At 41.9% G+C, this 144,179-nt stretch overlaps 2 protein-coding genes across 4 annotated transcripts; one reads left to right on the forward strand and one right to left on the reverse strand.

Annotated features, from left to right (window-relative positions):
* The first annotated feature begins 2,001 nt into the window (after positions 1-2,001).
* Positions 2,002-7,762, forward strand: RTP1 (receptor transporter protein 1). Its single transcript, XM_004473683.2, has 2 exons — positions 2,002-2,323; positions 4,138-7,762. Exons 1-2 carry the CDS (start codon positions 2,052-2,054, stop codon positions 4,655-4,657), a joined length of 792 nt encoding a protein of 263 aa, XP_004473740.1. The 5' UTR covers positions 2,002-2,051; the 3' UTR covers positions 4,658-7,762.
* A 9,040-nt stretch (positions 7,763-16,802) lies between these two features.
* On the reverse strand, positions 16,803-97,409 carry MASP1 (MBL associated serine protease 1). 3 transcript variants are annotated; one of them, XM_012531070.4, is made up of 16 exons: positions 96,785-97,021; positions 91,298-91,529; positions 69,095-69,272; positions 65,814-65,945; positions 63,476-63,672; positions 61,344-61,491; positions 59,568-59,686; positions 58,469-58,547; positions 52,100-52,237; positions 50,537-50,611; positions 28,097-28,234; positions 24,674-24,787; positions 23,615-23,800; positions 21,718-21,785; positions 20,373-20,472; positions 16,803-19,674 (listed from the first exon to the last, which is right to left on the reverse strand). In XM_012531070.4, exons 1-16 carry the CDS (start codon positions 96,787-96,789, stop codon positions 19,484-19,486), a joined length of 2,100 nt encoding a protein of 699 aa, XP_012386524.2. In that variant the 5' UTR covers positions 96,790-97,021; the 3' UTR covers positions 16,803-19,483. The 3 variants fall into 3 exon arrangements, with proteins under 3 accessions (XP_012386524.2, XP_058151506.1, XP_004473738.1); XM_058295523.2 differs by lacking the exon at positions 96,785-97,021 and having other exon boundaries at positions 91,298-91,540; XM_004473681.5 differs by lacking the exons at positions 16,803-19,674; positions 20,373-20,472; positions 21,718-21,785; ... (1 more) ...; positions 24,674-24,787; positions 28,097-28,234 and adding an exon at positions 32,483-34,933 and having other exon boundaries at positions 96,785-97,409.
* Between the last annotated feature and the right edge of the window lie 46,770 nt (positions 97,410-144,179).

Genomic DNA, 144,179 nt, shown 5'->3' on the forward strand with positions numbered 1-144,179 from the left:
GTTCTGGACTCCATGATGGGCACTTTCATAGCTAGAATTTGTCATATTACCACCCTGCTGAGCTGTATTATCTTCATTTGAAAGATGAAGGAATTAATGGTGCTCCTGGCCAGTAAGGAACATAACTGGGATTTGAACCCTGGCCACCTGGTTACAAAGCCCATGCTCCTTCTCCCTCACTGGTGGTTCTTCAGCTTCAGGGAAGGTAATAGTCACCCAGGGTCCTTAAATGGTTTCCTCGGTCTCAGTTCCAGAGACGCTAGATTAGTGGGTTTGGAGGCATGACCAGGAATCTACTGTTTTGGGATTTTTTTTGATACTGCCTAAGAGTCAAAATTTATTAAATTTTTGAGCAGTCTTGCACTTCAATCCTCATTGCATATGCATTACAAAATTAGAATTATTATCCCTACTTTGTTTCATCCCTCATTGCATATACATTATGAAGTTGGAATTATCCCAATTTTGCAAACTAGGAAACTGAGACTCCGAGAGAAGAAATCTACACTTTTTAACAAGATCTCAGGTGATTAGGAAAGAGATGTTCTGAGACAGAGAAATCTGTGCCATGGTGAAAGAAAGTAGGAATCAAATGTGTATTGGGTTTTCTGGCCCTTCTTCTTCATCTCCAAACTGTAGGACCTGCAGGATGTCCATAATTCATGCTGTTTGAAAAGTCTGCTCAGACTTTTCCAGATACTATGTCTTTGTGAGCATGGAGTCAAGTAGTGCTATGCTTTTGACTACAGGAAGGATTGATGCCTGTAATGCAAATCTGTGAGCATAATTAATAAGTTTTATAAAAAATAGGCAATAAGAGTGTAATCGTGAGAAATTGAAAGGAAAAAAAACCCCATTAATGTCCCAAAATTGAGGATTAACTGAATCAATTATGCCTACCCATATAGCAGAATATAGGCAACCTACAAGATGCTTTCACGGAATAATATTAACGACCTAGAAAATATTCATGATATAGTTATGTTTTTAAAAGTTCACAATGTGCTATGTAGATTATATTCCTAAATTTGTAAAAATGGATATGCACATATTTGTACAAAAAAATGGCAGGCACAGGCAGGATAAGTATATCATAATATTGACAGTGGTTACTTGGTAGGGATATTATAGAAGAGTTGTACATTGTTTTATCTATATTTTATAATTTTTCTATAATAAACCTATGTTACTTTTATAAAGGAAAAAATATTAAAAAGATAGCAGGAGAGGCAATTACCGTAAAGGCTGCTTTGCCTGTGGATATTGTGCTCTTCTTCTATAATCGGCATGAAAATCATCTTGTCTTCTCCTGCCAGGCTGATGCAATGTCTCCTACCTTCGTGCACAGATGGCTGCCCTTGTACAAGGCCATTACCACACAGGTCCTGTTGCGTTATGTTCCTGGGTCCGGTATAAGCATGTAGCATAGAGTCTGACACATATATATGTTAGAAATGAGTGAATTAGTGAATATGTATGGGGACAGTGGTCTTGTACTTGGATACCAGTTCTGCCATTTACAAGTTAGGTGAGTCCTAGGCTTCTGATGTGTACAGTGGCAATAATAATGGTGGAAGGATCAAGATACCCCCAGTTGTTTTTTATAAGTGGAGAAGTCCTGACCAAAAGATGGGTGGGAGAGCAGAAGAGGCTATTATTGCTCTATCTATTAAAAGGTCTATACCTCCCCATCCTTACTTCTCCTTGGCTCCCCAAGGCATCATGGTTACCATAGCAGCCAGATGCTGATGATGACTCCAGGGGACAGCAGGTAAAGCTGAGCCAGCTTCCAGGTCCATGCTTTCCCATGCTCTTTGCAGGCTGGTGAGATGGTCTGAAATGCAGTCTCCTTTCAGGACCCCCGTTTTGTCTTGGGTCACTTAGAATCACAAATCCTGCCTCCAAGGCTCAGCTAAGGGCCCTGGGGCACCCCTTTGGAGACTCTCTCCTCCCCAATCCCTGTCTCTTGGCACCCCGCCTGGTTGCCGTGGAAACAGGTTCCACTGCGGACAAAGGAGGGAGCTGGGTCCTGCTTCCTCCTGGTCTTGCTGATGAGGATTTTTAGACCGTGGAGACTGCGCTGCCCTGCCTTGCACCTGCCCTCGCTGCCCGTGTTCTCGTTCAAGTGGAGCTTGCCCTCCCTTCCCACTGACAAGACCATGTGTAAAAGTGTGACCACAGGTGAATGGAAGAAAGTCTTCTATGAAAAGATGGAGCAGGCAAAGCCAGCTGACAGCTGGGACCTCATCATAGACCCCAACCTCAAGCACAATGTGCTGGCCCCCGGCTGGAAGCAGTACCTGGAGTTGCATGCCTCAGGCAGGTGAGTAGCCTAGTAAGCAGGGACCCTGCAGGCGACCTCTAACTCCCCAGCTCCTGGAGGACCTTCAGCCCAGGTGTTCAGATGGCACAGTTGGGCCAGGTGTACGGAGGCAGAGAAAGAACGCTTAAATGGGACTCAGTATACTTGAATATGATGCCAAGTCTTCCACTGAGCATCTAATGTAGCTTCCCTCTCTGAGCTGCAGTTTCCCCATCTGGAAAATAAATATATATATTTTAGAAAAATAGAATATCTGTAATAGTCTTAAACTCTGACATTTTATGTATTTTCAGATTTAACAATCTCTTAAAAGTGGTTGACAATGAATGGAAGGGAGCTTGAGGTCCACTGGGTGTCAGAAGGCCTGTGGTCTCATCCTGGGATGGTTCAGTTAAATTAATTTGATTTAATTTAAAATTATCAAACTCATGTAGTGTGCTAAAACAGACTCGACTCTTAGTTCTGTGACCACTGAGCAATTCAATCTCCGTCTCTGGACCTTGCTTTCCCCTTTTGCAAAATGAGGGTTTAGCTTAGATCCTTGCCACTTACAGTCATCAGCCTTGCCCGGAGCTTCTTAAGAGACACAGAATCTTGAGCTCCCTCCTAGACCTACTTAATCAGAATCTGCATTTTAACAAGATTCCTAGGTGATTTGTATACAAAATAATGTCTGAGAAGACCTGCTTGAGTCTTACCAGCACTCTTTGTCATGGGTCTATAATGCAAGGACTAACTTTTGGGATATAATATAGGGAGGTCGAATGGTGCAGCCAGGAGACCAGAGGCAAGGCCCTTCTTCCTGCATGGGTTGGTGTCCATTCATTTCAATCCAATTCAAGAAACATTTGTTGGACACCTGTTATGTGCTGGGCACTAACTCTGCCTCTAAGTAGCAGTGTATAGCACAGAGCTCTCACTCTTTGTGCCTCAGAGTACTTTCCAGAGTAAAATGAAAGTTTAGCAGATTTCTAAGGTCCCTCCAGTTCTGACATTTTCCAATTCTGATTTGAAAGAGAAGAGAGAACCCCCAAAGGATGTGAATAAAAGAGAAGAGATGAAAATGGAAACGTGAAGCCCCTTAGCCAACTGAATGAAGGGTGCAAAGGACTGGAAACTTGTGACAGGGGCCAGGAGCTTCTGGAAGATCTAGGATCTGAAGTTCTGTGGAGCTGAGTGGAAAGGCCTCGTGCCTCTCTCCCAGACCTGGCTGATCAGCTGAGCTCTCTAGCTGGCCCCGGTCAGGGTTGGGAATCTACGCTCTCCAGGTTTACTCTGGGCAGACTGTTTCCACTCCCAGGCAAGAAGCCGGTTAACCCTGGCACTTGCCTGGAGGCTGATGGTGATGGATGTCAGTGACATTTTCTCCTGATGTGGGTTTAGCCAGTTGACGGTCCATGTTGACACACAAGAGTCTGGTGCGGGTTATCCCCACAAGCAGACTTCCAGGAGGTCTGAGGAGGACTGGCCTATCTAGTGCAGCACGTGCATTTTACAGATGGGAAATGGGACCCCGGGGGAAAGGAGCAAGATCTGAGGGTATCAGGGCAAAGGTGCTCAGGCCTGTGGGAGGAGGAAGGGGGAGCCAGGTGGCACCCTGATGAGCCAGCTCGGGTGCCCGGGGGGCTCACAAGGGAGCAGGCAGGGTGGCCTCCTGGGGAAGGAGGCGGAGCGCTAATGAACCCAAGGCACTGTAAACACTCCGCCCCCGCCTCCAGGCTCCATCCACCTTCCGCTTCCTCCCATCTCCTTCTTGGGGCTGTTTCCACCGCTTCTATCCCGTTGTCTCCCCCTTCCTCCCCTCCTCCCCGCAGGTTCCACTGCTCGTGGTGCTGGCACACCTGGCAGTCGCCCCACGTGGTCATCCTCTTCCACATGCACCTGGACCGCACTCAGCGGGCGGGCTCGGTGCGCATGCGCGTCTTCAAGCAGCTCTGCTACGAGTGCGGCACAGCCCACCTGGACGAGTCGAGCATGCTGGAGGAGAACATCGAGAGCCTGGTGGACAACCTCATCACCAGCCTGCGCGAGCAGTGCTACGGCGAGCGAGGCGGCCATTACCGCATCCACGTGGCCAGCCGCCAAGACACTCGGCGGCACCGCGGCGAGTTCTGCGAGGCCTGCCAGGAGGGCATCGTGCACTGGAAGCCCAGCGAGAAGCTGCTGGAGGAGGAGGCGACCACCTACACCTTTTCGCGGGCCCCTAGCCCCACTAAGCCGCAGGCCGAGGAGGGCTCTGGCTGCAACTTCTGCTCCATTCCTTGGTGTTTGTTTTGGGCCACCGTCCTGCTGCTGATCATTTACTTGCAATTCTCTTTCCGCAGCTCCGTCTAAGATTCCCTGGAGACTCCAAGGCCTGTGAGGATGAGGATGGGGTGGGGAGAGAGACCTGAGTTGGGAGTGGTGTCAAGTTCTAGCTCTGGCACTGCCACTGACTGGGTGAGACCTGGACAAACCACCCGGTTTTTCCATCTGTAAAATGAGGGGTTTGGGTTAAAGGAGTGGTTTTCAGAGAGAAACTCAGGGCCCTGAAGTTCCGCATAGATGCCTCAGGGATTTTGTATTTGGCAAGTTAGCTAAGAGAGTGGGGTTCCACCTCCTGGTCCAATTATCCATCCCCAACTCCTACCTCCTCCTCTTCCTTCAGTCAGATTGGCTCCATCTTAAATGGAGTTTCATTTAAGGTTTTTGTATGAAAAAAGGTTCAACTGCTTTAAAAAAAAATTGAAAACCCAGGACTAGATGACCTCAAAGGCTTTTCTGCAGGAATGAGTCCATCCTTGTTGTCTTATAGAGTCCTGTCCCCTACTCCCCTCTTAAATCCTACTTCCTGTAGCTGCAGTCTTAAATGAACCTCTTTGGCTACTGTATGAACCTCATCCACAGCTCTGCCTCCATGCAAAAAACAAATGTTCCTCTTGAAAGGGAGTGAGGGGTTCCTAGACTTCCCAGCTTCTAGCTTCCCTTCACTCAAGATGGATTCTGGGAACTGCCTGGCTCAGAGTTGGTGGAGTCCCAGAGTTAAGTTTCCTACCCACTGCATGTGAGCTGGTGGAGAATTTAAGGGAGATGGTTAGAAGGTGAGCTTTAGACACAAAACACAAAATCCTTGGGAAACAAATGTAATCACTGGGTGTCTAGGGAGTCTTCAGGGTTTTGGGCCAGGCCTCCAGGGTTCTTTGCTCAAACTATAGTTGAACAGCTTTTGCAGTCTGGCCATGCATGACTCTCTTGCCAAAGATCAGCTGTCCACCTAGAACCACAGGGATGGGGGTCCTCAGCAAGAGAGGGGGTGTTAAAGATGTGGAATGCTTTTCCATAGAGAAGCACATAGTTATACAGGAGAATCTTACATTTCTTTAAAATGGAGATGCAATACTGCCTGGAGTCAGAGGAGAGAAGACTTTCTGGTAGTGGGTGTATGGAGGGGAGGAGGGCAGAGAGGCAGAAAGCAGGAGATGGGATGCCATCTTCTACTTTTGAGGGCCCTCATGTTGACTCTCTCTCCTCCTCCCCCTACTGCTCCCCTACTTAATGGAAAGTCACCACTGTCTGGGGTGGTGGAGGGAGGGGGACCATGTATATAAAGATGGGGTACTTTAATAAAGACAGGATATCTTCCACTGGGCTTAGTAGTCATTACTGTGTTTGAGGCTCCCCACACTGTACCTCCTCAGTAGTGGGCTGTTGGTCTCCCTAATTCTCCATCTTCCCTTTCCCCTCTTCTTCTTGGGGCCCCCACGTAAATCTCCACTTGGCTCCAGCCCCAAGCTCTGGGCCGGTCTCATCGATAGGAAGGAGGGATGTCAGGCAGCCCTTGGTCAGTCATTTAGGGACTCAGCAGGAGGTCAGTCTGACTCCTCCTCCCCTTGCTCTAATTCCACTGACTTATGATTTCCTTCACTTATCTCACACAGTATTCATTCCTTTGTCCAGTTCCCATATCTTGAGCACCTACTCTCTGATTTGGGTGCTGCGATACAGTGGGGCCTTAGGGGCAGTCTCTGCTCCCCGTGAGATTCTCCACTGACCACAGAGTTTCTCATCCTGGCTGCACTTAAGAAATACTGGGGAGCTTTTAAAGAAATATCAATGCCCAACTTCTGCCCCAGACCAGCTCAGTCAGAATTCCTGGGGGGTGAGACTGAGCATCTGAATTCAACTAAAACTTCCAGGTGACCCACCCATGCCACCTGGCATAATGCCTTCTAACTAAGGAACAGGATTCCGTTTGCACCTAATTTTGAGATAACTGAACCATGAGTCCCTTCTTGATCTACCTTGTATTCTCTAGGTCCAGAGATTAGCTTCCCTCTTTCCAGACTTTCTATGCACTCCCCATACCCTATCATGGGGATTTGACCCTCCCTTGATCCTCCCTGCTCCTGCCTTCCTGCCATACTGGCTTTATCCTACTCTGAGAGTTTCCATTTTTTAGGTTTTCCCACCCTTGCTAGGACACTCATCAAATTTTGTTATACTTACTTGCCTGTGGATATAATACCTGCTTGAACTTATGTTCCAACAAGCACAGAATCTATGTATTTTATTTTCTACTGAGCACAGAGCAAGTGTTCAATAAATATTTGTCTAATGAAAAAATGAACCCACAAGACAGCCCATCTCCAGCCAGATCCTCACCTCCCTAGCACATTGTGCTTCAACCTTAGCATAGGTTACCAGAAAGCAGGACTTGAGGCAGAGGCTTGTGTTAGTACTTTATTGGAGATTTTGATTCCAGGAAGCAGGAGTGAGGAAGGGGGAATGAAGCCAAGAAGAGGGGGAAAGCAATAGAAGGAGGCCTTATCAAATTGTCCACCTCAACTGGCTGGCTGGTTGTTCAGTCCCACAGAACCATCTGAGGATCCTGTTGTGCAGCATCTCAGGAGCAGCTGTGGTTGGGTGGGTGGGGGTGGAGGGGTAAGTCTCTCCACTGACTCTCGTATCCCAGTGGTTAAGGGAGTATACTCCCCTACCTTTCGTGTTGTAGGTTCATGAGTCCAGAGCACAGAAAGACCAGGATGGGAGGTGGGAGGCATGTGGCGTGGACCTGAGGCAAGGTGCCATGAGGCTGAGCCTGTGTAAAGCTGGTGGGAGCCTGTGTGGGACTGGTCCCAGCAGTGATGGCTGGATTAAGTAGTAGGTGAGGCTGGGAGAATCTGAGGTTGTACATAAAAGATGTCCTGAGCACCTGCTCACATTTCTTTTTTCCATAGTAGTTATCACCTTCTTAACCTACTCTGTAATTTATTTAATTATAATGTTCAGTCTATTTTCTGTCTACCCCCTGTAGAATGTAATTTCCATGAAGTCAGGGACCATTGTCTATTTTGTTTACCTGCTTATCTCAAAAGATTAGAACAGCATTCAAATATGATAGACCGTCAATAAAACATGTTGAATGAATAAATGAATAAATGCTGAATGGGTATTTGAAAACAGGGTTTGTGTTCTTGCTCTGACATTTTCAGGTTAAATGCCCCAGTTTTTTTACTTTTCAGTACTAATCTGTATTATAGTTCTTTCTGGTAGCTTGGCATCCATCCCACATTCTTTGAGCAATAGCACTCTGATTTTCTTTTCAGGGAATTACTCTTCCCTGTAGACTACAGTCTGGCAGAATTATTAAGGAACTTTGCATCTCCCCTGATCCCCATCAAGGGGCAGGCACATGGCCCAAGCAAGGCTAATTGGAATTTCAATCATGAGCAAAGTGATAAAAAGACTGAAAGCAGATGGAGTGCTTTAATTCCAGTGGTGATCCCTTGGTGTGATTGTAAAAGACTTCTGGCTACTTACATGCCCAGCATTGCCCAACTTTGTCCTTTGCTAAGTCTTGCCTTCCAAACTTCCTTTTGATTCTATGAACTTCTGCATAGTTAAAAAAAAATTCCCTTTTGTTTTTGGCTAAAACATCTGCAGTCTCTGTGCTTTTCAACTAAAGGACTCTAATATACCAGGTCTTTCTCCTCTGGACATGCTCTGTTAGGTCAATTGTCCTCTAACAGGGTGAGACCCAGCCTGAGCTCTACCCATGCGCTCTCCTGCATATTTAACTTTTCTTTCTCTCTGCTTAAGTTCTTCACTTGACCCCCACATTCCCCTCCAGATCCTGCCTTTTCGCCTACATTTCACAACCAAATATTTCCAAAGACTGTCTTTACTCACTGTCTCCACAATTTTGTCTCCTGTTAATTCTACAGGCTGGCTTCCACCCCCACTAATCTTCAGAAACTCTCCTTACCAAGGTCACCGGTGGCCACCTTATGGCTGAATCCAGTGTACCTTCAAAACCTTATTTTTCTTGATTTCTCAAAGGAGTCAAATTCCAAACTCTCTGTTCGTTTGGTTTGAGATACCCTCTTCTCTTGATTTAACATCAGCTTTTTGGCTGTTTCTTCCCATCTTCTTTATAGGATTCTCTGCTTCTGCTTGTCTTTTGAATGCTGGTATTCTTTAGGCTTCTGTCCTAAGTCATCTCTTTTTTCTCACCTGTCCACACTCTCTGGATGATCTAATCAATTCTGATATTTTCATTTAATTATCCATATGATGATGGTTCAGATCTATATTTGTAAACCTGAACTCTCTTTTGGTCTTCTTATTTTTACATCATCCTTCCTACTTGACATCTGCCTTTGACCATCTTAAGGTACCTCAGAGTCAACATGTTCAAGCAAATCCTAAAATTTGCTTTCCTCTCTGGAGTTCCATGTATCAGTGGATGGTACCATGGTCCCACCCTGCCTGTCATTTAGAAACCTGGGTGTCATCCTTTTCTTCATCCCCTATATCCAAATCATGAGTCTACCTTCTTTATCTATCTGGAGTCCGTTCACTTCTCTCCATCTCCATTGCTAATATCTTAATCTAAGCAAGCATCGTCTTTCACCTGGATCATTACAATGGCCTAACTGCTCTTTCTTCTCTGACCCTCCTACAATCCATCCTCCATACAAGGCCATAGTGATTCTTCACACATGCTGTTCCATCTTTGTTTTTTTGTTTGCTAGGTTAATTCCAACTTATTCTACAGACTCCAGCCCACACTATTTCCTCTGGATCGCATCCATGCAAAAATAGAATCACTTTTTCTGCTGAGATTATATAGTACCCTCTGCTTCCCTCTTATAGCCTCTAATTTCCCTTCCAATTCTAAGGCACTGTGATTCTGGACTTATTTTCAGGAAAGGAAGTTTTTTGCAGGGTCATGGGATTTTAGAGTTGGAAAAATCTTTAGAAAGTCAACCACTTCATTTTGACAATGATAAAATGTGACCAGAGCGTGGAAATAACTTATCCAACACGTCCCATTGTCAGGCAGTAGCAGAGTCAGGAGTCCAAACCTTGCCTAGTCTAGTCCAGAGGTCTTTCCCACTGCTCTTTGTGCTCTGCTAGGAAGAAGTTTTCAATATAAGGAGGCCTCGCCTGTCTGCGTTATTGTTCTTTATTTTTTTTTGCATTTAAATTTTATACTTTTTTAGGTCTCACAGACATGGCAGGGGGAGGGTGATATTATTCTATCCAGCTCTTTTTTTTAATTTTAATTTTTAAAAAAGCTTTAGATTACATAAATGTTTTATCAAAAATATAGGGGATTCTCATATACCCCACCCCTCCTGCCATACTTTTTCCCATTAACAACATCTTTTATTAGTGTGGTACATTTGTTACAACTGATGAACACACATTGAAGCGTTGCTGCTAACTGTGGTCAATAGTTTCCATTATAGTTTTGCCTTATTGTTCTTTATCTGTAGAACAGATACCTATCTGGGAATTCCTGGCTTGCTCAAAGTACACATTGCCACATGGGACATGATGAGCTTGTCTGATGTACCTTATGTGTTATAAATAAACTTCTCTGGGATACTCCAGGATCCTGGGCTTCTCCTACTGGAGCTTCTGAGCACTAGTCTTCACGTAAAAGCTGGGAAGAGACTAACAGGCCCTGAATTGAGGTTCCAGAGGCTGAAAGCCTTAGCAAGCGTTAGCAAGAAGTGCTGTCTCAGTCACAGCCTCCAAACCCATCTGAATAGGGACCAACCCAATGGGAGAACACTTCCTGTGGGTCAGTGGTCCTGAGCACCAAGAATAGCACCAACTAAGGATGATTTCCAGCATGGTAAGCCCGTATCAGGACTGTGAGACAGCTGTAAGACAAACTAGAGCTTTCCTGATCTAGATCCCTTATTTTACTAAAGGGGAACTGAGGTCAAGAGAAAAATAAGGAACTTAACCAGCATTGTACAACATGGGGTAAAAAGATCATGAAATCTGGGGCCCTGGCACTGCTCCTTAATGGCTGTATGAGCTTAGGTAAGCACTTAAGCTCTTTTAGTCTCATTATCCTCATCAAAATGGGCATAATAATAACTTCTTTCAGGGGGCTATTGTAAGGAATAAATAAGAGAATGTGATAATGTCTGATACAGAGCACATGCTCACAGAATATTCATCTTCTTTTTTCTTTCCCTTCACTTTCAGTCCTAAAGGGCTATTTCTCTCTGTCATTTCAGATTAAGCTCTGTGGGCAAATGCTTTTTGAAAAAAGTCAAAGGCAAGGGTTAACTTCCCAGCTCAAAGTCTGAGGCTAGTTGATTTCAATAATATGTAGAGTTATTTCCTTTCTTCCCCTCATATTCATTTCAAAGCAATGACTTCATTTTTCCAGCATTATGGTGACCACTCTTTGTTCTTCAAAGGTAGCTATTTTAAAAAATCTCCCCAAGCATAAAACACCAGGGATTTCTAGGCTCCATTACCCATTGGCTGAAATACCCTGAAAGGAATTTAGCTCTTTTCCAAGCCCCATTCTGGTTCTCTGTAGGACTCCAAGCTAAGGAATTTCCTTTTGGCATTGCTTGGGTACTGCCACATGCACCAGGGAAATGAAATCCGCCTGTCCTGTGACTGTTTCATGACAGAACCTTGTGAGGGAGAGTAGGGTGATGGTTGTTGAGTAGAACGTTCCTTGCCCAGGGGGTCAGGCAACCTGGTTTCAGCCTTAGTTTAGCCATGATTTAGGTTGCTGACCTTGGGTGATTTAGTGTTTTTACTCCCCTGGGTCTCAGTTTCCCCATTTGTAAAGCAAAGAAATAAGGTGATCTGCAGGGTCCTTGCCAGATCTGCCCTTGCTCACAAACCGCTACTTAATCCTACTTGCTCTGGGGCATTTGGGGTGGTGCTGACCCTCATCCTGCCAATGAGTCATCTAGTAGTCACCCTGGGATTTCGGTCTGCCTGGTTGGTTGGGAGTTTGAAACAATCATAAACATATTCCTTTCCCATCTTGTCTGGAAGTAAACTTTTATACAATTTACTCTGACTTCTCTGTAAAAGTTTTCACATTTTAGAAAGGCAGCTTGAAAGATATTGCCTTATAAAAGGAGTTGGGTGGTAGCTTTGGAATTTGTCTCCTTTGTAAACCAAGACCAGTAAGTCCTCACTCCCTTCTTAAAAGGCCATAGTGATATTTTGGGGACTTTAAAAGATACATCCTATTTTAGAGATTCATTCATTAAAAAATATATATTGAGTATATAGTATGTGCTGGGTAGTGTTCAAGGCCCTGGAGAAATAGCGATAAGCAGAACAGCTAAATCACTTTCCTTGTGGTGCTTATATGATAGGAGAGGAGCCAGACAATACATGCAAACTGTGTGGTATATTAGATATTGTTAAGTACTATGGAGAAGAATAAGTAGGAAAGGGAGATAGGAAGGGTGGGGGATGAAATTACAAGGTAGCTAGAGAAAGCCCCACTAAGAAGGTGACATTTGAAGAAACATGAAGAAAATGAGTAATAATATCTAGGCTGAAGGAATGGTTCATGCAAAGGTGCTGAGGTAGGAAGCAGGTTGAAATGTTCAACGGAGTGGTAATGTGGATCAGAACATATAAGCCATAAGTCAGGATATTGGCTTTTAATCTGAATGAGACAGGAAGTCTTGAGAAGTAGTGTGATGTAATCCAACTTATATTTTAACAGGGATGCTCTGGCCACTATGCTAGGAATAGATTGTGGTAGGTCAAGGTGAAAGCAGAAAGACCAAGTTGGAGGCTCCAAAGCAGTCCTGGCAGAGGCAATGGGGGCCTGTACCAGAATGGTAGCCCCTATGGTTGAGTCTGGGTGTATTTTAAAGTTAGAGCTGGCAAGATTTGCTGATGACTCAGATGTGGGATCCAAGAGAAAGAGGCCCCATAATTTTCAGCCCAGGCCACTGGAAGAATAGTTTACCACTTTTTAAACATTCTGTTAGACATTTAACATTAGAGATGCCAAAATGGCAGTTGTATATTCATGCCTGTAGTTCAGAGGAGAGGCCCAGGCTAGAGTTAAAATTTCAGAATCATCAGCATATATATAATATATAACATCATGTGACTAAATGAGCTTATTCAGGGAGTGAGGATAGGTCAAAAAGAAAAGAGACCCAAGGACTGAGCCCTGGGCATCTGCACTGGTAGGAAAAACAAGGAGCCAACAGGCGGACTGAGAAAACTGAGGCATAGAAAGGGTGATGCGCCTGAGCTTTCAAAGCCATTAGGCAACAGAGCTGGGGCTGGAGCTGTGGTCTTTGGGGTCAGGGTTCAGAGCTCTTTGCACTGGCTAAAAGCACCTTCTCTCTCATGACACCAACTCACCCTTTGGATTGGAATCCTGCAGATGTCCCTTGCATGGGACATGTTGTTTCATCAAGTCAGAACAGGGCATGGATTTTTGTCTCTATTTTTTTTTTTTTTTTTTTAGTATATTTGAAAATATTTCATAATTTTAAAATGAAGTAAGATGAAAAGACAGTAGGAGGCCTACATTGCTGACACAGCTGTGGGCATTGCATAGGCAAACTTGGATAGAAGGGAGATGGCGTCAGAAATGTTGTCTTGGATTCTGTTAGCAGGACTGGATTGTGAGTGAGTCTTTCTTAGGCATGGGCTAAATAAGCCAGGTGGTTCCAGGAGATGTGCAAGATGGAAGAATGTCACAGGACAAACAGGCACAAGGGGAGATGAGAGTCTTCACTCTCAAAAAGGTCAGCGGCTTCCAAGACCCTGGACTTGGGGCCTGCACTGCATCTACACTGCACCCTCGGATCCTCCAGGACTGGTTTGGGTTGGTGCTGGTCTGTTGTGTGTGAAGGGATCATAATCTGTCACTTTTCAGAGGCCTCCACTGGGACTTGTGGATGCTGGTGTGGGAGATGTGCTCCCGAGCATGCTGATCTGCTCATCATTTACCCTGCTTACCCTAACATGCCATACCACAGCTGGGACTCCCTTCGATCCTTTGAGATCTGCCTAGGTGTTGAAACTGTCCTGGCTTTCTTTCTGCCTGTGGTTAGAAGCTCGATACTGGAAACTGAGCCTGTGTTTTGCATCCAAATTATATTTTCCTTATCTTCTTGAAAAAATGTAAAAGCGTACCAGATGCAGGGAAGACCTTGTTTGTCTCCTTCCTTCAAGTTCAGGGAACTCTATGGATTCCTTTCTGGAGTCAAGTGTTGATTCCAGAAGGTCACACACAGACCAAGGACCTGGAAAAATGCCTTTGGATTTTGTTGCCCTGCCTTCTTTCCTCTATTTCTCTATTAATTCACCCTCAGGTATTAACTGAGGTTGGGAATATGTTAAAATTGATTTCTGAGGGCCCAGTCCTGGGTTTTCAGAGCCCCAGGAAGCAGATTCCTTTCTTCCATCCCCACTGTCCTGCCCTTGTTCAGGACCATAGGGTCACTTGCCTGCTGAGTCTCGCTGCCTTTCAGCCTTTGCTCCCTCAGTTCACTCTCTGCATTAAGGCTTCATTTGAAAGGTAAAGCTGATGGCATCTCTCCTTGGTTCAGAACCTCAAATGTCTCCACGTCCCCCAAACCAAGTTGAGCATCAAAGGTTCTCCGTGACCCTAAGATCTTTCCAAATGGTATTCTTTCCCCCAATTTATCTTGCTCTCCAGGGACACCAATGCCACTCAGTTTCCCCCAAACACCCAAGGCCCTTTCATACCCCTGCCTTTGCATGTGCTAGTCCCCCCTGTCTAGAATGCTTCGTCCCTTCTGCAGTTTGCCACTGCATAGTAAGAGAGCACTGTTCTTTCTAGGAAAACACTAAGGCAGAAACGTCTTAGCAATGGTGTTGCTTCTGAGAGCCAGGCAAATGTTCCAGATCAGGCCTCATAGCACCAGGTTGCCTACCTCCTATCTGCCTCTTAACAGGTGAGTGACCTTAGGCAAGGACCCATGCTTGGGAAATAGAGGCTCCCAATGTTCTTTGGGGTTACATACCATCAGTATGGACTGGAACAGTGGCTTTCAAACTGAATGCACATGAGAATGGGAAATTTTTAAAAGGACTTAATGCTCAGGCCTTACTCCAAACAGATTATATTTGAATCTCTGGAGGATGAGACCCAGGCAGTGGTATTTTTTTTTTTTCAACTTCCCAAGTGATCCCTGGGTGCAGCCAATTTGAGAACCATTAGTCTAAGAGTTAAGAGCTTGATTTCAAATCCTGGAGAGATTGAGGACCATGTTTTTTTAAAAAAAATAAACTTTATTTTATAGTAGTTTCAGATTTACAGAAAAATTGAAGATAGTACAGAAGGCTCTCATATACATCACACTCAGTTTCCCCTGTTAGTATCTTACTGTGTACAGTACATTTGTCACAAGTAATGAACATTTATATATTTTTATTAACTATAAGTCCATACTTTATTCAGATTTCATTAGTTTTCACCTAATGTCCTTTTTCTGTTCCAGGATCCCATCCAGGGTACCACATTATATTTTAGTTGTCACGTGTCTTTAGACTCCTCTTGACTGTAATAGTTACTCAGGCTTTCCTGGTTTTTGAAGACCTTAACAGTTCTGAGGAGTATTAGTTAGTTCTTTTGTAGAATGCTTCTCAACTGAGATTTGTCTGATGTGTTTCGCAGATTAGACTGGCATTATGGGTTTGTGGGAAGAAAACCACAGAGGTAAAGCGCTGTTTTCATGACATCATATCGAGGACACATGTGATCAGCATGGCTTATTGCTGTTGATACCTATGACCACCTGGCTGAGGTAGGGTTTGTGAGGTTTCTCCTCTGTAAAGTAACTCTTTTCTCCCCCTTTTCCATACATACTCTTTAGAAGGAAGTCACAATGTGCAGCCCACATTTAGGAGTGGGGATTTAAACTTCACCTCCTTGAGGGTAGATTATCTATATATATAATTTATTTGGCATTCTTCTGCACAGCACTTTTGTCTATTCTCCCACATTTATTTATTCAATCATTTATTCATATGAGTGTTGACTCATGGATATTTATTTTATGCTTTGCATTATAATACAGTATTACATTATTTATATTGTTGCTCAAAATGTTCCATCTTTGGCCTTGGGCATTCTTTGAGTTGGCTCCTGAGATCCTTTGACATACTACCCCCCTCCCCCCATCATTGCTGAGTTCTCTGAGCCCTTCCTTAGTCTCTCTCCTTACAAGATGCACCAGGGTCCTCATGTATATTCCCTTCCCGGTCCTAGAATCAGCCATTTCTCTAAGAAGCCTGTCTTCCTTTTATTGGGGCGTGGTATTAGAAACCGAGATCTGGGATCTAGGGGTGTCCGTTGCTACTGGGGTGTTGCTACTTGGGTTGCTCCTTCAGTTTGCTTGATGTAAAGTGGGGGACAGGTTGTTGTGAGGATTAAATTAGAGAATGTGTGTAAGAACTTAGAGTGCTCTCAATCAGATAGTAAAGGCTAAAAAAAAATTAGTCATTATTATTTCCCAGAGAAGTTTTATTTATATTTGAGCTAAATTTAGAGTTTCCAGAGTTCTTTCCTGTCTGTCAATTTATCTGATTTAACAACCCCCAGACAGGAACAGGACAAAAATTGTTCTGCCATCTTACTGATGGAGAAATTAAGTGGTAAATGGAGTCAACTTATACTAAGGCAGAACCTAAGTCTCTTGATTTCAAGACCCAGTCTAGACCCAGATCGGCTACCACCTCTGCCACACAACTGGTATATATTTTCCCTCTCTGATATCTTCCTAGGTCTTGCCTGAAGGGCTTCTTGGGGGTAGTTGGTACTTTAATTTCTGCACTGGGGAACAAGAATAATTCGTGGCAGATTGAAAGTACATACTCTAATCCACAACAGTCATGCAGAGACATGGTGCAGTATTTTCTGAACCAAATATTGAAGACAAGATCTGAAAAAAAATTTTTTTTCTCTTCTGGGTGTGGGTGATACTAGAGAGATGTAATTTGGATGTTGAACTATTGATATCCTGGGATAAGCTGATCATTTACAGGAATAATAGGGCATCATATTAAATCAGAACAGACTTGAAAACCTAAGATATGTTTATATCTATAATATTATAGTTTTATTCTTCATGGTACACTGATCCTAATTGAGTACAGTGAAATTTTGATAAATGAAAACACAACTCATCAGTGCATGAAAAACATACAAACCAAACAGATCTCTTTGACTCAATGCAGATGTTTATTGGAACAAATATGTAGTTACCAACTAGAACAGCAGCTTTTCTTGCTAATGAAATCTGGGCATGATCATTATTGCTAATAACATTCATTGCACAGAATCATAGTTTTAGTTCTGCAACTATATTCTAGAGAGATTGCTTTTGGGAGGATGAAAGAGAGTTCTTTCTAAGGGTCAGTGTGTTTTAAAGTTGGAATGGGCTGCCTTTAGATGTAGTAAGGAGTTTTCCATCATTAAAATTGTTCAAGATTTTGAGGTCATAGAGTTAGACAAGGATATCCTAATAGACACTTCAGTGATTCTATGTTCTATAAGAGATCCGAGTTTCTTGGATCTTAACACCCACACAGGAACTGGCATATCACCAGTGCTTGTAGACCAAGGATAAACAGAAGTTCCATGGCCCATCTGGACATTTCCTCAGAGTAAGGATGAATTTGCAATTGAGGAAATAAACAGTATAAACTGGGTCCAGGATAAATAACCTCGAGGTTGTTTCAAGTACCATTAAGTTGTCTGATTTCAAGAAGAAAGACTTTTTGAAATGTCATTTCTGACCACAGATTAGAGGAGAGAACACTGGTTTTTTGGATGGCCATTCTTCTGGGAGAAGCTGGTATAATTTGAGGATACCTGAGTGGACATTTTCTTTTCTTCTTTCTCCATCTGGAAGGACTTCTTTCTTACCAGTGGAAATGCCCACCCCACTCCAAGGCTCAGCTCCAATACCATCTCTGCTGGGAAGCCTTCCCTGAGGTCCACCCTGCCTCACACTTCTGTACCAGAATGGCCTTTCTTCCATCTCCATGCTTCTTCATCACATAGCACCTTGCAGGGTTCCTCCTATTCTGTGATTGTCACTGTGTTTGTTCTAGTTCTCCCACCAGAAGCTCCTGGAGGGCATGAATCATATCCTCCTAAGCAACACCTATAGCAGTCAGCATAGCCAGGAGCATGGGAGGTGTCTGGGCAGTACTGTAGAATAGAAAGACATGGAATCCTGGAAAGCTTTGCGAGGATTTAAAAAATTTGCCTCACCATTTTCCTTGGTCTAAAATAGAGATCCACCTTGCTTGACAAGTGTCTGATGGAGAGAGGTACTATGGCCATCTTCCCTTTCAGAATAAATGGTAGGGCAAAGAAAGATAGAATGACTTGGGCACGGAAGCAATGATCAGTTAGTGGAGAGGAAGTGTATAAATTACTCTCCCTGAGTGTTTAGTCTACTGCTTAGTCCATTAGTTCTCCTTCCTCAGTATCTTTCTCTTTCAGCAAGAGACCTGAAATGACTTCAGTAACTGCAGTGAAGCCTGAAAGCTATTAATAAAATTTCCCAATTTCGATAGGACAGAAGACAGGGGCTTGGGGCTTCTCATCCTTTGAAGGGCTTAAGTCTTAGAGCTCTGGAGAGGATGAGGCCTTTGGAAGCTTCTTGAGAGAGGAAGTGGCTCATGGATGGGAGAGACATTCTGCTTGGGAAACACTTGTGACTTTTCAGGGCTAGGGAGTTCAGGGTGAAGAACAGGGTTGAGGAAACAGGGGAATGGCTGCTTGGGGTCTGCTGTAGACCTAGGGAAGGAGGGTTCAGGGACCTGCTGTCTCCTCCTACCTTTATCAGCCCAGGTTCCCAGGAAGGGGAAGGAGGCCAGGGTCAGAGCACATGCTCTGCTTAGAACAGGGATCCCTTGGCTGGCACTTGGCCTGGACTGCATCCTTGGAAATCTGGATGTGGTGGGCAGAGTTGGGTGTTGCAACACAGCAGCATTTTGTTTTGAGTCATAGCTCTCCAGACATTGAGGTAACTGTTGCCTTTTGGTTACTTTGGCTTTAGCTCAACTCCTTTGGGGAAAAAATGGCTTCTTTGGATCGTAGATTGTCAAAGCTTTCTGGGCATCTTGAGATGAGGGAAGGCTCTTGTCTAGGGTCACATAGGGAGCTGAGGACAGAGCTAGTTTTAGATCTAGCTGTCCGACTTCCCAATACACCATTCCCACTCTCCCTTCTTTGCTTCTCTCAGGCACTCTCTTAATTTGGTATCCAGCTCCTGGTCATGACTGCATTGCTATGGGACATGTCTCAGGACTAGGAACTTTGTCCTTTTTACTGAATGGGAGATTGGGAAAGGTGGATGGTAGCAAAGAGGCATAAAACATTTGGGGGCAGATGAAGCAAGTGATCAAGTTTGAGGGAAAGGGGTATCACCAATTAGCCCTAAGACCCAGCCAGGAGTTTGTAAGAAAGCTTTTCCTGCTGGGTGGGCCCGTTGAGTAAAATCATGTTTATTGAGTGCTTGGTTTATGTCAAGCACTGTGCTACATACTATGTATATACTCATTAATTTCATCCTCATCACAATTTTATGAGGTAGGTAAGGTATGCCGTTTCCATTTTTCAGATGAGAAAACTGAGACTCAAAGAGGTGAAGGCGACTGCCCAGTGTTGCAGAGCTACTACAGGCCGGAGGCAGGATTCAGCCCTGGGTTCTGAGCCGGCGCTACTCTGCCTCTACAGAGAGCGGGGAGGAGGCAGAGAAGCGCCTACTATGGACTTTGGACGGGCTGCCTGAGGGAGGCAAAGGGAAGTAGGGTCTCTTGCATCACATAATGATCCTGTGTGGCTCACTGACCACAGATCCACGGTGTGAGGCTGAAGATCTGAATTCAGTTCCTCAGCCCGGTGACCCTTTGGATCCAGCCCCTGTGGTGGTGGATGTAGGAATACACTCCATAGAGGTCTTTCTTCCCACAGTCCTCGCCCCAGGACACGGTACCCACCAGGTACCACTGGCCTCTCTCTCTATCCAGGGTCATCATGGGGCCTCCGGAATCGCCTGCACAGGCGTCCTTTCCCCCTAGAGGAAAAAGCGATGCAGGTAAATTAAAGTGACCTCCCTACCCACCCCCGCACTCCCCACCCCTCACCCCCCAAATCCAAACAAGGCTTTTTTCTTCTCACTTCTGGTGTGTAGTTTGGAGAATAGGGCACTAGAGGGCGCAGCAGACCACTTGATGGAAATGTGGTCTCAGCGCAGTTTTAGGTCAGTCCTTCTCAGAGCTCAGGGATTTTAGAAAGCGCCTGTTCAGGCCTCTCTTTAATGAGGGGAAAGATTGGCGCTAAGCCTGGGACTCCCAGCTGGAGTTTCAAGTCCTGCTCAGGACCCCCTGAACATTTTCCACTGACTCGTGTCTCCAATGGAGCTGTCCTCCTGCCCCACCCGAACCCTTCCCTCCCCCCTCTCTCCTCCCTACCCGCCACGGGTTGATGTCCAGCCTCCACTGTCACCAGCCCTTCGGCTCCTGGGCTCTGCCTCCTTCTCCCTGACTGGTGGAGCTAATTACCCTCTGCGGCCTCTAGACCAGGGATTCTTAACAAAGGGTCTGTGAAATTCAAAAAACCATTATTCTTGTGGGGATGTGTTGGTGCGGGTGTGACATATTTATTAAATAATACACAGTGTAGCGAGGACTTAGTAAGGGGTTTGTGGTTTTCACCCAACTGGCAAAGGGGTCCCTGGAACAAAAAAGATTAAGAACCCTGCTTTAGACTTACCTTCCTTCTCACCAGCACAGATCATGTCCCCAGTCACCTTCTTCTTCAGTGAGGCGTAGGCCTCCTGGCAGGTGCGGTGATCAACAATCGGGATTTCGATCTGGAACACAAGACCATTGTTAGCCCCCACCCCTGGCTGAGGAGCCTCTGCTGTTCTAACGCCCCAGGAGCTGGCTCCTCCCACCCACTTCTGGATGGAGCAGACCATCAGGGGACCATCAGGGCAGGCCTGGGTCTACCTTAGACCTGGTCTCAGAAGCTGCCTTGCTGTGCAGGTGAAGGAGCCCTGAATGAGCATCAGGAGACCTAAGTTCTGATACAGTCTCCACCATGGGCTCTCCGTGTATTCTTAGACAAGTCACCTGCTTTCTCTGGGCCTCAGTTCTCTCATCCGCTTAGTACATGCATTATTTCAAATACAGCAATGCACACAAAAGCTATGTTTAATCCCCCCTCCCCACCGCTATTACTGGCTGTGGACCTTGGACGTGTGGCTTAATCACTCTGTGTTCTAGATGTCTGAGATTGTTTCCCCTTTTGAAAAGTGGATGTGATAGTACTTGACATACTAATCACAGGGAGTTGCTGCACAATGTGTTGCTGAATGAGTGCTTTGTAAGCTACAAACATTGTATAAATATTAGGCACTTTGGGGGTTATCAGTGCTTCCTTGGCAGCAAGCATTTACTAATGTTGTTCTCCCTCACCAGTGTGTGAGCTTCTAGACACTGGGTCTTTATCTTTTTCATGTCTGTTTTACATAGCTTGGATCATAGTAGGTACTCCAGAAAAAATAAATATATATTTAGTTCAGGTGGTAAATTGATACCTAAATGCAATGTATTGTGTTTATTATTGTCCTTGATTCAGCTTGGAAGTAAATGTTGGAGAAGTCTGGAATAAGAAAGTGGAAACATATGAGTCTCATTCAGCCACACCAAGAACTGGATGGGCCATATGCTCCAAAAGTACAACTCCTATTGGCCCTTGTTGGGTTCATTCTTGGCTAATCTGAATGAGTCCTTACAGTATACAGATGGATCATGCCCCTTTGGGGTATCCAAGCTTGCTGCCTTTTGGGAGAATTTCCAAAGGCTGAAACATTCATAATAAGCCAGTAGGAACATAACAGAATTTGGAGACTAGAGGCCCCATGACATGTAGAACAAACAGATCAGTCTTGCTGGGGCTCAAAGACCATTGAATTTTGGAGGTGAGTCTGGGCTCCTGGTGACTCTGTCATCCACCGCCTGCCCATGTCCAAATCCCTGAGGGCAATATGGAACAGGAAGGTCCAATGTAAGAAGGAGGTGTCACTGCCCACAGGGTATAAATTGAATTTCACCTCCATCAGCGTCTCTGGGAACCTTTGCAAGAACTGCTTCCCCCAGCCACTGACAATGACGACAGCCCCTGGAAGAGAGAAAGCATGATGAGAGCAAAAAGGCTGCCTGCAGCGTTTTCAAAGGGGTCTTGTGGCTCCATCATCCTCTGCCTGTGGAAGAAGGGTTGAATGTGCCCCCTCTGAGAAAGGCAGCATGGTATGGAAGAAAGACCCTGGGTCACAGCTTACCTGCAGTAGATCCTGAGGCCCTTGTGTCTGTGAGAAGTTACCTGGTTTACTTGTTACAGGTGTCTGTTCCATCCCATCCCCAACCAGCATGAAACCTAGGCTCCCTGAGAGCAGTAATCGCATCTATCTTGTTCACTGCTGTAGCTCCAGTGCCTGCAACACCACTGGCACAGAGTAGGTGCACAGTCAATTATCATGAATAAATAAAAAGTCCAGCCTAGTCAACAATATGCCCTCTCTCTACCCCTTTTGAGCCTCAGTTTCTCTATGCATAAAATGAAGAGGCTGGACATGGTATTTTCTAATCCCTCTTTCACCTCTGACATTCTAGACGTCTATGAATCTGGGAAATTGGTGGGGGGAGGGGGGGTGGAGAGGGGTTGATGTGGAAAGGTGTTGAGCATGATAGAGCAGTCTATTCTTCATTTGAAAAAGGGCCTGGATAATGAACACAGCACTGGGCTTAAAGTTGGAAAGCTTGGATTCTAGCCCAAGATCTGCTTCTCATATGTTGTACCTTGGGTAAGTCATTTCACTTTTCTAGGCCTCAGTTATCACATCTGTAAGGTGGGGCTACAGTGTCACCTCACAAGGCTTTCATGAGTGGTAAGTAAGTTAATGAATGAAAAGCAACTAGCACGTGGCAGGCTTATGACATGCAGTGAATCAGAGCCAGCTGTACTTGGGCCTGTCCTGTTGTCTCTGTTCTCCCAAATTCTTCTCAGAGTCCATCTCAGTCATTTAAAAAATAATGTCTTTGAACTACAGCAAGTGAATTGTGATGATGATGATGATGATGATGACATCACTCAATTTAGAACAGGATGAAAAGGAAGTACACTGGCATAAGTAGGACTCCTACTTTGTAAGATACGTTTAAGTACATCTCATTTAAACATCACAACAATGCCATGAGACATTATTACCCCAGTTTAGAAGAGGATTGAGGCTTAGTGAGTTTGCTCAGTGAGGTTAAGCAACTTCCTCAAGGTCTCCCAACTAGGAAATGGCAACTTTGGGATTTGAATGTTTACTCTGTTGTTCCTCAGCTCAAAAACTATCACTTTATACTTTATTTTGTGATGCTGGGGATGGAATTCTGAACTAGAAGATCTGCTGTTACTGTTGGCATCACCCTAGAAATGGTTCTTCACCCCAACAATTGCAGGTGGTTCCAGCTCCCAGCTACTTTTCCTAGTACCATTTTTCCAGGACCTCTTCTGTAGAAGTCTAAGTTCCAGCTTCACAGGGCCCCTGTGCCAAGCTTCCAGGTTCTGTAATTATACCCTCTTCCCTTTTCCCTGGCCATAGGGGTAGTGGTTTCCACCTGCAGATATTATCTCTATTACTTCAGCATCCCCCCGTTAATCAATAGTACAATACACTATATTAATTTTTCTCTGGTCCAGTAACTAGAGTAGGTTCTGTTTTCCTATGTAGGCCCTGACTGATGTAGTATTTAGGTCTGTCTGTTTACTACATGCTTACCATCACTTTGTGTGGTCCCCAAATCAGTTTTGACACAGCTGTTTTAGGGGAGCCTCCTGGGAAGTTATGCAGGACACAGTCACCTGGCTCAGTTTCTCAGCTACAAGCCATGTAGACACCAGAACCTCACCATTTCTGGGGAAGAGCAGAAAACCCTGCAAAGGTGAGATGGCAGGGGTACCTTCCTGTGCGGGCCCCTCGGGCAGACAGATGGGCATCACGAAGTCATTCAGCACTGCATTCTTTGACAGCTCCACCAGACCCACGTCATTCTCAAATGTGTTGGGGTTATAGAGGGGATGGATGATGATGTGTTTGACCATGAGATGTTGTTCATTTTCATCTGACCGGCGCCTCCAATGCTTGCCTGGGCAAGAAGAAGGAATAAGTGAGGCATGGGGTCAGTGGAGGATAAGATCTCACCTTGTTCCCTGTCAGCTCTCTGTCCCATCCAGCCCACGTATCTGGGCTTACCCTTTTACTGTCCTTCACTCCGAGCCATCTCACCTTACCTGCCATTTGCCACATATTCTCATGGGTTCCTACCTCTATCTTTCTTCATGAGCTGATATCTCTGCCATGTAAAGCTTTTTCCTATGCCTGGTGTGACAGATCAAACCATATGTTCACCCTTCAGTGCCTGGCTTATATTTTGCCTCCTCCATGAAGCCGCTTCAGGTACTTCAGTTAGAAGCCTTTTCCCTGTGAATTCCCATGTACTTTATCTGTTCCCTCTTACATTACTTACTTCTTGTTACCAAAAAATACCTTATACCTTGAGGTCTTGTGCTCATGTCTTATTCCTTTATTAGATTGTTGGTTCCTTGGGGGGAGGAGCTAGGTCTCCCTTATACTTGTGTCCTTACATCCTGGCCTGGTACCAATGGGTACCTGTGTAATGAACTGATTTAATCAGCAGGTGGTCTTGATTTTATAAAGGAGAGCTGAAGCCTTGATTCTATGTGTACAATCCACTTCTTAGAAGCCTGAAAGGTATATTACAATAATGAAAATTGGGGACTAGACTTCAGTGATGTGCTTAGGGTCAAACCACCTGGAAATCAAAGACTTAGAATTGAACTCAGGTTCCTAGACTCCAGTCCAGGGCTCCTTCTCTGTTTCAGTCTTCCTGTCCCAATGGCTGAGTGGGTGAGTGAGTGAATATGCCTTGGAAAATGTCAGTAGTGATACTTCACTCCCAGAACCCCCAGCTTCAGAAATCACCTTGCTCCTCACTCACCTAAGATGATTTTGAAGTCAGAGGGAGTGAGCAAGTCTGAGTTGTGTACAATTGGGTCGTCTGGGTTGAGCAACTGGTGGAGGCAGTGAGCAGCAGTCACAATCCAGTTGGTGCCTGGAGAACAGAATATACACTCAGCTCCATCCTGCTTTCCAGCTTCTCTAACTTTTGGGTCTATAGACTACCCCTCAAGACCCTACAGACACCTACACCTTTCTCCATTGCATTTCAAAGCCCCATATCAGACACTTGCTTAATCCTAATGTGAAGATGAGTGTTGAAATCTATGATTTTATCTACCTATTTGAACCTAGGCCAGGAATGAACATTTTAGAGAGGATTTCAGGGGTTGATGAGCTCCAGATAGTCCTGATGGGGCCACAAAAACCGTTGTGTTCACTGGTCACCTCTCAGGCCTTGCTACTCAAAGTGCGGTGCATGGAACATGATCATCAACATCACCTTGCAGCTTGTTAGTAATGCAGAATTTCAGGCCTCATTTCAGATCAACTGAACCCGAACCTGCATTTTTATTAATATTCTCAAGTAATTTGGATGCACATTAAAATTTGAGAAGTACTGATATAACATGGTGCTTCTCAACTCTGGCTGCATATTAGAATCACCTGGAGAACTGAAAAAGTATCAATGCCTGGTTCCCAACCCAGACTACTTAAGTCATGGGGGTGAGACCCAGGTATAAATATATGTTAAAAGTTCTCCAGGCAGTTTTACTGCTGCCAGGGTTGAGAACCACTGCTCTGATCCTGATCTCTCATTTTAAGGATATAGATCCTGAGGCCTGGAGGAAAAGTGAGATGTCCAGGGTCATCTGGCAGATTAGTGGCTGGGCCAGGGCCATGCCCCAGGTCTTCTACTAGTCATTTGGGTGCATTTCTTGTGTCTCTGCTATGTTTCCCCCTGAAAGGACAGGTCTGCCTCCCCACTCTTTTCCTTAATACAGAGTCAGACTTTGGTTCTACCTTTAGGGGGCCCAAATGACAAATTTATAAGTAAGTGAGCCCAGAGGTAGGACCAGGATGAGCCAATCAGAAATAAAGGCACAGGGCTATGGGGTAGAAACATCAGGTGAAAGTTCAGAATCCAGGGCAGAAGTAACTTTGAGGAACATGGGTTCCAAGTTCCTCTGGCCCATCTCAAGAACAGCTCTAAGCTCTGGCTACAGGGTTCTGGATAGGCCACCACTTAGGCTATGGCCTCTTCCCTTTAGATTTCTGAACCCTGTCCATGGCTGGGGCTGTTAGCCAGATTTTACAGGTATGTAAGGTGAGCTGGGGTACCCAAGGTAGGAGAGCCTGCTCAGAGCAAAGCTCTGGGCTGTTTAGATGAACCCAGGATTGTGCACTGGGTAGTCCAAAGACACAGCTTCACCTCTCAGTTCTGTGAATACCTTCTGAGCCCCTGAGGCAGTCTCCCTCTATCCAGGCCTCAGTGTGGACATCATATGGTACTTTCCCTCTTTTCTTGGTTCCTCAGCTTCTTTCCTGGTTCCTCTGCCTCCCTTATCCCTCCCCTCCCTCTGTGGGATGGAACAACAGGGAGAGGAAAGAGATTATAAATTGGAGAGCTGTGGGGAGGGTGAAGTGTGTGGGAACTTTCAGCTGAGCTGGTGGTAGAGAAGAGGTCATTAAACATCTTTCAAAACATCAGTAATAGTGAATAAACAGGTAATGAATACAAGAAAGTGTTAAGAGTTATTGAACTTAAAAACTGAAGACTTAAGAAAACTAATTTAATTCTTAAAACTGTGGGCACACAATCTATCTCTTTTGCTTGTGTCTGAGCAAAATCTGAGCTGTCTGACGAAGCATTTCTTACTCCCTTTTGCTTTCCCTCTCTCTTCTCCCTCACCAACCTGCCCCCTCTCTGCTCTGCCTCTTTCTCAACTTCTGGTTCCTTCCTCCTTTTTTGTCTTTCCTGACTTCTCCTTCCTCTTGGGTATATCCTCACCTACCAGTCTCTCTTCCTCTGGTCATATTTGTTTCCTTTTATTTTTCCCTCATTCTCTCTTTAATTCTCCTTTTCTTGTATTGTCAGTTATTCTCATTTCTCTATTCACTTTCTCTCTATCTTGTTCATTTTGTTCTCTGTACTTTTATCTCACTAACTCTGCCTCTCTGTCCTCCACCACCCACTTTGTTTATCTTCCTTCTCCCTTTCCTTCCCTTTCTTGTTCCTCTCCCCTCTCCTGCCCCATCTGGACATCCCCATCTCACCACACCTGCCTCTCTTCAACACCTTTGTTCACTCTCCTTTCCTCTTTGGGAGGCTCCATAGAGTAAGGCTGCTGGCCTGTGTGCTTGTGGGCATGTTAGAATCGGTGACTTGCAGAGGAAGAGTTACATCTGACTGCCCTTTCTTATATTCCTGGGTGGCCTGACTGCAGCCCTTTCCCAGGGCTGGCACCTCCCCAGGAGGATGGCTGACATGGCGCTGTCCACACCGGACTATACCCCGGAAGGGGGTGAGTCGAGAGAGAGATGTGGCTGGTGGTCCTAGAGCTGCCCAGACAGGGGTGAACTGACCTAGGCCATCTTCCTCCCTAGTGGATCAAATCAGAAGCTAACCTGGGACTGTAGTTTGGTATTTGTTTTTTCTTAGGATTTTGGAGTGGGAATGGAGCTTAGATCATCCAAACCAAATTGCTCATTTGATAAATGGACATAGAAACTCTGAAAGGTACAAGGTCAGAGAGCCAGTGAGTGCAGGAATCATCAGCCATGTCTTTCCTGCCCTCACTCCCCACTCCTACCTACATTCAATCCATTATGAAGTTCTGATGGTCCTATTTCCCAAAGTGTTTTAATCTGCCTCCTTATTTATAGCCCTCATCCCCTGTTTTTATTCTGAGGCTAATGACTTCTCTGCTCACTATTGCAGTAACCACCTTAACTGTACGCCTGGCCTCTGGATTCACCCTCCTTTCGATCCATGCTGCCGCTGGAGATAAATTTCCAGAATGTCCTTGTAAACTTGCAATGTGTTTAGGATAAATTCTAAATTTCTAAGCATGGCATTCTAAATTGACCTTTCCTGACATCTCCAGGGTGAGATTCTTGGTTCTTCCCGGTTGCAGAGCCCTGGAACACCCTGCCCTTGAACTACATGTTGTAATCTTGTTTGAGGGTCTGACTCCCTGACTACTTCTCGCCAGCATCAGAGACTTACCATATTTTGGTAAGTGTTTATTGACTGAAGTAACCAGTTAGAATGGGAACTCATGGCTGCTGGTTCCAGTTATGGGATTTTTCTACTAGACAGTATGTCTGGGCCCTGATACTGATATGGATCGTGATTCTCAAGGAAGAAATCTTGGTCAACCCTCAGGAAGAATGCCTGGTCCCTTAGCTTCCAGCCTGTCCCCTAATCTTGGGTCTCCCACCCCTTCCACTTTCTGCTTACCTAGGAGGGAGCCTCCACAGAAGGGCTGCCCATTCAGGTGTGACAGCATGGCAATCCAGGGCATGGTGCCCTTCTGGGCTGGGCGTCCATTGAAGATCCTGGCCATCAGCTTACGGGAGAACTTGGGGAGCCCACACACTGCAGCCAAGATAGGGAGAGACAAATCACTCTCTGGGTGCCATTTTGCCCTTTGCCAGAACTACCAGCTTCTCATCCTGTTAGGAACATCTGTTATTTTTGACCTCTCAGCATCCCCTTCTTGTAACAGTACCACAGTTTTCCTCTTGGGACTGCACTTCCCTCATTCTTAGTCTAGGCAGCATGATTTGTATTGACCTCACCTTGACCTCAGCATGATTTGTATTGACCCACATTCCTGGGGTTGGAATGTGACCAGATCTAGCTAATAATGCACCTCATCCTCTGATCACAGCAACTGCTCAGACTTGGGAACATGATTCTGGCCAGGCTAATAAAAGTCTGACTTGGGAATTTTGCTAAATATATCAGAAATAGAGAAGTTTTCTTTCTGCTGGGGTTTCTAAGCTGCTGGCTATTAGTCTGAATCTCCAACAATCACTTTCTGGAAAGTCTGCTGCAAATGATGCTACAAATAGAAAGGTGGAGCCAAAAATGAAGGGTAAAGTACAAGGGAGAGATTGTATCTTGATGTTTGAGCCCCTTGGTCTAGCCATACCTGAAGCCTTTTTGTATGGTCTTTTCAGTTATGTGGGCCCTTAAGTGCTCTTTTTTAAATTAAGCTGTTTATGTTGGGTTCTTTCACTTACAAATGAAAGCCCTGACTAATAAATGATTCTCATAATCTGTTCACAGGGATCTTCCTTATCTAAGAGAAGCCCTTCCCCAGGGCCCTGTGGGGCTGAAGATCCCCACAACAAGTGTCTGCCTACTCCAACTCTGTTTCCAATGCTTTGGATTCACAGATACACAAACCTTATGGCTAAGCAAGCTGCGGTTGGTCATCTAGTCCCTCTCTCATACAAGTTAAGAGAAAATCTGTCTCTCTCATCATATGTCATACTTGGTTAAGAAACAGAGTCCTAGAGAAGAAATTTGACTTGTCAAAAGTTATTCTATGAATTAGTAGCAAGACTCTAATCCTAGGTCTCCTGACTCCCAGCTCGGAGCTTTTCCCACTCTTGCCAGCATCACTAACTCTTAACAATGTATCTTCCCAGTGTACTCAAAACCCAAGCCCCTGGATCATCAGTCTTTTTTAAAAACTGTAATGTAACCAGGCTGCATAGTAGGGCTGGAGATGAATGTATTACAACCTTGACTATATCCTCAGCATCTTCCAGCATCATTCTTCATGCCCTCAGCCAGCTGCCCCAAGCTAATGTCCTACCCCAGCCCCATTCCTAACAGAGGCTTAGAGGCTATAGTGTTGGAACTCCTGTCTATCTCCTCTACCTGAGGACTTTCTTCTTTCCGGAACTAATTCTGTGCTCTGGATTGTCTCACTTCCAAACTCTTGGAAGCCTGGCTTTGGGGATTCTTCCTCCTTTCCTTTATCTTCCTTTTCTCCCTCTCCTATATTTCCAAAACATGGCCAAGTCTTTATATCCTAAAAAGCAAACTTTCATTTTCCCCAATTCTTGTTCATTCCCTCTCCTTTCCATAGTGAAGCTTTTGGAAAGAGGAATTGACACTCAGTCTCCACATCTTTCCCTCTCTTTTGGAGATGGGATTAGGAGAGAGAAAGGAAGTGAGGTGCTCTGCACAAACCTGGAAATAAAGTGGCTGTTTGGATAATTAATGAATCCACAATCATGGATGGGGAGACAGTGTCTCTGGGCCCATAAATAGAATTTCAACAGAAATATTTACATGTGTAGGAGGATATTATATTTTGGAATTTTATCTACTGTATTTTTCATCCCTACCAGTTCTCCTTGCCCTAGGACTCTCTCCAACCAAACTGAAAATGGAGAATCCATTGTTTTAAGTGAAGGCTAGATACAGCTTTGACTTTTGAAAGAGTGAGGCAGAACCAAAAGTCTGGAAAAAATAGGCTTTTATTTGAAGAGTCAGGCTTTTTAGTGGGAATAAATGATTTGTAGGTTTCAAGAACCAAACCCTAACCCTAACCCTAACCCTAACCTTGAGGAATACCTTTCTGTCTGATGGTTTGGGTTTTGTGAATTATATGCAAAGCCAATAACATTTTTGCAAATTTGTATGAGCAGAACCACTGCCAGCCCAGACTGAAAAGGACAGAGAAAGGACAAATTGAAGAAAGAATGACTTCAAAGGCAGAACCATGAAACTGAGGTCTGGGCTAAAGAGATTTTCTTGGCCCAAGGGAGTGGACCCACCCATGTTTGTATAAAAAGCAGTTTCACCCCTGCCCTTGGCAGGGGCAGGCCATGTACCCCCATGCTTGGAAGAGGTGGGCCTTCTGCCCTGTTGTTCAGGGAGAGTGTGGCCACCCCAATGTTTGGAGAGATTGGGACCTGTGTCCTAGCATTTGTGTAGAGCCTGGCCACCATCCCATTGCTTGGAGAGGGTGGAGCCTTCATCCCAGTGTTTGGAGAGAACAAAGCTACTGTGCAAGTGTTTGGAAGGGGTGGGGCCACCATTCCATCTGGACTGGAGGACAAAATATCAATCCATAGATGACTTTCAGACCTTGAAATCTAATGGATTTGCCTTGCTGGGTTTTGGAATTGTTTGGGACTGTCATCTCTATTTTTATTCCAATTTCTCCTTTCTGGAATGGGAATGTCTATCGTATGCCTGTCCCTCCATTATGTATTGGGAGCAGATAATCTTTTCTCTAGGTTTCATAGGTCTACAGATGGACAACACTGTTAACCAATTTGGATGAGACTTTGTACTTAGCATTGTTTCTGAAATGACTTATGGCTTTTAGGATGTTGTGATGGAGTGAATGTATTTTGCACATTGAAAGAACATATCTTTTGGGGTCCAAAGGACAGACTGTGGTGGTTTGGAGCTATGTACCCCAGAAAAACATGCTTTTAAAATTAATCCCTTCCTGTGGTTGTGAATCCTTGTAAATAGGACCTTTTGGTAAGGTTACTTCAGGTAAGAGTATGACCCAGGATGGTTCTTAATCCTATTACTGAAGGCCTTATATGGAAGGTGACTCAGAGAGAAAGTCACAGAGGGAACAACCAGAAGCTGAAGGTCAAGAGAACCTGGAAGAGATGGGCGAGGCCAAGAGACACAATCATATGCATTGCCATGAGATAGAGAAGCCCAAGACCATGGATCACTGGTGGCTATCGCCAGAATACTAGTCTTCAGGAAGAAAGCATAGCATTGAAAATGCCTTGATTTTGTTCTTTTCCTAGTCTCAAAACTGTGAGCCAATAAATTCCCATTGTTTAAAATAACCCATTGCATGGCATTTTCTTTAGCAACAAGGAAACTAAACAAAGTGTAAAGCATAATTTAGAACTCTTTTAATTCTCAAGAGTGAAAAAAGCAGGCTATTTTTATTTGAGTTCGTATCATAATACAGTGCAACCCACGGAGAGCCCTCACTATCACATGAGGTTATGCCACCTCTACACCCCCACCATTCTTGCAGTGATGACTATACACCAAGCCTGATGAATATACAATTTAAATGTTTTAACTCCTCTCCCCCTTCTCTGTCTGCACTGCCACAACCCTAAATCCAGTCAGCCACCTTGCCCCTCCACTTAACACATCACACTGTCACACTCAGACCTATTGAATCAGAATTTCCTGTGGTGAGACCCAGAAATCTACATGTTTAACAAGCACCCCAGGTAATTCTGCTATACGCCTAAGTTAGAGAATCACTGGTTGCAGAGTCCAAACACAGTCTGACTTTCAAGACTCTTCTTGCTATCCCTTTATTCCCACTACTCCCATTCAGTCACTCCAATACAGTAGGCTTTACTGCTTTTATATCTTGTCCACTCTGTCCATTCCCTCCTATATCCCAGCACATACCTGCAACCTCTCTGCAAAGGTATTCCTATCCCCTTTAACTGTCTGAATACTCTCCCTCTTCTAAACTCCCATAATTCTTCAATCTCCATGCTGCTTTGAACATTTAATCCCTTTTGCTTGTGTAAGACTTATGCACTTGATTGTCTTGTATTCTAATTTAAGTTCTTTGAAGTCAAGGACTTGAATGGCAGGCTTTTAAGTGAAGGACTATACAACCTTTGAGAAGCAAACATATCAATATTGAAGCTCCTTTGCTCATCACTTCCTATCGGCTGTTGTCCAGGTGGTAAAAGTGGTACATTTCCTGCAGTGGGGGTGGGGTGTGGGGGGGTGTTGGCTTAATAAGGGGACAGTTTCTTTTTAAAAAGATCCAAACCAACAAATCACAATAACCAAAACCCCAATGCCAGGCTGTTGGTTATCCAGAGATGGTTTATTTCCACTTTAGACCCCTCACAGGAGAAGCTTCGCTGAAGCACCTTACAGAGTAGTAAAGCATGTGATATAAAACATACAAAATATAGCATCCTATACATGTGCAGTTCATACACTGGAGTGTGCTTTCATGAACCGATTGGAAAAATGCACATTTCCCAATTGTTCTCTTGGATTCCATCTTCAGGGACTTCTCTAGCGTCCTTTCTCTGATGAAGTATGCCCAGGAGGGCTCTGGGAGAACAATTGGCCCTGTGAGGGCTAAGGAGAGGCTCTTGGTTATTAGGGAAATACTGAGTGGTGGTGGAGCTGGAGTGGCAAGGGGAATCTAATGCCTTCCTTTTGCAAATGGGGAAATTGAGGCCTGGAGCTAAAGTGATCAGTTAAAAGTTATACAGTCAGTCGCAGGCAGAGTTAGGGCTAGAACTCAACTGTGTCTCTTTTCACTGCCTTTCAAGGGTGAATTCCTGCTCCCCTTGACCTCTTGCACTTAACACAGAGGAATGGATCCCTTTGAACACCCATGCCAGGTAGATTCTGTGCAGTGCTCCAGTGTCAGGATTCTGGGCCACCTGGTGGGATTTCAGTGACTCCTAATGTTCTCAGTCCATCCTCCCTTCTATTTTCCTGCTCAGAAGCACAGCTGAGCACAGTGTGGGCCTTCTTTATTTCCAAGCAATCCTATTGAGTCTCTGCATCTAGTGTTGGGTTGGGGCTGCCTTTTCAGATCATATATTTCAAGGCTGGAAGTTTACTTCATGCTTGTCTGAGGCATCTTGTGTTGACTTCCAGTGTTGTCAGCTGGTATTTGTGAATGACATTTGGTGCCAAGTGACAAGTTCTGAGCTGACAGCAGGAATTTAAGGGGACTAAGGAACCTCCCACCACTCTTCTTCCTCCCCTATTCACCACAAACCTTCTCAGCTTTCTCTTTCTCCTTTGAAATTCCTTTAACCAGGTACATAAGGGGCAAGCCCTGAACTGCAAGCCTTTGGTAGAGAAACCTGAGGGCTGCAAGTGGAAACCCATTAGGAGGTTTTCTCCTAGAAGAGGGACTTGCCTTGGTGTAGGCTCAGAGGGCAGAGCTGGGAAAATGTATGGAGGAAGAATTTAGATCAATGTGAAGAAATGTTTTCTAATAATTAGGTCCAAGCCTCAGGTATACCAAGGGGACCAAGGAGCTTGATAAATGATCAGGAGTGATTAAAGGCCACTGGAATAAAGTGTGACCTAGAGGAGTGCTGAGATTGACCCAGAGGTGTCTGGTCTCATTCCTACATTGCACTGGCGTGGGGAGGGAGGTCCAGAGAGGGCAAAGGGCTTGCCCAGGTCACGGACCTCAGTCTCTTGTCAGGAGCCTTTCCCCTGACCACACTGCTTCTCAGGAGGCCTTTGGGCTGTCTTGGGGAGATGGAAACCCAGCTGAGTCAGTTTGTTCTGTTCCATTTTGCCAGGTGAGTAACATGGAGTGTGCTGTTGGAAGTGTGTGGTATAGCCTGACTCTGTGGCTGGGGCAGGGTAGGCAGGTCCTGAGGAGTGTGTCAGCTCACCGCTCCACCTGGAGCTCCCCAAGACCTTGTGGGGAGCCCATCTGCTCCCACACCCAATCCACATAGTTAGAGACTTTCGTGTAGACCCCGTAGACCTGCTTGCTGCCACATTCTTCAGGGCCTCCCCAGGACACCAGGCCTTGGACCTCCCAGCGCTGGCTTAAATCATCAAGGATGATAAAGGCCCCACCACTGTCTCCAAGGCATGTGTCTTTGCCACCCTCATAGTAACCGGCACAGAACATGTTCTCTGTGACACTGTAGTTGCCTGAGCGGGACTCATAGCTAGTTTTGCACTCGGCGTGTGGCACCACGGGTAACTTGACATACTGTAGGACATCTGACAAGGTCCGTGTGCCACTGTTTATGATTTCATCCACTGTCACATTGGGGTTGGAGATGCCCCAGCCAGCCACCAAGCCCAGAATGTGGGGGGCTGGGCCATCCAGTTCAGGCCTCGGCAGGCAGACAGGCATGATGTGGGGTCCCAGGGGTACAGGATCCCGCAGCTGCACCAGAGCTATGTCATGGTTGTAGTTCTGGATGTTGAAATCTGGGTGGAGCACCACGCGGGCAGCTGAGCTGTTGACAGCCCCTGATTTGTCCCGTACATCATGCAGGCCCAGATAGACGGTGACATGCTCCTGGGAGACCGGTGTCACAGTGTTGTCTCTGCGCTGTGAACGCAACACGTGGGCTGCCGTGAGGATCCAGGACTCGGAGAGCAAGGCCCCACTCCCAAACCACTTGTCGTTTGGCACCCTGGAGGTGTCCTCCACCACCATCAGGGCCTGCCACGGGAAGAGGCCAGGCTCAGCATTCCGGCCCCCGATGATCCGCTTGACCAAGTTTGGCAGGGAGCGGGAGGGCTGACCGCACACTGTAAGGAGAAGGAGGAAGTGGGGAGAAAAACAGACTGATCAAGGCAACCATGGAAACAGACCCGAAGGGAAATTCACATCTCACCCACTATAGATTATGCCACCAGGGACACTCACCCTCCTGGGTCATGCTAACTTGGGAGAGCCTGAAGTCATTTTGACTCTAAGTCTCTCTAGGCTGGCCCATCTCCAGCCTGACTACCTGTTGTTGGGGCCATCTGAAGATTGGACCATTTCATGTTTGGGCCTTCTCCACCCTGAACCATTTCTAGCCAAGATCACTTTTGGCATTTTTAGCTAGGCCTGTCTCCAGCTATGGTCACTTTCCCCCATGCTTCCCTAGAAATGCATCTCATATCCTAGATGTGGTCTGTCCTGTGAGTACTATAAAATAGATCATGGACTTTAAGAAATGCAAGGAACCTAAAGGACTATCCAGCAGGTCACAGCAAAATTGGCCTGGGAGCCAAAACATCAGGACCTTGCCCTGATTTTTCTCTGCTATTTTCTGGGTGACTCTGAATGTATGTCCCTCCCTGGATTTCAAGTTTTGATCCGTTAAATGAGATGATTAGTGAAGACGATCTCCAAGGATCCTTCAAATTCCAAATCCCTTTGATTTTTACCTCCTATGGAAGACTGTTCCATTGACAGTTCTGACTATAAGAAGTTTCTTTTTCATGATAAATGGAAAATGACTTCCTTGTGACACCCACCCATAGTCTAGGTTCTGCTCTCTGAGGGTACTTACAACAAGTCTACTCTCTTCTCTGCAAAAAAGCACTTCTATTTCCTCATATCTACTTTGAAAATTAGAAACAATTTTTGCATTTATTATTTCATTTGCTGCCCTTCCCTTTCCCATTTTATCAGTGAGTAAAACTCACCAGATATTGACTAGCTCAAATCACAAGCCTGTTAGGTTGAGTAGCAGGGGCTTATCCAGATTCTAAGGCCTTGTTCTGTATCCCACACAGCTGCATGGTGGTTGAAAACTCTAGTTATAAACCTTCAAGCCTTTCTTTTCTGTCCTATGAGACTCATTTTTTGAATTGACGGCCTTCAATCACTATGGGGTTAAGGCTCAGGGTGCCAAAGAGTGGGGAAAGGTGGCATAATCTATGAGCAATGATGCATGGGCCCTGCCCTGGGCCACCCATCATTGCACCCAGGAGCCCTGTAGTACCTTGAAGGGAGAAAGGTCTGAGCAAATTTCGTTCCACTGAGTTGCACCCTGAGCATGCACATGCACCACCAGCCTTCTGCAGCCAAATGCTCATGAGTGGAAGGTCTTCTGTACTAGCCCCTGCAGGCTAAGAATAGACTCACCCAGACAGGGTGCTTAGGCCTGGGAAATAAGCCTGGTGTGAGCATGTGTTTCCTTCTGGTTGCACACAGCCAGCCTATACTTCTTGGCCCTGAATGCTCTCAACAATCCTTTTGAAAGCAAGGAACATTTGAGTTTTCTTGGCAATTTTGGGAGAGCACACTTTCAGCAACTTAATACTTTTCAGATGCTCATCTTCCTGATGACAAATGCTTCTTACATGATACTGAGGCACCTTGTCATTCTCCTGCAACCAGATATGAACTGGCCTTTGCTAACTTTCTATGACCTGACCTTTCAGAATTGAGGAGCAGCCTGATTTCCCAATTAGAAGCAGCCGTCTCTGAGGCAACATCTCAAGACAGGACTGTGGCTGGCCTTGAGTAACAGCTCCTTTCGTGTTGAAAGTCTCTCATCTGGTGATGGATGTGCCTTTGGCTCAAGTCCATGGTTACAACAAAGTCAGTGCTGAATGGTGCCTTCCTCCCACCAAGGTGCCAGTAACACACCCCAGTCACAGAATGTCAGAGTTGGAGGAATCTGGGAGAACAGCTAATTTATAGGAGAAACTGAGGGTCAGAGTATCACATGGCTACTTAAAATTGTTAGTGCCAGAGCCAGAAATGAAACCCATTTCTTCTGACTCTGGTCATCATATGCTCCACTAAAGTCTGGATTTCTCTTTTATGTACTCTCAGCTTTTAAGAGGTTGAATGATTCAACAAGCCTTTGGAAGAGCTCATTGAAAAGGCACAATTTTTGGCTGCTGCCATTCCCCACCCAGTATTTCCTATGACAAAAGTGTTTTCTTGATATGTTACAAATCTGCTGAAGCCAGATTTAGGCTTTAAAAGAAAGGGAACTGAGAGAAGACCCTTAGAAAAAAAATATGTTCTCTTATGACTTGAATCTTTGGACTGTCCATGTGCCAGCTGGGCCCTGAGCCTCAACAGAGTTGCAACACCTACTCTCCAGTTCATTGGACTCACCCTGGACAACTAACAAGGAGGTGATGATGGACACCACCACACCAAGGAACTGAGAGAGCCTACAAGTACAAGCGAGTCCCATCTGGAACTGAAGCCTCCTCTCAATTAGAGGTGGACTGGGCATCACTGTAACAGAACCCTCAGGATTGGGGAATGAACTATGGACTGGAGTAGATTTACTGATATTTTACTATAGACTTATTGTGATTCTAGCAATTCAAGAACTTATTGATGTGGAAGCAGTGGCCACTGGAGATTTTAAGGTCAGGGAGAGGGAAAACAGGTGTAATGCGGGGGCATTTTTGAGACTTGGGAATTGTCCTGAATGACATTGTAACAACAGATACAGGCCATTATATACCTTGCCATAACATGCAGAATTATGTGGGAGAGAGTGTAAACTACAAATGTAAACAATAATCCATGCTTCGTGGCAATGCTCCAAAATGTGTTCATCGATTGCAATGAATATACCACACTAATGAAGGATGTTGTTAATGTGGGTATATGTGGGCAGTGTGAGGAGCAAAGCTTATGGGAATCCCCTATATTTTTTATGTAACATTTATGTAATCTAAATATTTCTTTAAAATATAAAAATATTATAATAAAAAATGTGATTCTTAGGATTCTGGGTTCATGAGGATGGCATGAAACATGTTCACAGTCAAAAACTGGCTCTCATAACATTGGAAATAAGTTGCTCAGCATTGTTTGTGTTGACATAAAAAGTCTTGAGTTCACTTTCCAGATCTGCCCCTAACTTTGTGGGGTAGCCTCAGACAAATCACTATATCTCCTTGATCCTTAGATTTCTCATCTGTAGCATAAGGGGGCAAATATTTGCTCAACAGGCTCCCTGGAAGAGTAGGAATTTTGATTCTAGATGGAGTAACCTTCTCCATCTGGGTTGGCATCTAGGCTCAATCACAGTATTTTAATGTAAGAGAATTTGGAAATCTCTAGCCTGGTCCAACGAAACACCATAATTCTGCTCAAAATACAAATGTTAAAGAATTTCATGACTTAGTGTGTCCAAGATGCTGTGTATAAACATAGAGGATGATGATCACTAAAAGTCATAAAATGTCATGGATCACCTGGTCTCACTCTCTCACTTCCAAGGTGTGGAATCTTAGCCCCAGAGCTTACTTACCAAAGATCAGAGTGAGCAACTGGCAGTGCCAGGATTAGGACCTGGATCCCTGACTCCCAGCCCAGTACATCTTCCTCTTCCATCCTTTCCCATTCATGGTTGCCCAGAATGGAATCTACTCACAGTGCTGTTTTTTCTGGCTCACATAGTGTTTTAGCAAAATAGGAACTTGAGGGCCTTTAGTCAGACATATGCTCCCCAGTTTGTCATGGCTCCATCATGCCCCCATCTTCTCCGAGGCTTCACTACCTGTAGTACTTGGGTATGCTCCTGACTAAACTCAATTGAAGTGGGTGGGATGACCTTTCCCTGATCCACCCGGACAGTCCCTTGTGGTATCAGGTCCTCTTATGTGATGTCTTCCTAATCGCTCCTCTCCCTTCATCTGCTGGATGACCACATAAAGTTACTTCTTCCTTCTCTGAGATCCAAGAGCACCCATGAGGACTAAGAACTGACTCCCAAATGCTAATACTTACTCCAGTTTTTCAGTATGAAGTATATATCCCCATAGCCTTTCCACTTTAGTGTCTAATCTTAAGGCTAGAAACCTGAGTACATTATCAAGAGTCACCAAAACATACCATTAAAATAATTCACTGTCTCAGTTTACCCAACATCCTAATCCATTAAAATACAAATGTCACCTCATGCTTAACCATACTTCAAAGTTCCTGCTGTTCATGCACACATGCAGACAATTAGAGTAAGAAAAGACAGTTTTCGGTGCTCCAAATTTTTAGGTATAAATTTCTGTGTTGTGAACATTAACTAAATTTTTTGTATGTTATTAGTTTAGCCCTACAGTGAGCATTTTGGGGCTCTAATTTTCCAATAAGTACATTTAGATATACATATGCATTGTCATTGCAATGTAAATCGTCCACACTCTTAGCACTCAAGTAGAGAGCCACAATGTCTCTCCAAAACCTGCCCACAAGATTCTCTTTCTATTTTAAAGCATGGTTGGTAAGTGAGCCACAAGGAGGGCTGCCATCAGAATGACTTGAACATGTTAGTTTTTGAAAGAACTTCTTACTTCTCCTATAATTATTTGCTATTTGTTTTATGTTGTTTATCTCCACTATGCATGGTGAGTCTTGAGATCAATATGCCAACTTCCTTGATTTGCCTGGCACACACCAGGTTCACACACAAAGTGTGGTAGGAAGGGAGCAGAATTGAAAAGAGAGGAGGCAGGAGAGCTCTCTGTATGATAAAACAGGCTGGTTGGTTTGAGATGTGAGGCTGGGCGTCTCCGACTTTTGACCCTCTGAGGATACCTCTTAAAAAGAAATGAAAGGGTAGACAGTTAAAATTTAGCTCTTACTAAAACAACTGAGAGGGAGTCTATGGCTGCCTTGGCGACCTGTTTAGGGGTACAATGGACCAGGACATTGCTTCACAAGTAACAGAAGAGTCGGGGACAGAGAGGAGGAAGCCAAACAGCAAACTGTGAGGTTTTTATCCTCCTGAACACTAGGAAGGGCTCTGCTCTCCATCCCTGAGATATCAGATGAGGGTAAAACTCCTGGCAATCCTATCTGACTAAGAGAAGAACAAAATTCTTCCTCCCTGCCAGCATCTCAAGATATATATAGAGTGGGGGACAGGGTGTTCTTGGTCATCTAGGAGGGTGCTAGAAAGAAAAGGAAGCCTGCAAAAAATTTTGAGTTTCTCCCACCCATGGCTGGAAGTGGCCCTTAAACCCTGCCCTCAGGATAAACAGCCTAAGTGGAACTGCCAGCTTCCTCCTCCAAAAGGAGTGTGGCAGCACTCCTCCCTGGGAGGAGGAGGGGTCGGAAAGGGTGGAGAGTGGTCTCCATGCAGCTATTTTAGCCAACTGAGGCCCCCTTGGGTATCAGAAAGGCCCTGATGCAACAAGGATAAGGGAGGGGGATTTCCTCAGGCAGGCTGCCAGCAGCCTAAGTAAAGAGAGAATTTACATCAGAAAGGAGGCAGAGATAACAGGGAGGAAATCGGGGCTGATAGGTTTCTGAAAAGCCTCTAACGTTAAGAAAGCACTTTAGCTTAGTGGAAGAGCTTTTGCCTTGTATATATAAGGTCTCTGGCCTTGTCAAAGTGAAACCTTACCACACATATAAGGTCACAGGTTTGGTCCTTGGGTCCTCCCTGAGGAGTGATGCATAGCTACCAAGCATTCAGTGGAATTTTGTGACAGAGAACATATTGACATCCTCTTTGTATTAGGTTCTATTGGATCTCTCTCTCTTTTTTTTTTTTAAGTTCCTTTTTTATTTTCCTTTTTTTACTCACTAAAACTGGGCTTAAAACCTGCAGAGGACAGTCTGCAGGGTGACTGATTGTTGAATAGCAACAGCCTGAGAGGATCATTAGGGGTCCAAGAGAAAAGGCTGTTTTTCCATGTTTATCTTGGCTTTTTGATCCTTTTCCTGCCTTCTTCCTCTTTTTATTTAAAAAATCCCAAAACAAGTTGCTGCTGTCTTGATTTCTTGTTGTTGTATTCCCCCTTCCTTTGTTTCTCTGTTGGTCTGTTAGTTTTTTCTCTCTTTCTTTTGTTTCCCAATTTTCTCTACATAAGCTGTATCTTTTCTCTCTTTCATCCTTATATTTTATGTTTTCTGTTGTTCTTTCATTTCACCTCTTTGGACTTGGTCTTAAATATTTCTTGTACTCATTTCTTTCCTATTTACTTGGTGTTTTATTTTCTCTTCTAAAAATTTTTTTCCTTCTACCTTCTACTTATTATTTTCCCCTGTTCTCATCATTCTAGACTTTAACTTCACTCTATATTTTTCTCCATTCTGTTTCATGTTTCATTGTTTCTATTCCACTTCTCTAATTTTATTCTTCTATGCTTCTTACTTGGGTTAATTATTCCATGCCTGCATCTTATGCAGTCCCACTTCTACCTTTTACTATTATAACTACTATTACTCATTTTGTTTTCCTATCTTTTCCTATTTCTCTGGTACTAACATTTTTTTTTCCCAAAGGAACAAAGATAATGGCAAGGAAACAGAATAAGAGGAATGAAGTGTCAAAGTGAAACCTTACCACACTCAAAACAACAAAATAAAACCATAGAGCAGAGAGAGAAGCCAATAAACTGAATAAGCACACCAAGATAAACAAATGACTAGATACCAACAAAAAAATACAAGCCATTCTAAGAAACATGGAGATTGACCCAGTGTAATGAACAAACAAAAAACCAAGGAAGGATGCAGAACATGGAATAACTAATTAAAGCTGTCCAAACAAATATAATGTATCAATTTACTGAAGTGAAGGAAGAGATTAAGGATATTAAGAGAACACTGAGAGAACCTACTGAAGAAATTGTAAACATACAGAAAAAGACTACAGATATGATGGTGATGAATGGCACAATCAAAGAAATAAAAAATTCAATGGCAGCATACAATAGCAGATTTGAACAGGCAGAGGAAAGATTAGAGATGTGGAAGACAGTACACCTAAAATCAAACAGATAATAGAACAGATAGATAAAAAGATAGAAAAAATCCAGCAGGGACTCAGAGACTTGAACAACAACATGAAATGCACAAACATATGCATTATAGGCATCCCAGAGGAAGAAGAGAAGGGAAAGGGGAAAGCAGGAGTCTTGCAGGAAATAATGGCTGAAAACTTCCCAAATCTATAGAAGGAGTGCAAGAAGCACAGTACACCCCAAACAGTATAAATCCCAGCAGACCTACTCCAAGACATATACTTGTCAAATTGTCCAATACTCAAGACAAAAGGGAATACTGAAAGTAGCAAGAGAAAAGAGAACCATCACATACAAGGGAAGCTCAATAAAATTAAGTGCTGATTTCTCATTTGAAACAATGGAGGCAAAAAGGCTGTGGTGTGACATAGTTAAGGTGCTAAAAGAAAAAAACTTCCAGGCAAGAATTCTCTATTCCACAAAACTGGCATTCAAAAACATGAGGGAGAGTTCAAAATATTCACAGGCAAACAGAATCTAAGAGAGTATGTCAATAAGAAAAATGCACTTCAAGAAACACTACAGGGAGTTCTGCATGTTGAAAGGAAAAAACAGGAGAGAGAGAGTTGGAGGAGAGTGTAAGAACAACTAAAAAGACAAAAATAGTAATAAAAATAAGATATGACTTGCATAAACTCAAAGAATATGGCTAATCTAAGTATTCCTTGAGGGTAATAACATTGAATGTGAATGGACTAAACTCACCAGTCAAGAGACAGATTGGCAGAATGGATAAGTAAATATGATCCACCTATATGCTGTCTACAAGAAACCCACCTTAGACCCAGGGACTCAAGAAAACTGAAAGTGAATGGTTGGAAAACAATTTTACAAGCAAACAATAAACAAAAACAAGCAGGTGTAGCTATACTAATATCAGACAAAATAGACTTTAACTTCAAGAGACAAAGATGGACACTATATTTTAACAAAAGGGGTAATCTTTCAAAAAGAAAGAACAATCATAAACATTTATGCACTTAATGAGGGCACCTCAAAAGACATGAGGCAAGCACTGGAAAAACTAAGTGGAGAAATAGATTATTATATTAGGGGACTTTAATACACCATTATCACCATTAAACAGAACATCTCAACAGAGAATCAATAAAGAAACAAAGACTTTGAATAATACATTAGAGGATCTGGACCTAATAGATATACAGAATATTATACCCAAATACAGCAGGATATGCATTCTTCTTGAGTGCCATGGCTCATTCTCCAAGATAGACCACATGCTAGATCACAGAACAACTCACAATGAATTCAGAAAGATTGAAATTATACAAAGTAATTTCTCTGACCCAATGGAATGAAGATAGAAGTCAATAAGGGCCAGAAAACCAGATTAGGCACAAAGATATTGATGATAAACAACACACTCTTAGACAAACAGTGGGTCAAGGAGGAAATTTCAAAAGAAATCAGTAACTTCTTTGAAATGAATGAAAATGACACAACATATCAAAACCTATGGAATGCAGCAAAAGCTGTACTGAGAGGGAAATTCATAGCCATAAATGCATATATCAAAAAACAAGAGTTTCAAATGTGGCCAGTCTTGAAGCCAAACTCAGCCTTCCCCCACAGCGTGGGACATGACTCCTAGGGATGAGCCTCCCTGGTGCCGAGGGATTACTACCAAGTACCAGCTGATGATGTAACTAGAAAATGACCTTGAATAAAAGGGTCAACTTGGACCAGCAGAATATCTCAGTCTACATATAATACTAGGAGTTAAAAATGCTTTTTGACCTGAATCAAGGGGGAAATGGAAAGGACAAATGAGTTTATATGGTTATGAGTCTCCAAAAAGAGCTGGAGATCATCAGAGGGGTTGTCCTTATGTACACCTCAGCAGAGTCCCAGAGACAGATAAAGTAGATACAACCCTGGGTATTGGTTCTTCTGAGGGCTACAGAGACCCACTGGTTCTATGGTCATGGCAGATGGAGTTCAGTGCCATGTCAGCTGGCCCTTCTTGGTAGTTTGCGTTTCTGTGTGATGGAGCTGGACTCAGATGTGATCTTTGTTCACAAGCCTCTCCTGTTACTTTTACAAGGAAACTGTAGTTGGTGCTGGGGTTTAATATATACCCAGGGGATCTGAAGCTCTGGACTGACCATATGATAGCCAGGCCCTGAGCCTCAACAGACTTCAGCTCCTACACTCTGGTTTATTGGACTTACCCCACTCAGCTAACATGGAGTTGAAGAAGGTCAACCACTACACCATGGAGCCAAGAGTGCCTACAACTGAAAGCAGGAGGATTGCATCCAGCATCCATGTGGAATCTAAGCCCCCTCTTGATATAGATGTGGAGTGGACACAACCATTCTAAGGTCCACAGGATGGAGGAAAAGAGTATGGATTAGAGTAGACTTACTGATATTCTATTCATGAACTATTGTGATTAGTAATCGAAGAAAATGTGGCATTGGTGTGGAGAAAGTAGCCATGGTAGCTGCTGGGTGTGGGGAATGGGAGGAAGAGATGAAATGTGGAGGCATTTTCAGGACTTGGAGTTGTCCTGGGTGATGCTGCAGGGACAGTTACCATACATTGTATATCCTCCCATGGCCCACTGGGTGGAACGTGGGAGAGTGTGGGCTATGATGTGGACCACTGACCATGAGGTGCAGCAGTGCTCAGAGATATATTCACCAAATGCAGTGAATGTCTCATGATGATGGACGAGATTTTTGCTATGGGGGGAGGAGTGGGGTAAGGGGGATGGAGGGTATATGGGGACCTCATATTTTTTGAATGTAATATTAAAAAAATAAAGACAAAAAAAAAAAAGAAGAGCTAAAATCAAAGACCTAACTGCACACCTGAAGGAATTAGAAAAAGAACAAGAAACTAACCCCAAAGGAAGTAGAAAGAAGGAGATAGCAAAGATTAGAGCAGAATTAAATGAAATGGATAATAAGAATGCAATAGGAAAAAAAAGCAAAACCAAAAGCTGGTTCTTTGAGAGGATCAATAAAATTGACAAACCTTTAGCTAGGCTAACAAAGAAAAAAGAGAGAAGATGCAAATACACACACACACACACAAAAAGAAATGAGGAAGGGGGTATCACTATTGACCCCACAGAAATAGAGTATCATAAGCAGGTACTTTGAAAAATTATATGCCAACAAGGATAATTTAGAGGAAATGGACAATTTCCTAGAAACACACAAGCAACTTACATTAATGAAAGAAGAAACTGATGAGCTCAACAGACCAATCACAAGTAGTGAGATAGAATCAGTCATTGAAAACCTTCCACCTAAGAAGAGTACAGGACCAGAAGGTTTCACAGGTGAATTCAACCAAACATTCCAGAAATAACCAACACGAATCCTGCTTAAAATCTTCAAAAAAAAATAGAAGTGGAAGGAACATTGCCTAACTCATTCTATGATGCCAACATCAACTTAATACCAAAACCAAACAAAGACACCACAAGAAAGGAAAACTATAGACCAATCTCCTTAATGAACCTAGATGTTAAGATCCTCAACAAAATACTTGCTAATCATATTCAACCACATATGAAGTGAATTATTAACTATGACCAAGTGTGCTTCATTCCTGGTCTGCAAATATGGTTCAAAATAAGGAAATCAATCGATGTTATATACCACATAAACAGATTGAAAGAAAAAAAATCACATTATCATCTCTATAGAAGGAGAAAAAGCATTAGACAAAATGCAGCACTGTTTCCTGATAAAAACACTACAAAAGATAGGGGTAGAAGGAAACTTTCTCTGCATGATAAAGGAAATATATAAAAAACCCACAGTGAATATCATATACAATGATGAAATCCTAAAAGCTTTCTCTCTAAGATTGGGAACATGACAAGGATGCCCATTATCACTGTTCCTATTCAGCATTGTGTTAGAAATACTTGCTTGAGCACTGAGGGAAGAAAAAGATATAAAAGGCATCCAAATTGGAAAGAAAGAAGTAAAAACTTCATTATTTGCAGATGACATGATCCCATACATACAAAGCCCTGAGAAATTTACAACAAAGCTTCTAGAGCTTATAAATGAGTTCAGTAAAGTTGCAGGTTATAAGATCAATGCACAAAAATCAGTAGCATTTCTGTACAACAATAATAAGGAATCTGAGGAGTAAATCAGGAAAAATACCATTTACAGTAGCAGCTAAAAGAATAAAATACCTAGGAATAAATTTAACTAAAGATGTAATTGACTTGTATGCAGGAAACTATACGACACTCCTAAAGGAAATCAAAGAAGACTTAAATAAATGGAAGAATATTCCCTTTTCATGGATAGAAAGACTAAACATCATTAAGATGTCTATCTTACCCAAACTGATATACAGATTTAACACAATCCCCAAAAAAATCAACACAGCATTTTTTACTGAATTGGAAAAACTAACTATAAATTTATTTGGAAGGACAAGAGGTCTTGAGTAGCCAAAGAAATATTGAAAAAGAAAAATGAAATTGGAGGAATTGCACTACTTGACTTTAAAACATACTTCAAAGCTACAGTGGTCAAACCTGTGTGGAATTGGCACAAGGACAGACATATTTTCAGGGGAATCGAATCGAGAGTTCTGATACAGACCCTTGCGTATGCAGTCATCTGATATTCAACAAGGCCACTAAGCCCACTCAGCTGGAAGAGAATGACCTCTTCAACAAATGGTGCTAGGAGAATTGGATATCCATATCCAAAAGAATTAGAGAAGAACACCATCTCACACCTTATACAAAAATCAACTCAAGATGGATTGAAAATCTAAATATAAGAGCCAAGACCATAAAGACCTTGAAAGATAATGTAGAGATGTATCTATAGGAGCTTGGAATAGGAAATGGCTTCATGAACTTCACACCCAAAGCACGGACAGTGAAAGAAAAAATAGATAAATAGGACACTCTCAAAATTAAAACTTTTGCACCTCAAAGGAGTTTGTCAACAAAGTGAAAAGGCAGCCTACTCAATGGGAGAAAATATTTGGTAACCATATATTTGATAGGAGTCTATTATCTATCATATATAAAGAAATCCTATATTTTGAAATTAAAATAGCAAAATAACCCATTTAAAAAATGGGCAAGAGATTTGAATAGACACTTCTCCGAAGAAGAAATACAAATTGTTAAAATCACATGAAAAGATGCTCAACATCACCAGCTATTAGGGAAATGCAAACCAAAATTGTAATGAGATACCATCTTCCACCCATTTAGAATAGTGGCTATTAAAAAATAAAGGAGTACAAGTGTTGGAGAGGATGCATGGGAAAAGGAACCCTCATTTACTACTGGTGGGAATGTAGAATGGTGCAGCCATTGTGGAAGACATTTTGGCAGTTCCTCAAAAAACTATAGATCTGTCATATGATCCAGCAATTCCACTCCTGGGTATATACTCAGAAGAATTGAAAGCGAGGACATGAACAGATATATGCACACCAATGTTCATAGCAGTATTAATCACTATTGCCAAAAGTTGGAATCAACCTAAATACCCATCGACTGATGAATGGATAAACAAAATGTGCTATATACATACAATGGAATATTACTCAGCTGTAAGTAGGAATAGAGTACTAACATGTGGGACAACATGGATGAACCTTGAGGACTTTACGCTGAGTGAAGCAAGCCAGGCACTGAAGGACAAATATTATACGACTTCACTGATAGAAATTAAGCAAAAGAGTAGACTCACAGAGCTAGATTCTGGAAGACAGGTTTATAGGAAATAGAAAGGGAGAAGAAGGGTGTGAGCCAACACCCATACAGGCTAAATCCATGACAAGGTGGAAGCATGTAGTTGTGCTGTGAAGGGACATGACAGGGGTATATTGATAATATTGGGTTGGGTGGTGCAGGTTTTACAGGGGGTGGGTTGGATGATCCATGGAACTGGGGGGAGGGTTGGGGGAGAGAGCAGATGAACACTGGGGATTGACAGGTACATGGTTGAAATTACAATGTCGGGAATACTCACTTGGCAATATGACAAGGAAGGGTTACTGGTTTAGTGTGTTGGATGGGGGCATTGGGGCCAGGGATCACCTGGAGCAGGCTTCTAGGGAGCATTTGGCATAGTGTGTTGGATCAGTGGGTAGAGAACCACATGAGTGGGAAGGTGTTGGACTCCCATCCTAGGGAGGCCCACTATGTTCTCAAACAGAGGCATAGGAGTCATTTGAAAGCATTGGTGGTGCCTAATAGGGGAGAACAGATCAGTGTGCCAAGCCTTCAGTGAAGATACAAGTAACTATGAATCTTGTTCTTCAGGAAGTGAAGACTGCTGGTCACCATGGGCCCGAAGGGGAGGGGGAGGGAGGAATAAAGTTGATGAAATGGGGCATTTTGAGGGTGATGGAAGTGTTCTGCATGATCTTGCAGTGATGGATACAGACCATGTTAAATTTTATCAGATCTTATAAAAGTATATGGTCCAAAATGTAAACCATAATGTGAACCATTGACGATGGTTAGTAACCATTGACGATGGTTAGATGGTTATTTGTGCATAAATTGTAACAAAGATATTGTTCACATATAAAATGTTATTGATGGGAGAAAGGGGAAAAGGGGAGAATGCTGGGTATATGGGAATCCCCTGTATTCTGTACATGACTCTACTGTGACCTAAAACTTCTTTGAAGAAAAAAATGAAACAAATAAAAAGTAAGACCCTGGGGGAATAAATGGAAGAAAATAGCACCGTACATTCAGGACAACAGTCTTACGCTGATGAAAGACAAAATGTAAAAAAAAGAAAATTTTTTTTTCCTTCAAATATTTTTTCATTATTTTTAGCATTCCAATTTAAAAAAATATTTTATTTTTACTTTGTATTAATTTCTCTGTATTTTACATCTTACGTATAAAACTATCATTACTATGTCATTTTCTTATTTATTGTATATGCTTATTGTCTTCATTTTTGATGAGATTTTAGATCACAGAAGGGTTACAACTATGGCAGAGGAGGATCGTTTTAGTGGGGTGCCAGTGAGGGGGGATACATGGAAGGAAGTTCATCTGGGTATAGATATAAGGCATATGAATGTGTTCAAATATTCATGGGGCACTGTCACAGGGGGTGGACAATAACCAAAATAACCAAAAGACACAATAACCAAAAGAATATCAAATTCCCATATGGGGGACTGCTGCCACATTCTCTAATGGAACAACAAGAACACCCAAAGTACAGGGACAATGTCTGAAGGAGGATGGTCCATTGAAAGACCCTTGATATTGATGACTATGCTTATGAATCTTTGCTCTTGAAATTAAAACTTAGCCTAGTGATGTAGGGTGCCTAAGAGTTACCTATGGGGAGCTTCCTTGTTGCTCAAAAGTGGCCTCTCTCTAAACTGAACTCAGTATATAAAAGCAATAACTTCTCCCCAGCATGGGACATGACTCCTGGGGATGATCTTCCCTGGCATTGAGGGATTGCTACCAAGTACCAACAAGCAATGCATCTGGGAAAAAAAGACCTTGACCAAAAGGGGAAAAAGCTAAAGACAAATGAGTTTGTTGACTAGGAGACTTCAAAGTGAGTCAGGAGGGCATCCCAGAGGTAGCGCTTATACACATCTCAAAAGGATCTCATTGACAGTCAAAGTAGATACTACCCCAAACATCTAAGTTCCTTTGATATATGGAGACATCCAGACGCTACAGTCAGGGCAGATAGCTCAGGAATTTGGCCCCTTGCCAGTGGGCCCTAATCTGGTATTTATGCTCCCCAGTGTGACTGAATTAGACTCAGCAGTGGTTTCCCTATGCATGACTCTTCTGTCCTTCTATCTGAACCTATAATTAGTACTAGAGTTGGTAGGTAAGAGACTTAAACTTTTGGCCTAGCAATGTGCCAACTGAGCCCTGACTCTCAAGAGAGCTGTAACACCTATTATCCAGTTCAATGGACTCACCCAAGACAATTAACAGGGAGAAAATGATAGACAAACAACATACCAAGGAACTGAGAGTGTCTACAACTGCAAGCAAGAGAGTCTCATCCATCAGATGTATGGGATAGAAGTCCCTCTGAATTAATGGAGAGAGCATCACCACCCCAGAGTCCTCAGGACTGGGGAAATGAATTATGGACTAAAATAAACTTACTAGTATTCTACTATATACATTGAGATTTGAGCAGTGGAAGAAACACTATTGTTGTGGAGGCAGTGACCCATGGATATTCTGGGGTTAGGTAGTGGGAAAGATAGGTGTAATAGGGGGGCATTTTTGGGACTTAGTAATCATCCTGAATGACATGACAACAACAGATACAGGCCATTATATATCCAACTATAACATAAAGAGTCGAATAGGAGAGAGAGTAAACTACAATGTAAACTATAATCCATGCTTAGTGGCAATGCTCCAAAATGTGTTTATCAATTGCAATGAATGTACCACAATGATGTTGCTAATGTGGGAAAACGTGGGAGGTGTGGGGAGGGAGGCATATAGGAATCCCCTATATATTCTCTGTAAAGTTTATGTAATTGAAGTATCTTAAAAAAAAAAAAAGGAAATGAAAGGAGTCTCCTCCCTCACCCCCCACCTCCTCCATGAACAGCCAGAACAGCTGGGCCCTAGAGGTGAGGTACCTGGCAGGCAGGAGGGCAGGCTTCTCCCCAGTACTTCGTTCATCCAGATCCCTTGGGCAGAACAGGTATAAATACCTGGGAGAGTGAAAAAAGGGTGAAAAAAGAGGAAAAGTGATTGATTGGTTGATTTGTGGCACCTGGGAAATAGAACTGTGTTCTTCGTTTCTTGGTTGTGGATCATTGCAACAGTTTTCAAATGGTCTCTCTGATACCAATCTTTCTGAGCCAGTCCTCTCTGCCCCCTGTAATCGGAAGGATCTTTCTAAAATAGGAATCAGACCATGTCGCTCCTCTGCTTAAAACCACCAGTGGCTCCCCCTTTTCCTCAGAGACAAACACTGAACTCTTCAGCTATGGTGCCCAAGGTTCTGCAAAATCTGACCCCTGCCTTCCGGCTCTGCTCCTCACCCATACTGTCCAGTGCTGGCCAGCACCTCCTCACTGTTAGGTATATGGGCCTGGTGCGCTGGGCTGGCCCAGCCCTCAGCTAACATTCTCTGTGCTGCAGATGGCCTCCCCTCCCTTCTTCACTTAAAACTCTTTTACAAGCTACATTCATGGTCACCATCTCATTTGTCTCATAATAGCTTTTGTGAGCTATATCACTGCTCCGTTTTGCTAAGTGAGGGCTTGGGGGCCTAGAGAAATTGGGAGAATTTTCTTAGTGCTAGTATGTGGCAGAGCTAGAACTGATCAGCCTTGGCCTTCTCATCTCCCCAAATGGTTCCTTTTCTGCCAGGAGCTGTGAGTATGTGTGAGTGTGTACTTGAGAGTGAGCATGGGTGTGTGAATGTGTGAAGGTGTGTGTGTGAGTGCATGTCCTGTGTGAGTGTGTGTTTGAGAGTATTAGTGTGGCTGTGTGAGTGTGTTTGGTTGCTGTATGGCCTAACTCTTGGGGCAGTGTGAGGTTGGACATGTCTTCAAGTGCTTCTCCCAATTCTTCCCAAACCTCTGTGGCCAAAGGACTGGCTGTTTCTGGTTATTTGCCCTCTGGCCCACGTGCAGCTGTCTAACCCTCGAGCAGTCAGGGGGTCCCTGCCAGGTGGTATGAATGAGGATGGGACAGGGCAGCATGCTTAGGTCTGGATCAGGGGCCATGCTGGCCCGCCTGCTGCAGCAGTGGGAAGTGGTCCTCACCTGCCCCCACTCACTCCCACCTGTGTACATCATGGGACCAAGTCTTTGAAGGAAGAATTCCTACCAGGCCTGCTGAATGGGCTTGGTCTGGTTGGATGTTACACTTGGCTGAAGCTGAGGCAGAGACTGGTCAAGCAGCAGTGCTGGCCTCTTCCCAATCTAGACTCATTAGTAGAAGGAGCAGATTTAAAGTAAAAGAGAACAAAACCCCCAAAAAACATCTTGGGTCCTGAGCCTCAGTTTCCACATCTCTAAATGGGCACAATAACATGAGCTCCGGGCAGTGAGGGCCAAAAGGGGTGAGGGGTGAGAGGACACTTTTTGAATTATAAGCTTCAGCACACTTGTGAGCAGTTATTCCTTTCACAGTTGTTTCAGCCAAGAGGCATGAAGTGGGGGTGGGATAGTTTAGCATGGGGCGCTCACCTGAGATGTTGTGGAGCATCTTGTAATAGGGCTGCTGGCAGGAGTATCGGATCTCAGATTTGTATGTGGTGAGGTTGTTCCTGGTGGAGAAGGTGACCAGCCCGTGTTCCAGTTCTGCAGGGGCCCTACAGTCTGCAACTGAGGGATGAGAGGAGAGTGAGACCTCGCCCCATCCACCCTTAATCTTCCTTTTGGGACCATCTGGTACATCTGCCTCATACAGGTGTGCAGGTTGTACACTGCACACAACTCCAGAGAGCAACATTATAATGTATGTGAATGGTACCCCTGGAATTGAGCAGTGTCCAAACTTTGCAGCCACCAGTAGCCCTGCTGTTGGGGTCACATGGGGGAGCCTCCACCATGGTACTCCTTGGGTGATCAACTCACCTGGCCTGGTCTCCATTCCAGGGCAGAGGCAGGTTGGCTGAGAGTTAAGCAGACCCCAGTCTCTTCCCTACTGTGGCCCCTTTCCCAGACTCCAGTTTTACTGTGCAGTCCTCTCAGTCTCTTCTGCCGATGCACAAAGCCCACGGCTTAGTGAGAATATTCTGACTTGCATGAACCAGAATCTTCAGTTGTCCCCACCCCAAATGCATGCTAAGAGTGGTTACTGTGTTCTCATTGGTGCTTGGCACAAAAAACAAACAGACCCCCCCTCTGCCCCACACCCTGCTGGCTCTCCATAGGCCTGGGGTGGACCAGCTTTTAGTTTTCACCGGCTCATTTTCTCCAATTGCTGGTGGCTGGATGTTTAGGCTGGCTGTAGCCCCAGTGTAAGACAAGACCAAAGATGCCTGCTTGTCAAGTGGCCTTAGGGGAGTTTGTCAGTCCCCTGCAGAGTCAGACACTTTTGGAGTCCAGTGTGATCTGCTGGGATTCAGGACACTTTCTTTCTGGCCAAGTCAGAGACCGAAGGCCCAATTTGTCATTTCCTCTTCAGATGCCCTGTTGGCATCCATTTCTAATGAAACCTTAATCTTAGTTGTAACAACCTATTCCAAAGACAAAGAGGCAGAGGAATATACAGAATTTCAGAGTTGGAAAGGAGTCTGAAGGCAGGTAATGTAAGACATTATCCTTATTTTACAGATGAGCCCAGAGAGGAGACTTGACTGGCCTACGGTTGCACAGCAAGTTACTGTCAGAGTGATAATTAGACATGACCCTGAACTCAGTGCTCTTCTAAGTAAACCAGTGTCACAGTTCTTAAGGCTCTGCTTTCCAGTTAAAATGTCCTATAATCAATATTAGCTCATTAATGGTAGACATTAGCTGTCACTATTCTGATAATTTCAGAGGACTGCATTCCAAAGCCCTGGTAGAATTTCCAGAGTCCCTCCTCCACCTGATTTAACCTGTTCACCTTGGGAAACAGGAAGGAGCAATTTATCTCTGAGACTTTATTCAATCATTGGAATTTTAACCTCAGGACTCCAAACTTGTCTTTTTGATGGAAAAAAATTTGCCCAACTTAAAATATAGATAACTCCAACGCCCCCAGGGTGGTGGAGCGGGAAGAGGGATGGGAATAAACAGAAGGAAGGTAAAAGCCAAGGAAACGGGTTAATGTTCTATCTTGGCATCCATTCCTCCTGGAGAAATCGTTCCCATTTGTTCTGATAGCTAAGGAATAGAGATACTTTTCTACTCTGTGAAGTAAACAGGTGAAGGTCAAAACTAGGTTAACCAGAGGTGGTATTATTTATTACCACAGACTGTTTTAAGTTTACTTTCCTGCTGGTATTCAAACATTTTTTTTTCTCCTCATCTTCGAAATGCTATTGAATGGTGCCTAATATCAGTATTACCCTTAGCAGGGCTTTCTCCTGTCTTCCTTAGCTTTGACCAAGCAGTTCATTTTTTCCCTAAAGTATCCTAAAGACCTGACTACGTAATGCCTACTGGAGGAATCTGAGGATTGGTCTTAGATGTGGCTGGATGGTCAGCGACTAAAAGCCGAGGTGCCCGGCCCGGGCAGGGAGGTCTTGTCTGGGAAGGGGGCCTGCTTTCACATAACTCCAGAGAAATGACTTTGTAGGCTGGCCCTACAACCAAATAGGGAAGATGATGAAGAGTGGAAAAACAGAGGGTTCTTCAGCTTAATTATGTCACTTCATCTTGGTTAGGCTGCGAGGGGAACCTTCTTCCCCAATTTACAGTGGCAGGCAAAGAGCTGTGTCTCTCTGGACTTGGAGGCAATTTCCTTTCATAAAGGCCTTGAGCAGCTGCTTGGCACATTCAAAGATCCTATATCCAGCCTCTGCTTCCTTGGTTAGTCTATCTTCTTTACTCTTGGAAGGGTTTCATCCTTCTCTCTAAAGCTCCCTCTGATCAATTCCACACTCTGGAATCAAAATGTCTTCCTCTTTCCCGTTCCCATGCCCTTTCCCTCCCCCCATCATTGTGGGGATTGGGATGTACCACTCCATACTCCATCTTCATTGTCATCTCTTGCTGACATTTATTTTATTCAACACTTCCTTCTTGACTTGTGGTTCTGAGCAGTGCTTTGCCACCATCCAGGGGCTTCCTAGAAAACTATGCACAATCCTCTCACTCTGCCTCCTAGGCCCCACGGGATTTGGCTCAACCCCCCCTTCCCAGCCTTAACCCCTTCCTTGCCCCCCCCCCCTCCCCCGGTGCACCTATGATCCAGCCGCACTAGATTCCTCCCTACTTTTCTTTCTTGCCTGATGCTTTCCCACTTTCAGGCCTTTGAGTGTCCCTGCTGCCTAGGATGCCCTGTATTCCCATGTTTTAGTCCCGTTTGAGGGCTTAATCAACATTACTTCTTCTTGAGAGCCTTCTCTAATTCTGCCTGGGTAAGGCTGTGTCCTCATTTCTCCTTACAGAATCCTTTCTTCATCTCTCTCTGGTGGCATGCATCTTAAGCTGCCTGGAATTATTTGGGTGTATGTCAAATCTTTGTCTCTAAATTATGAGACCCTCTATTGCACTTGATATGAAAGTATGCTATATTTTGTGGGTTTAAAGATCTTTATTCAGCTGACACTTGTCTTTAGTAACTGCCTCATCTCCACTGTCAGGGACAGCTCTGCCTTGGCTTGGTACCTCCATCGCTGGTATTGCTAATTGCCCGTTCTTGCAGGATTTTGCCCTCATCAAGTAGTTACTTAATCGATTGTATAGTAACAATTTAATGCAGAGGTTCTCTGCTCTGTGTGTCCAGATTTTGTTCAGGCTGAAGCAGAGAGCCCTGGCATGCTAGCTGCCATGGCACAGCGTTTTCTTTTTCACTATGTAAGACCCACTGATTTTCTGTGGCACCAGGAACATTGCTTTTGAGTATGATACCTATCTTTTTAAAAAATTTAATTGGTGAGTTTTAAGAAATGAAATATCTGTACAGCCTTGAGAAAAGACTCTCTCAGATGGAATTTCAGCCTCTGTGTTAGGCGTAGGTGGAAGGGATACTTTGGAGCACAAGAACATATCTAAGTCTAAAAATCCATGCCATATGAGCTATTATTAATTGCACCTACTCACAGTTGTTAAGAAACTAGCAACAGGTAAAAATATCAAAGTCACAAAGTCATAGCACTCTGGCCCTTTTAAACTGGAAGAGTGGGGTGAATTTAAGAACCAGGGCCCACTTTGATCTGGCCAGCCTTAGGCCACATGACTGTATATTAAATCTTGTGTCTCTAGGACTGAAAGGCATTTTTCCTTTGAAAAGACTACAGTTCATTTAGATGTGCTAAAAAAACAACTCCTAGTGTCTTTTCATTATTTTCCAGGGTAGCGTTTGAATGACAGGTGAACCCTCAAATGGAGAATTTGTTCTCACGCATGCAGCAGCTTCAGCTACTTGACACTGTGTAGCATTGTCCAGCATCCATTATAATCCACACTGAAAAGGGAAATGGAGTGTTTGGTGGTGGTGGTGGGGGTAGCTCTGGGACCCAGGAGGGTCTTGTGAGTGATCCATTCCTGGATGTCTGTACTGTGTGGGGTCCCGTGCTTCACTCTGTCACTGGCTCTGACTCAACTCCTCTCTCCAAATCGATTTCAGTTTCTGGCACCATGGTGAAGATCAAGAGGGATTGGGAGGTAGAGAGGAAGAAAGCAGAGAGAGGGAGACAGGGAGAGAAAGAAGAGAAAGAGAAAAATTATCAAGCAAAGTAGAAACAGTTCATGCAGGAAATACAGAAACCACTCCATCAGAATTGATTGAGATTGCACAGGTTAGGTATAGCCAGTGGGAAGGACAGTTTGGGGTTGTGGAATTAGAGTTTGCCACAGCCATAAATCCTGACTCATGAGGATTATAAAACTTTGCCCCTGTAGGAAGCTTTGCATTCATCTGATCCAATGCCCTCATTTGACAGATGGCATTCAGAGTGGAGCATGAGTTGTCTGGGGTCACCTAAGCAAGGTAGAGGCAGAATCATGACAGGAAACCGGATCTCTACCTCCTGTTGCAGTGTGTTTGTCTTTATCTCACCCTGTCCGTTTTTTACCTGTTCCCAACTCCTTTCCCCACAACCCTGGGAACTCTCAACTTCTTAGTTGTTTTGCATATCTGCCAGGACCTAGCACAGTGCTTGGTGCAAAGAGATGCTCAGTAAATACCTACTGAGTGAGTGAACAAAGATGCTGGGAATGTTTGAATAGGAATTTAATAGTGTTAATCCAGGCGATCACGGGAGAACCAAGTCACATTAGGGAGAAAAAATATTCCTCCTTTCTTTAGTACAGAATGACAGGGTATTCCTTTGTAGATTAACATAAGGCCCATAAGATATTACCATAAAATACAGGAGTGCCTTACTCTATTAACACATCTATGCCACTAAAATATGTGTGTGTGCTTATCAGGGAAAATTATTATTAAATTTTCCTATGCTTTTCTGTGAATAAAAGAAACCAAACCTCTTCCAAGTGAAGGGAGCTGGTGGGGGGTAGTGGTTTGAGGAGGCTTAGATTTATAGAACTCCTATTCCTGGTGCTCCACAAGTATATGATGTACATTAGCCCAGTGAAGCTGAATGAATTGCTTAGGATACTCAACTAGTAGAATCTCAGTTTGAGTTGAGAATGACTCATTGCTGTGTCCTGCATAGTGCTTTGCTTAGAATCCATTCACAGAACTACTGCACTGAGGCGTGTATTGGAGGAGTATGGATATGTCTATCAGCATTTGAGTTTCTTGTTTTCTGGTACCTTGTCTTTTTCATCTGAATTCCCTGTAGAACTCTGCATAAGCATCCAGTAAATGTTTGTTGAAACTTTTTGTTGAAGCCATAAAATGCCCCCCTTTTCCCTCACTGAACCCTGATTCCCACCACATCATCATGTAAAAAAGAAAAATAAAGAACAAGCATATCCTACTTCAAAGTTTTGCCTGGATTTGCCTTCAGGAAGCCTCACTGCCTGATAGCGTTTTCTTTGGGAATTGGGAGTGGATTTGTCTGTTTCCTGGATGGGGACCATTTAGGAAAGAGGGAAGGAGTTTACATAAAAAGTCATGAGATGGGTGGGTGGGGGGCCCTAATTCTTGACTTCTTACCTCTTCATTTTGAAGCAGATCCTCCCTCCCTCCCCTAGATTTTTCTGTCACCACACCTCCTCTTATTCCTGTTGCGATTGACTAGTTTTCTAAAATTGCAGTCGTCACAAATCTTGTACTGAAATCTTGGCAAGGGAGGGTGTGTGTGTGTGTGTGTATGTGTGCAAATCTGAAATTTTGAAAAGCTTATTAGATAATTTATATGGACTATAGTAAGTTAGATCCTCTGGCATACTTAGAGAATATTTTCTTTTACTGTTGAGATGAAGGCTCTTGTCCATGTCACAGAGTGGGTTTGGACAGAGTCAAGACCAGAATTCTGGTTCCCAACACCTAGTGCAGAGTGGTATTGCCTACTTCACACAGGCCCACATTTCTAGTCCTGAAGCCCTTCCTGGACCAGGCTAAATCATGAGTTGGCTCAGAAGATTTAGCAGGTGTGGTTGATGGTCACAGATAGACTGCCAAGATCACTCAGTTCTGGGCACCAGGGGCAAAATATTTTCCTGAATTAGCAATTGCCAGAGCTAGTTTCAAACCCTGAGACATTCTATTCATGTTAAATTTGACAACCTACCTGCATGCAAAGGTTAAGGAAAAAAAAGCATTTATAAAGTAAACCGGGAACCAGAAGAAACTTCTTTTGGAATTCTAAAGTCTTATTGCTGAAAGGGGCATTAAGAACCTTTCTGTCCAACTCTCAGAAGAGTTCTGTTCTTGTTTCCATCCCTCTTAAAGGAGTCTGTCCAAGTTTCCATCCTCCCTTGGCTTCTGCTTGGATCCCATCAATGCCGGGAGCTCATTATCCTTACAATCAAACTATTTTATTTTCTTACTTTTACAGGTGGGAATCTTGTTACTCCATGTCCCATCCTTCAGACACTCTATCTGGAATGTGTCCATTTCCACATTATCCTAGAAGAAACAGGAGGAAGGTCTGAGAAGAAGGAAGTGATGAGGGTAGGGGGAGTGTGTATTTTTTTCCCCAGTAAAACTAGCTGGAACTTGAAATCTATCCTTGACTGGAATTTTCCAGTCATGGTTCTTTAAGGGCAAGCATGAAGATAAGAGAGAGATACTTAATTTGTATTTCCCTCTGGAGAAGAGGGAGGGGTTGTGTGCAGGGAGGGGTTGTGTGCAGGAAGAGGTTTGGGCAATTGCATAGTTGACTTCTTTTTTAGAGCAGTGGTTCTCAAACTTAGGTGAACATCAGCATCAGCTACAGGGTTTGTGACAAAGTTTGTGCTCCATCCCCAACCACATCCCCAGAGTTTCTAATTCAGTGAGTCTGGTATGAGGCCCAAGAAATTTCATTTCGTACAAGTTCTCTAGGTATGCTGGTGCTGTTGGTCCAAGGACTTCATTTTGAGAGCCATTACTTTAGAGCAGAGGTCCTCTGACTTGGCTGTACATTAGATCCACTTGGGAAGATAATAGGAAAAACAATAACTGGTCCCCAGCCCCAGAGACTCTGTTATATTTGATCTGAGCTGGGCTCAGGTAAGTGATTTTTTTTTTTTTTTAAGTGAACAAGGTGATTCCCAGGAACGCTATATTTTAGAGGGTGGGAGAGTGAGCAGTGCCTATCTCTCACTTTTAAAGCCTCTGCTTCCTTTCCCAGTTTCCCCCAAATAACCTGGTGAAATTTGTTAAGGCTATAAGACCTAATTTTTTGGTTGTATGAATCCATATGTTTTTGAAATTCAAACCACCTCCAAGCTCTTAAAAAAGACCTTTGTACAATTTCCAGAAGTAAGAGAGAATCTGGGATACCTGTTTTGGATTCACAGAGGACTGGAATTTATGGAACATTTTGACAGTTTATGGGGAAGATAGGAAATACTGTGCTGGGACTATGAAAATTTCTGGAAGCTCATTTGCCCTGTGAGGCTCTGGAGAAATCCCTGGCTTGCCCTTAGACACGAAGTTCTGTACCTTCAATACTTTGTAGCCTGTGTCACAGCTGACAAGCACTTGGTCTTTGAAGGAATACTTGGCTTGCAAGGGCTCAATTTTCCCTTGGACAGGCGGCTGCAGCACTGGGCATTCATTCCCTGATGGGGAGCAAATGAAGGGACAGCACGTAAGAAGACAAGGAAAAGTCTGGTAGGGGGGAGGACCAGCCCCTAGAAAGTGAGTCCTAATGGAGGTGAAAAAACCTCAGAACTGGGAGTTGGGAGACCTGGACCTCCTAGGTGCTCCGGAGACATACTCCATTTGGGACCCCTGTTTCCTTAGTTTTGAATGAAGTGGTTGGCTAGATGATTTCATTAAAACTTGGGGTTGGAAAAGATATATCACTGGGAGCTCAATGCCTCCCAAAGCTAAACATTCCACACATGGACTTCTCCAAATAAATGAACAGTAATTTCATATTCAACCTGTGATGGTTAGTTTCATGTGTCAATTTGACTAAGCTACAGTACCAAGTTATTTAGTCAAATACTAATCTAGGTGTTGCTATTGTAGATATGTTTAATAACTCCAATGGTTTGACTTTAAGTAAAGGAGGTTTCTCTTAATAATACGAGTTAGTCTTATCCAATTACTTGAAGGGCCTTAAGAGTAAAATGGAGGTTTCCTGGAGAAGAAGAGATTCTGTCTCAAGGCTGCAACCTCAGCTCCTTTCTGAGTTTCTAGTCTGCTGGCATGCCCAGCAGATTGTGGACTTGACACTTCCCACAATCATAAGAGCCAATTCCTTAAAAAATATCTCTTTATATATATCTACACAAACATATATATCTACACACACATAATATATATATATATATATATATGCACATACACATACATATATAGATGTGTTCATCTCCTATTGGTTCTGTTTCTCTGAAGAACCATGACTGATCCACAGCTGAAACGTGTCTTCCTGTAATTTTTATTCATTGGGCATAGTTTGCCCTTTTCAGCCACTTAGGTTGACCCTAATCATTCTTCCCAAGACTGATCTTTGAAACTTTGGAGAGACTGTGAGGCCTCCGAGTCCTCTTTACTAGGTGAAATCTGAAAGGATTTTCCAGCCTGGATCTATCCCTGACACTTTTTCCTGGACAAACTCCATTTTGTTAATATGCTCTTCACTGCACTGAATGCAATAGTGCAGGCAGGGCCAGGATGAACTGTGGATTAGCCATATCCAGCTATAGTCCACCCTCTGATGTCCACCCTCCTCTTCCTTGAGTGGCTGCAGACCTCCTGGGGTAAATGACTGTCAGGGTTTGGGCCAGGATTGGCTGCCTTGGGGGACTGGGAAATGAGAACTGTGGGCCTTGTCAGTCTGGGTAGTCACCAGGAGGCAAAGCGCTAGAATGAAGCACTCTGAGTTACAGACCCACCTAACTTCCTGCCCCAGACTTAGAACATGCTGGAACAGGAAGGGTCCTTTCCAGGCCTAATGAATCATAATGTGAGAGGGTAGGGTACAGGAAAAAATACACTTTTTAAAGCTCCTCATGTGATTCTGAGATGCAGCAAATTTTGAACACTGTCTGTTGAGTCCAGACCCCACTATCATTGTCAGCCTTGTCCCCATTTTACCGCTGATCAACTGAGTCAGGAGAGACAATGTGCCTTGGGCACAGTCCTAAACTACTCAGTGGCAGAGTTCAGAGTCCCAGGCCAGCACCCCTCTCCTGCCTTAGCCACAGGCTCCAATGAAGGCTGAGCACTGTGGTGAGGTGTGATCTGGGAGGGGAGAGGCCGCATTACCTGCTGCCCTGTACGAGAGCTTCCAGCCCCGGTTCTCGCCGGAGTTGTCACTGTGGAACAGAATCTGGATACTGTGGCTCTGGGTTTTGATGGGTTCTGGTGGTTTCTCTCCACAGAAAGGTCCCAAAACTTGGGTACCAGCTTTAATCTACAGGGGATGAGATAGAGAAAGAGGAAGGGTTACATCTGAGCAGCCAAGGTGGCTGCACTTGGTGTGTGATCTTTGCACTGCACTTGGCGGTGTTTCTGGAAGCCTTGATGTGACCCTGTGGTATTCACTCATTTTTTTAAATATACATACCACTCACCAAACAGCTTTATCTCCACTCTCCTATTGGAAGTGGAAAAGGCGAGTGCATTAGTTTGCTAGGGCTGCTGCGACGAAGTGCCACAAATTGAGTGGCTTAAAACAACAGAGATTTACTCTCTCACAGTTCTGGGAGCCAGAAGTTCAAAATCAAGGTGATGGCAGGGCCAGGCTCCCTGTGAAGGCTCTAGGGAAAGATCATTCCTTGCTTCTTCTAGCAGCAGTCCTTGGCATTCCTTGGCTTGTGGCAGCACATTTCTAATCTCTGCCCCTGTCATCATCTGGCCTTCTTTCTCATGTGTCTCTGTTTCCAAATTTCCCTTTCCTTTCTCTTATAATGACACTAGTCATTAAATTTAAGATCCACCCTAAACTGGTATGATCTTATCTTAGCTTGATTACATCTGCAAAGATCCTATTTCCAAAAAAGATCACATTCACAGGTACAGGAAATTGGGACTTGTATGTGTCTTTCGAGGGGACACAATTAGCAGCAAGATAGTAAAAGATGTGGAGATTCAGAGAGGTATGCCAGATAGACAAGGAAGGACTACGCTCTCAAAGTATAGTCAGGGGAGCCTAGTAAGAAAGAAATTAACAATTGGGTAACTTGAGATAGAAAATCAGGGAAGGTGTCTCTGAGGAGGTGACAATGGATCTGGGACATGTAAGATGAGTAGGAGCTGGTCATGGGAAGAGGAAAGGAAAATACTTCGTAGGCAAAGAAAACACTGTATATGTAAATGCTGGTAGCAGAATAGGAAGTCTGAGAGATTTTAAGTGAGAGAGGAGTTTGATGTGAGGGAGGTTCTCTATTGCTGAGATGAAAGGGAACCAGGTGGAAAGACCTGAGAGCAGTCGACAGCCAGAAAGGAGATGGGAACATCAGTCCCACAACCACAAGGAACTGAATATGCTGACAGCTTAATTGGTCTTAGATAGAATTCTTCCCCTCTCCTCTCTCTAGCTCTTTGAAGCTGCCGTGTTCTGGTTTCCACCTTCTTTTCTCTCTAGGAAGTCTGAGCAGTTCTATGGTTTAATTTACTACCAATTTATACAGTTGGTAGTACCTATCTGTATCTCCAGCTTAGCAACTCTCCTGAGATCAGTCTCTAACATCTGAATGTATGCTACACTTGGATGTTTCAGCTGATCATGCTCTAAGAATTGCTAATTTTAGATCCAACATATCTCAGAAAATCCTCCCCACCAGGCTAACCCCATCTCACATTCAGGCTGGCTTCACACCTTACTTACATTATTGGAACTTACATTACTTTACTTACTTACTTACATTATTGGAACATTATTGGAACAACTACAAACTGAGTGGGCATTCTCTTGCCTCTTTATTTGCCTTTTACATAGCCCACTTTCCTTAGCAAGACTGGCTATATAATTTGTGGGGGCCATTGAGAAATCACAATGCAGGGCCCTTTGTTAGAAAATCATTGAAGATTTCAAGATGGTGTTATCAGAGCATTAAACCAAGTGTGAGTTTTTTGGAGCAGAGGGCCCTATGTAACTGCACATGTTGATACCCAGGAAGCCAGTCTTCCCCTCAAGGGATCTTTAACGAATGAAGATCTGTCCTTGTAATTCTCCTGCTCAAACCATCCTCGAGCCCAGGGGTCAAGATTTTGACCACGGAAGACCCCTAGACTGGATCTGATTAAGCTGGTAGCTGTTATTTTAAATAACTACCTTTTAGAAACTAAAGCACTTGGCCTCCTCTCCTAGGAGAAGGTGAAGGGCTCAGAATGTTAATTTGCTCCAATTCAGCCAAGATTTTCTTACTTGCAGTAAGAATTCATTGCAGGCTCACCTTGATGTAGTCATAGGGGCAGGGCACCTCAGGGTGGTCCTCAATGTCGAAAATGTCTTCAAACTGCAGGCTGACCATGAAACCTTCCTCCAGCTCAATTGTGTAGAAGCATTCGGAGCTCTTGGGGTAAGGGTTAGGGAAGTCAGGGCTGCTGATCATGCCAGTCCTCTGGGTAAAGAGGTTGTCGCTACACTCCACTGTGGGAAACATATCAGAGCAAAATGGCACACCACAAGCATGACCACAGAAATCCCTTTCTTATTTGTTACTGTATGGTTTTCCCAGTGGTCCTGAGAGATAGGCAGAACAAAATCATTATCCCAATTTAAAGATGGGAAAACTGAAACTCACTGAGGGGGAGTGATTTATCCAAGGTCATATACCCAGGAATTAGCAGAGTCAAGGCTCAAACCCAGACTTTCTAATTCTCTGTCCAGGATTGTTTACCTTCTCATCAGATTCTTTGAGGTGGAAGGTTTTTTAGATGAAGTGGTCAGAGGGAACATCTAGCTCTCTTTTGACCTGCTTTTCCCTTAGTCCAAAATTTCATTCAGGTGTCTACTCAACCTTCTTTGACCCTTTATCTAATAAGGACACTTATACACACCCTTATTCTCTATCCCCTGACCTGACTGTATTTTTCTCGATGGTGCTGACCACTACTTGCCATTATTTAATATATTTATCTGTTTATTTTCTTGCCCCCATGAGCTCAGGGATTATGTTTTTTTCCCCTACTGCATTTGCCACTACCAAGGACCCAGTATCTTAGGATTCTGGCCATGACTTAGCTCTGCTGATGTGCCTTTATTTGCCCTGAACCTTTGTCCTTGGGCTGCCCAATACTAGAACTTCGATCTGGGATGTCATTCTTTTCTGAGGGCCTTGTTCATCCTACTCATTTACAAATTTGAAAACCGTGGCCCCAAAAGGGATGTAACTAACTTAAAGTCACATAGCTATGAGTTGCAGAACAAGGTTTAGGTTCAGGTCTTTTGAATCTTCATCTGTTTTAATTTTCTACCCCATGAATTCTCAATGGAGGCAATATCACCCCTAAAGGGGCTAAAAAGATTCTTGGGGGAGGCAGGTGGGGAGTCTTACCCTTTTTATGCATAAAGCACAGATATACATATAGCTTGTAAAGATATACAGTATATCTGTAACATTAAAATTTATCTGGGAGAGGCAGGTGGCGATTAAGAAAATAATGTTTAAAAAGCAGAGGTGATAATGAAAATATTGAGAAACCCTGTTCTATGCTGTCTGTTTTTAGTCCCCACTATACTCAAACCTCTTCAAGAAAACTCCTGTGTTTAAATTTTTGTTTTGTTTTAAACTGTTATATACCCATATAGGGATTTCATTCAGAATCCAGTAGCAGTTTTTGAAGTAGGAAAGAAAAGAACTTCCTGACTCCAACCTTGCCCTCCTCCAGTGAGCCACACTCAGTTTCCACGTGACCTTTCTAAAAGGCAGCTCCCTACCCCCAAGCCAAACTAATCTAGTGATGTAGTTCACCAAATATTTATGATCCACCATGCCTCTGAATGTTTGCAGAGCTTCTCTCTCTGCCTGGAATGGCCTCCATCTTATCCATTCATCTCCATCAAGGGTGGCCACCTCTGGGAAATGTTGGCCGATTTCTCCAGGCAGACTCAGGTCTGATTGAACCATGCCCAAACTTCCTTTACAGCAATTATTTCATTTCACCATTTGTTTGTATGGCTATTATCCCACCATTCTGGGAGATCCTCATGGAAAGGGGCTGGCCTCTTCCTGTTTCCACTCCTGCCCAGTCAGCAGACTAGAATATAGTAGGTGTATTGATGAAAGAATGCAAACAAAGAGAGGGAAGGAGTGGGATATCTTCTTGTTGCTTCAATCTTTGCCTTTCTCCTTCATCCTCTTTCCTTTGGACTGAGGTACTCTCTATCCTAGGGGAATTTAAGGGACTATGGAAGAAAAGATAAAAGGGAACTGCTGGGTGAATCATAGTTCATAGATCATGGAGAGAGGACTGGAAAACCCAGATTTTTCCTTACTTTGACCAGGTTGAAGACCTGATATAGGAGAGGAGACAGGAACATAGAGCAGAAATGCTGCCTAGAAATAAAGATGGTTAATAAGACAGAATTTATCTCATGCTCTTCTTTCAGAACCTGAGCCAAGGCTGGGCAGTCATTTCAGCATCTTCATCCATGTAGCATTTGAGGCACATCTCAATGACTTCAGTTTTACTTGTTTCTATTGCATGTGTCTTTCCTCTGAGCCTCTTCTAATCTTACTGGAAGATGTGGCACATATGGTGCTAGATACAATCATCCCTAGTCCCTACCTCGGCAGGTCCTGTTGTCCGTGTGGAGGAGGTATCCAAAGCGGCAGGAGCAGTAGTAGCCGCCGATGTAGTTATGGCAGTAATGGTCACAGGAAAGCTCTTCGTCCTCTCGTTCCGTGCACTCGTCCACATCTGTGGGGCAAGCAGAACCTCTCTTTCAATCATATATACGTGATGAAGAAAACAACCAACATTTATAGGCACTTCAAGTGGTCCAATCATTGAGTTGGGAGATACATGTATTCTTTCATCTAATCTTCACATAAGGCCCAGAGATAGTGGTTATCTCCACTTTACAAATGAGGAAACTAGAACTCAGAGAGGTTAGGCAACATATCCAAGATTACAGTGTGCCAACATTGGACCCAGGCAACCTGGCTCCTGGTGGTGGCACTATTTTCTAGCAGCTGTAACAATAGGAGGGTGCCAAGTAACAACACTAGGAAGCAGGACCATTACTACGGCCATTCTACAGATGACCAAACTGAGACATAGAGACATTAAATAATGTAGAGAATGAGTGGCAGACTTAGGACTCAAATCCAGGTGGGCAGGCTCCAGATTCTGGACTCTAAATTTCCACTCCATGCTACATCTCTTTCTATGTCCCTATTGCGAATCAAGCTCTGTCCTAGGTAACAGAAATATAAACACAATAAGATGTATCTTTTTAACCCAATTTAAATGAATTTTTAAGTTGAAATTTTTTTAATTTAAAAAGGTAATTTTTTAACATACATTTTTCAAAAGAATGTAAACAATCAGTAAGTACATGAAAAGATGCTCAAAATCATTAGTGATTGGGGAAGTGCAACCCTAATAATGAGCTTAGCTACATACCCACCAGAATGGCTAAATTTTTAAAAATTGACATCAAATGTTTCCAAGGAGGTGGAGCAGCCAGAACTCCCATACATTGGTGGTGGAGGGATATAAAATGGTACAAACACTTTGGAAGAGGTCTGGCAATTTCTTTTTTTTTTTTTAATTTTTTAAAGAAAGATTTTATTTATTTATATATGCCCCCTCCCTCCATTTCTGGACCATGTCCGTTTGCTGTATGTTCTTCTATGGCTGCTTGTATTCTCATTAGGCGGCTCTAGGAATCCATCCTGGGACCTTCTGGAGTGGGAGAGAGGTGATCGTTCTCTTGTGCCACCTCAGCTCCATGGTTGGTTGTGTCTCTTATTATCTCTCCTCTGTGTCTCTTTTTGTTGCGTCATGTGCCAGCTCTCCATGTGAACCAGCAGTCCTGCGTGGGCCAGCATTCTTATGCAGGGTAGCACTCTGCATGGGCCAGCACACCGTGTGGGCCAGCTCACCACACGGGCCAGCCTGCCTTCACCAGGAGGCCCTGGGTATCAAACCCTGGACCTCCTATATGGTAGACGGGAGCCCAAATGCTTGAGCCACATCTGCTTCCCTGGCAATTTTTTATAAAACTAAACATATACCAAATCCATGACCCAGCCATTCCACTCCTATTCATCCAATTGGAATGACATTTATTCACAAAAAGACTTGTACAAGAAGGTTCATAGCACCTGTATTCATGATAGTCAAAAAATGTAAAGAACCCAGAAGTCAATCAATGGGAGAATGCATAAACAAATTGCAGTATATTTACATAGAGGAAAACTTCTTTGCCAAAAAAAGGAATTAATTGCTAATATATGCAACAATATGGATGAATCTTAAAAACATTATGCTGGGTAAAAGGAGTCTTACCTCAAAAATATCTTTTGTGTGTGCTTATTCATATGAAGTTTTAGAAGAGGTCAAACTAATGTATACTGACTAGAAGAGGCATGAGGGAACTTTCTGGGCTGACAGTGAATTTCAAGTGGCTTGAGCAGCACATAAGTATAAATATTTCAAATGGTTTGAGTAGCAATGAGTATAAATATTTCAAAATTCAAGAAACATAAACAAGATCTGTACATTTCATTTTATATAAATTTTGCTCTGAAAGAAAAATCTGTGAAGAAAAATCGAACAAATGATACGTATGGTGAAGCATTTAGATAGGAAGAAGTGTATGCCTGCAATTTACTTTGATGTACATAAAAAAGATTAATCTTGGGGAGTGGAAAAAGCTCGGTGGATGAGCACCTGCTTCCCATGTATGAGGTCCTGGGTTCAATTCCCAGTACCTACAAAAAAAAAACCCGAATCAATGGGTGAATAGAAGATGGATACATATGTGATAAAGCATATGGGGTAAAACGTTAATGGTAGACTCAACTTTGGTGTTCACTGCAAAGTTCTTTCAATTTTGGTATGTTTGACAATTTTTATAATGTTGAGGAAAAAAAAGATGAAGTTCCTGTCCTTGAGGAGATCTCAGTAGACTAAGGAAACACTGATGAACCAACATTAACAATTGCATTTTGCATCACAATTTCTAAGCTCATTCATGCACATTATTTCACATTTGATCCTCTAGCAAACTTGTAAGGAAGATGGAACCAATGAGATTTTTCCTCCTTTGCAGAAGAAGCAAACTATAGGCTCAGCTGAGGTAAGTGGCTGGTCCAGGGACATACAGCAAGTCAGTGTCAGAATCCTACCTGGGAACCCAGGTATCCACTTACCAGCCCTGGTTCTCCTCCACAATAGCATACCGCTCTCAAATACTGCTCAGGGAGAAGCTTATTACAAACTAGAACTACATGGCAGTGAGAGGGAAGGAGAAGATGGTCCCTCTATTAGGGAGGGTGAAGTCTCTTCCAGGAGAAGGGCACGATTTCAGAGTGATAGTGGACTTTGATACAGATCTTTAGGAATGCGTGGAAATGAGAGATGAAAGCAGAGTGAAAAAGGGAATTTCAGACTGGGAAGCAGGATCCTTAAGGAAAGGATGTTAGAGAGTTCAGAGCAAATGTGGAGAGCAAAGAATATTTTAGTTTGTCTAGAAAGTAGTGAAAGTGGTAATTGTGAAGAGAAGTATGGAGAGCTAAATTGGCAGTAGAGACTGAGGCTAGATTGTGGAGGGCTTAGAGTGCCAGGTAAAGAAGCACAGAGCTTGAAGGGCAGAAGCTGGGTGGGGAAGGGGGATTGAGTGGAGGAGGAATGCAAGAAATCTCATAAGCACCAGTTTCCTTGCAATGCTCTTCACTGATGAGAGGAAGTAGAGGTGAGTAGATAGAAAAAGCAGGGAGAAAAGGAAGAGGAGACAGGAAGGAAGAAGGAAGAAGGAAGGGGATGGGTGAGCACAGGCAGCTTCAATCTTTAGAGGGAGAAGGCATCCCAGGAATGAGCCCTCCAGTTCTTCAACTTACCCACAGCCATGTAGTGGGCATCGAAGCCCGTAAATCGTTCCTCATTGGAGAAATCTGAACGGAAAGTGATGGACATGAAGGAGCCAGGGGAGCGGACCACTTCTTGGCCTGGGGTCTGCTCTGTGTCCGTTGTCTCCCTGCCACAGAAGGTTGCCAGCACCTGGTCTTCAGTTTCCACCTTTGAGGAAAATGGAAAGGGAACAATATGAGTGGTGTCTTGAGTGAGTACCTTTGTTGGTCTCAAGGAGGAAATTGGGAGGTGGCTGCCCATGAGACCAAACTGCCTGGGAACCCCAAGGACAGGGGATAAGGGACCCTGAGATTTGAAGAAAGACACATTACAGGTTAGGTCAATGCACTATCCTGTCACTGTTTCATTCATTTTGTTGAGTTCCATAAGAAGTAGCTTGGTATTTGTCATTCCTGCTGACAACCAAATGGTTTATTTATTGCAAATAACTCAATGTTAAAATTTTTACCTAAAGTTAGGTAGCCTTGTAGAAGGATTCCAAAAGCAACAGCGGTTTGTCACATTTCCAAAGTAAAGATATATATATATTTTTTAGGTACTGATCTGGTGATTGAGCCTGGGACCTTGTATGTGGGAAGCCGGTGTTCAACCACTGTGCCACATCAGCTCCCCACAAAATAAAGATACTTTATATACAATATAAGTCATTCATTAAGCATCAAGTGTATGCCTGCCTCTGAGCAAAGCAATGATAATAAGACAACTTAGGATAGGAGAAGAGTAAGATGTGTTCGTGTTCACAAAGAGGCAGTATTCAGATTGAGGAAAACAGGCACAGAGTTATTACACAGTGGACAAGGGTTTTAGTTATGAATATAAGGACCATGAATGCACTCTAAAGATCCCCAGTGGAGTGGAAGCAGCAGAAAGCCAGATCTTCCCTACTCTTCTTAACAGATGTGTCTTTAGTGTATGGAACAGGATCTAGCACATAGTATGTACCCCATAAATATTTGTCATCCTGAACTCAAAGTGCAAGAGCCTCTCCTTGGAGTCTCTGAGGACAGTAGGGGAACAAGTACTTGGAAGGATATGTTGGAACTAGATTATAGTTGGCCCTGAATGCCATAAAAAGAAGTGATTCTTAATCCTGTGAAGAAAGGGAAGACATTGAAAACATTTAACAAGAAAGTTACATAATCAGGGCTGTATTTAATAAGTGGCCTTAAAAACAGAGAATTGTGGGATCATTCAGAAATTGTATGTGTGTTTGTTAAAAATGACCTATTTGCTAAAAGATTCCCCTTCTTTGAAAGAGCCAGAGGTCCTGTGTAAATTCAGAGACCAAGCAGAGATTCTAAATTCACCTAGAGGTGAATTTCTCTCTTTTTAAAGGAGGTATTGAGGCATGTTAGCATAGCAGAAGGGGGAAGGCGGCTGAGGCTTGGCAGACAGCATGGCTGGCTGACCACCTGACCACCTGTGAAACCCCACCTAGAAACCTCCTGAGGGGAAGACTGCTGGAAAGATCTCACAAGACCCCAGCCATGAGACCCCCATTTGGAATGAGAATCCCATTCGGGGTCAAGGGAAAGCCCCAGATATCTTCAAACAAAAGGCCTCACCATTGGCTCCCTGAAAACTAACAGGTGGGCAACCAATCAGAAGAGCAAACAGCTGTCTCCCCCCCACCCCCCCCCCCCCAGCCCAAACACTATGATCGACACTATGATCGGGGAGGAGGAAATACCTCGAAAAGACCTGCTCTGGGGCCCCATGTGCGTGTCTCACTCTGCAGCACGCCCATGGTCCATGCCTCGGACCATGTACTTTTCTCATTTTCTTGTTCTTAATAAACTCTTTACTTGCTTGCCTATCCTTGGTGTGTCCTTAAATCCTTTTATGGGACATAAGTCAACAACCTAGAAGCCCAGACCCCAGAGCTTTCCGCTAACAGTACCGGGGATTGAACCCCAGGACCTTTTACGTGGGAAGCAGGCACTCAACCACTGAGCTACAACTGCTCCCCTAAAGCTGCCTTTATATGGGTTTAGTTTGGAAAGCATAGGATGGTAGATGGTTGGATCATTTATTTGACTATGAATACCTGGCCTACCCATTGCTCTTTCACCTAGATTCTTTTAAGCTTGTGTTTGTGTTTGCAACCTCTGGACTGACATTGACATTTTCATCAACATGCATTAAAAAAATCTCTTACCAAGAACTATTTCTACTGCCTTTCAAAGTCATTAAAGCAAGTTCTCAAAGGCTGCATATCTCTAGTAGCTTCTAATGGATTCATTGTTTTGTTCATTAGCTTAGTTTGTCAGAAATATCTTGACATTTGACACTTCTGTTCTGAAACTAATGGTTTATTTACTTAAAATAAGTGAGAGTTTTAAAGAAAAACAATTTGCTCTGGCAACAAAACACAAGGACAATTAATCACTAACTTTGGGAACTGAAGTGTAAACATAAGATGAGATCATGGCTTTGCTATTTATTCCTCTTCACTGCTGATACTAGCTGAACTTAAGCCAGCTTTATTACAGTAGAATGTGCCTATCTGCACACAGTTGAAATGTCACTTCCTTGAGCATCACAGATAGTGTGTTGTTTTGGTTGAGTTTTCCAGAGAATTGAAGGTTTACCTAACAATAATTTTTAAAATATTAATAAAATAACATGTCTTAGATGTAATGCTTTTTAAAGCGCTTTTTACAAATCTCTATTTTCTTACATTAGCTATACTAATCCTTTCTTTGTGATCCAGGGACAGCTTCCGGAATGCCAACCATTGTGATGCTATATTAAAATGATATTCTCGGGGATACTGAGTTGTATAATACTTGCATTGAACAGCCCCGGGCAATAATGCCTTTGGAATTCTTGTAGTTTCCCATTGTATTTTATTTCCTATCTTTTTAGAGTCTGCTTATTTCGAAGATGTAAAATAGAAACGAGTCAAATTTAGTAGAAATAAAACTAAATAGATTTAGAGTGAGAGCCTGGGAGAAGGGTTTTTCTATGATGACTGTGAACTTGAGTGTACCATCTTTGTGACCTCTGCTTTAAAATAATGTAAAGAGCACGGACCAGGCAGTTGGAGGATGTGGGTTCTATTCCTGGGTCTACCATAAACTGCAATATAGCTACCCCCTCTCTCCTTTCTAGCCCTCAGTTATCTGCCTGAAAAAAAAAACGGTTTGAACTAGCTGAGCTCTAGGTTCCCTTCCACTTCTGACATACTAGTGTTATAACAAGTATGTCATTAAATAAACTAACTATGAGAGAGTGAATGGAGTTTCAGCAGATACCGGTTGCTGCCAGCTGATGAACTTGCACTTGTTTGTGGTCCCTAACTATGTAATATAAAATTATTACCAATAAACAGTTATGCCATGAACATTAACAGTTCCAACCAAAGCAACTTCCTTCCTGTAAATTTTCTGTGGTCTCTTGGGTTCTGTAGTGCCTGTTTTGTGGACACTTTCAAGTAAAACAAGCAGAGCTCATTTGGATTGAGGGAGAGACCTAGCGAGTATCTGTGATAAATAACCTCCCACCCTGTAACTTCTGCACTTAAGGATCTCTGCATGATAGCAGTTAAAGTCACCTCCTGCAGAGCCCACCTATTCCAGAGAACATGCTAGCATGTCCCAGCTGGGGCTGATGGGGAAAAATCTGAGCTGTACGTTTTTAGAAGCAGGGAAGAGAAGGCCAGTAGCCTGGGGCTCTGGGAATTCAGCCTGCAACCCAGAATAGAATCGTGGAGTATCAGAGCTGGGAGGGACTTTTAAGAGCTATTTTGATTCCCTCTCCCTACCCCCCCTCCACCTCACACACATCTTCTAGAGCAGGGTTTCTTAACCTCTCTTGTTCCATGGACCCCTTTGCCAGTCGTGAAAACCACAGACCCCTTACTAAGCCCTCACTATACTGTGTACTATTTAATAAATATATCACACGGCGCCAACATGTCCCCACAATAATAATGATACTTTGAATTTCAATTCAAGCTCATGGACCCCTTGTTAAGAAACCCTATTCTAGAGGAAAGACAGGGGGAAGTGACTTGCTCAAGGGTGGAGAGATAATTACAAGCATCCTCTGTTATCAGCTCTGCTCCGGAACTGTTTTGACCCTAGGGAAAGGAGCACACCAACCCAGAGAATGCATGACAAAAGACATAGACACTTGGCCAAGCAATTTTTCTGGCTCAAGGGCCTCTTGAAACCTTATCTTGGATGCATGGACTATCTCCCTGAGAGGATGTGGCTCAATGACAGCTCCAGCCATAATCTAAACAGAGGGGTAGCTGGCCCTGGCTACTATTTGCAAGCCTTGCTATGGATTGTAAAGTTCCACAAAGACCATTTACTTCTGAGAACAGGCTGGTGATGGCTCCCTGGATTCTGTTTGGACTATACCATCTCTGAGGTCATCATGTCAACACGATGGAGAAAAATGTCTTATCAAAATTTATTAAAATGTTTGATAATAGAGACCCTAGTGGCTGGCATCACAGACTTTCCATTTTTCTGTCTCTTACTGTGACCAACTATTTCTTTTCAGGCTATTGCTATTTAGGGTACCAACATGTGGATGCATGTGCTCGATCTTTTTTTTTTTTTTAATTGTTGTTCTTTCAACTCATTCAACAAATATTTTTGTACAAAATTCTGCCTGGGCTATAATGTAGGGGATGCCAAAAATTACTTTTTTGTTGCACGAGCTTAATAAGCAAGTCTGCTCCCTCTGGGAAGTGGAAATTAAGTAAAAAAAAATTAATACTCAAATGCCTCTGTGTCAGAGAATGGTCAGGGTATGACAATTGTATGAAAGAAGGGCAGCCCTAGGGGTTTAAGGAAGAAAAGAATTACATCCAGTCCAGGGGAATCAGAAAACATTTAGGAAAGAGAATGTCCTTAAAGCTGAGACCAAAATGTATGTAGGATTGAGGCAGATGGAGATGGTGGGTGGAGGGATGGAAGGGTGGTGTGGAGAGCATATAGGCAGAGGGATTAGCCAAGGTCTAGGGGTATGCAGGGTCTCATTCTCCCCAACTATTTTAGGTGGGGTTTTGTTGAAGATTGGTTGCTAGTGGGGGAGGTTTAAGGAAGAAAAGTCAGAGTATTGTTTTCATCAAGTTTTCTGACCCAACAGAAACATAACAAACCTCCTGGACAAAATCAGGAGAAGGCAGCAGGAATTGGCCAAATTTTTGTTGGAAAATAGCTAGGGCTGCTCCCCCCATGTCCATTAAGTTATCACATCAGAGTTTGCTAAGTGTATTGACAGCTAATAGCACTCATCGGCTCCTTAGGCACACATTCAAGGAGTGTGCTGGATTGGTCCTGTTGTCAGTTTAGTTAATCTAGAACTACATTTCCCAGAATCTCCTGCCCTATAATAGTTCTAAGTTAGAGTTGGCCAGAAAGAAGAATTTGTGGAGTTTGAAAGGGAGTAGTCATTGCTCTCTGAAGGTTATTTTGGGGTCAGATACAGAGATCGGGAGATGTAGACATGCTCAGCAGGGTCTAATTCCTCCACACTTGCCTCCACCCTGCATCCAGCTCTTTCTTCTGACTGCTGACTCTGATGACTAGCAGTGGCCCAGGACATAGAGATGGTAGATGACCACAGACACCAGTTTCTCATGGACCCCCTGCAAAGTCTCACTTTGGCCAATAGATGGGCTTCCCATCTCAGATTGCCCTGCAGTCTACAACATTTCCACCCATGCCAGGGCTTCAGGAGAACTAGTTAGTGACGTTTTCCCTGTTTCTCCAACTTCCCCTCCCCAACCTTCAGTTCTCCAGGTCATCCTATAATTACATGAGTAATTAATGCCCATAAATATCTATTGTCTCCTACTCCTCATAAAGGCTCTGCTTTTCTGATGGATTGCTAACTGATAAAGTTATTAGTACCAGAAGTAGGATGCCACAGCAAAAAAATAAAACCCCAAAAAACACGTACACAACCAAACCAAACCAAACAACAACAACAAACAAAAAAAAAAACACATACAAACACACAAAAACAAAGAATATTAGAACATTTGCCCTTGGTTTTGGAACTGAGTGGTGAAAAATTGAGTCTAGTGAAGTAGTGAGGAAACTGATATAGGAGGCTTGAAAAAAGGCAACTTGAATTATGCAGTTGTGAAGCAATTGGCAAAACTATTACCTGTAGTAACTTAGAAGGTAGAAATGTACACAATGAATTTGTAGAGGTGACTATGGAAATCTCTAGACAGACAGTTGAAAGTGTCTATTGTATACATCTAGATCTGTATAACATAGTATGTTATACAATATAGTAAATGTTCAGTGTACAAGCAGATTGAGAGGAACTATAGCTGTATTATCTGGCTTGGAAAATAAAGACTATTTCTCATCCCCAGTATATCTACTAACAAAGTGTTTTAAAAGGAAAAAAAATGACTTCAGGATAAAAATCAAATCAAAGGTGTGGCCATATCTTAGACAGATTTAAGGCGGTTCCTAGTACTTCTAATCAGCCAGCCAAAAGGGCTAAGAATCTTAAAGACATTGCCCCATAACACACTAGCATGTCTTTTAAAGTAGAGAGAGGCCTATTTTGAAAATAACTGCAGGTGTGATTCCCACCCCACCCCCCAATGGAGTGGATTATATAAGAAATGCATAGGACACCCAAAAAAGTTTTTAAAGGAGATACTAACTTGGAGTAAAAATGATGGAGACAATTCAAAATGAAAAGAGGCCTCTGGGCTACAGGTTTCTATGCTCAGAGAGCAGGCTGAAGAGACTACTCGGCTGCAAACATGGGCTACTTCTTATGGAAAAGGAAGAATGTCTCAGAGGTGGGACCAGAAAACCAGCAGCAAAGCCAAAACCAGATAGCCGAGGTAAGAGCTACTGAGGGCAATTGACTGGCAAGCCATTCCTAGGAGCAAAACTGGACTCTAAACAAGGACATTTCTGGTGCCTGGAGTGGACAACATGAGTCTGGCTGGATTCCAGAATACCATAGAGCAGTAACTGCTATATGCCTTGTTCCTTCCATTTTTCCATTTCAACAAGACAAAAAGATATTGGATGTGTAGAAAGGGCAGATAATTCTTCTTTTTGGTTCAGGGGTCCCTGGAGAAAGAGAAATTGCACTCAAGGGCCTATACTCAAAGTCCCATCTGCCTCTGGGCCTGGCTTAAATCATCAGGACCTCGACTTCAAGCCTGATGCACTGATGGGAGGAGACTTTTGTGTGTATGTGTGGAGGGGGTTAAGCATATTTTGCACATGGGAAGCATGTGAATTATTCTGGCCAAAGGGTAGACTGGAAGATTGTTAAAATACCCATGATTACTCAGTTATCCCCTGCATTCCTGTACCCTGAGCCCTTTGCAATGGGACTTAGCTATTCATGAATAACTCAGTGACTCACTTTGTCAAAAAGCATGTTGCATGCCAGAAGTGCTGTCCTTTCCAAACTTAGGCCTTAAGGGGCCTTGCAGCTCTTTCCCATGTGGTATAGTGCTCTGAGGTTACCATGTGAAGAAGCCCTGTCAGGCCTTCTGGAGAATCAAAATCCACACAGAGCAGAGAAGAGTCATCTCTTTTGAGGTCTCCCAGACCAACCAGCTAACAGCTACCACTGGCCACTGGATGGGTAAGAGAGGCCATCTTGGATTTTCAAGCTTTCGTCAAGCCATGGATGATGACGGCCACATGAATGGTTCCACACTTCCCAGCAAAAGGACCACCTTGCTGTGCTCAGCTCAAATTCCTGACCCAAAAATTATAAGAAAATAAAATGGACATTTTTTTAGCTACTAAATTTTGGGGTGATTTGTTATACAGCATTAGATAACCATTTGGGGGAGTAAGGAAGTGATTTAAGGCAAGGAATAAAATTGACATTTTTGAAGTGAAACTTGGAGGATTGGTTCCATGGTTTTTTTGGGGCCTTGACAGTCACTTAGAATAACCTCTTATTTTTCTACTACATCTTTATAAAAAAGTCATACCACCTTTTCATGAGCAGCTGTAGAGGTTTGAAACTACCTCCCAAGGTAGCTCAGGCCATTTTGGATAATGCTGACTTAAAAAATTCTCCCTTGGTCCCATATTTAGGAATACAACATGGGGGGAAATCCCAAGTGTGGAAAAACTTTTATGAACAATTAGAAATAACCTAAGTATTCAATTCCAGGGCAATAGGTAAATTAACATTAACTTAGTAAATATTAGGCAGTCGTCAAATGTCATATTAATGGAGAATTTAAAATAATCTGGAAACATTTTGTAGGTAATATTAAGTGAAAAAATCAGGAAAAATGTGAGTACAGTATACTTATAACTTAAAAGTAAACATATGAATATAAAAAGTGGGAAGAATTAGAGCAAACTGCTAACAATGGCTAGTGGAAGAACAGGTAATTTTTCTTGTTTCTTGTTTACATATTTTTAAAGTTTTTTTTTTTAAACTTCAATCTTATATTGGGCCCAAAGTCAAGGATACAAAATCCGATAGTTCATATCAACCAACATTTATGGAGCATCCGTGATGTGCTGAACACTACATTAAATGATGGAGATTCAAGGAGGAAAAGCTAGAGTCCCTGTCCCTGGGAGCTTACCTTATAGAGGTGGAGTCAGACCCCAGTCATTCCAGTGGAATGTGATAGGTAGATAGGACGGAGGTAGCCCCAGTGCAAAACACACAGGAGGGGTACTGAGCCCAGAGCGGAAGTTCAGGGTTGGACTCCAATCCCCTCTCTCATGACCACCTGAGTCTTCCCTTCCTCCTTGGACATGGTGTGGGGCCCCTCACCACTCTGTCACTTTCTTTCATAGTTTTTAGTCCTGAGTCTCAATGAGGCTGAAAAAGAGATTGACATCTTCCCTTTAATTCCATACAAAAAATAAGGTGAAAAAAAAATTCTGGTAAAATAAGAAAGGTCCTCAGAATAACTAAAATTCACATATGGCAGTGCATGGAAGGGCAGATTTCATGTCAGGGGACAGTTTTTGTGATTGTGAATTTCAAGAGGGAATTAGCGAATTGGGTTCATTTTAACTAGATATATGAAGGAGAGAGAAGTGATTCTTGGTCTGGAGTTCATGAAGACTTTGGGAGAAGGATCAGAAAAAGGGAGGGGAGAGACACAGAGGGAGAGAGAGAGAATGATTTATTGATTGATTGATCAAGAACCACCATATGACCTGTGAGAGAGTCAGAGAGAAAGACGGAGACACATAAGAGCATACGTAAGAGGATATCTCTGCCCTTTTGAGGTTTCTGAAGAGAGAGAGTCACACTGTGACTTCCTTTCTTTCTTTTTCTTTTCTGTTTCTGCCAGCTTTCCATTTCTTTGGATGCAACCCATGTGGAGACTGGATCAAGTGATCCTTATCTTTCTTTGGGTTGTACATGAGTCTTGTACCAATTATTAGATGATGGAAAATTACCTGAATTCTTTGTACGTCAGTTTACTCATCTGTAAAACAGTGAAAATAATGGCATTTGTACCACAGGATTGTTGTGAATAAGGCATGCGTTAATGTATGTAAAACACTTGGAAAGTTTCCTGGAGTACAGCCAGCACTCAGTAAATCAGTGAGAAAAACAGGACTGCTGAGATCCTGTCAACAAGATCACACCTTCCATGGCTCCCAGCTGCAATGCAGCCTGGGAAAATGCAAGTGTTTGAAGAATTAAGGGACTTTAACAGTCACTGGATACCCTTTTGTTTCCAGGTTTGACTCCTTCATTCCTAATCTCACTGAAACCATGAGCATGGGGTTCCTCTTTTGTAAACACCCCAGATCTCAGTCTGATAGAGCTGGAAGGGAATTTAGAAAACCCTCTCAGCTCAGCCTCCTCATTTAGCAGGTGGCCTTTTAAGTCTGTTTGGTGCTTGGCTCTTTAAGAAGCATCCTACCAATCCTGTAAGGTGGGAGGCATGGGAAGAATATTACCCTTATTTTATCAGTGAAGACAGATGAGTAATGTAGGGAATCTCTAAAGGCTTCTGTTCACAAGAGTCCAGGAATCTCTTCACTTTCCTAGGCTTCAAAGGATTATTCTGTGTCTGTGAATTTAGGTCAGTGGTTCAGTGACAAACATAGGCTCAGGACTGCTGACTCACAGGTGAGTGCTCTGTTTTCCTGAACTCACCTTCACTACAAGTCCATCATTTCCAGGGGATAATGGCCCAATCTTGAAACTTTACCAAGTGGCCCCAAATTTTGGTTAAGGATCATGGGTAGGAGCAGATAAAGGTACCAGGCACCCAACAGAAACTGTGGACTAGAAAAGAAAGGAAGCACATGATATGCGATGTTGTGTAGCATATATGTGTGCACATACGGACAGATGTGTGTGTGTGTATATGTGTTGCATTCTAGAAGTTCTAAAAAACCATATAAGTAAAAATTGCATAGCTGGTGAAGAATCTAATTGACCTCAAATGATGAGGGGTTGAGGGGTTGATGCCCCAGTCCTGGTCCAAGTCATTTGACCATAAAATAATCATCATTATCATCATCATCATCATCATCATCCCTCCTTCTGTGTAGGACTTCCCAGTTGACAGGGAATTTTCATCTTCTCTATTTTATTTGTTCATAATGGCAGTCATGTAACATATTTCAGGCAGAGATTATAATTCTGGGTCCAGAGAGGTGGTCTGATTTCCTTAAGGCCACACAGCCTAGCAGTAGCAGACCTGAGACAAAATCCATCTGTCCTGACTTCCAGGCCTGGCTGGGTAACTGAAATCAGAGAACCATAGAAGGCAGAGCTGGTAAGACATTAGAGGGCTTCAAGTTTGCCTCTCTCCTTTCACAGATGGAGAAACTGAGACTCAGAGAAGTGAAACAGCTAGTTCAAAGTCATAAAACCAGTTCATGGCAGAGCCAGGACCAGGACCCTGTATTGGGTATATTAATATTCCCAGTACAGTGTTTTTATCTGTTATTTGTTAATCAGAGTAAAGACCTCCTAACAGAGCCGGGGGAGCTGCTAAGAAGGTGTTGTGTACAGGCAAATCCTGAATACCATAAAAAATATGGGGGCCTGAGAGACAGCAGGCAGGTCCTCTAGAGTCCAAGAACCGGGCTGTTGCCAGGAAGAATGGGGAGAGCTTCCGACAGAAAGGGATGATCTCTAGGCAGCAAAAGTGTGGGGAGAAGAAAGAGCTGGTTGGGGAGGGGTCTTGCCATGAGCCTGGGAATTAGACATCCCGCAGGTGGGAAACTGGCAGTGCCCACCTTCTCAGCAGGAACAGGCATGGGGGGTGGAGGGAGTGGGCAGAAAGTCTGGGAATCCTGGCTAGGAAATCAGGCCTGGGGAGGATTTATATTCTCTATGGCCAGTGAATGGCTCAGACACCCCACTACCCCCTCCTCTTCTAGTGCTTGAGCTGGGCTCATTCACATGCAAATCCCCTTAGCTTCTTAGAGGCTGGGACCCAAACAGTACAAGGCAGGAAAATAGCCCTAGGGCAGGAAAAAACAAAGGGTTGTTGTGTTCTTCTGCGGCAGAGGCAGCCGGGCTCAAGGTATGTCAGTCTGGACTGGGGTGAAGACTGTGATTAGGCAAGTACTGAGATGGCTCATCTCCCGTTAGGGTTGCCCTACAGTTTCCAGGAATGTGCGAACTGGTGTTGTGAGGACCAGGGTCCCCTCCCTCCCTGGTCCAAAATTTACATCCTCAAATCTTGGCATGGAAATCCTTCAAGGGAATAAGTACCAATAAGGGTTGCACTTATTTGCCATGTGTCACGTTAACCTCCCCAGGCAATGGCATGCTGGTGCCCGCTCCTGCCAGCTTGCAAAAGCCAATTGTCAACTTTCAGGAAATTTGTGATCCTGTTATTGAACATAGCCATCAGGAAAAATTAAGTTTCATAAATTAACAAGTGAATTAATTATATTAAAAATAAAAATATAAAACTCACCACTTTCTAATTATTTTATCATTTTGCTAATGCTCTCGAGATTATTAATGTTTATTGCATCTGAATGGTGAAGGGGGTGCTGCTGGCTCATTCAACAACATCAGAGAAATCGACATGGTAGGAGTATTTACAGCTTCAAATTAGGAACATCCCCCTCCCCACCCAGTTTTAAACATTTACACGTGCCTGGCTGTCTCCAGGCCTCAGTTTTTACAAAGGTAAAAAGAAAAAAGGGCATTAATACTGCCCTCGAAAAGTCAAAAGACTAAATGAGACTTTGGTGGTGAAAGCAACTTGCAAACTCTGATTGTCTATCAGCAAGGAGCAGACAGAACCACATCCCAGCCCCTGTGCCCAAGCAAACTGGCCACTCCCTCCCAGCTCCCCACCATTCCTCTCCTTCTTGCTCAGCTGTTCTTATACTTTGCACCTTCCTGGTCTTTGCCCTGGCAGTTCCCTCTAGTTGGAAAACTTTCCCTCCAGAAAGCCACATAGCTAATTTTATCTTCTTCAAGTCTTACTCAAGTGTCACCCTGTTAATGAGGCTTACCCTGATCATCATATTTAAAATCAGAAATCCACCCCACCCAGGGCAATCCCCTTTACTCACTATATAATTTAAGTAAGAATTATGTTTTGCTTTTATTGCCCATTTCCCCTAAGGTAATATAAGTACCATGATGGCAGGGCTTTTGCCTGTTTTAATTACTAAGCTCTTGTCAACAGTAGGCACTTTAAGAATATTTGTAAAATAAATGAACACCTCTACCTCCTTGCCCTTTTCCTCGGTAAGCACACCACAGTAGCAGCGCAGTCCCCTTCCTTGAGTTCAAGCTCTGCTTTTACCATCATACTGAGGCCTGTCCAAGAGCAGCCTGGGCACACAGACACCTGTGTACAATATGAACATATATACACACACGGGTGCACTCACAGAGCACTACCACCTCACACTCAAACTCACCACTTTCTTGGCCCCAGCACAGGACTCTCATTTGATTTCCATCACTCCTTAGCCTGTGCTGTTTGCACTGCCTGCATGAAATGAGCTCTTGTTACACTTGCCTGCAGCTCATTTTCACTTCCTAATACTTCCTAATCAGCTGGAGGAGGTGTTGGGGTCCTGTGCCTCTGAAGTGGAAGAATTCTGCTGAGGCCTACAATTAAAATTCATGAGAAAGTTTATTCATTTATCATTTCCTTCTGAGGCCAGGTCCTCCTTCCTTCTCCATGACTGGGGTCAGCAGCAGCCTGAAGGTCGAGGGCATATTCTAAGTAAACACAGAGCACTGCACAGAAATCAGGAGCCCTGGGGTCTTGAGAAGCAGTGGGAGGGATTTATCTCTTAATTGCACAGCAGGATGCAGAGTGACCCAATGTAGCCTAGTAGAAGGAGCACTAAACAGGGAGTTGTAGGTCATCAAAACTGGGAGAGGCCAGCAAGTCTAGTTCCTGCATTGGGCCTGCAGGGAAACTGAAACAAAGAGCAGAATAGTGACCTGCCCAAGGTCTCAGAAGAAGCTGGTGGCTGATTTCTAGTCCTGAGCCCTTACCTTTATGTCTACTGCCTGAAGACCTAATGCCTTTTCCTCTTCTGCCCCAGCACTTGCTTGTCTTTGGTGGAAACACAGACATAGACCCTAAACTCACAGGGCTGACAGTCTAGTGGGAATGACCTTGAGTTCACCATTTAGAACTTGTGGATCACAAAAAGATAAATTAGGCATTTTCTCATCCTTTGTAGTTCCGACTCTACTTCCTATTATTTTTGCAAAATATTTTTTTCCTCACAAAGTATGGGTTGAAGATAAAATTCTTTAACAAAATCTAGACAACACAGGAACCCTCAAGGACCCTTTTTACTAAATTTGACTGAATTACTCTATAGTCCAGGTATACCCTGAAGAATAATGCATGGCCAGGGAGCATAGTAAGGTTCTTTCCAGAGAGAAACTGTCCTTAGAAGGGCCCACAATAAGACAGAAACATGACTTGGGAGTAAAAGGACCAGGGTTTAAAACCTGGCTTTGCTGTAGAAACTTAGACATATCCACTAAAGTTCTTTGTGCCTCAGTTTCTTTTCTGTAAATTAGGCATAATATCCCTGCTCTTCCTATTCCATGAAAATGAAGTGAGGTAACAAATTAGAAAGTGCCATAAAATTTGTGTTATTGAAGAGTAAATACTCAGGAAAAAGAAACAAACTCCTATATTTGAACAGCCCTTTCAAAGTACTTTTCCCACCAATTGCCTGAAGAAACAGAGTGACATGAGCAAAGTCACACAGCAAATTAGTGGTGAAGTGAAGGTAGATGAGAAAACCTGAATTCATTGGGGATTCGGTGATACCAGGCAAGCACTGTATTACTCCTACCAGTGCCATCATTACCACTACAATAGTGTGATAGTTTGGGGCCATATACCACCAGAAAAACATGTTCTTAAACTTAGTCCATTATTGTCGGGCTAACCCATTGTAAATAGTACATTTGATGAGGCTATTTCAGTTAAGGTATGGCCAACTCAGTCAGGATGGGTCTTAATCCTATTATTGGAGTCCTTTATAAGCAGAATGAAATTTAGACAGAAATCCACAGGAAGCAAGAGCTGAAGGTCAACAGAACCTGGAAGAGAAGGGAGAGGCCTGGAGAGGCTCTCACATGCATTGTCATTTGACAGAAGAGCCCAAGACCAAGGATCACTGACAGTCAGCCCTAGAATGCCAGTCTTTGGAAAGAGCTTTGATGACACTTTGATTTGGACTTTTTCCTAGCCTCTAAACCAAGGATTAATAAATTCCCATGGTATAAGCTAGCCTATTGCATGGTATATGCTTGAGTAGCCAAGAAAATGAAAATAAACAGCAATATTTTTTGAGCTATTTATATATATGTAATTAGCTATATATATATATACACATATGTATATATTTTGGGCCATGTACTTAGTCATTAGATGCATTTAGCTCATTTGGCCTTCACAGCAAACCTATAAAATAGGCATTATTATCCCCATTTTATAGATGGAGAAAGGGAACCTCAGGCAATTTAAGCAACTGCTCCAGTAAGAGGTGGAGGTAAGACCTGACCCTAGGTATGATTTGCTCTAAAGCCTCAACTTCTAGTCAAATGAGCACTACCGTCTTTTGTAAGACTGATTCTACTCACATCCATCATTTCATTTAAACTTTACAGCAGCTTTTGAGGTATTATGTCATTAGGACCATTATTTTATGGGTGAAAAAACCAATGCTTATGTAGTTGAGAAGGTAGGACAAGGTGTCTCTCACTAAGATGGTTAAAGCTTCCATGTGTTGGGCTCTGTCCAACACTATTTCCTTCTGTCTCTGTGCCTTTTCCTCAACTATCCTCATGGCTCTTATGCCCTGTCTCAAAAGTCTAGACCAGCATTTCCAACAGTGTTCCAAACTCAATGTCTGCCAACAGATTCTATATCTTTTTAAGCCTACTCCTTCTCTTTATGTTCCTCATCTCCACTTCTGGAAAAGTAGCCATTATTGTGCCATAACCTTGGCTTGAAACCTCTGATTCTTCCTTTACTTTCTTCCTTACAAAGCCAGTTCCTATGAAGTTTATATCCACATATCTCCACCTGGGCCTCTGTAGCTCTTCTAGAGGACTGTGGTCTTCCTCAGAATATATTGTATTCAGCATAGGCATAATCAATCTATTCTATAGTCAACATGCTAAGCTCAGTACAGCAGCATCTGCCTACAGGGCCACATTCATTGGTTCCTGTTTCCTTTAGCTTAGCCTGAGATTCACTCCTCTTACATATGGTGCCTCTGACTGTGTCATCTGCTCCCCCATCCTGATTAATCATTTCTAATTGGAGGACCTAGACTCAAATGCCAAAAGATGCCAGGCAGAAAATATAAATGAGTGAAACAAGTTGCTTTGTATTCTTTAGACAGAGACATACTTTGCACATATAATGCAGAAGAATATTCTTCATTTCTGCAAAGAAATATGGTTTCACCTACTTTTACTGAAATATGTGTTGTTCTTAGGCATTTTCTTTTTTCCTACTTTTGATAGAGACACCAGGGGAAAAAGTTTCAATTTCTTTACTATAAGAGAAGCAATGATGAAAGCAAGATGCAAGCAAGACTTAGCATGGCAGGAACTGTATAGAATGGTGGGGCCCCATTTAAAGGGATCACCTCTACCTGGTGCCTATCATGCCATGAGGGAAGGTACCAGAGGTGCAAGATTTCCTGATGTTTTAAAGGGAATTTGGAAATGTGTATTTTTATTTGGGATCAAAAATTTTATGTTGCCATTAATTCCTTTATTTCCTTTTCATTTCAAAACAAAGATTAAGCCAATACTAGGCCGTCCAACAAAACACATCTGCAGAATTAATTCAACCTATTGGCCACTTTTTCATGACCTTAGGAGCATACGCTTAAACCCAAATTTACCAAGCATTTTCTCAAATGATCTTTCTAGACTTTTTTCTTATGTCTCCTTCAAACATGCCAAACTTGACTATTTTACATTTTGCATCATTCCCATCCTTTTAAATTTCCTTGCCTTTTACAGTAACTCTGCTGGGACATCCTGCTTAGAAAACTATACTATAGAGTGTCTATTTACCCCTCAAGACTTATCTCAAATTTCCAGTATTTCAGAACCCTTTCTTGACCACCCAGATTAGGTTACTTAGTCTGGTTTTAATTTATTAATTATTTACTTGACTCATTACAGGCTATCAAACTGTGAATTCTTTGAGGGGTAGGAATTTCTGACTCATTTTTGCAGGTCCAGTCTCTGGTACAGTGTCTAGCTGATGGGTAGATTTTCAGTAGGTTGCTTGGACTTCCTTCCATGGACAAAGAGGAGATATTGAAAGATTTTGAGAGCAACAATAATAAAAAGCCATGTTTTAGGAAGATCCCCATGGAAGCATTTGACAGATGCCAGCCCACCTATATGCCCTTAATGAGAGAAAGAGATCAATAGAGAGTAAAAATGAAAAATGAACGTATTATAGGTGAGATTTGCCTCCTTTTCCAATGAACAGATGCTATGAAGTGAGTTTGCAAACTCACTTTTCAATGTGTGAACCTACTATTCCCTTGGCGATTCTGGTTCCTAAGTACCTCTTTCAGTAACTCTAACCCCATGGCTCCTTATAAATATATCACATACTTCATCTAGTGCTCAACCAAAGAAACTATAGTTTATTCCATTTCTGGGGGAAAATAGCTCTTGTGAACTTATCAAAAGGCTTTATTATGTTTAAGGGATTTTCAAGGGTAAGTTTGACTTTCATCAATGTTTGCCTTACATTGCAATTTGAAAAGCATCACAAGATGGGGTGCCACTGTAGTGTGATGTACTTAAAAGAATACTGGACTGAGAATCTTGAGATGTAATTTCTGATCCTAGTGTGACCTTGACCAATAAATTGTCCTTCTCTGGGCTTTAGATATGATGATCATGGAGTTGGACCATGATTTCTATTTTCTTAGATTCATAGACCATCAAGGCTAGGGTGGACCTTAGAGACTCTCTGGTTTCAACTACCTTTATTTGACAGAGGAGGAAACAGAGCCCCCTCCAAAGTGGAACTTCCCTAAGGTTACTGTGAGTTAGTAGAACATGAAAACCAGAACCCAGTTCTCTTGACTCCCACCCCAGGACTCAGCCCCCTGCACCAGGATGCCTGCAGCTTTAACAAGCCATAAACTGTTTTGTCTCATCTGTTTACTGCAGGAATCCACACATTGCAGCCACATACCAAGGAAGCAGAAACAGCCATGCAGATGTGCACATGCCTTGAAGACGAAGGACTGTGGGGAATCAGGCTGGAGGGGAATTTTAATAAAATCTGAGCATTTGGACGAGAGCCCTGGGATCCTACTCTTCTTCAAGCTACTGATGTGCAGTGTCTGCAGTTCCATCATCATCACCCAGATGGACCCAGGTGGGAAGGGTGGTTTTGGGGCATGGGCTGAGACTTTGAGGGTCCCTGTGAGCTGAAAGGACTTTAAACCCATTCCTAGATCTACAAGGGGAATTCAGTCACAGAGTGAACAAGTCTCAAAATAGGGGACTTTACCCTGTTTTTAAAAAATTACGCTGGTGTTTAAAATAGCTTGGAACAGGACAGGGGTGGCATGCTATAAGTTTTTGTTAAATGACTTGCCACCAAGGCATCCCCAGCAGACTGCAGGCTTTTATTGGATTACTAATGGTCAAGAACTTTGAGAAGTTGGCTGTTGTAACATATTATTACCACATTGTGGCATTATCCAGACTAGGATAATGAGGGTTTGGTGGGGTCATCTGGAAAGTCATGGCAAAGAGGATTGGGATTAGACTTCTGGAATTTAATGGGCCTTAGGGAATCATCTCATTTCATTCTCTCATTGAACAGATGGGAAAACAGAATTTTGGAGAGGAGTGTTGACTTACCCAGGTGTCATATGGCATGCTAGCGTTTTTTTCTCAGCAGGAAAGAGAAGACTTTCTCTCTAATTCATAGCCATGTTCTGGGGACTAGGGATTGGGGGAAGGGGCACATTTAGAATTAGTGAACAAGTTTCAACTATGTGAAAGTTTCTGGATTTGGGAATTTAGAGGCCTAGAGCTAGTCCTGTTCCTGAATTCTGAACTTCAGTCTCTTCTTCTCTCCAACAGAGACTTGTCTAGAGCAGCAATATTTGAGCTGTTGTTCCTCAATGTGCTTCAAGGGTAGGCAAGGATGATGAGGAGCAGCGTGAGTTTTGGGGTTAACTTCATCCTGCACAGCTCCATTTTTATCTCCACTTTCTATAGTGGAACTGATCAAAGATTTGTCAAAAGAAAAGTTTCACTGGGGAGAAAAATTTGATAAATAGCAATAACAATAGCATGGGACTAGATGAGTCCCCAGAGGGTTGCTGTAGCTCTGACATCCTGTGATTTCTCTACTCCAGAGGGAATCTCTTCTGGACATGTGTGGGCCTGGGCCCAGGGCCCCTTTTTCCTCCATTTGAGCCCCGTTGTCACCTATGCAAATGCAGTGCTCTCTGAAGGGAGACCTGCTCATGCCATGTCTGCTGCAATCCACTCAGGGAGGCTAAGTCCCATGCTAGGATTATATTCTGGAAGACAGCTGTAAGAGCATGAGTGGAGAAATACACCTTGCCTCCCTCCAGTGTTAATCCCTTCTTCCAAAGGAATTTGGAAAAATGTGTATGAATCAGAGATCCAAGGGCTGTGGGTGCACTTCAAGCAGATCGCTTCTTTGCTATGCCCAGAGCTCTCATGGCTTGCTTAAGGGCATCTAATTTTGGAGTAGAGAAGGCCCTATAACATTCTATTTCATTAGTTTACAGGTGAGTAAACTTAGCTCCTGGAAGGGAAAGTTTCTTATTCCCTATCCTTTGGTGAACTAGTGGCAGAATGGGACTAGAATAAGCATTTCCTGAATCACAGGTAAGATTCCCAGACCATGCTGGCTTTTCCAGAGGGCATAGATCAATCTTGCTGGTCTTTCAGGAGGTGTCTCACTGCCCTGGATAGAAACCATTGATCAATTTCCAAAATATTCTTCGGCCAGCAAGGCCAAGCTTTAGGTAGAAATGTATTCCAGTCTTTAATTGAGTATCTAAAGAAGTCTTTACTCAGAGTCTATCATTGCCCTTGAAAAGTACCTTATTTTTTTTTTTTCTCCATTACAAAATGCAGCTGATGTCAACTCCTTACCCTGTCTTGCCAGAAGATTCAATTTATTTGGGGCAAAGGAATGAATTAAATCCCCTCTGTTGTGTTTGTCATCTTGACAAAGAAATCCTAACAAGGTTAATATTGGCATCTGTCAGAACAAGAGGAAAACTTGTGCGAAATGATTGCCCAGTGAGTATGAAGTTGAGTCAATTTTGGGGGTAGATGGAGGGGAAATAATGAAAAGTCAATGTTGCACCTAAAGAAAAAAAGTCTATGATTTTTGTGGTCATGAGACCTCAGCTATCCATAAAAGCAATTTTTTCCAATATTCAAAATCTCTAGATGGTTGACATTTTTGAAAGCAGAGCCTTGTCCCAATCTGTATTACATTAAGCTGATGTTTGTTTGGTCATTTTCCTTCTGATCAAGATCACTCTTCAACCTAAATATGAGAGAATGCCATGGTTTTATGACTGGCACTATTTGGGGAAAGGGCTGAAGGATTCTGCTTAACCTAATGACTCATATCCATAATCCATTTTATCCTGGATTTAGACTCTGAAAAGAGGCTAGATTATATCCTGGAAGACATGACTATACTTTGTTTCAGAAAGTTCAGAATAGGATGATGAAATCTTAGCATCTCAGTGAATAACTCCTGGTTGATTCTTGTGACTTCTGAGAATCTTTCTTCATTTTCAATGAATTTATAGAAGTGATATGCCAATCTAGATTACTACCCTATCTCTTAGATGTTCCACCCTTTTCATTCTTTATCTGTCAGCCTTTTGTCTCCATTGCTCTTTTCTATCTTGTGCAATGGCTATTTGTCTAGGCTCATATTTCTGTGTCAAGGACCAGGTCTTTTGCATCCTTTTATCCCCATGGTTCCTGTACAGGATGTTCAAATAGGGGCAGCCTCCCATAGAACAGTTGTTTTCAACTGGGGCAATATTTTCCCTCCAGGAATTTTTGGCAATATCTGGAGAAATTTTGGGGATTGTCATAACATGGGGATAGGGGTGCTCCTAGCATCTATGAGTAGAAGCCAGAGATACTGCTAAACATTCTACAATGCTCAAGACAGCTGTCCTCAGCAAAGTATTATTCAGACCAAAATGTTAAGAGTGCTAATGTTGAGAAGTCCTGCGATCAAATACTAATTTTGGAAAATTTATAGCCATAGAAACCTTGTTGTAGATGGGGTATTTCATCGGGACCCAACACATACAATGGGCAACACCCAATGTATAAAATGAGTTTAAGCAGAGTAGGGGTCCAGAGCTCCACTTACCATGACTCCTTACTCCCTCTCCATTGGTTCTTGTAGTTCCTTGCTGTATCCTAGTGCTCACTGGAGCACAGTTTGTGAGCCACTTGGTGTAAACCAAAGAAGCGTAGGATTCAAAGTCACAAGACATGGGTTTGGGACCTTGATCCACCACTTACAAGCTGCACACCTTGGGTTGTTTAACTTTCCTGGGTTTGTTTCTTTGACTGTAAAATGGGATAGTAATACCTGCCTTATTAGGATTGTCTTAAAGGTTAAAGGAGATTATAAATGTAAGAGCACCTTAAAAACTCACTTCTTTGCTCTTGATAAAATATTATAGTTCATTCAAGGTTAACTCTTGAGTTACTGGCTACGGAAAAAATGAGACTATAATAATACTGAAGCTACACAAAACCTGCTCTAGAGTTGAGGATGAGAAACTTTTCCATGAATCCAGAGAGAGTGTAGAAACTGGATTTTTAGGTCTCTGCACCTCCTTGAACTAGATAAAACCTTAACAAACTTGACCTCTCAGAAAGACTGTCTCATCTTAAAAGGAGAAGAGATTCCCACTCATGGTATTTTTGTGGATTCTCTCTAAATTCCAGGGAATGTTGTTTTCATATTATAGTCATCTTTGCTTCTCTCTCTCTCTCTATATATATATATTTTTTTCTCTCTTTTTTTTGAGGTACCAGGGATTGTACCCAGGACCTTGTACATGGGGAAGCAGGTACTCATTCACTTGGGCTATACCCACTCCCCATCATATATTTTTAATTTTTAAAATGTATCTATTTCTCATAGTGATCCTTTCCTATCCTTGCCTATGCACTTTGCTGATAAAATCCATGCTCTTCAGCATGATATTCAAGGCCCTTCAGAATCTTTCCCCAATCAACCTTCCACCCTTACCTCCTACTATCTACTACTCTATACCCAATGCTCTCCAAACAATTGGTTGTTCATTGTTTTCTAATGCCTCAACTTTGGAGATAGTTATAGCTATGTTTCTTTCTGATTACTGCTTACTCTGCTTGTTGAATTAAAGGTGACCTGGGAGCAGAGGCAGTGGAAATATTAAAGAACAGAAAGAGAACAGAAAGAAAAAGGGGAGGTTGTGCTTGGCCTCAGTTTCCCCCATGGATCTATTTCTCTTCACTCAGCCTCTACTCAGCATACCACCTCAAATTTCATTCATCACCTTGTGATTGTGTGTCTCCCCAACTAGAATACCACCCTGGGAGGGTAAGGATAGTTTCTACTTCATCCAGTCTTCTCTACCTCCCAGTGGAGAATGTGGCCCATTTAGGGAACATCAGGGTCTCACCTTCACATAGTCATATTCACAAAGGTAGGAGGATTCCAAGTCGAAGTGCATGAAGTAAAGCTTGATCCGAAATCCCTCTGGGACAGTGATATTCCAAGTCACCTCTGAATCACTCGGATATGAGTCTGGATAGCCAGGCGAGTGGAGCTGGCCAAACATATTGTTTAACTCCACAGTGTGGGCCAAAGCCTTCAACTGGCAGAAGCACAGAGCATGATAAAGAAGGAGCCACCTGAAAGACATGAAGATGGGTCTACTGACACATATGCACACAGTCTCTAACCTTTAACAAAATCAGCAGCTGGGACAACAAGTTCTTAGTATATCTCTGTCACTGACCTGTTGTAATTACTTTCCCCATCTGGATCTTGCTTACCCCCTCTCACTACAGGGAAGGTGGTAACTTGGTGATTTCTAAGGTTTCTTCCAGTTTTTCTCCTTTGAAGATTTGATAAGAGTATTAAATTTTTCTTTAAAGTACCACATTTGAGACTCTGACACATTTCATTTTACTGTTGAAAATATACTCAGGTAAGTTTCTTCATTTCTTCAGTTCAGCTTCATATAAAAATCATAAACTCTTGATTTGTTTAAAAAATAGTGTTAAGAACATGATATTAGGATGAGATTTATACTCAGCAATGAAATCCGTAGTACTCTAAACAGATTTAACATGTCGAAAGAGATATTTCACCACAAAGTCAATCAAGTTACTCATTATCTTGAATAAAGAAAGAATGAGCAAAACAAGTTTTTCCTTCTTGGTATGTGTTCTAGTAAAGGGTCAAAACCCTGCAACTTATTTCCAGCTGCAGGAAGCAGAGATAATGGACTGTTAAAAAGAGTTGCATAAGGGGCAAGGGAAACTCAAGAAAACTTACAGAACATGCCAGATGTGACTGATGCAATAACGAGGCAGAATGACCAAGGCTGGTCCAACCCCTAATTGTCCCTAATACATCCCCCTGCATGACCCAGGGACTGTAAGTGCAAATATCCCGAACATGGCTTATCAACTTTCCCCCCAACTAGCTCCTGCTCTCATTTCTGATTTCTATTTAATGGTGTTACTATCTACCTAGTTCCTTAAGTCTGAAATTTTGTCATTCCTATTTCTTGTTAAACCACATTCAATACTCACCAATAAATAATCCTATTTATTCTGATTCCTATGTTTTAGAAATCTATCTTCTCCTCTCCACCTGTCCTGTTAATTACTAGCTTAAATGTTCTTATCTGGTCTACTGTCATAGCATCTTAACTTGGTTTCCCTGCCTGCATTCCTACTTTATGCCTCTCAGCAATCTTCCATTGAAGCTGATTTTCTAAACACAGATGTGACCATCCTGTCCACTGTGCCCATAGGATAAAGCATCTGCTCTCGGATTGGCTCACCTTTTCATCTGCCTCTGATATTTCTATTCAGCTTCATCCCCATGCCAGCCATGCAGGCCTCCTGTCATTCTGGGAGCATGGCATGCCTTTCCATGCCTCTGTCCCTTTGCAACATGTTCTGCTCAGTCCTGATCTGTTGATAACTTATTTATCCTTCATTATCCAGTTCAAAAGCTTCCCAGACCATGGAGTATCCCTTTATCCCTCCAGATTTCACAGCTTCCTGTACTTGTCTCTATTAGATCATGTATTGCACTGTACTGCTTTAGGCACAGGCTTTGAAGTTAGGCATACTTAGGTTCAAGTCCCAATTCTTCCACTGACTAGCTGTGAAAATTTGGTTGAGTAGTCTCTCTAGGCCATAGTTTCCTCATATGTGAAATGGAGATTTTAACTCTTAGTTTTTATAATTTATATGAGCATTAGAGGTGATGTATGTGATGTATGCAAAGGACCTAGTATGGAACCTGGAATATAATATAAATCATTAAATGAATGAATGAATAAATGAATGAGTGAATGAATGAAAGGATGAAATTGGACCAGAGTCTGGAATAGCCTAAAATCTTAATGCTGGCAAGCTATCTATACCAGCATCTCTGAATTAAGTTATATCTCTACACCAGGAAGTTGTTTTCTATTTCCCTATCTCTATTTTGTGTGTGTATATATGTACACAAGCACATGAGTTTATACATGTATACATATGAATATTTGAGTGTGTACACATAGCAAGCTAACTACATATATAGTTATAGTTTATCTATTTACATGTAAATATTTACATACAGAGTAAGTAGGTGAGCATAAAGATTCTAAAAGGATACACACCAAGTTATAAAATTATTTAAATTTTTTCCAAGGCTCCTACACTAGCAACATGAGACGTTGTTAAGAAAACAAAATGTTTGAATAGTTTGATATAATAGTACAAACAGTTTTAAAAATCAGTCTGTGGAGGGAGGACCTCAGAGGCAGAGAGCAGGGAAGGCATAAGTCCAAGTTATCCAGGGAACTAGTAGGAAAGCGGAGTCCAGAAACATGCACTTACTGGGGGCTCAGGCACCCCCACTTTCAAATGAGGAGATGTACTGAAGTTAATAGGGCTGGGAGTCCTGGTTCAGTTGTGTCAATGGAGGGGAAAACCCTGGTCCTGGGTCAGCAGAGCTAGCTGCAAGTCCAGGCCTTGATTTCATTTATCCAATCCATTTTGGGGAAGTCACGTAAGGTCTATTTACTTATCCATTAAGTTGTAATAATAACTTTCCGCGAGGCTGCTGTCAGTGCAAATGAGGATTGGGAAGTGCTTTGTTAACTGTTTAGCACAAGGCAAACATTACTTAGGATTACTCCTTCATGCCACTTCCCGAAAAGCAGAGGTTAAGAATGAGCTTTGCTTCCCAAATCAGATTTCCCTGCAATGGAGACACCAGATTATGCAAGGCTGAAAGGTCAGCTTTCTCCATGTCTGATTTTTTGAGACCACATCAAAGAAACTGAGCCTAGGAAGGCTGGTTCTGTCAAGGGCTGGCAGCTGCCAGCCCCATCTTAGCCCCACAGGGCCCAGCGCCATGCGTAGCAGACAACTGGTCAGCGTGGGAGGAAGGCCTGCGGAGCTTTCTGTTGCATTCCGTTTGCATCTCAAAACAGTTTTAGACATTTGAAACAAATATCCCCTTTTGTATAATGGGCTTGAGCATACGCTTGCTTGCCGACTTGCTTGCTTTAGACAGAAAATCAAAGAATGAAAATGGCAGCTTTCATTCCCCATCACACTCTCTAAATGTTTTTGGCTTCTTATATACTAGGCACCGGCTGTACAATTCCTGACACCTGCTATCTAGCCTCCAGCTAATCAGAAAGTTTTGCTACATTTGCTTGAAATGTAAAAAGTGATATATAAAGATGGGGATTTCATAGGCTCCACTGTAGGAGCAGGCTACCAGGAATGCATAAAAATGTCTGTGCATATCTATGATTGTGGAATGACTAGCACTTCTATCTTCTCTGTTCACTCCCCACCTTTCAACCTGTGCAACACCAAGACTCAATGTTTTTGAGAATTAGAGTTAAAAGGGACTCCAAAGATTCCTTAGACAGTACCCTTATTTGCCAGATGATGAAAGGGATACTTCATTTCAAAAGGTGGCAGGTCATGCTCAATATCACAGAAGTGATGTAGCTTTGACTGAAGAAGGGAACAATAAAAGCTCACAGAGGAAGGTGGGTCAATGTCTATATGATGCCCAGGCATCTGGGCAAAGCAATTAGTTCTGGGAAAAAGAATTCATTGAACCCATGGATTTACATGGAAATTTAAAAATCCCAAACACCAGAGACCCTCCCCAAGAGATTCTTATTTAATTGGTCAGGAGTAAGGCCTGGAGATTGGCATATCTTAAAGCACCACAGGTGATTCTAATGGGCAGCCAGTATTGAGAACCTCGTGTAGGATAATAACTTCTGTTGAGAGTCTGGTGGAAAATAGTAGAAACAATGCTGGACTTGGAGCACAAAGTTTGAGCCTGGACATCTTCAAGACCATCAGTGTGGCTTTGGGCAAGTTGCTTAATGGCATGTGTTCCCACTTATCCATAAATTCTTACTTCCTCTGAAATTAGAAGTCCAGATGAGACAGAGTCTGTGGAAGTGCTCTATCAATTCTGCAGTGCTATATTCATCTGAGGTAAGACCATTTAAACACTTATTTGGTGGAGCATTTTCCCAGCAGTTGCTTTGCTATTAACAATTGAATTCAATTTAACCAGTATTTATAGAGTGCCTAGTAGGAAACAGATCAAATGGGATTTATGTCCATCTATGTGGAATGATAATCTGACTGACCTTTGCTTACCTCTCTGTGATCCGAATCCCAACCTACCCCCTTGCTCTTCCTGCCTCAACCACACCAAACTACAGGGCTAACACCCCTCAACCTGGAACAGCCTTCCCTCTTATTTTCCACCTAGAGGACCTGACTGTTCAAGCCAGCTCAGACATTTGCAATTACAATGCATTTACAAAGAACAGAATGGTTGAACAAACTTTAAAGACCTTATTATCTCTCTGAACCATAGGTAATCTGAGCTGAAAGAGTTAACACAGTCTGAAGCCCCTCATTTCCCCCATACCCAGCAAAGTTGCTACTTGACTATGCTGAAGAGAAACAAATAGAAACACTTCCTGAATTAAAAACAAAATTAATGGGAAAAGAGGTGTTTAGGGACTTATATCTGCAGGGTGTTTTTCTTTATTTCTTTTTTTAAATTTTTAACAGCATTAACACAAGCAGTAAAAATAGAGTGATTTGGTTTTGGAACTTGGAGAGGAAAATTCATAAGGAATGTCTAGTAAGGAGGATCAAATAATTCTAAAGTAGGCTGAAGAATAAGAAAGTTGAAGAGCTTAAAACCAATGATAATTTAAAGTCCTTCAAGGGGGAACTCCAGAGGCTCTTCTTGGTGATTTTTTATATTAGTGGTATCCCTTTAAGAGTCATTTGGTGCAATTCATAGCCTGATTCATGCCACCAGCTGCCTCTGATTTCAGTAAGAAATGCAGAAATTTATAGGGAACTGTAAAATGGGGACAAGTTTTTAGTTTTCTAAATTGAGGCTTTAGCTAGCAAACTTCTGAAGGTTTAAGAAACCACAGAGAGAAGCTGATGGGAAACTGCTTTTCCGGTCAGACCAAATAAACACACAAACATGTATCTCGTTCACTAAGTGTTGAAAGAGATAAATCAATGCTCTTTGCAGAGGAGGAAAACAAAAAATTAGCCTGTGGGCAACACAGTAGGAGAGTCACATTCGCCAGCAGGCAGCACCCTATGCTGGCAGAGAGAGAAATCTAACAGAGTTCCAGCGGCATTGGGGTAGGATTTGCACAAAGTCTCCCATCTGAAGTTGCAAGTCTCTGGAGTCTCAGTCCAAGTCTGTTTTCTCAAATGCCCAGGGATTGATGAGAAACGCCCCCACTTCCACCCTCAGGACACGGAGGTGAGTGTGACCAGAGAGAAGGTCAGACGCTCCTGGCTACTTGACACCTGGTCCCTGAAATGTCACCCATGCCCTCTCCCACCGTGGCACTCACCTCATTTTCCTGTCCTGGAGGCCCCCGGCCGCCTGCTGTTAGCTCCCTGGCCTGCCTTGTCTGGGAGCTCGTCCCCGGTGTGGTGTCCGCAATGCCTTATCTTTGTTCCGAGGTCCCTGTGTGTCTCTGGAATTGGCTGGCATTCTCCATTCAGGTCACGCCTTTCCCTGCCTGCAACAGATCCCCTCTCCCCCTCTCTCCCTCTGGCTTCTCCTCTCTCCTCTCTCTCTCTCCTCTAGCTTGCTCTGAGACACACTCAGAGGAACCTGACAGGACAGAATCTGTCTTCTTCCTTAAAAGATCTGCTCCTCCAGTTCCCTCCTTTATCCCGGATGGCTGGCTCCAGCCCTTGAGAGAAAATAACTGAGAGGCTCCAATAGGTATTTGTATTACAGTGGAAGGGGAGGGGAGGAAGGGGGGGCAAAGTCTAATTTCACTTCAGTCTCCCTTGCCAGATGGCTATGATTTTATGCTCTTCTTCAGGACACCAGCAAAAGAATACCAATTAAACAAGAACAACCAACTAAAGAAGGTAATTCTAACATCAACACAAGGAGAGAAAAATGATCCATGTCCCCCAAGCCTCAGTCTGTCTGCAAATAACTACAGGTTTTCCTGTGAACAGAGCTGCTGGCATGGAGTTGAGGAAGCACCAAGCCTGCTTTATTCCAAAGCAGTAATCGCGCTGTTTACCAGCTTTTCTGTGTCCATGTCTAGCCTGGCCTGGAAAGGGGTCACCACAGCAAGAAAGCCTGTTATCCCCTGGGTGTAGAAAGGCTTGGCCTGTATACATGTCTGTATACAAGATTTATGGAGAAATGCAGCACTGGATCTGAGCTGAGCTGAATAATAATAAGAAAACTACCCACCTCCACAGGAATAACAACTGGTGTCAAATAGGAAGAGATGTGTCAGAGTGTGAAAAATGGACTTTACTGAATATCTTTCCTGAATTAGGCCTGGTGCTAGGCACAAGTGTCATATCAATGACCTGTACAACCTTGTGCAGGTCATACTATACCCTCATTTTACAAATTAGGAAACCAAGGTTCAGAGAGGTTACAAAACTTGCCAAAATTACTCAGTTAATTAGTACTCCCTACTGCTACTACCCATGTTCTAAGCACTTTACCATATTAACTACCTCAATCATCTTTACATCTTGAATAGGTGGGTAGTAACATTATTCCCAATTTCCAGATAGAAACTGCCCAGAGTGGTTAAGTCACTTATCCAAGGTCATATAGCTAAAGAGTGATGGAGGCAAAATTTTAATCAGTGAAGAGTCTGATTTATTTCCCATTATATTACACTGCCTCTCAAGAGTATATTATAAATCACATGGCATTTCAAACACAAATACACACTTAACGTTCATAGAAAAATTCAATTTGAAGCATATTGAAAGGAGCATTAGCCTTGAATCAGAATCTGGTTATCATCTTACCTTTCTACCCAAGTTGGTTGTATACTTTGGGCACAATACCTAGCATCTCTGATCCTCTCTCCTCATTTGGAAAATGGGGACAGCTGTGCGGCTTATGTGAGATTATGGTTGTGGAAGTACTTTTCTAGCTATCCAGTGGGGTACGTGAGGGAGAGATTCCACCCCTCTAACCAAGGTGGCAAGTGTGTGTACCCTCCACCCTTAAGTAACACTCATTTGCCACATTTTTGGGAAACAGTGACTTGAATCCTTCTGGAATCCTCTTTGCTCCATTTTCTCTCCAGTGAATCTTAAGAGTTTAGAATGTCAGCCTTGTCAAGTCCAGCATTATAAAGAGAATGTGGTCCACGGTGCAGGTACAAGGATAGGAGAAGAGAGAATAGGTTTGAACTCAGGCGAACTTTTAACAAAATGTTGCTTTCTGTTTCAGTCAGGGAAGAAAAAAAGGCCTTAAAAGTCTTATTAAGAAGACTCAAAGGCTCCTCAGACATCAAATAACCTTCACAAAACAACATTTTAATGATTTAAGTGTACATGAATCAGAAACACATGGGTGACATTTCTCTTGGAATACACAAGGGTTTTAAAAGCAAAAGAGTTAGAACTTGGCAAAATCCACACTGCGTTCTGCAGAAGGCCCTGCCCAGTAAAGACATTCACTCTGTTCAAACTGCAACAACTGAGCTTGCCCTCTCCTAATTTAGGGCATAACCAGGGAAGTGCAGTCATTTTTTTCTGGGCACAGAAAGAAGTGCTTGGGAGCTAAAACCATCAGCTTCTCCTTGTAAAGTGTCACAGAGCAATTGGGCCTCCCAGAATAATTTCCTGGCCATGTTTTTTCAAGGCTGCCAATGTTCAAAAGGGAGACATTTGAAATACACTCTGAGCCAAAGTTCTGCCAATATGCGACAGATCTGATATGTGCTTCCTTGGGAGTTAGCCAAGGCTCAGATGAAATCTGCAGGAAAATGGGAACTCTGTGGCGCAGTGAATGATCCTGATGGTTTTCCAGGCAGTTTCTCTTTGGGTTGGTCTACATTTGTGATACTATCCTGTGCTCCCTGAGGTGTCATTAACACATCTTGGGAGTGGAAGGGAAGAGACATTTGTCTGGGAGGAGAAGGGGGCTCAACATTTCTAAGCTCACTTGTATGTGATCTTGGGTGTCAACCTCTTTCTTGGACTTGGGAGGGCATCAGATTGTTCACCTGTAAAATCAGGGCATTGGGCTAAACTGAGATCAAGGAAGACAAAACTGTGGGCATGAAGACTATGGAATGACCCTGCAGTGGGGCTGGTCTGGTACATTGCTAATGACGTGTAGGGGGAGTCCAGTATTCCAGAGTAGCCCCATAATTTTGACACTTGCTCTTTCTGTTGTCACAGTATCATTACCATTACTTGGGATCTAATCATAGATACTTAGAGAAGTAATTTTTTAAAGGATTCAATCCGTTTTTTAAAAGTTTAACAGATAAGATAAAAATATGCATACAAGGAACTGACAGACTCATCACAGTGTAGAGTCGCAGTGGTGGACTCAACACCCTCATTTGCAGTCAGGGAAAGGGACCAGAAAACTAGCTAGCAAGAGAGTAACTGCTATGGCATTCCTACGATTAGAATAGATCTTGGCTTACATGTTTTACTAAGATACTTATTACATGCATTTCCTGAGCTCAGAGTCACTGGAATTCCATTAATGTGTTAGAAAATGTAAAGAATTTGGGCAATGGGTGTTTGTTGGCAACGCCTGAAATTCAGGCTTCGTATAGACTATCAGAGAAACCCAAACATAGCTCCAAAGATTGCAGCTTAGCATTAAATACTGAATTGTTCAACACATTGCCTGGCAGCATGCTGAAAGCCATGGCTTTTAAATCTGTTAGACCATCAGAATAACCTGCGAAAATAAAAAATTACCAATACTTGAGCTTCATCCCAGTAGATTAAAAGTCAATGCATCTGGAAAGAGGTCCCGGAACCTGTAAAAGTTCCTCTAGCAGAATTTTGCCATTTTTGACCTATATAGCATAATGGTGCATCTTATAATTGATGCCATGTTAGATTTGAATAAATATACTTAAAATGTGCCAGGTACTTCCATATACATTATTAGCACACAATTTTCACAACTTTTTACAGATGAAGATATTGAAGTTCAGAAAGACTAGGTCTTTTGCAAAGGCCACATGGCCAGTAAATGGTTGATGAAAATCTACAGTCCAGGACTTCTAACCCCAAATATAAGGCCTTTCTCCCTCATTTGAAGACTCGTGATCCTGACTGAGGATTTTGGACATTTATGAGCTGTGCTTTCATGTGATTGCAAGATTTCAGGAAAAGAAAAATTAGCTCTTATTCCTCAGAATAAGTAAGTAGGCTCTCTTACAGAAGAGTTTCACAAACCTTAAGATGCGTGTCACCGATAGTGTCTTGCTGAGTTTAGGTGCCACATACATGGAATTATAAAACATTGGGTCAGTTAAGATTTCTGTTTGGTAGAAAATAACAAAAGTTTTGACTAATGCTAAGGCAGATACCATTTATTTCCTCATGTACCAAACAACCAAGAGGAAGGCAGGCTTCGGGCAATTGTTCAACATTGTTTTCTTTCTTTCTCCTCTGCCAAACTTGGAATCTGGACATTCATCTTCATGCTTGAGCACCTTCTGGTAACAAGAAAGACTACTGTAACTCCAGGTGTTGTGCCCACATTCCAAGCAGGAAAAAAGGAGAAAGAGGATGAAGTGACACTGGGAGGCTTCTATGTATGTCTCACTGACCAGGGCTGGGTCATGTGGCCAACCCTAGCTGCAAAGGAGGCTGAGAAATTGAGCTCTTACTTTTACAGCTTACATAATAGGGCTTGGAAATGGGGGTTGCTTGGAAATTGAGTCAACCCTCAATAGCTGCCACAATCATATATCAAGAGAGTCCTGCCATTTTCATTTTTCTTTTACCTCTGATATTAAGACGAGAGCCTTAAGATGGTCTCATTATGACTTTCACTAATTTTCCTTTTAGCAAGGAAAAACAAGTCTCAGGTTCAGTGTATTGTGGAGGTAATTATATTCTGATAGAATTTGATGATGTTTTTTCTTCATTACTTTTACATTTATGGTAGTGACATATTTTCAAGTATGTGTACTTCAGTTTTCAAAAAAGCCCAGAATAGTGTTAGAGTTAAATAAAAATGTTAAGTCAGTAACATAGATGACATTCATGCATAGGAAAAAAAATCATATATTTAAAAGCAATTTTGTAAACATTGCTCTAGAGGATGGCCTCAGTAAGAGCCTCCTGCAGAGTGGAAGAAGGAATAGCCTGTGAATCAAGATGCCTGGGTTGGAGACCAAACTGTGAACCCAACCAAATATGAAGCCTTGAGCACTTTGTCTATTCTCTTTGGGCTTTAGTTTTCTAATTCACAGTGATAATGTTGGATTTGGTATGTCTATATGTGTATGTGTATGTTAAAATACATTCCTACTCAAATGTTTTATGATGTTTCTGAATCAGTGTAAGGAACTATACTTATTGCATTACCATTTAAGCTGACTTAAAGTTTTAGAAGATTCAGAAAATAGTTTTAAAAAGAGGATACAGGGACATGGATGTGGCTCAAGTGATTGAGCTCCTGTCTACCATATGGGAGGCTCTGGGTTAGCTTCTCAGGGCCTCCTGGTGAAGGCAATCTGGCCCACACAGAGAGCTGACACAGCAAGATGATGCAACAAAGGGAGATGCAGAGGAGAGACAGTTCAGTGCCTCAAGCAGTTCAGTGCCTCTCTCCCACACCAGAAGGTCCTGGGATTGGTTCCTGGTCCCTCCTAAAGAGAAAGATGAGAAAAAAAAGACAAGCAGACATGGAAAGAATGCACAGTGAATGGACACAAAGAGCAAACAGTGAGCACAAACAACAAAGTGGGGGGAATAGATAAAATATTTAAAAAATACATTCTAGGGTGAAACAGAAGAAGGATTCCCAAGAATGCCTTCCCATTTATTACTCATTTCATCCTCAAAGCCACTAAAAAAGCTTATATCTTATCATCTTTGTTTTAAACAAAGGGTTAACTGAGTCCCAGAAGAGAGAAACCCCTTGCCCAGGGTCACATAGAAGGTAGGTGGTAGGTCTGAGACCATGAACTCAGATTTCTCTACTCCCATATTCTCTTATATTAGGTTGTAAGCCACTCTATTTGAGACTGCACATTTTAAAAAGAAACTTTTTGTTCTTTGAAGTCTCAAAGTGACCTTTGCCTGGCCAACATGGCCTGGTCCTCTACCACACAATGTTATCAAAAAGAGGTGTTTTGAGCTCTCTGGAAGAATAAAATCATCATGCTTTTGCTGTTGTTGTTAGGTTTATCAGTTCTAGAAAGTACTTTGGCTAATATGACAGAGGGGACACTGCTACCCCTTTCCAACCTCTCAGCTTAACCTGATTCCTATCCCTTTCCTCTCCTCTAGGCTTGAGTCTAAGTTTACTAGCAGACAGTGAAAGGGTGCATCAAATGGCCTCACACATCAGCTCCTCCCTTTTCCTGACTTATTTCACAGTGTGGAAGAGAAAACAGGACTAGCCTCTTCCCGTCCATTCCTGCTCTTTCTTTGATCTTTTCTCTCAATGTAGCTGCCATAGGGTAGTAGGAGTCTAGAACCAGGATTTATGCTCTGGCAGGGAGTGGGAATATGCCACACAAGCTCCTGACTTATGAAGACTGGTCATCTAGCACTGCTTTACTAGAAAGCCCAGTTTTGTGGAATCAGGTATCAATCTAGCAAATAATATAGGGTGTGTGGTTTCCTGTTTGGTTAGTTTTCCTCATGGCAATTCTGCAGGAGGAGGGGTGATGTGTAAGGAAGGACTGGGGGTTCTGAAGTCTTTGAGTCATATAATATCCACATCTTCCTTATCTTTGCTCATCAAAGTCCATTTTATACCATTTATACTTGCCACCCACTCACATTGGATCTTCTGCCTCTAGATTTTCCCTAGATGCTAAGGCCACATGGATCAAGCACACCTGACTACAGGACAGGAGAAATTAGGCCTTAAGAAACAGAGAGACAGTTGGAGTCAGACCTTAGGTCAGGGGTTCTTAATCTTTTTGTCCCAAGGACCCCTTTGCCAGTCAGGTGGAATGAATACTACTGTAATTTATTTATTGCATTCATTCATAACTGGAGGATATGCTAGATTTCAGTTAGAGGTCAGAGAAAATAAAAATAAGTTGATTTTTTTCAATTCAAGCTCACGGACCCCTTAAAATTCTTCCATGGCCCTTTGGGGGTCTGTGGACCCCTGGTTAAGAACCCTTGCCTTAGATAATAGGGAAGTCAAGGTCACCATTTCCCTAACTTTCTATTGCTGCTTCATGACCATTACTTTTCCACCCTCCTTCCTTCAAATTTTCCTGCTCTTCTGTCTAGCTATTACATATCCTATTTATCTCTGTTACTGTCATCTTCCAACCTCTTGGACATACCTTCATTTCTTTCACTGTGAATATTGGCCCATGGCATCATTGCTGACCTTTCCTTCCAATTCCTCCTGATATTCTGAATGACACTTATTGGAGCTGGTGTCCAGATTTTTGGCTTTGTCATGAGAAAGAATTCAAGGACAAGCCACAGATTTTAGGCAAGCAGAGAATTTATTGGGGAGTAAAGCAAGAGAAAAGAAACATGCCTTTAGAATATAAGGTGGGCATTTTCAAGGAAGAAAATGAGTTCTGCCCTGGGATGCTTTGTTTTATAGAAGGGAGGTTTAGAGGACTCCAGGGTCTACACTGACTGGCATATTTGAGACAAAGCAGGGAAGTTCTATTGGGGTGGCTTGATTCTCTTAAGAGTTAGGGGTTGCTGTCCGGTGGTGATTGGCTCCTGGCTTTTGCTCCCATGAGAAGGTTATGAAAATAGGTGGGTAGTGTGGAAATATCCTATTTTTCTCATTTTCTTCTAGTGGGTGGGCATTGTAAGCTGCATTCCTGTGACTTGTTTATGCAGTTAGTGGGCACACATTGCTTGTGTGTTTCTGAGGCTGATGGGTGAATGGTATAAACTGCATTCTCAGCATGTCAGCTGGCATCAGCTGCTTGCTTGCGTGATTCTAGCAGGATGCTTCTTTAGCTTGTTTTCTACTGGGTGGTGTTTGTGTGGAAATTTATTAGGTTTTATGCCCCTCTTCCATAGGTCTCTATTCTCTCCTGCTTCAACACTGGTCTTGGTTTCTTGGCCTCCTAAACTTTGATGATAACTTCCTCCACTTCATCTCAGCCATCTACTATAATCATAGCCACATCCATTTCTGAAATCTCATCACTTGTACACTCCATGCTCTGACCACAATCCCCTTTATTTTTAGGTTTTTTGCTCCATCCATGACACTATATCTAGATCTCAACCTCATCAGGAAATTGAGTCCTTTGATACCACTCCATTTTCTTCCGTTCTACCAGACCCTCTTCAGTTTACATCTTTCATAAATACCATGACCAATCACTAAGACTCCTTTGTAGATTATTCTTTCCCTACCTGTTTCTTGACTCTTTTACTTTAGAGCAGTGGCTCTTTATCTTCCTAGTGAACCATCAAGAGTCTAAAGAAATTATATTCCTTCTTTCTGGAACACTCAAAATAAAGTCACATAGTTCACTCCCTCACATTCTTCAGTTCTTTCTAGAATGTCACCTTCTCCATGAGATCCTTCCTGACCACTCTATGTGAAGTTGCAACTTCTACTCCCACCCTTCTTACTATCTCCATATTCTGCTTAATTTTCTTCATGGAGCTATTCACCATCTAAGATATTAGCTTTTTAAGTGATAGTTAGTTATTGCTTGCTCCCCACCCTACTAAAACAATATAAGCTCTGAGTGGGCAAGTATTTTTGTATTTTTAATATACTGTTATATTTTCAGAACCAAGAAAAATGTTTCAATACACAATTGTAGACTTAGCCTTAATCCTAGAAAAATTTAAAGATGCACATATACACAAAACTTGGGACTTGATGTTCCTTCTGAAGCTCTGAAGCAATGAGTCTCAATTTTAAACCCTTTTCCTGAATATTTACCATAGACTTCATGACTATAGTTTTAAATACTATTACATACTGATCATTTACAAACCTATTTCTATAGCCTAAATATGTCCCCACAGCAGCCCATCCACAGATCAAATATCTATTCCCATCTTGATTTGAAGTTTCCACTGAACAGAGGTCATTATCTTCCCATTTCCAATCTGTTCATTCTCCTGTATTGAGTATATTAAAAAACCACTATGTACTCAGAAACCCAAACTAGAAACTTGAGTGTCATCCTGGATTTATTTTTTTTCTTTCTCTCCACATGCCACCAATCAATACATCCTACTATTTTATATCTTAAGTATCTCTCAAACCCATCATCATACATATTCTCCATTTCCCATTGTCCATGCATTAGCTGAGGGCCTCATGGGTGTTCAATGGATTTTTTCGTCACCCTCCTATTTTGTTTCTTGCTTTTAGTTTCACTCTTACAAAAATGCAATCTCACTGTCTTCCTTTGCCAGCCCTCCAGATTTCTTTGCTTATAGGATAGAATAAAAATACCTTAGAAGAGTACTTAAGACTTATGATAGACTTTATTGTTGCTCACCAATATTTTTTATTTTCTTCCCCTTTGTAATCATATGGAAAACTATATTTCCTTGCTTCTCTTGCAATTTGTCAGGGATATTGGATTTTTTTCTTGCCAGTGGGATATGCCTGGAGATTATATATGCCACTTCTATGTGGACACATCTAAGAGCTGGTATGCAGTTTGCAATACTTTCCTCCCTTGCTGTAGCAAATCCTGAAGCCTCATGTTGACATACGGAAGCAGCCTGGAGTACCGAGTCAACACATGGACAACTGCTGCCTGGAGGGTTGCCAGGACCCATAGCAGACTTTGCATGAGTGAGAAAAAAAACTTTTGTGTGTGAAGCCACTAATCTTTTGGTATTGTTTTTTACTGCAGAATAACCTGGTTTATCCTAACTGACCCTATAATTTTTTATGGTATTGTTCTTTTACTTCTATATTCTCCCACACAATCAGCAGGCACATACACTTTAATGTCTACAGCTGGTACTAAACTAGTTGAATATTCCAGATTACATCATGCTTTCTCTTATTTCCATGCACTTACATACTTTGTTCTCTTGGTCATTAATTCTATTTCTTCATTTGCCTGGAGACCATCCTTTTACTCATCCTTTGAAATCTTACTCAAATGTCAGCTTCCCTGGAAAACTTTCTCCCTGCCTTACATATACTTTCAACTACTACATGTGTCAAACTGTAGAGCAAATATTTGTATACCTTTGCATTCTTTCACTAGAATAATCCACCTGAACAATATCTTTTGTACTTCAGGGACAAGAAATGCTTTTGAATATATGGATGTATAAATAGTTGTTTAAAGGGCACTCTTAGTTTTCAGGCTGATATGAAAAAAACCCACATAATAACTGGACTTAAATGATAGGAATTTATTATCTCATGGTTTGGGAGCCTGGAAGGCTTACTTCCTCCTGGGATCAGTAGGATTCTGGCTGGCTGGCAATCCTTGGTGTTTCTTGACTTTCCCATCACTTAATGATATCCTCTCTTTTCTCTTCCATGTTCACGCTGACTTCTGGCTTCTGGTTCCTAACCCTTGGCTTTCTCTTTTGTAAGACCCCTGATAGGATTAAGACCTTCCTGATTCAGTTGGCCACACCTTAACTAAAATAATACTTTCAAAAGGCCCTAATTTCGAGATAGATATACATGTCCAGGAAGCCCAACGCACCCCAAACACCATAAATCCCAACAGGCTGACCTCAAGACATATACTTGTCAAATTATCCAATGCTCAAGACAAAGAGAAAATTCTAAAAGCAGCAAGAGAAAAGAGAACCATCACATATAAGGGAGGCTCCATAAGATTAAGTGCTGATTTTTCATCTGAAACCATGGAGGCAAGAAGGCCATGGTATGATATAGTCAAGGTACTAAAAGAAAAAAAATTCCAACCAAGAATACTCTACCCAGCTAAGCTAGCATTCAAAAACTGATGGAAAGTTCAAAATATTCACAGATAAACAGAAATTAAAAGATTGCCAACAAGAACCTTACCCTTCAAGAAATACTAAAGGGAGTTATGCAGGAAGAAAGAAAAAATCATGAGAGGCAGAGATGGAGGAGAGTGTAAGAGCAACAAAAAAGACAAAAAGAGAAGGAAAACATACAAAATATGACAAACATAAGTCCAAATATGGCTAACATAAATAATTCCTTGAAAGTAATAACACTGAATGTCAATGGATTAAACTCACCTGTCAAAGGATTCAGACTGGAAGATTGCATAAGGAAATATGACCCATCTGTATGCTGTCTACAAGAAACACATCTTAGACCCAGGGATTCAAGGAGGTTGAAAATGAATAACTGGAAAATAATCTTACAAGCAAACAATAACCAAAAAAAAGGCAGGAGTAGCTATATTAATATCAGACAAAATAGACTTTAAATGCAAAACAATTGTGAGAGACAAAGATGGATACTACATATTAGTGAAAGGGATAATTTTTCAAGAAGAATGAACAATCATAAATATTTATGCTCCTAACAAGGGTGCCTCCAAATACATGAGGCAAACACTGGAAAAAACTAAGTGAAAGAATAGATGCCTCTATAATTATAGTGGGGGACTTTAATACACCACTGTCAACTGTGGACAGAACATCTCAAAAGAGAATCAATAAAGAAACAAAAACTTTGAACAGTATATTAGAGGAGCTGGACCTAATAGACATATACAGATCATTACACCCAAATACAGCAGGATATACATTTTTCTCAAGTGCACATGGATCATTCTCCAAGATAGACCATATGCTAGGCCACAAAGAAATGCTCAATGAATTCAGAAAGATTGAAATCATACACAATAATATCTCTGACCACAGTGGAGTGAAGCTGGAAATCTGCAAGGGCCAGAGGCGCAGATTTCACCCCAAGATATGGAAATTAAACAGCACACTCTTAGAAAAACAGTGGTCAAGGAGGAAATCTCAAAAGAAATTAATAACTACCTTGAAACTAATGAAAATGATAACACAACATACCACAACTTATGAGATGCAGCAAAAGCAGTACTGAGAGGGAAATTTATAGCCACAAATCATACATCAAAAAAGAAGAAAGAGCAAAAATTGAAGAACTAACTGCACATTTGGAGGAATTAGTAAAAAAAACAACAACAAAGTAAACCCACTGGAAGAAGAAAGAAAGAAAGAAAGAACAAAGACAAGAGCAGAACTAAATGAAATAGAAAATAAGAAAGCACTTGAAAAGATAAACAAAACCAAGAACTGGTTCTTTGAAAAGATAAATAAAATTGACAAACCCTTAGCTAGACTAACAAAGAAAAAAAGAGGGAAGATGAAAATACACAAAATAAGAAATGAGAAAGGAGATATCACCACTGACCCAACAGAAATAAAGACTATCATAAGAGGATACTTTGGAAAACTATATTCCAACAAAAATGACAATTCAGAGGAAATGGACAAATTCCTAGAAACACATAAGCAGCCTATATTAATGAAAGAAGAAACTGATGATCTCAACAAACCAATCACAAGTAAAGAGATAGAATCAGTCATTAAAAACCTCCCAACTAAGAAGAGCCCAGGGCCAGATGGCTTCACAGGTGAATTCTACAAAACATTCTGGAAAGATCTAACACCAATCCTGCTGAAACTCTTCCAAAAAATTGAAACAGAAGGAACATTGCCTAACTCATTCTATGATGCCAACATTACCCTAGTACCAAAGCCAAACAAAGACACCACAAGAAAGGAAAATTACAGACCAATTTCTCTAATGAACCTAGATGCAAAAATCCTCAACAAAATCATTGCTAACCATATTCAGCAACACATTAAACGAATTATACACCATGACCAAGTGGGATTCATTCTGGTATGCAAGGATGGTTCAACATAAGAAAATCAATCAATGTAATACACCATATAAACAGATTGAAGGAAAAACATCACATGATTATATGTATAGACACAGAAAAAGCATTTGACAAAAAACAGCACCCTTTCTTGATAAAAACACTGCAAAAGACTGGAATACAAGAACATTTTCTGAACATGATAAAAAGTATGTATGAAAAACAGACAGCCAACATTGTTCACAATGGTGAAATCCTAAAATCTTTCCCTGTAAGATCAGGAACAAGACAAGGATGCCCACTATCACCTCTTCTATTTAACATTGTCTCAGAAGTACTTGCTTGAGCACTGAGGCAAGAATCAGAAATAAAAGGCATTCAAATTGGAAAGGAAGAAGTCAAAATTTCATTATTTGCAGATGACATGATCCTATACATAGAAAACCCTGGAAAGTCTACAGCAAAGCATCTAGAACTCATAAATGAGTTTAATGAAGTCACAGGTTATAAGATCAATGCGCAAAAATCAGTAACATTTCTGTACACCAATAATGAGCAAGCTCAGGAGGAAATCAGGAAACAAATACCATTTACAGTAGTAAATGAAAAAAAAAATCAAATACCTAGGAATAAACTTAACTAAAGATATAAAAAAACTTATACACAGAGAACTACATAACACTGTTCAAGGAAATCAAAGGAGACCTAAATAAATGGAAGAATATTCCCTGTTCATGGATAGGAAGACTAAATATTAGTAAGATGTCTATCCTACCAAAACTGATCTACACATTCAAAGCAATCCCAATAAAAATCAACACAGCATTCTTTAATAAACTAGAAAAACTAGCTATGAAATTTATTTGGAAAGGAAAGAGGCCTCGAATAGCCAAAGACATATTGAAAAAGAAAAACAAAATTGGAGGAGTCACACTACCTAACTTTAAAACATACTACAAAGCTACAGTAGTGAAAACAGCATGGTACTGGCACAAGGAGAGACACACAGACCAATCGAACCGAATTGAGAGTTCTGATATAGATCCTCATATATATAGTCATATACTATTTGATAAAGCCACCAAACCCTCTCAACTGGGAGACAATGACCTATTCAACAAATGGTGCCTGAAGAATTGGATATCCATATGTAAAAGAATGAAAGAGGATTACCAACTCACACCTTATACAAAAATCAACTCAAGATGGATCAAAGACCTAAATATAAGAACCAAGACCATAAAGACTTTGGAAAGCAGTGTAGGGAAGCATCTACAGGACCTTGTAATAGGAAATGGCTTCCTGAACTACATACCAAAAGCACGAGCAGCAAAAGAACAAATAGATAAATGGGACTTCCTCAAAATTAAAGCCTTCTGCACCTCAAAGGAGTTTATCAGGAAAGTGAAAAGAGAGCCCACACAATGGGAGAAAATATTTGGTAAGCATATATCTGATAGGAGACGTATAACCTGCATATACAAAGAACTCCTATATCTTGAAAATAAAAAGACAAACAATCCATTTAAAAATGGGAAAAAGATTTAAACAGACACTTCTCCAAAGAAGAAATACAAATGGCCAAAAAGCACATGAAAAAAATGCTCCAAATCTCCAGCTATTAGGGAAATGCAAATCAAAACTACAATGAGATACCATCTTACTCCCATAAGATTGGCAGCTATGAAAAAACAGAAGACTACAAATGCTGGAGAGGATGTGGAGGAATGGGAACACTCATCCACTGCTGGTGGGAATGCAGAAGGATCCAGCCAACCTGGAGGACAGTTCGGAGGTTTCTCAAAACCTAGCTATAGATTTGCCATATGACCCAGCAATTCCAATCCTGGGTATATACCCAGTAGAACGGAAAACAAGGACACAAATTGATATACGCACACCAATGTTCATAGTAGCATTGTTCACTATTGCCAAAAGTTGGAATCAACCCAAACACCCATCAACAGATGAATGGATAAATAAAATGTGGTATGTACATACAATGGAATACTACACGGCTTTAAGAATGAATACACTACAAACACATGTGATAACATGGATGAATCTTGAGAACCTTATGTTGAGTGAAGCAACCCAAGCATTGAAGGACAAATACTACATGACCTCAATGGTATGAAATAAGTAAACCAAGGTGCCTCAGAGAGCTAGAGACTGGATGATAGGCTTAAAGGAAATTGGGGGGTAGAGGAAGGATGTAAGCTGACATCTACATGGGTGAAATCTATGATAAGCTGGAGATAAGTATTTGTACAAGGGAGGGATAAAATGGGGGCATAAGGTTACCTTTGGGTGGGGTTTTGCAGGCTTGAGGGGGGCTAGGGATGGGAGGATGGGTAATATTGCCCAAGAAATTGGGGGGAGGGTGGGGGAACATACGAACATAGGAGATTGTCAAGTATTTGGTTGAGAATATAATACTGAGAAAACTTTTTCAATAATATAATAAGGAAGGTTACCTGTTTAAGATGCTTAAAGGGGATAATCTGATGCAGGACAGGCTTCTAGGGAGTGTGTGAGTGCTCATTTTGCCACAGTGGGTTATATAATTGGATAGAGACTCATATAATGAGAATGAAGGTATACACACATCCTGGGGAGGACTGATGTTCTCAAATAGAGGGAATTGTATCTCTCGAGAGAAATGGTGGCTCCCAATTCATTAGGGCAGTTGAGCATGTCAAGCCCTCAACACTGTTGCAAGTATCTCTGAACATGGTCCTTCAAGTAATGAAGATTGATTGTCACTGTGGGCCCTGAGGGGAGGGGGAAAGGGGTATTGAATAGATGGAATCAGTGTAACTGTGGGTCAATGGAAGTGTTCCACAAGATCATGCAAGGATGGATATAAGACATGTTAAATTACACCAAAAATGTATTGAGGCTGATAGGCTAAAATGTAAATCATAATGTAAAACATAAGATAACTAAAAATTTAGAAAATAGTACAGTCTAAAATATAAACCACAATGTAAACCCAAATGTTACTTTGTTTGAAAGCTATTGTCTCAGTATCTGTACATCAGTTTCAGTAAATATAGTATGAACATGTAAAAAGATTATTGCTGTCGAAGGGAGAAGGGTTTTATTTTGGATATGTGGGAGTACTGTATATTGTATATATGAATTACTGTGACCTAAAACTTTTGTGAAGATAAGCTTAATAATTAGGAAAAGAAAAAAGAAAAAGAAAGGACATAAACACTGAGGAAAAGATGGAAGATATTGCCTTGCCAATTTGCATACAGGGCAACATTTATTGCAGGGATGGAAGGCAAAACATCAAAAACAAAGCTTTTGCATTTAAAATTTTTTTGATGCCCCAATTTATCTTTACCTTAATTTTTCTAAATTAATATATATTCTATATCTAACCTTTAAACCCATCACTATATTCCATTTTACTATTAATGGAGCCTGGCAATATACTGGGCTTCATTTTTGAAGAAGTTTTGGATCACAGAGAGGTTCAACAATGGCAGGGGAGGAATACTGGTGTGGGACGTTACTGACAGGGGACACATGTTTGACAGGGAGTTCTCCAGGGCATATATCCAGGGTACATAAAAATGTTTGGATATTTTCATAGTGGTTACAATTAAAAACAACAATTGAGGGAGTGCTGAGTTCCTAGCCAGGGGAGCTCTATCACAGTCCCTAAAGGAACAGCAACAATCCCCAAGTGCAATGGCACAGACCAAAAAAGAATGAAGGTCCAACAATGAGTCCTTGATATTAATGACTATGCTTGTAAGCCTGTGCACCTGAAATAAGAACAAGGCCTAGAGCTGCAGGGCGCCTAAGAGTTACCTCCTGGGAGCCTCCATGTTGTTCAAATGTGGCCAGTCTCAAAGCCAAACTCAGCATGTAAGGGTGTTGTCTTCCCCCCAGCGAGGGACATGACTCCCGGGATGAGCCTCCCTGGCGCTGAGGGATTACTACCAAGTACCAGCTGATGATGTAACTAGAAAATGACCTTGAATAAAAGGGTCATCTCGGACCAGCAGAATATCTCAATCTACATATAATACCAGGAGTTAAAAATGTTTTTTGACCTGAATAAAAGGGGGAAAAGGAAAGGAAAATGAGTTTATATGGCTATGAGTCTCCAAAAAGAGCCAGGAGGTTATCAGAGAGGTTGCCCTTATGCACACTTCAGCAGAGTCCCAGAGACAGATAAAGTAGATACAACCTCAGGTATTGGTTCTTCTAAGGGCTACAGAGACCCACTGGTTCTATGGTCATGGCAGATGGAGTTCAGTGGCATGTTTGTTGGCCCTACTTTGGAGTTTGTGTTTCTGTGTGATGGAGCTGGACTCAGATGTGATCTTTGTCCACAATCCTCTCCTGTTACTTTTACTGGATCTGTAGTTGGTGCTGGAGTTTACTGTATACCCAAGGGACCTGAATCTCTGGACTGACCATGTGATAGCCAGGCCCTGAGCCTCAACAGACTTGCAACTCCTACACTCTGGTTTATTGGACTTACCCCACTCATCTAACATGGAAGTGAAGAAGGTCAACCACCACACCAGGGAGCCAAGAGTGCCTACAACTGAAAGCAGGAGAATTGCATCCAGCATCCTTGTGGAATCTAAGCCCCCTCTTGATATAGATGTGGAGTGGTCACAGTCATTCTAAGGTCCACAGGATGGAGGCATAGAGTATGGATTAGAGTGGACTTACTGATATTCTGTTCATGAACTATTGTGATTAGTAATCAAAGAAAATGTGGCCTTGGTGTGGAGAAAGTGGCCATGGTGGCTGCTGGGGGTAGGGAGTGGGAAGAAGAGATATGATGTGGGGGCATTTATCAGGGGTTGGAGTTGTCCTGGGTGGTGCTGCAGGGACAGTTACCAGACATTGTATGTCCTCTCATGGCCCACTGGGTGGACTGTGGGAGAGTATGGGCTATGGTGTGGACCATTGACCATGAGGTGCAGCAGTGCTCAGAGATGTATTCACCAAGTGCAATGAATGTCTCATGATGATGGAGGAGGTTGTTGTTATGGGGGGAGGAGTGGGATGAGGGGAGTAGGAGTATATGGGGACCCCGTATTTTTTGAATGTAACATTAAAAAAATTAAGACAAAAAAAAATGGGATACATATTACAACCTCTCACACACCTGTATTAGTCAGTCAAAAGGGTACTGATGCAAAATACCAGAAATCTGCTGGGTGTTATAAAGGGTATTTATCTGGGGTAGTAGCTTATAGATACCAGGCCATAAAGCAAAAGTTACTTCCCTCACCAAAGTCTATTTGGAACAAGATGGCCGCCGAAGTCTGCGAGGGTTCAGGCTTCCTGGGTTCCTGTGTTCCTGGGGCTTGCTTTGCTCTGGGTTCAAGTTTCCTTCCTTCCTGGGACTGGCTTCTCTTTCCTCTCCAAGCTTACTTCCTGGAGCTCCAGCTTAAGTCTTCAGCATCAAACTCCAACTTCAAAATCCAACATTAAAAGCTGTCAGCTCTGTTCTTCACCATGCCTTTTATCTGTGAGTCCCCACACACACTGGGTGGGGACTAAACACCCTAATCATAATTCAATCATGCCCAGGTACAGATCAGATTGCAAGTATAATTCAAGACTTCTTTTTGGAACTCATCAATTATATCAAACTGCTGCAGGCACCAAAACAGGTAAATTCAAAACTGAATCTACAATTTCAAATTTTGATGAGGTCTATGAAGGGAAAAAAAACAGGGTTCTGTGAGAGAGACTGGTAAGAAGGGCCTAATTTATACAAAGTGGTTGGCTAAGTCATGATGAAGTAGTATTTAAGGTGAGTATGACAAGAAGTTATCTAGTGAAGAATTGGTGGTTTATAATGATAGACTGCACTATCCACACTTGAACACACATGGAATTTCCCCATTTCTATTCATAGACCATTAAGTGCTAATGGGTGAGGCGGCCCATGGAGGCAAAAGTGTCCAGGGCCCATAAAAATCATAAAGCAGCCCTGGTTCAGAAAGAAAATGCTTAGATAGATCTAAGTGGTAATAGTGGAGATGTAGCCAAGTGAACAAATGCAAAGGATATTTTGTAAGAAGAAAAACCTGAACCTGGGTATAAATTGGGAGCAAGAATAAGCGAGAGTGAGAAATCAATGGTAACTCCCAGATTTCTCACTTATGATGATGTTGGTCCCATTTACTGAGACGAGGAAGAGAGGAGGAAGGTAAAGCAGTGGACTGAGTGTAAAGAACCTTGAGTGCCAGGCTAGATGTTGAAAATTTACCATGTAGACCAGTGATTCTCAATTCTGAGTGGGCATCAGAATCAACTGGGAAATTTTAAAATTTCAAATTTCTGCCCTGGCCTCTAGACCAACTTATGCAGAATTGTGAAATTGGGCCAGAGTTGAGAACTACTGAATTTCCAGACAATGGGGAGACAGAAAAGATTTTTTAAACAGAAAATGACATAATCAGAGAGTGTTTTTAAAAATTCACATTTGAGAGCAATATGGAAGATGGAAAGAGGTTGGTAAGAGACTGGAGGTTAAACCAGTGAACAGACTGGAACCCATGCCTCCTGACTCTCATGCCTCTCCTCAGGCTCAGGAAAAATATAATGAAACTTAAATGGTTTTGAAAAGAGCTGGAAAGACTGCCCTGCTAGAACCAGTCATGAGCACATCTTGGTAGAAACTAAGGGGCACGTCAAGCACATGGGGCCTTGTGGCTCATCAGCATTCTTTGCCCAAACCACAAGACAAATTTAAACAGTTTAGTTGTCACAACACGGCAAACATGAATGACAATGTCTTTTCTTTAAAGCAGGATTTTAAAAACAAACATACTTCTTCACAAAACAAACAAATAAAAACATCCCAGGAAAGTTTCTGCTCCTTAGGCAAATATTCTAAAAGGCTGGGACAACCACATGGAAGGTGCACAAAGCACCCAAGGATCTTCTAACTTTACCCATTTTTGATTGAGGAAAAGGATGACTTTTTTGAAACATGCCAGCAGGCACTTAAGAGGTAAACACTAGTGCATGTGTTCATTAGTACGGTGGAGGACTTTGTGTAAATCATGGTAAACCAGTTTGAGATCATTTATGAAACCTAAAAAAGATAAGAATTAAATTTGTAAACTGGTCTGTTCTTCTGGGTGTAATGACCTTCGATTGTGTTAGATTCAGCTGACATGTCTTTGATTAAATTGTATTAAGATTAGGGCTTTGATCTAACCATGTCTGTAGGGTATAACTCAGTTTAAGTCCCAGCTCCTTTAGTGGGCTGATGTAAACAGGCACTCACTCAAGAGGACATAGAAGAAGATACACAGGAAGAGAGAGAGAGAGAGCGCTATAGAAATGACAGAAGAGAAAACTTTGCTCCTACAGCCCCAGGAAGAGAGATGAGACATTCGCCTGATATTTTGCAGCTGAGCCCAAAAAGAAACAAGCCTTGTGCCAGCCTGTAGCTAAGAGAGAGGAAGGCTGAAACCTTGCAAAGGTTGCCCACCATCTTGCTTCAACATGCAGCAACTGACTTGGTACCTTGGGTTGTCCTCTCGGGCCTTGTAACTATAAGCTTTTACCCCAAATAAATACCCTTTATAAAAGCCAACAGATTTCTGATACTTGCATTAGCACCCCTTTGGCTGACTAATACACATGGCATCTCTTTGAGCCTGAGTTTTCTTTTGTGTAAGATGTAACTAATAGTAACACTTCCCTTACATACTGTTTCACAGTTATTCTTAAACTCTTTTAAATAACTAACAACTTTGAGAATCTAATAAAAGCTGTTTTGCTTTTTTTTCTGGAGGAAATTGTGCATTCAAACACATTTTTCATATTTCTCAGTATTTATTGGACATTTGATTAAAAGTTCTTGATAACATCTATAAAACACCTGCAAAGTGACTAGCCCTTGTGGGGACTATCTTAGTTTTCCAGAGCTGCTAATGACAAAAATGATAAAATGGCTTGGCTTCAACAACAAGCACTTATTAGACCATGGTTTTGGAGGTCAGAAGTCCCAAGTCAAAGCTTTGGCCAGGCCATACTTCCTCGCTTAAGCCAGTACCGTTCTGGTGATGGTGATACTCCATCACATAGTGATGTCCTTGGTCTCTTCTTGTGGCTTTTTCTGACTTCTGGCTCCTCCCCTTGACTTTCTTGTTTCTACTGATTGACTGCTTTAGAATTTCTTTATAAGGCCTCCAGCAATGTGGATTAAGACCCATTGTGATTCAATTTGGTCACCCCTTAACTAATAATAACATCTTTAAAAGGTTCTATTTACAAATGAGTTCCCACCCTCAGGAACATTAAGATGAAGAACATGTCTTCTGTTGGGACACATGATTCAATCTACCACAAGGACTGAATATGTATAATTATTATTAATGTAATTGAAGAGTAGAGGTGAGGAGGATCATGGAAGGTATATGTAGAAAGTGGCTTTCAAGATGGGACTAGAAAGATGGGAAAGATTTCAAAAGGCTGAAGGAAGAGCAAGAGCTTCAGTAATGGCAAAAACAAAGTGAAGGATTATACAGAATGAGTAATAATACTCAACTACTTGTTGAGCCCTTGCTATCCACCAGGCATTCTATGCATTACCTTATTCCCTGCACAATACCTTGGTGCTTTAAGTATTGTTCGCTCAATTTTAGAGATGAGGAAACAGTATTAGGGAGATAAGGAGTGAGGCAAGAGTAGAGGCAGAGAATTACCTTATAAGATGTTCAATTTCAGTTTTTCATGAAATCACCTTTAATTTTGTATTTTCTTGAAAATTTCCATAATAAAACATTTTTGAAGTCTCCCATCCCTCACAATTTTAATACCATAGGATGACTTAAAACAAAGAGCACTGTACCTGATCCTTGTTAAATGTGCTACTTTGGGCATGTTGTTTTCTTACTTTGAGTTTCATTATTCCCACCTTCAAAGGCAGGGAAATAGTTTGGAATGCATTCCAAATATTCTTTCAACTTGTAGAATCTATTTTTTAAAGGGGAAATTTTTCTGATTCATCACTGAACAAATGTTTTCTTTCATCTATTCATACTCCTACTTTCTCAGTAACATACTTTTATTTTTGAAACAGCTTTATTGAAGTATAATTGACATTTAATAAACTGCATAAATTTAAGGTGTTCAATTTGATAAGCTTTAACGTATGTTTATGTATGTCATGGTTTGGAGTTGTATATACCCCAGAAAAATGAGTTCTTAAACTTAATCCATTCCTGTGGATAAGGACTCATTATAAGTAGATGTTTTGATGAGGGTACTTTAGTTAAGAAGGTGTTTTCCACCACAATCAGGATGGGTCTTAATCCTATTACTGGAGCCCTTTATAAGTGGAGTGAAACTCAAACAGACAGAGAAAGTCACATGAAGCAAGAGGCTGGATATCAATGGGACCCAGAAGAGAAGGGAGACCAGGAGATGCTGCCATGTGACTTGCCATGTGTCACAGGAGCCAAGGATTGCCAGCAGCCAGTCCTGTAAAGTCACAGTGTTTGGGGTAAAAGCATCACTTTGATGATGCCTTGATTTGGACTTTCTTTTAGCTTCAAAATTGTAAACAAAGACATCCCCATTGTTTAAGCTAACACATTTCATGATATTTGTTTGAGCAGCCCAGGAAAGTAAAATAGATTTTGGTAACAGGAGAGTTGGGTGCTACTATTGCTAAAACAAAAAATGGGGAGAAAGCTTTGGAATTGGGTAATGGGTAGAGGCTGGAAAAATTTCAAGGTGCTTGATAGGAAAGGCCTAGATTGCTTTGAAAAAACTTTTGGTAGAAATGTGGGTGCTAAAAGTTACTTCCATTGAAGCCATAGGATGAAATGTGAATGTGTGATAGGAAAGTGGAAGAAAGGTGATCCTTGTTTTGAAGTGGCAGAGAATTTGGCAAACTGAGCTCTGTTTTGGATCATAAAAGGGTTACAACTGTGTCAGGAGAGATCATTGGTGCAAGGTGTCAGTGATGGGGATGCATGGGAGGAGATTCACCCGGGGTATACCTATTAGGCATATAAATGTGTTCTAGTGTTCACAGGGCATTGTCACTGTGGGTGGAGATTTACACAACAAACCAAAGAACATTAAATTCCCATCCTGGGGAGCTCTGCTGCATTCTCTAATGGGGCAGTAAGAATTCCCTGAGTACAGTGGCAATGACTAGTGGAGGAAGATGGAGCATTGACAGGCCCTCAATATTGATGAATGTACTTATGAATCTTTACTTTTAAAATTGAAACTTAGGCTAGTATTGTAAAGTACCTAAGAGTTACGTCTTGAGAGCCTCCTTGTTGCTCAAATGTGGCCTCTCTCTAAGCCAAACTCAGCATATAAATGCATTACCTTCCCCGCCAGGGTGGGACATGACTCCTGGGAGTGAACCTCCATGGCACCAAGGTATTACTACTAAGTACCAACTAGCAGTACAACTGGAAAAAGACATTGACCAAAAGGGGAATGAAAGACAAATGAGTTTATATGGCTAAAAGACTTCAAAGTGTGATTACAACTGAAAATGGGAGGACTGCATCCAGCATCCATGTGGAATCTGAGCTTCCTCTTGACATAGAGGTGCAATGGACACAACCAATCCAATGTCCACATAGAAGAGGTGGCATGGAATTGGGAAAAGTGGACATGGTGGACGATGGGTATGGGGAAGGGCAGGAGGAGATGAGAGATGGAGGCGTCTTTGGGACATGGAGCTGCCCTGGATGGTGCCTCAGAGGTAATCACCGGACATTGTAAATCCTCATAGGGCCCACTGGATGGAATGGAGGAGAGTGGGGGCCATGATGTGGACCATTGTCTATAAGGTGCAGAGGTGCCCAAAGATGTACTTACCAAATCCAATAGATGTGTCATGATGATGGAAACGAGTGTTGTTGGGGGGGGAGAGGGGGGGTGGGGGGGGTGGGGATGAATGGGACCTCACATATATATTTTTAATGTAACATTATTACAAAGTCAATAAAAAAAATTAATTAAAAAAAAAAAAAAAAAAAAAAAAGACTTCAAAGTGAGTCAGGAGGTCATTCCAGAGGTTACTCTTATGCACATCTCAGCAGGAATTCATTGACAGCCAAAGTATAAAATGCTTCAAATAGTGAAGGCATCCAAACACTATATCCAGGGCAGACAGCTCAGAAGTTTGGTGCCCTGCCAGTGGGCCCTACTTGGGAATTTATGCTCCCCAATGAGATGGAGTTGGACTTAGTTGTTGTTTCTCTATACATGGCACTTCTACCCCTTCTATTTGAATCTATAGTTAATGCTGGAGTTGATAGGTGTGTGTCCAAGAAACTTAAATCTTTGGGCTATCCATGTGCCAGTTAAGACCTGAATCTCAACAGAGTTGTAACACCTACTCTCCAGTCATTGGACTCACCCAGGACAACAACAAGGAGATGACAATGGACAAGAAGCATCCCAAGGAACAGAGAGGGTCTGTAACTGCAAACAAGATAGCCCCATCCATCTGCCCCATGGGATCTAAGCCCCTTCTCATTTAGAGGTGAGTGAGCATCACCATCCCAGAATCCTCAGGATTGGGGAATGAATGATGGACTAGAGTAGACTTACTGGTATTCTACTGTAGACTTGTTGTAATTCTAGCAGTGGAAGAACTTTTATCATTGACTTGGAGGCAGTGGCCACTGGAGGTTTTGAGGGGAGGGAAAGGGAAAAACAGGTGTAATATGGAGATATTTTTGGAATTTGGGAATTGCCCTGAATGACATTGCAATGACAGATACAAGCCATTATATATCTTGTCATAACTTAACAAAATTGTGCAGAAGAGAGTATAAACTACAATGTAAACTAGAATCCATGCTTAGTGGCAATGCTCCAAAATATGTTCATCAATTGTAACTAATGAAGGATGTTGTTAAAGTGGGAAAATGTGGGAGGGGTTGGGAATGAGGCATATGGGAATCCCCTATATTTTTAATGTAACATTTATATAAGTGTCTTTTTTAATAAAAAGTATATTTAAAAATAAATTGAGTTCTGATGTCAGCTGGAAGGCAGAACTTGAAAACAATTTAGCTTAGGAGATTTCCAAGATAAGTGTGGAAAGCATATCCTGGTTTTTCCTTGCAGCTTATAGTAAAATGGGAGAGGAAATGGTTTGGAAAATGCCAACCTTCCAAAAAGTGAGTCCCCAGAGAAGAGTGTTTCATGTGAGGGTTTAACTGAACATGAGTCCAGTCAGCCATTTCAGGGGAAGTCAAGACTGGAAATGCAATTATGCAGGAAAGATCTCTGGAAGTCTCTATTTTCCGATGGTTTGGACCCCTGCAAAGTAAATGCCAGGCAAACAAGTTTGTTGTTGTTTTTTTTTTCACAATTTGTATGAATGGAACTACTTCCAGTCTGGATTAAAAGGGACAAAGAAGGAACAAATTGAAGGAAAAATCACATGGAAGTTGAAATCTGGACTAAAGTCCTCTTTCCCAGCCAAAAACAACCAGCCCACCCATGTCTGTGGAGAGGGTAAGTCTGCCTTGGATCTTGGAGAGGGTGTGCCTTCCACCCTATTGTTCAGGAAGAGTGCTGCCACCCAAGTGCTCTGAGAGGGCAGAGCCTGTGCCCTGCTGGTCACAGCCTGGTTTCCAACCAAATGCTTGGAGAAGGTGGAGCCTTCACCCCAGTGTTCTGGGAGAGGGACTGCTTGAAAGGGGCAGGGCTGCCACTTCTAGTCTGGAGGACAAAACAATATCCCATAGATGACCTTCTGAACTTGAAATATAATGGAGTATGCCCTGGAGGGTTTTGGAATTGTCTGTATCCATAAACCCTGCTTATCTTCCATTATCTCCTTATGGGAATGGGAATGTTTATCCTATACCTCTCCCTCCATGGTAAATTGGAAACAAGTAACTTTTTCTCTAGGTTTTCACAAGTCCACAAACGGGGGTTGTGTTCTGGAACAGACCACAGCCTGTCCTTATTTTTATGACACTTTGTACTATGCATTGTTTCTGAAAGGCCCTAAGGTTTTTGAGATATTTTGATGGAATGAATGTAATTTGAATATAGAAAAAACATGTATTTTTGGGGTTGGAGGGTAGAATGTGGTGGTTTGAATCTGCATGTACCCCAGAACATGTTTCTAAATTTAGTCCATTCCTGTGGGTGTGAACCCACTGTAAGTAGGACCTTTTGATGAAGTTTCTTCAATTAAGAAGGTATGTCTCACTTTGATCACGGTGGGTCTTCAACTTATTACTGGAGTCCTTTATTAGAGGTGTGACTTTCAAACACAGAAAGCCACAGGAATCAAGTGGCTGAATATTGACTCAACCCAAAAAGGAAGGGAGGGAACAGGAGATGCCACCATGTGTGTTGCCACGTAACAGAGGAGCCAAGGATTGCTGGCTGCTAGCCCCAGAAAATCATAGTCTTTAGGGAGAAAGCATCACCTTAATGATGCCTGAATTTGGACTTTCTTTTAGCCTCAAAACTGTAAGTTAATAAATCCCCACTGTTTAAGCCAACCCATTTCAATGTATTTGAACAGCTGAGGAATATAACTATCATTTCTCCCTTCCAGGTCATTATATTATTATTATTTTTATTTTTGGCTTAAAACAATAAATTTATTGTCTCACAATTCAGAAGGCTCATTATATTATTTTTGTCATTAAATTTACTTATACATATATTAAAAATTCCACAATTCTTTGGTATGATTTTATTTAAAGAGATAAAATAAAAATTTTTATTGCAGAAATTGTGGGTTTACAAACCAATCATACATGATATATAGGATTCTTACGTACTATTCCAAAACCAACACCTTACATTGGTGTTGATGTACCATCAATACTACAATTGATGGTAGTATTCTTTGGTAATTATACTAAATTTTTAACAGTAGTTACCTTTGTTAAAATTGATGAAAAATTATTAAAATAGTACTATTAACTATCACCCATAGTTTAAATTAGGTGTATTTTTTCCATAATCATTTGTAGCAGTTTGATATTATTGTTGAATTCCAAAAAGAAATATTGGATTATGTTTGTAAACTGATTTTTTCCTCTGGGCATATTAGAGTATATTGGATTCATAGGTTTACTTGATAAAGTAATTATGTAAACCTCTTGTGCCAGTAGGGCATTGAGTCCCTTACCCTTTGGTGGGTGGGGACTCACAGATAAAAGGCATGGCAAAGGACAGAGTTAAGGTTTTTTGATGTTAGAGTTTTGATGTTGGAGTTTGGTGCTGAAGCCTTAAGCTAAGCCCAGGAAAAAGCAGGCCCTGGGAAGAAAGGAATCTTGAACCTAGAAAGAAGCAAGACCCTGGAAGGGAAGAACCCAGGAAGCCTGAACCCTCACAGCCGTCGGCAGCCATCTTGCTCCAACATGTGAAAATAGACTTTGGTGAGGGAAGTAACTTATGCTTCATGGCCTAGTATCTGTAAGCTCCTACCCCAAATAAATACCCTTTATAAAAACCAACCAATTTCTGGTATTTTGCATCAGCACCCCTTTGGCTGACTAATACATCATTCTATTATTAACGCCTCGTAATAGTGTTGTACATTTGTTATAATTCATGAAAGAACAATCTTATATTTGTACTATCAATAACAGTCCATTGTCTACAAGAGGGTTCACTGTGCTATGCAGTCCTATATTTTATCTTTTAATTTTAATTCTAGTGACATATTTGACCTGAAGTTCCCTCTTTTAACCACATTCAGGTATGTAATTCAATACTGTTAATTACACTTACAATAATATGCTACCATCACCACCATCTATTTCCAAAATTTTACAATCAACCCAAATAGAAATTCTGTACAAACTCAACATCGACACTTTATTATTTAACTCCAATCTATCTCCTGGTAACCTGTATTTATTCTAGGTTCTAACACTTCGAGTTTGCTTATTATAATAAGTTCATATCACAAGGTCAAACAATATTTATTCTTGTGTGTCTGGCTTATTTCACCCTACATAATGTCTTTTAGGTTCATCCATATTGTCACAAGCATCAGGACCTCATTCCTTTTTTATGACTATTATTCCGTTGTATGCATATTACACATTCTGTTTTTCCATTCATTGGTTTATGGACACTTGGTTTGTTTCCAACTTTTGGCAATTGTCAATAATGCTCCTCTGAACATTGGTCAAGTAAATATCTTTTCAAGTCCCTGCTTTCAACTCTTCTAGTTATATACCTAATAGGGGATTGCCACGTCATATGATAATTCTCTACTTCTTTGCCTGAGAAACTGCCAAACTGCCTTCCAAAGTGGTGGCACAATTTTACAAGCAATGAATGAGTGTTCCTATTTCTCCACATCCTTACCAACACTTGGAGTTATCTGTTGTTGTTGTTTTTTTATAGTAATCATTCTAGTGGAGTAAAATGATGTCTCATTGTCATTTTGATGTATTTCCCTAATGGTAGTGATGTTGAACAACTTTTCATGTGCCTTTAGCTATATGTATATGCTCTTTGAAGAAATGTCCATTTGAGTATTTTTGCCCACATTTTTTAACAAATCAACTTTATTGATACATATTAATAAAGAGTAAATCCATTCAAAGTGCACAAGCAATGGTATTCAGTATAATTACATAGTTGTGCATTCATCTTTCCAATCATTTTAGGGCATTTTTGTCATTCCAATATAATAAAAATACTAAAAAACAAAAACAAACCAACCATCCAAAACTCATCACCTCTCAATCTCTCTATGCTTCTCCTGCCATACATAATGCTATTCTGTTTCTTCTTTCTAGTATATTTGTATTTTATAAAAGCTGTCATATATGCAATATCACTCATATTCATATTTTGCATGAGGTTTCACTGTTACATTTTTTAGCTTTCCTTCTAGTAACATAAATTTCCTTAGCTTTTCCCTTTCAACCACTGTTATACCTATATAATAGCTCTGCTAATTCACAAATATCATGATGTGCTCTTACCATTTGAATTTATTTCCAAAGATTTACAAACAACCTTTTTCTTTTTTCTTTTTGGTTTTATAAAGGGTATTTATTTGGGGTAGAAACTTACAGTTACCAGGCCATAAAGCATAAGTTACTTCCCTCACCAAAGTCTTTTGCCATGTGTTGGAGCAAGATGGCTGCGATATCTGCAAGGGTTCAGGCTTCCTCTTCCTTCCTTTTCGTTCTTTTTTTTTTTTTTAATGGTATATATATTTTTTTATTCAAGTATTTTATTTTATTTTTTGTCTTTTTAAAAAAATATTACATTAAAAAAATATGAGGTCCCCATATAACCAAATCTGCACAAATTAACAGTTTGCTTTCTATTCTCTATCCTCATTCTATTTTCTGGTGACCTCTATTCTAATCATTAATTCCATGAGTTTTCATAATATATTTAGTTCATAATAGCACAATAAAATAGGATTTGTCCTTTTGTGTCTGGCTTGCTTCACTCAACATAATATCCTCCAGGTTAATCTATGTTGTCATATGCTTCATGACTTCATTTCTTCTTACTGCTGCATGCTATTTCATTGCATGAATACACCACAATTTTTTATATCCATTTATCAGTTGATGGATAACTGGTTTGTTTCTAACTTCTGGCTGTTGTGAATAACACCTCTAAGGGCAGTGCTGTGCAGCTGTCTATTCATGTCACTGCTCTCAGTTCTTCTGGGTATATACCTAGCAATGGTATTGCCAGGTCCCATGGCAAGTTTATATTCAACTTTCTTAGAAACTGCCAAACAGTCCTCCACAATTGCTGTACCATTCTACATTCCCACCAACAGTAAATAAGCATTCTTATCTCATTATATGATATCTCAATTGTATACCTCTCAAAAGATATCTCCTTAAAGTTTTGATTTGCATTTCCCTAATTCTAGTGATAGTGAATATTTTTTCATGGGTTTCTTTGCCATTTGTATTTCTTCTTTGGACAATTTTCTTTTCAAGTCTTTTGCCCATTTTAAAAATCAGATTGTCTTTTTATTGTTGAGTTGTATGATCTCTTTATATATCATGGATATTAAACAATGATCAGATATGTGATTGCCAAATATTTTCTATCATTGAGTCAGCTGCCTTTTCACCCTTTTGACAAAGTCCTTTGAGGTGCAAAAGTGTTTAATTTTGAGGAAGTCCCATTATTCATCTATTTTTTTTCTTTTTTTGCTTGTGCTTTGAGTATAATGTTTAGGAAACTATCGTTTACCATAAGATCTTGATGCTTTTCTACTATTTCATTTAGGAATTTTATGGCTGTTGATTTTATATTTAGGTCCTTGATCCATTTTAAGTTAATTTTTGTATAAGGTGTGTGTGAGATAGGGGTCCCTTCCCTCCCTCCTTCCCTCCCTCTCTCCTCTAGTTGTCCCAGCGCCATTTGTTGAATAGACAGTTCTGACCCAGCTGGGTGACCCTAATAGCCTTGTCAAAAATCACTTGATTGTAGGTCTGAAGGTATATTTCTGAGCTCTCAATTCAGTTCCATTGGTCAATCTGTCTGTCTTTATGCCAGTACCACACTGTTTTTACCACCATAGCTAAGTAATATCCTTAAAAGTCAGGAAGTGAGAGTCCTCCAACTTCGTTTTCCTTTTAAGGACATTTTTGGCTATTCAGGGCCCCTCACCCTTTCAAATAAATTTGCTTATTGGCTTTTCCATTTCCACATAAAAAGCTGTAGGGGTTTTTATTGGGATTGTGTTGAATCTGTAAAATCAGTTTGGGTAGAACCCACATCTTAATGATATTTAGTCCTCCAATCTATGAACATGGAATGTCTTTCCTTTTATTTAAGTCTTCATTTTCTTTTTGCAATGTTTTGTAGTTTTAAAAATATAGTTCCTTTATATCCTTGGTTAAGTTTATTTCAAATATTTGATTGTTTTAGTTGCTATCATAAATAGATTTTTTTTTTCTGATTTCCTCTTTAGACTGCACATCAGTAGTGTATAGAAACGCTAGGGATTTTTGCATATTAATCTTGAATCTCAGCTTTTTGCTGAACTCATCTCTTAATTCTCATAGCATTGTTGTGGATTTTCAGGATTTTCTAGATATAGGACCATATCATCAGCAAATAGGGAAAGTTTTACTTCTTCCTCTTCTATTCGGGTGCCTTTTATTTCTTTATCTAGCCTAATTGCACTAGCTAGAACTTCTAGCACAATATTAAATCATAATGGTGACAGTGGGCATCCTTGTCTTGTTCCTTGATCTCAGTAGAAAAGCATTCAGTCTTTCACCATTTAGTACAAAGGTAGCTGTAGACTTTTCATATATTTACTTTACCATATTGAGAAAGCTAACTTCTATTCCTATTTTTTGGATTTTTTTTTTTTAATCACAAAAGGGTGCTGTATTTCATCAAATGACTTTTCTGCAACAATTGAGAGGACCATATGATTTTTCTTCTTCATTTTATCAGTGTGTTTTATTACACTAATTGATTTTCTTTTGTTGAACCACCCTTGCATACCTGGGATAAAACCCACTTGATCGTGTTATATAATTTTTTAATATGCTTTTAGATTCAGTTTACAAGGATTTTGTTGAGGATTTTTGCATCTATATTCATTAGAGATATTGTTCTATAATTTTCTTTTTTTCATAGTATCTTTATCTGGTTTATATATGAGGGTGATGTTGGCTTCGTAGAATGAGTTTGGCAGCATTCTTTCCTGTTCAAGGTTTTGGAAGAGTGTGAGCAAGATTTGTATTAGGTCATTTTTGAATGATTCATGGAATTCACCTGTGAAGCCATCTGGTCCTGAAGACAATTTCAATCTCTTCACCTGTGATTGGTTGGGTGAGGTCTTCTATTTCTTCTAGGGTTAGTGCAGGTGGTTCATGTGTTTCTTGGAATTCATCAATCTCATCTACATTGTCTAGTTTTTTGGCATACAGTTCTTCATTGTATCTTCTTATGATTTCTCTTATTTCTGTGGGGTCAATGGTAATGTCACCTTTCTCACTTGTGATTTTATTTGTATCTTCTCTCTTTTTTCTTTGTCAGTCTAGCTAAGGGTTTGTCAATTTGTTCATCTCAGAGAACCTACTTGTGGTTTTGTTAATTCTCTATTTTTTTATTTCATTTATTTCTGCTCTGATCCTTACTATTTCTTTCCTTTGGCTTGTTTGGGAATAATTTGCTGCTCTTTTTCTACTTCCTCCAGATGTGCAGTTAGAGCTTCAATTTTAACTATTTCTTTGTTTTTAATGTAAGCATTTCCTTCTCAGCATTGCCTTTGTGGCGTCCCAAAAATTTTGATATGTTGTGTTCTCATTTTCATTTGTCTGAAATATTTGCTGAATTGTCTTGCAATATCTTCTTTGACCCACTGATTATTTAAGAGTGTGTTGTTTAATTTCCATATATTTATGAATTTTCCCTTTATCTGCTCATTGTTGATTTCTAGTTTCATTCCATTATTATCAGAGAAAGTGTTTTGTATAATTTCAAACTTTTTAAATTTGTTGAGTCTTGTCTTGTGACCCAACATATGGTCTATCTTGGAGAAGGAACTGTAAATACTTGAAAATAATGCATATCCTGCTGTTTTGGGGCACAATGTTCTATAGATGTCTCTTAGGTCTAGTTCATTTATCATATTGTTCAAGCTCTCTGTTTCTTTATTTATCCTCTGACCAGATGTTCTATTCAATACTGAGAGTAGTGTGTTTAAGTGTCCAGCTATTATTGTAGAGACAACTATATCTCCCTTCAGCTTTGCCAGTGTGTGCCTCATGTATCTTGGGGATTAAGGTTAGGTACACAAAGTTTTGTTATTGTTATTTCTTTTTGGTGAATGTATCTTTTATTAACATATAAGGACCTTCTTCATCCCTTATAATAGTTTTGCATTTAAAATCTACTTTGTCTGATATTAGTATCACTACTCCAGCTCTTTTATGGTTACTATTTGCATCAAATATCTTTTTCCAACCTTTCGCTTTTAACATGGTTGTGTCCTTATATCTGAGATGAGTCTTTTGTAGACAACATATAGATGGCTCATGTTTTTTTAATCCATTCTATCAGTCTATGTCTTTTGATTGGAGACTTGAAGCCATTAATATTTAATATTATTATTGTAAAGGCATTACTTACTTCATCCATTTTGTCCTTTGGTTTTCTGTTTTCATACTGTGCTATTGTCTGTTTTTTCCTTTTAATTTACCATTCTTAATAATCTAGAGTTCTACATTCTTATCCAAATCTTTTGCCCTTGTTTTTTCCTTTCATTCTGCATCACTCCCTTTAGTATCTCTTGTAATTCAGGTCCTTTGGTAATATATTCTGTCATTTTTTCTTTGTGAAGACTTTGAATTCACCTTCGTTTTTTAAGGGCAGCTTTGCAGAATCCAGAATTCTTGGTTGGTAGTTTTTCTCTTTCAGTATCTTAAACACATCATATCACTTACTTCTCTCCTCCATGGTTTCTGATGAGATGTCAGCACTTAATCTTATTGAGGTTCCCTTTTATGTGATGCTTTGCTTTTCTCTTGCTGCTCTTAGAACCCCCTCTTTATCACTGATATTTGTCACTCTGAATAGTAGATGTCTTGGGGTAGTTCTTTTCACATTTATACTGTTTGGGGTTTGTTTTCCTTCCTGGATATTGATATTTATATACTTCATAATGTTTGGGGAAGATTTGTTTATTATTTCCTCAAATATTCTTTCTGCCACTTTTTCATTCTCTTTTCCTTCTGGGACACCAGTGATGCATATATGCATTTCACATTGTCATTCATTCCTGAGACCCTGTTCCATTTTTTCCATTCTCTTCTCTTTCTGTTTTCCCATCTTTTCCACTTCAGATGTTCTGTCTTCAAAATCATTACTTCTGTTTTCAAGCATTGCAAATCTGCTCTTATGTGCCTCTAATGTATTTTTAAATATATTTTTTATTGAAGTATATCATTCATATAGGAACATGCATAAACAGTAAGTACCTAGTAAAGGTTGTGAACTTACAAAATAAACATGCATGACATCATATGTCACAGGGGTCCCATACATCACACCTCTACAAACACCTTGCAATGGTGTGAAACATTTGTTATAAACCATGCAAGAGCATCATCAAAATATTACTGCTAAATACAGTCCCTATCTTACATTTGGTATATTTTTCTCCAAACCCACCCTATTTTTAAAAATTTTATTTTTATTACAGATGTTGTGAACTTACAAAACAATCATGCTCATGTGTAGAATTCCCATACAACACCCCTTCACCAACACTCCACTCTGTGATGGAATATTTGTTACAGATTATGAGATAATAGCATCAGACTATTACCACTAACTATGATTCATAGTGTATGTTTGGCATATTTCTTTCATAGCCCCTATTATTAATACAGTATGCTTTTGGCATTGATGCACAATTATTACATATTGTTGTTAACTATAGTCCATAGGTTACATTAATTGTATTTTTCCCATGCTTCTCCACATTCTACCATCTTGCAATAGTGACATACATTGGTTCTAGTTCACAGAAGGACATTTGCGGCGGCTTGCTCAGTCGGTAGAGGTGGGGTCTGGCTGCGGACGAGGGGTCAGTCCAGCTCTGGACGAGGGGTCGGTCCCGCTTGGGACGAGGGGTCGGTTCGGCAGCAGACGAGGGATCGGTCTCACAAGGGGTTGCGCGGTTCGGCTGACGGGGTCACCCGGCGAAGCCGGCGACGAAGGGGTCGCCCGGAGAAGCCGGCGACGAAGGGGTCGCCCGGAGAAGCAGGCGACAAACTGGGGACAAGGGAGGCCAGGCCCTTGTCGGGGGCTCTCAGGACTGGAGGGCGCACGGCAGAAGAACTACCGCGGAGACAAGGTAAACACGCAAGTCCACTTTACTGAGGGAGAGGCAACAGTTTTATAGGGGCTGGGGAAGGCTGATTGGTCGAAGCCACGCCCTGTTCTGATTGGTTGCCGGCAAAAGGTCAGTGGGCGGTACTGGACGGGGGAGGGGTGGTGGTTAGGGATTGGCTGTCGCTGTTGCTGGGGGAAGGGGCAGGGTTTAGGGATTGGTGGCTGCTGTTGCTGGGGTGGAGGGCAGACTTGAGTTTCCCGCCCACGCCTGGCTGTTGCTGCTGTCGGGGGAAGGGAAAAGGGCAGACTGGAATTTTCTGCCCTAGGGAGAAGGAAGAAGAAGGGTGCCGCCCCACAAGGCATCGGGTGGTGCCATCTGGGAGGAGGGGCAGCCGCGGAAGCATGGCTGCCGAGAAGGGGAGACCCGAGGGCACTCTGCGCCCATGCCGAGCTTCCTTCAGGGGTGGCGGTGAGTCCGACCAGCCACCCTATTATGGGGGCAGTGGAATTAGGCCTACCGCGGCCGCTCCCCTGCCAGGCCAGCAAACCACACTTCAGCCCGAGGGGTGACCGCATTTCCCCCTTCTTTTCAAATAAGGGCCAGGATGGCAGCAGCAACAAGTAGCCGAGGCCCAAGAGGCAGTAAGCAATGAGGGAAGCGGGGCTGAAGAGGGAGGTGAGTATGACGGGGATACAAATGTACAATTTGGGGGGCAGTATCTTGCCGTTGCAAGCAAGGGTGGCCAATGTCCAATTCTTGTTGATCTCGGTGGCTATAAGATCCATCTGTTGTTAAAAGTCCAGGATGACAGCGCGTTGCAGGTAGTTGATCTCTCCTTGGCAGCGAAGACATTGTAGGAGAGGATTACCTTTTCCTGCCAGAGGCTTACTGTCCAATTAAAAGGCTGATGGCTGGGGTTGGTGAGTGCAATGGGGAGTGTGAGGAAAAGAAGGGTGACGGTTTTGGACAAGAGGAGGCTTGGTGAAGTCATTATGGGAGGAAGATAAGGAGTAAAGCATAAAAGAGGATAATAAACAGAAAGGCGATGGAGAGTAGAATTCGTTGGCCGAGGTTCCAATCTTCTGGTGCGGTAGCAGCTAGACAGATGGCGGAAAATATTATCAAGAAAGCAAAGGTTATGAGGAAGAAATAAAGTATTAAAGGCTGTGGGGGAAGTGAGAAGATCATTTAGAGGAGAGGGTTGAGAATGGTATGTTTAAGACAGAAGCTTTGTGGTTTGTAGGAGATTGCTTTATAAACGAAGGAGAATGAGGGCAGTAAATATAGTAACGATAGATAGGAAGATGACAGTGAGGAGGAGTCTTTGTTTAAGGTTCCAATCGTCCGGCGCAACAGTGGCTAGGCCGATAGCGAGGGGTGTTGCTAAATAGACAATGGCTGCAAAGACAAAACCATTTTTTGTTTCCTTAAGAATAACTTTTCTTTAAATACTTAGTAGCATGCAATATTAGAAACCGTTTCCTAAAAGCAAGTTGGCAGGGGAGCTTGGTTGCTGTTAATCTTTCCTGTTATAAAATTACCTTTTATTATTATTATCATCAATTTAGTTTTATATATATATATTTAAGAATGACCTTTTGGAATTAGCCATTTAATACCTTAATGTAAACTATTGAAGATAAATTTTATCCTTACAGAACACATTCCCTTACGTAAAGTTATCACAATACCTTTTACACTTGCCGCATGCAAATTAAATTTCAAGAGTTTATGAAAAATTAGCCATCTTACTTTAGGACAAAATACGTCTTTTTGCAAAACTTATTACATTTCCGTTAGCATTTTTACAAACTTTTAACCTTTTTAATATTCATATAAGTTTTACATTCTTTATATTATCCTGTGAAGAAAAATAAGTTATTCATTTTAATCTAGGCAAGAACAACTTTTTATGAAGACGTACAGTTAATTTTGTTAATTAAGACTTACAATTTTTTTAAATTGTAGATATCTTATTAACATTTAAACTTATGTATTAATATAATAAACTTAAGTATTAATATAAGCGCTTATTTAATTTTTGGCCATTTGAATAGAGCTCTTTTAAAGATTTCTAGTAATTTATATTTACCATCCAGAGGTATCACAATATACGTTGACATTGAACGAACAGACAGACAAACACAGAACAATTACAACACATTAACAGAAATATATAATTTATTTACAGTTGACTCATAATTCTTACTTTCTTGGTATAGCTGCTTTTAAATCCTTGTTTATATAGCATATCATAGATTATACCCTTTAAGATTTCTTCTGGACTTCATGTTGCCTGTAATAAGCCAGGAGGGAATCTTTTACCTTCCTGCTCCACAGCAAAAGTGACCCTATCTATAAGGCGAGTATAGGTGTCCGGGTCCCAAAGCTGACACGTGGTAAGCCACGGATTAAAGGGGAGAAGAAGGTCCCAATATACTTGAAGCTGTTTGAAAGAGATCTTACACCGGTGAGTGTCTAGGAGACCGGCAAGAGCCCGAACTTGTGGGGCTTGCTTAGCAGATAGGATGTTACCCATTGCTAATGGCCTTTTGGAGCCGATAAGAAAAGGGGCCCTTACCTTGAGAGCGCGGCGATGGGAGCCGAGGTGCGCGGTGACACGAGGGGTCGGAGCCGGTGGGGCTCCGACGGTGGTCGCGGGCCAAGAGAAGGCCCCGACGAGGGGAGGGCGGGACGACGAGCAGTGGAGCAAGGCAAAGGGGAGCAAGCGCAGAGGGGAGGAGGCAGAGGTGAAGGTAGGGTTGGAGGTGCTCAGGCACGCGCTCCTGAGAGTTTTATTGGCGCCTCTTAATCATAGCGGGTTGGTATAAGCCCCCGACATGGAAGGAGAAAGCCATCCAGTGATTCTCCCAGACCGCCGTGGATCGTATGAGGTCGCCAAGGTTCAGGAGCAGCAATGCAGAGCGAAAAGATAGGGGTGAGAAGAGAGGAGAGCGTAGGGCTATGGTAGGGTTACTTCAGACGTGCAAGCGCGTGCTCCCGAGAAATCCAAGGCTCCTCTTAATCATAGCGGGTCGGTATAAGCCCCCGACATGGAAGGAGAAAGCCATCCAGCGATTCTCCCAGACCGCCATGGATCGTATGAGGTAGCCAAGGCTCAGGTAGCAGCAATGTTGCACGAGAGAAGTCCCAAGGTGAGAAGAGAGGAGGGCGTAGGGCTGTGGTAGGATTACTTCAGACGTGCAAGCGCGTGCTCCCGAGAAATCCAAGGCTCCTCTTAATCATAGCGGGTCGGTATAAGCCCCCGACATGGAAGGAGAAAGCCATCCAGCGATTCTCCCAGACCGCCGTGGATCGTATGAGGTAGCCAAGGCTCAGGTAGCAGCAATGTTGCACGAGAGAAGTCCCAAGGTGAGAAGAGAGGAGGGGGGGGCCGCCAGGTTATGGAGTGAGGCTGTGGTGGAGTTGCCTTGCCCCACGTTGTGCTGTGGTGGGGTTGCTTTGCCCCACGTTGGGCGCCAGCTGCGGCAGCTTGCTCGGTCGGTAGAGGTGGGGTCTGGCTGCGGACGAGGGGTCGGTCCAGCTCTGGATGAGGGGTCGGTCCCGCTTGGGACGAGGGGTCGGTCCGGCAGCAGACGAGGGATCGGTCTCACAAGGGGTTGTGCGGTTCGGCTGACGGGGTCGCCCGGCGAAGCCGGCGACGAAGGGGTCGCCCGGAGAAGCCGGTGACGAAGGGGTCGCCCAGAGAAGCAGGCGACGAACTGGGGACAAGGGAGGCCAGGCCCTTGTCGGGGGCTCTCAGGACTGGAGGGCGCACGGCAGAAGAACTACCGCGGAGACAAGGTAAACACGCAAGTCCACTTTACTGAGGGAGAGGCAACAGTTTTATAGGGGCTGGGGAAGGCTGATTGGTCGAAGCCATGCCCTGTTCTGATTGGTTGCCGGCAAAAGGTCAGTGGGCGGTACTGGACGGGGGAGGGGTGGTGGTTAGGGATTGGCTGTCACTGTTGCTGGGGGAAGGGGCAGGGTTTAGGGATTGGTGGCTGCTGTTGCTGGGGTGGAGGGCAGACTTGAGTTTCCCACCCACGCCTGGCTGTTGCTGCTGTCGGGGGAAGGGAAAAGGGCAGACTGGAATTTTCTGCCCTAGGGAGAAGGAAGAAGAAGGGTGCCGCCCCACAAGGCATCGGGTGGCGCCATCTTGGAGGAGGGGCAGCCGCGGAAGCATGGCTGCCGAGAAGGGGAGACCCGAGGGCACTCTGCGCCCATGCCGAGCTTCCTTCAGGGGTGGCGGTGAGTCCGACCAGCCACCCTATTATGGGGGCAGCGGAATTAGGCCTACCGCGGCCGCTCCCCTGCCAGGCCAGCAAACCACACTTCAGCCCGAGGGGTGACCGCAGACATTCTTACATTTGTACTATTAATCACAATTCTCATCCACCTCCAGGTTCACTGTGTTATTAAGTCCCTAGATTATTCTCTAGCTTTCTTTCAATTGACATTTACATCCCTAGACTACCTTTTTCAGCCACAATCCCATTTATAAACCAGCAACTACTCACTATAATGTGTTACTATCAACTCTATCTTTTAGTCCTCTAATGTATTTTTTTAAAGATTTATTTTATTTATTTCTCTCTCCTTCCCCCCTGTTGTCTGAACTCTCTGTCCATTCACTGTGTGTTCTTCTGTGTCTGCTTGTATTCTTGTCATGTGGCACCGGGAAAGTGTGTCACTTTTTTGTTGTTGTTGCTTCATCTTGCTGTTTCAGCTTTCCATATGTGCAGCACCACTCCTGGGTGGGCTGTGCTTTTTTCACATGGGATGGCTCTCCTTGCAGGGCACACTCCTTGTGGGTGGGGCACCTTTATGTGGGGGACACCCCTGCATGGCATGGCACTCCTTGGTGCTCAGGCAATACTGTGCATGGGCCAGCTCACCACACAGATTGGGAGGCCCTCAATATCAAACACTGGACCCTCCATATGGTAGGCAGATGCTCTATCAGTTGAGCCACAACGGCTTCCCTCTAATGTATTTTTAATCTAATCCATCATGTTTTTCATTCTCATAAGTTCTGTTACTTTTTTTTTTGCAGGCTTTCAAATTGTTCTTTATGCTACAGAGTCTTCTTAATATCCTTTATCTCTTTAGTCATATTTTCTTTCAATTCTTTAAATTGATTTACATGAGTTGTGTGATTATCATTGATTAATTGTCTTAAATTCTTTAACTCTTCAAGATATTTGTCATGTTCCTTTGCCTGGGCCATCTCTTCCTCTTTCCTAGTATGGCTTGTAATTTTTTTCTGATGTCTAGACACCTGAATATGTTGGTGAATTTACTCTGATGGCCATTTTCTTTCTCTTGCCTGTTTTTTCCCCACAGTTCTTCTTTGATATTGGTTTGGTTCAATTGATTCTAAATCTTTAAAACTGAGCAGCTTAATTTATCAGAATTGTGCCAGGGACTCACTAATGAGGTACTGATTTTCTCCCAGGGTTAGAGGACGGAGAGACCCAAAATCATTTTTTGTCCTTGCAATTTCCAGACTGGCCAGCAGATGGCGCTTGTTGAACTCATCTTTCCAAAAAGGTGTGTCCCTATTTTCCTGTGTCTCTGCAGGCCAAATTCACTGAAGAAAAGCCCCCCCCCCCCCCGACTCCCCATCTCTTTTCCTTTTTACCAAATGACAGGGAGGAAGATGTCTATTTATGTCTCAGTTAGCTGCAATGAGCCAAAGGTTTTACTCCAGCTTAATATCATGGGTGTAGGGGAGGGAATCCTTCCCAGCCACTGCAGGGGTTTGGTAACTCAAATATGTTATTTTGGTTTCTTTGTCTCTTTGTCCCTCACTCTCTTGGGAGTTGTAAAGCCCAGTGCTGGTCTGCTGACCCCCAAACCAGGTCTTTTGGACAGCTTTTGGCTCTTTCTCCATTGTTTTTGTGACAGTTAAGCACTTCCTACCTAATCAGACGCCAATCTTCCCACAATTCCCCTTGCCCATTTTTAAATTGTGTTGTCTTTTTATTGCTGAGTTGTTGAATTCCTTCATATATTCTGGATAGTAAACACTTGACAGAAATGTGGTTTCCAAATATTTTCTCCCACTGAGTAGGTAGTCTTTTTACTTTGGGGCAAAGTCTTTTGATGTCCAAAAGTTTTGAGGTAAAGTCTTTTGATCCCCAAAAGTTTTGAATTTTGAGGCCCCATGCATCTATTTTTTCTTTCAATGCTTGTGCTATAGGTGTAAAGTCCATGAAACCATTGCCTAACACAAGATCCTGAAGAAAGTTGCCTGTATTTTCTTTTAGGAGCTTTATGGTCCTGGTTCTTATACTTAGGTCTTTGATGCGTTTTGATTTAATTTTTATATATGGTATAAGGTAAGGGTCTTCTTTCATTCTTGTGCATGTGGATATCTAATTCTCCCAGTACGATTTGTTGAAGAGATCATTCTTTCCCAATTGAGTGTACTTGGCAGTGTTGTCGAAAAGCAATTTGCCAAACCACCAAGATGGTGGCAGAGTAAGGAGCTCCTAGAGTCAGCTCCAGTTACAGGGCAGTCAGTTAGCAAACACCCAGAGCTCTCTGGAGCTAGCTGAAGCACCTGTTTGGGGGCTCCAGGAGACCAGAAGAGCATCCTGCAATGTCTTTGAAGGAGTGGAAGGAGGAGGCTGTCCGTCTGCAGAGAAGACTCATAAGTAGAGTGCTCCACACCCTAGAGGCCAGTGCCCATCCTTCACTGGAGGCACAAGCTGCCTGGGGAGCTGTTCTGCAGATGGAATCAAAAGCTCCACGTCCCAAAAATGGAGGAGGAAGAGACAGCTGGGCACTAATTTCAGCTATTGATGAGGAAATTCAGCGGTCTACAGTATATTCCTGATAACAGCTAAAGCTTGAGCTTGTCCAAGTCAGAAAGAGGACAGGAGCTGCCATTTTAACTCCATGCCTGGCACAGGGTAAGCAGGGTGGACTGAGAATCCCAGTGCTGGTGGGGACTGGCTTCTTCCCATCCAGATCATATTACAGGTCTAGCCTAGACCCCAGTGCCACCTCCAGCAGGGAGGAAGCTGCAGGGACCTGCGCCAACCTCTCTGGGAAATTACCGGTCACCCATGGAGGCTGGTAATTATCCTACTCTGGTGGCATGAGCCGCCCAAGGAGCTGCTCTGTGATGGAAATTGGAAGCTCCATTTCCCAGAAACAGGGGAGGAGATGGTTGGTTGCCAATTTCGGCTACCAATTGGTAGACTTGGATGGCTGAGAGATAACCCTGGAAAAAGGGTGTGTGAACCAGCCCAAGTCAGAAAGAGGCCAGTGGCTGCCATTCTGACTCTGCCCCCAGCCTGAGGGGAAGCTGGGCTGACTGAAACTCTCAGTCAGCAGGAACCAGTTTCTTTCACACCGATCAGCGTGCAGCCCTAGACTAGGCTTCAACCCCACCTCTGGTGAGAAGGAGGCTGAGGAGCCATGCACCGGCCTGTATAGGTAACTGCAGGTAACTTTGGCTTGCATATACTGAAAATCAGAAGTCTACTAGGGTAACTGTGGTGATCTTGGACCCTCACTGCATAGATTGCTGCCCACACTTGCAGCTCCATTCCTGCCACAGGCAGAGGAGAAAGGGATGTGAAGCTTTATCCATCTCTCTAGGCAACTACAGTCTAGGTCTGCATGTGGATTATTCCACATAGCTGTGATGCGGTCCATACCCCTGGCAAAGGAGAAAGTTGGAAGAAGCTTCATTGGTCCCTGGTGCAATGAGGGCAGCTTGAGCCTCCACAGCTTACAGCACCAACTACATGCTTGGCTCCTACTGCATAACTAACAAGGAAGAAATGATAGGAAGCCCTAAACTAAAGAGAAAAATTGCACCCAGAATAAATACTCTACTAAGCCAGATGCGAAGACACCAACAAAAAATTACAATCCACATCAGAAGAACAGGAAGCTATGGCCCAGTCAAAGGAACAAGATAAGCCTCCAGATGACATAAAGGAATTGAGACAACTAATTATAGATATTCAAACAAATCTCCTTAATAAATTCAATGAGATGACTAAAGAGATTAAGGTTATTAAGAAGACATTGGATGAACACAAAGAATTTCAAAGCATACATAGAAAAATAGATCTTATCGGAATGAAAGGTGCAATCAATGAAATTTAAAAAAAAATTGGAATCATATAATAGCAGATTTCAGGAGGCAGAAGAAAGGATTGGTAAGCTTGAAGAAATGGCCTCTGAAAGTGAACATACAAAAGAACAGATGAAGAAAAGAATGGAAAAAATTGAACAAGTTCTCAGGGAACTAAATGACAGCAAAAGGCGTGCAAACATATGTGTCATGTGTGTCCCAGAAGGAGAAGAGAAGGTAAAAGGAGCAGAAGGAATATTTAAAGAAATAATGGTAGAAAATTTCCCAACCCTATTGAAGGACATAGATATCCATGTCCAAGAAGCACGACGTACTCCCATCCAAAAAAATCCAAATAGACTACTCCAAGACACATACTCGTCAGAATGTCAAATGCCAAAGACAAAGAGAATTCTGAGAGCAGCAAGAAAAAAACAATGCATAACATATAAGGGATATCCAATAAGATTAAGTGCTGATTTCTCACCAGAAACCATGGAGGCAAGAAGACAGTGGTCTGATATATTTAAGATACTACAAGAGAAAAACTTCCAGCCAAGAATCTTGTATCCAGCAAGACTGTCTTTCGAAAATGAGGGCGAAATTAGAATATTCACAGATAAACAGAAACTGAGAGAATTTCTAAGTAAAAGACCAGAATTTCAGGAAATACTAAAAGGTGTGCTAGAGCCTGAAAAGAAAAGACAGGAGAGTAGGGCCTGGAAGAGAGTCTGGAAATGAAGACTATATCAATAAAAGTAACTAAAAGTGTCAAAAGAGTGGTAAAAATAAAATATGACAGATAAAACTCAAATAGTCAGGAATAAACTTAACCAATGCTGTAAAGCACTTGTATTCAGAAAACTGCAACTCACTGTTAAAACAAATTTTAAAAAGCCCTAAATAACTGGAAGAACAGTCCATGCTCATGGATTGGAAGACTAAATATCATTAAGATGTCAGTTCTACTCAAACAGATATACAGATTTAATGCAATCCTGATAAAATTCCACCAGCATTAAAGAAAAATTGAAAACACAATCATTAAATCTATTTGGAAGGGTAAGGAGTCCTGCATAGCCAGAAACATCATAAAAAGGAAAAGTGAACCCTCATCTCCAGACTTTAAATCATAATACCTACCTATAGTGGTAAAAACAACATGGTACTGCCTAAAGACAGACACAATAGACCAATGGAACCAAATTTATGGTTCAGTAACAGACCCTCATAGGTATGGTCAAGTGATTTTTGACTAGCCTGTCAAACTCATACAGCTCGGGCAGAACCATCCATTCAAGAAATGGTAGTGAAAAACTTGGACATCCATAGCTGAAAGAAGGAAAGAGGATCCATATCTCACACCTTATCCAAAAGTTAACTTAAAATGGATCAAAATACTGAAAATAAAAGCAAGAACCATAAAACTTCTAGAAGAAATTATTGGAAAATATCTTCAAGACCTGGTGGTAGGTGGTGTATTCTTAAAGGACATAAGAGGACTGAGTGGACTACTGATGTTTAATGTATGTAGAAGTTTTAATTAGCTTTACTGTAAAATTGTGGCAATGTATAGAGTGGATGGTAACACAAAGTGAGTAACAACTAGTTTATAAATGGGGATGTGACTCAAAATGGTAGTCTAGTTATGTAAATGCCAATTGACTGAATGCTTGAGAATAATCTAGGAACTGGATAGCACAGTAAACCAAGAGGTGAGTGAGAATTATGGTTGATGGTACAGATGTAAGAGTGTCCTTTGTTAGCTAGAACAAAATGTATATCACTCATGCAGGGTGATGAGAATGTGGAGAAGCATGGGAAAATACAGCTGGAATGACCTATGGATTGTGGTTAGTAGTAATAATACAATATTCTTGCATCTATGCAAAAGATGTGCTGTGTTGATACTGAGGCAGTATGGAAAATGTGAGCCAAATGTACACTATGGACATAGTAACAATCAGGTGATATTATTTTATCTGTAGCAAAAGACACACCACATTGTGGTGTGTTGATGGAGGAGTGTTATTTGGGAATTCTGCACATGTGCATGATTGTTTTATAAGTTTACAACTTCTGTCATAAAAAATATATTTAAAAACTAATAATAGGGTGGGTTGGGGGAAAAACACACTGATTGTAAGATAAGGACTATGATTGGTAGTAAGATTTTGACAATGTTCTTTCATAGTTTGTAATTAACATCTCATGACAGTGTATGGGTATGTATGGGACCTCTGTATGATGTTATGCAGGTTTGCTTTGTAAGTTCATAACTTTTACTATACACTTAATTGTTTATGTATGTTCATATATAAATGATATAAAGATAATAGTAATCAGATTGGTTAGGGAAAAACTGCTTTGTTTAGTAGTAATATTTTGACAATGCTCTTTAATTATTAGTTAAAAAGGTTTAAAAACAATGCAAGTTACTACTGGTAGAGTGAGATGTAATATATGTTTGATGTTAGATATATTTGTTTTGTAAGTTCACAACTATTATACACTTACTGTTTATGTAAGTTTATCTGAGTGATATATTTCAATAAATTTAAAAAAAGCAATTTGCCATAGATGTGAGGGTTAATTTCTGAACTCTAAATTTGATTCCATTGATTATTGTCTTCCTTGTGCCAATATCTTGCTGTTTTGACCTCTGTAGCGTTGTAATATGTGTTAAAGTCAGGAACTATGACTCCTCCCATATTTCAGGCTTCATTTTCAAGATGTTTTTGGCTATATGACTACATGGCTAAAGTAAGTACTGACTTTATAATGATAATTTATTTGGAAGGTCCCTTATTCTTCCAAATAAATTTGATATTTGGCTTTTTTTCTTTTTTCATGTAAGTGTTTAGGGTTAAAAATTTCCCTTAGCCTTTGCTACATCCCATAAGTTTTTATATGTTGTGTTCCCATTTTTACTTGCTTGATACTTACTGATTTCCCTTGTATTAATAATTTCTTCTTTGACCCACTGATTGTTTAAAGTGTGCTATTTAACTTCCATGTATTTGTTGATTTTCCAGTTCTTTGTTTGCTATTGTTTTCCAGCTTCATTAAATTATGGTGAGAAAAAATGATTTGTATAAATTCAGTCTTTTAAAATTTACTAAGTCTTGTTTTGTAATACAACATGTGGTCTATCCTCAAGAATAATCCATGTTCACTTACAAAGATTGTATAACCTACTGCTTTGGGAAATTTTTGATCATTTCCTCAAATATTCTTTCTGCCCCTGTTCTCTTCTCTTCTCCTTCTGTGACACCTATGACATTTATGTTTGTGTGCTTTGTGCTGTTACTCAGATGCCTGAGATCCTGCTCACTATTTTTCTATTCTTTTCTCTGTCCTTTTGATGATATGATTTCAATTGTCATGTCTTCTAGTTTGCCTATTCATTCTTCTGCTTGTTCAAATCTGCAACTGTAATCCTCTAGTGTATTTCTAATCTCTTCCTATTGTGCATTTCATTCACCATAATTTCTGTTATTTTTGTTTTTATACTTTCAAATTCTTCTTTATGCTCACATATTGTCTTCTTACTATCTTTATCTCATCATGTCTATTTTCCTTCATTTACTTGAATTGATTTAGTGGATTTGTTTAAACTTGTTTGATTAGTTGTTCCAGATTCTGTGTATCCTCTGAAGTTTGTTCCCTTGTAACATTTTTTCTTGTGACATTTCGTTCCTGTTTCTTAATACGGCTTGCAAGTTTTGCTAGGCATGTTATTATCTTGATGAGTTAACTCTGGCAGTCAGTTTCTATCCCTTGTGTATGATTTTATTGTTGATTTGATATATGTTAAGGCTTTTCTTTGATGGTTGGCCCAACTTATTGTAGACCTATAAAATAGCTCATGTTTAACTAATCTGATTTTCTCAGCCATTCTTCATCTGATTCTTGCCCTGGATATGTGGTACAATTTTTAAGATTGCACTTTTTGTGTAATTGTTTCACCTGCAGGAGAAAGCTTCCTTTCCTCTATCCTTTTCATGGAATATTGATCTGTCCTGTTTATGTTTGTGCAGAATTTTCTCTTCAGCCCTTATGATTTGTTTAAATTCTCTCACTCATAGTGCCCCATTTTCTTTCCAGTTCTGGGACCCTTGTCTCTTCCAACAGTTTAGTTTAACCACTTCTGCCTGACGTACTTCCTTTAACATGTCTTATAGTGTGGATCTCTCAAATTTTATCTGGAAAACACTCTATTTTGTCTTTGTTTTTGAAGGTATTTTCAGTGGAAGCAGATGAAACTATTATTTTGAGTATGAAGAAAGAAATAATTAACAGTTTATTACATATATCAAGTACTTACTACATGCTGATAGCTCTGAGCTAGGTATTACTATTTGCTTTGTACAGATTTGGAGACCAAAGCCCAGAGAGATTAAATAAGTTGCTCAGGTGGCTCAACTGATAGAGCGTCCCTCCACCATATGGAGGGTTCAATCCCCAGGGCCTCCTTACCCATGTGGTAAGCTGGCCCATGCACAGTGCTGCGCGTGCAAGTAGTTCTGTGCCACGCAGGGGTGCCCACCCATTGGAGTGCCCCACACTCAAGGAGTGTGCCCCATAAGGAGAGCCACCCTTTATGAAAAAAGCACAGCCCGCCCAGGAGTGGTGCCGCACATATGGAGAGCTGACACAGCAAGAGATGATACAACAAAAAAGAGATGTAGTTTCCCAGTGCTGCCGGATAATGCAAGTGGGCACAGAACACACAGCGAATGGATACAGAGAGCAGACGATGGGGGAAGGGGAGAGAAATAAATAAAAATAAATCTTAAAAAAAATAAATAAGTTGCTAAGAGTCATATACCTAGCAAGTGGCCAAATGAGATTCATGTGATTCTAGAGTCAGTAATCTTAAGCACAATTTTCTATTGCCTATTAATAAAAATAATCAGAGGACATGTGAATACACCCTCCAGGAAATAATTCATACTTATGATGGATGTAGGATGACTGAATACCTGAAAGTGACTTGTTTCTCTCCCTGTTGCTAGGATACAAAGGAATAGATTACATGT

This window comes from Dasypus novemcinctus, chromosome 4, assembly GCF_030445035.2.
Source record: "Dasypus novemcinctus isolate mDasNov1 chromosome 4, mDasNov1.1.hap2, whole genome shotgun sequence".
Taxonomy (NCBI): Eukaryota; Metazoa; Chordata; class Mammalia; order Cingulata; family Dasypodidae; genus Dasypus; species Dasypus novemcinctus.

Coding starts and splice junctions, on each gene's coding strand:
- RTP1 (XM_004473683.2), top strand. CDS start 2,052: ATGAGGATTTTTAGACCGTGGAGACTGCGCTGCCCTGCCTTGCACCTG. Junction 2,324..4,137: donor GAGTTGCATGCCTCAGGCAG/GTGAGTAGCCTA, acceptor TCCTCCCCGCAG/GTTCCACTGCTCGTGGTGCT.
- MASP1 (XM_004473681.5), bottom strand. Junction 61,492..63,475: donor GCCCCTATGACTACATCAAG/GTGAGCCTGCAA, acceptor CATCCCCTGTAG/ATTAAAGCTGGTACCCAAGT. Junction 50,612..52,099: donor GATGCTCCACAACATCTCAG/GTGAGCGCCCCA, acceptor TCACTCTCCCAG/GTATTTATACCTGTTCTGCC.